Here is a 144179-nt window from a genome sequence, read left to right as displayed (position 1 = left end):
TATCGTCCATTACCAGAGTAAATTCTCTGGACTTGTTTTATCTTGGATCAAAGATGGAATCACAAAAAGAAAAATATTTGTCAATTGTACTCTTAGGAGTAAACAATATTTAATGAAGGAGTCTTGAAAGATTTCAGACATCATAGGGGTTGCCCACTACAGGAGGAAGTTCACCATTTAGTTAATGTCATTGAAGAATAATTTGGAGAATACAACCGAGCAACAATGAATGAAAAATTCATGATGATGATCATGATGATGACGTCAACAACAACAGTTATGATGAAACTACTCCTGATGTAAACATCTAAAAAAAAAAAAAAAATACATATAAACAGTCTATTCCATGACTCTCACAATATTAATGCTGGAGTTCCTCAGGAGTCCAATCTGGGTTCAGATCTTCATGATCTAAATCAATGATCTCCCAAATCACATCCTAAGATCATTTGTAGACATTTATGCTGATGACACTACCATCTGTGGCAACACTTCAAAGGCCATAAACAACCGTTCTCTCTGATTCTCTCTCCTATGATCTTGATTATGTAGTGCAATTGGGAAAGAGGTGGCTGATTAATTTTAATGCATCTATAACCAAGCTTCTATCTTTATATCATCAATACTCTGATCCACGTCTGTCATTAATTGAAATAAATGGCTCTCGTCTTGGGGAGGTTCCATGTTTTGACAAGCTTCTGGGTCTGACCTTTACTCCTGATCTGAGATGGAACATGTACATCAAATCAAATCTGTTGCCAAGGCTGTTGGAAAAATGGTGGGATCCTTCTACCACTCCAGTAGATATCTCACTGCTGATGCAATTCTTTACTTGTATAAGAGCCAAGTACGTCCAAGGATGAAGTTCTGTTACCACATCTGGTCAGGAGTTGCTAGAAGCTTCTTATCCTGCCTTGACAGAGTTCAAAATAGACTTTGCAGCCTAGTGGGGGATGCCCTTTTCCATTCTCTGCAACCTCTTTCCCACAGAAGCGATGTTGCGAGCCTGTCTCTGTTTTATCATTATTTTCATGGCAAGTGCTCGTTTGAGCTCCAATCTATGGTCCCCCTTAGCCTGACTTTTATGACAAACACTTGTCTAGCTGAAACACTATCAATAATTTCCCCTGCTCTTTATCTGTGCCTAAACCTAAATGTAGATTCCATGAACAAAGCTTCTTTCTTAGAACTGCATGCTTGTGAAATTCTGTTTCGTTTTCCTGCTTTCCAATTGATTACAATATGGTTGTCTTCAAGTCGAACATGAATAAGTTCTTAATTAATCACCCCCTTAATTAATCCAATTTACCAAATTTCCATTACTAATGATTAATACGACATTTTCCCATTGACTACTGTACACTTATTAACCTTTATCCTCAAGTAGCCTCTGGATGATCCTTTGTAAAAAATTGTTTCTATATACTTATGTATATACCACTAGCACATATGGAGAAACTAAGACATGACCACAGAAAGATAAAATTATATAACATAGTTAAGGAGTCAATTGGATAGAAGAAGATTATATTTATCACTGCTTTATTATCTCAAGACGGCATAATCACGTTAACACACCAGTTCTTGTCAGATCACTGAAGTTAAGCATGATGATCCTGGCCAGTATCAGATGGGTGACTATTTGGGAATAGCATGCACTATATATGCTCTTCGCTTATCTCAACATTGTTTCCAGTTGTGATAAATTTCTACTTTCCACTGGAATAAAACAGTGCTGACTCAGGAGAGGTGTGGCTAGGGATTGTACAACTCTTGCCACAAAAATATCACATGCAAGTCACAGCATCATTGGTGATGTTCGTGGTCTTCATTGCCAACAATGGCCGAATACTTTTAAATCAATATTTAATAAGCAAGGAAGAACCTTAAGTGGATGCTTCGATATTTATGTATTTTTTGTTAAGAAATCAACTGCTAGCGCCAGGAAGAGGCTCCTTGATTTCTGAGAGCTAACTGAGCTAAAATAAAATCTGCCCATATTTCTCAACCTTCTATCATGAAAACAAACTGACACTTATTTTATCTTGCTTTGAAATCACTTTTTCCATAACTACCAACGTAATAGATGCACTGAGACTAAAGCTGCTTTCAGGAACGCCAGCAACCACTGTAAAAGAGTAATAAAAAATGCAAGAGAGCTATATGCCCAGTCTGTTAAATCCAAAGTAGCTGATCAGCGGCTTGGTTCCCACCAGTTTTGGCAAATAACAAATAGGATCCTGAACAGAAGTGTGCGTTCTATCCCATACATTATCAATGGACCAGAGGTCATCTCGTCAGCATCAGACAAGGCCAAACTATTTGCAAAGAACTTTGCAGCTAATTCTACTCTATGCGATGAAGGCCATCAACTCCCCATATTTCCTCCTATAACACAGAACACGCTAGGTAACATACAAATATCTGTGCATGAGGTCGCCAAGCTAATCAAGAACCTTTATTCCAGTAAAGCAACTGGCCCTGATGGCATCCCAATTATAGTGTTAAAAAAGCTTCAACCAGAACTTGCTCCCATACTTACGAAACTGTTTAAGCGTTGCCTTAAGGAGAAGTGCTTTCCGACTCCCTGGAAAACGTCATCAGTATGCCCTGTATTTAAGAACTCAGGTGATAAGTCATCTCCCTCTCAGTACAGACCAATAAGCCTCCTGTGTGTTATGAGTGAGTTGCTGGAATCCATATTAAATAGAGAAATAGTAAACCACCTCAGCAGAAACAATCTTCTTAGTGACACACAATATGGTTTCCGTTCTGCAAGATCTACCGCAGATGTGCTAATGGTTATATCTCACAGGATTAGTGAATCTCTTGACAAAGGCTTCCTTTCTAGGGCAATTGCTCTTGACATATCCAAGGCCTTCGACAAGGTATGGCGTAAGGGCCTACTTCACAAGATTTCCAACTACGGTATAACTGGAAATGTTTTCTCGATCATTAAATCATTTCTCTCCGAAAGGCTCATAAGAGTAGTGGTCGATGGACAAAAATCAGAGGCCTGCAGTATTAATGCTGGAGTCACTCAAAGGTCAATCCTGGGCCCAACTCTCTTCCTGATCTACATCAATGGCCTCCCTAAACACATACTTAAATCATTCAATCTATGCTGATGACACGACCATCTACGGCAACACATCAAAGGCTGTAAATGACAAAGTTCTCTCTGATTCTCTCTCCTCTGATCTCGAGCACGTGGTTCAGTGGGGGAAGTCGTGGCTGATTACCTTTAATGCATCTAAAACCAAACTCTTATCTTTACATCATCAACGCTCTGATACCCATCTGGCATCAATTGAAATGGATGGCTCTCGTCTAGGAGAAGCCCCGTGTTTTGACAAGCTTCTGGGTTTGTCCTTTACTCCTAATCTGAAATGGAACACGTACATCAAGTCTGTTGCCAAGGTCGCTGGAAAGATGGTGGGATCCTTCTACCGCTCCAGAAGATATCTCACTACTGATGCAATTCTCTATCTATATAAAAGCCAAGTACGTCCAAGGATGGAATACTGCTGCCATATCTGGGCAGGAGCTGCTAAAAACAGCCTATCCTGCCTTGACAGAGTACAAAATAGACTTTGTGGCTTAGTGGGGGATGCCCTTTTCTCTACCCTGCAACCTCTCTCCCACAGAAGAGACGTTGCGAGCCTATCCTTGTTTTATCGTTATTCCCATGGCAGGTGCTCATCTGAACTCCAATCTCTGGTCCCCCCTCGCCAATCTTTCACGAAAAACACCCGTCTAGCTGAATCCACTGTGAAAAATTTCCCCCACTCTTTATCTGTGCCTAAATCAAAATGTGGATTTCATGAATAAAGCTTTTTCTTAGAACTGCACGCCTGTGGAACTCTGTTCCATCTGCCTGCTTCCCACCTGACTACAACTTGGATGTCTTCAAGTCCAACGTTAACAAATTCCTAATGAACCGTCCCCTTAAGTAAACACTTCATCAAATCTCCACACTAACGTACTTGCAGTAACCCTTATCCCTGAGTGGCTTCCGGGCCTTGATAAGTGGTGACCACCGTGTAAAAAAAAAAAAAAATCGTTATTCACTGATATCAGTATTTATTAACTGCTACGACTCTGCAATCCTTACAACTAGATACCTAGAAAACAGGGCTGTTAAACTTGACATAGTGATATGAGACAAACGGGAGAAAGTAACAACCTTAGCTGAAGTCAATGTCCCTTGAGATGCTGACTTAAACAGAGCTGGGAGGAGGGAATATAACTAAGTACCAATAGTTTATGTATGATATAAAAAGAAACAGAACTTTTAGGAAGATTTCCATCGTTCCAGTAATAAAAGAAACAACCAGGCTCATGCAAAAGAATTAAAAAATTACCTTGCGAATATTTCCAATGAATCAAGACAGATATAGAAATAAGAGATATGTGGACAATTGTGCACAAAAGGATAGCTAAAATCCTAAAAAAAGATCTCTTGGTTTGGAGCCTTTAAAATAGTGGGTGAATGTCTGATATTTAGTAGGATGGCTCAAACCCAGTAAAAATAAAATAAAAACAAACAAACCAAAAACAGACGAAGAATGTAGCACAAAGTCGGTTTAATGCAAAAGTCCTCACACCTTTAAAATAGCCTGGGCCATAAAAAAAACCCCGTCTTTTCAGCATTCCTCTGGTAAAGCTAATTTCTTAGCTTTTATGTTTGTTTCTCAACCACGTGTTCAGGCTTTTCCTTACCTTACAAACAGATATTCACCCTACCCTTCGTATATGAACTCTTCTCTTTTCCCTACTTATAGGAAATTTATTTGTGGACTTCTAACCCTTTGTTTTCGTCCAGACTCATGAACATATTCATTTACTAACACCTTTCTCTTCCATTCTTCCTTTTCTATACATGTCAATGAAAACGACTCTATAAAGTTATTTTGAATATTAGAAATGGACGTTATTTCTATTTCTATAGAATCACACTGTCTGTTGCAATTAGGGAGGTGCTGTATGGGAAGATCAGCCTCCGACACCCAAGTCTATTTTTACATTATAAAAAAAAAAATTGATTTAAATAAAATTAAGGGGAGGCAACTTATCATGACTAAACTTTGTAAAGAGATAGTCTCTTTCAGAAGCTGTGACTAGCAACTAATATTAGTATTATTATTTACTCGATAGGCATTCTCACACAAGCCATTACAAGTGATAGCTCACTGGCAACCACAGATGGTATGTCTTTGGACTTTGGTATGTTTTTTGGACATATCTTTGGACTTTGAGTGACAACAAGTATCTCTGGATGACCAATACTTTTTGCTTCTTTCAATACTTGTTTATAATTGTTTTCTTGCTGATAATGGCGGTTGTCAATAAGCCTACATGAGATTCTAGTATTTTCTGTCCTATTCTAGTGGATGGTTGAATGGAGCTCTCCCTTTTCCATCTTTCTCGACCTTTCATGACTATATTGTGCGGTACCAACCGATATTGACGCCACCTCTTCTTTAGAGGTGTAGGGGTCAGATTATGTTTTTCCCCTCTTACATATCTACTCTGACAGCTTCAGTTCCGTTGGTTTTGTTAAATGTTCTTTCTATAGTTTTTATTTTTTATTGTCAGCATTATTTTATTTCAACTTACCTGTGGTTGGTTGCTGTTATCCAGCTATGATTGCTTAGCTTCTGCACTTGATGGTTTTTCTTTATATTTCAGCTATTTTCATCAGTGCTGTGTGTTGTATAGACTCAATCCTCCCTTTGATTCCAATTTCTCTAGAATAAGATTTTAGGAGTTGTTTTTTCATGATATAATAATATTGTATCTATTGTATCGAGTGCAAATGTACTGATTAAATGAATGATTAGAAATGTTATTTCATGACAATTAAATGTGATCGTAAAGATGTACAAGAAAAAAATGTTTGTATAAGAAAAGCCTGAGTTTGCCAACCCAGTTAAATATTAAAAACCGTTTTATTTAATCCAAAATTTATCCCTTTCTGATTATTCTCTCTCTCTCTCTCTCTCTCTCTCTCTCTCTCTCTCTCTCTATATATATATATATATATATATATATATATATATATATATATATATATATATATATTATTTCATGTATCTATGCATCTATTTTCAGTATTTACTCCAACTCAATATGTTAGTAAAGGTAGGTTGCAAACTCAGCAACATGGAAATATATAGAAACACCACGTAATATGAATATTGAATCCGGATGAAACAGGGGCCCGCCTTGTATTAAAAAATTCCAGAGATCGATCTGCCTCTCAGTACAGACCAATCAGTCTCCTGTGTGTCATGAGTAAGTTGCTAGAATCTGTGATAAATGTAGAAGTGGTCAACCACCTCAGCTAAAATAATTTACTCAGTGACATGCAATACGGTTTACATTCTGCTAGATCTACTACTGCTGTGCTAACTGTAATGTAATGATAGTCGTATCATACAGGATTAGTGAATCTCTTGACAGGGGACTTCATTTCTACAACAATCGCTCTTCACATATCAAAGGCTTTTGATAGGGTATGGCATAAAGGTCTACTTCACAACACTACCAGTTACGGAATAGCTGGAAATGTCCTTTCAATCATTAAATCCTTTCTCTCTTATATATTTTCGCTTATAAGAGTAGTCATCAGCAGAAATCAGAAGCTCATATTTTCAATGCTAGCATCCTTAAGATTCCATCCTGGGCCCAACTCTCTTCCTGATCTTCATCAATGATCTCTCAAATCACGTTCTTAGATCATTTGTAAACATTTATGCAGATGACACCACAATCTATGGCAATATTTCAAAGGCCATCAATGACCAAGTTCTTTCTGATTTTTTCTCTTTTGATCTTGGAGATGTGGTGCAATGGGGAAAAAGGTGGTAGGTTGATTTTAATTCATCGAAAACCAAGCTTTTCTTTTTTCATCATAATCACTCTGAACTCCATCAGTTCCCAATTGAAACGAATGACTCTTGTCTTGGGGAAGCAACATGCCTTGACAAACTTCTGGCACTGGCCTTCGCTCCTGATCTGAAATGAAACATATACATCAAATCAGTTATCAAAATCGCTGGAAAAATGGTTTTCATTCTACTGCTCCAATAGGTATCTCATTATTAATGCAATCCTATATCTGCATAAGTGCCAAGTATGTCCTAAAATAGAGTACTGTTGCCACATCTGGACAGGGGCTACTCGGTGGGCCCTATCCAGCCTTGATAGAGTTCAAAATCGGCTTCCAAATTTAGGAGGTGATGCACTTTTCTTTTCCTTGCAAAAGCTACAACCACTATATACTATTTCCCCACTCTCTGTGCCTAAATACAAACGCAGATTCCATGAACAAAGCTTCTTTCTTAGAACTGCTCGATTGTGGAACACTGTTCCACTGTCCTGTTTCCCAGCCAACTACAATATGGTAGCCTTCAAGTCTAATGTGAACAGCCGTCCTCTTAAATAACAAATTCTACCAAACTTACACTATTAGCGATTACTACGGTACCACCTTACATTCATCAACCCTTGTCCTCGAGTGGCCCTCGGGCCTTGATAAGCGGTGACTCCTTTGTAAAATAAAAAGCTTAATTGTTATGTATATTGAAACTTACTACTTACTATATATATATATATATATATATATATATATAGTCATCCACATACAGTACTGTTTCGCTGTTTCACAGCTCATCAGTGCGGCTAGACAGGCAACTACCTCAAGCCAGGATAGAAACCCGACCGTTTACACGGCAGTCAAGGCTTCTAACCATTACGCTATTGGCGGGTGCTTGAACGAGTAGTGAGTTTAACGATGTTTTGATATCGTCCGAAATACCTCCGCTCGATTTGTTTACACAAAGAGCGTCGCTTATATGCTAATGGTAATTCGTTTTTCACTTCTCAATATGCTCAACTCAAGGTGAGGAGCACTATAGTCATCCACATACAGTACTGTTTCGCTGTTTCACAGCTCATCAGTGCGGCTAGACAGGCAACTACCTCAAGCCAGGATAGAAACCCGACCGTTTACACGGCAGTCAAGGCTTCTAACCATTACGCTATTGGCGGGTGCTTGAACGAGTAGTGAGTTTAACGATGTTTTGATACCCCTAATTAATTTAAATTGAGATATAATACATATTTTTAATTTAGGAAAATAAAATTTAATTAAATTCAATTATATTCATTTATTAAAAAATGATTGAGAAAATTATGTTTTTTTTTTTTTTAATGATAATTAACTTGGGGAAGTAATATTAATTTTTTGAATTTATAGGCAACAAAATAAATATACTTTCTTTCATTAAATTTTATCAAATTCAATTATGCATTAAAAATGATTGTGAAAACTATTAATATTTTAAATTATATTAAAAGTGTGTGTTTTAAAATACAGTAAGTGTGTAAGTATAAATATAATGAAAATTGATGCTGAATGGAATAAATATTTCTAAAAAAATGTTTTCCGTAACTACAGAAGGCAGCAGAACGGTGTAAGGGAGATAACTCTGTATTTTCTGGTAAATGTTAATTTTGTCTTCAAAATCACCACACACTTTTTTTTTGTTAAAATTAAATTCTTAAAATTCAAAGAAAATATATTTATTTAATAAATGAAACAATCGTTACTAAAATAATATAATATATGAAGAAGATCTTCTTCACTAACTTCATTCCAAGGAATAATTATAGATTTTTTTCAGGACTTAAGATTATTAATAGTGTAAAATATTTCATCAACTTTAAAAAAATATTTCTTGATTTTGCAGTTTATTAAGCAACAAAGTTCAATATTATCGGGAGAAAAAAAACGTTAAAACGTTTTAAAAACTTATTACTCTGCAGAGAGTAATTTTGTTTATGACATTAAATCATTGAAAAATGTATATTAAAAAAGGAATATGTTGTTTATCTGTGACTTCTAAAATAGATTATCTCTTTCTTTGTCTTCTAAAATAGATCGATTTGGTTAAGGCAATTGTCTTTGACCAATTACCGAGAATTTTTGGTAAGATTAAAAGTGAGAAAACTAATTGTCACCCTTTTTTTAATTAGTCTAATTTGGGCAGGATATATTTACAGAGCTGTAAACAATAATAAAATGCTTTCACAAATGCTGTCATACTTAAACTGACGGATAAGTACTTTTTTAGTGTTTTTTTACCATGGAATGAAGGTAGAAGTAAGTAATAACCACTATTACTTGTTAATGCTATCAAACACTTTGAAACATATATATGTACATACATATATGGCAATTGCTTTGTCTTAACAGACACTGGCCATCTCAATCTTCATCACCACTTTCACCACGGTTGCTGGGTGAATACATTTCTTCTGATGAGTTAAGGGCATAATAGATTCACTGATTGATATAATAATTAAGTGATTCATTTTGTACTACAAAACAGATACTGTCAATAATTGTAAAAGTCAACTGAATTAAAGGAATAAATTATAAGATGGTCAACATCATGAATTTTGGAATATAGTATTTGTCATTTATTATATAATATATATATATATATATATATATATATATATATGTAATTAAATGATAATTATTTTTATGCCTACAGACACCAGTGTTTCATGCTTATGCAATCATCAGTGTAGAGTTAACAATTCCTGCCAGTCATGAGATTCAAACCCAGCCACCATGCCAGCTTTTTGCTTCATTTACTAAGCCTCAACCTCAATGTCACCAAACAATTACCACGGGAATAAAAGAATTAAGAACTGTTAACACCAAATCAAGTAAATACATTTGACAATCTAGAGTGTTCAAACGCCGGAAGTCGTAAACATTGCATAAATACTTAGTTGACTGTCTCTTAGATTATAATCCCTAAACAGTGCTCATCCTTAAGTATTCTTAAAGAGGCTTGATAATTTTAATTAAATACTAATCATTCTTTTATAACTACATGTGTTTCATGCTTACACAATCATCAGTGTAAGGGTGACAATTCCTGTCAGTCAGGAGATTATAACCTAGCCACAGAACTACATTTGACTCCATTTGCCTCCGGGCCAACAAACAATTGTCATGAGAATGGAGAGAATTAATAACTAATTAAGGTACAGACATTAGATAATTCAGAGTATTCAAACAACAAATGTGTGTGTGTGTGTGTGTGTGTGTGTGTGTGTGTGTGTGTGTGGGTGTGTGTGTGTGTGCATGCACGCGCATTTAGGCAGCATGTTTTCATGAAGGTAAATGTTATTAAATAACAGTTTTTTTTTTATTTTTCCAATTTTGTAAAAACAAAAAAATGTGTTATTTAGCAATATTTGTTTCAATATAAATGTGTGTGTGTGTGTGTGTGTGTGAGTGTGTGTAAACCATATGATTCAAAGATACAAAAAGAAGAATTAAACCGCAAACACACTTTGCAAGATATTTCTTGTATTATAACTTAATGTTTGGTTTTTGTATCTTCTCCACTATGTTTCCATTTCAGCTTATTTTCAACATAGTTTGCTAGCAAAGCACCCAATTTGCATATTACACAAAAAAGAACTACCACTTCACAAAATTTTGCAAACAAAACTAAATTTGTTTTAATATCATTTTGAGTAGGATTGCACTGGAAGATATCAGCTTAATAGAAGCCTTTTTATTCTTACTAAAATAAAAAAAAAATCATTTTGTGTGTGCCACTTAAAAGAAAAAAATTAATCTGGACTTGATTATACTTTACAGGCTTAAAAGAAATCCTGTTATCCATATCATCTATATATCTATAAAAGAGAAAATGTCTGTCTGTCTGTGTGTGTGTGTCTGTCTGTGTACATTTCCCTACACAATAACTCAGTCAATTTTCAGTCTACAGACTATAAATTTGATATACAGGGTATGGAGATTTGGGAAAATCTTTGTAATCCGTTTTCTGCCAGAAATTTGGCTGTTAAGGGATAAAAGTTCAACAATTTGACCTTTGAGAACTCTACCAAACTCTTCTGCCAATTTTGGGTATAAATAATTGAAATTTTAGATATAGGTTCTTTGGACATGGATCTAACTTAATAACTTGATTTGAGCCCAAAACAATAAATGTTAAGGGGTCATAATAGGGGTCAGAGTTTTAAAAAAATTGATCTCTGCGGTTTCTACCAAATTACTCAGACAATTTCTGGTCTAAACATTTGAAATTTTACATAAAGTGTATTCAGACATAGGGCAAGCTTTTTAATCGGTTTGGGTTGAAAATTTGAGCTACCAATATATAAATGTATGTATGTAGTTTGCATGTCTGCCATAAACTTTTGACAGAGGCGACGGATATTTACAAGATCAGTATTGTTTTGAAGCTCGACCCTTCAGACAACAAATATCGAAAAATTGGCTAAAAACATTAATTTCTTCACCCTCAACTGGGCACTTTTCTACAGGGAAGGGTCGCTTTTTTCACCGATATTTTCGAAAGTCATCACCTCTTTTCGATTGTCTAGCCTTAATTTAAACCTACATCCCTTCTGGTTTGGCGGTGGTCGTAACAGCAAAGACGTCACGCTTTTTTCCCGTTCTTTTCCTCCTTCGCGGTACGGGTTTGAGCCTACCTTCCTACTATCACTATTTTTTTTTTTTTTGTTCAACACACACCCCCAAACACCCGGGCAATGCCGGGTACCCATGCTAGTTTAAAATAAAAAAATACATGTGAACTCGAATTTCCATCCATCCATAGTCTTGAACTCCTGGAGGGGAGATGCTTTTGTAGCGAGGGGGTTCTTTTTTTGGAGTGAGGGTGCTGGCTCCAGAAGGTACATACAGTACGTAGCCTTCCCAAATGGTCACCCATCTGGTACTGGCCAGGCTCAATGTTGCTTAACTTCGATGTTCTGGTGAGAATCGGTGTGTCAACGTAATTGTACCGTGTGAACTCGAATTTTCTGGTTGAAAAATTCCTTTTATTTGCATCATCTGAAAGAAAAAGTGACACATGGACTCAAATATATTTTGCCAGTTAAAAAAGAAAGAAGAAATTCCCATTATCTGTGTAAAAGAAAAAAAATTACACATGGATTGAGATATAATTTATCTGTTTACAAAAAAGTGTGAAAAACTAAAAAAAAAAAAAAAATATTTAACCATTTAGATAATACAATTTGTAACAATTACATGAGAGATCTATTTTGTTTATATGTATGTACAACATCTTGCATGTAGTTGAGTTGTAGTTTGGTTAGCGTATTCATACACAAGTGATTAGCACATCACTGACATGCACATTGGAAGCCGACTAAGTTCCACCCAGCTATTTTCAAAGGCAAATACAAAGTAGTTTGAGTCAAGATGTTAACATAGACAGGCTGGCATTCTTTCTTTCATCATTATCATGGTGATGAATGATGGGAATAAACTCAAGATCATCAGGAATAATATTATCTTTATACTTACTTACCAAGTAACTCAACTCACTTGTCTACATCCCTGTATTCTTGTTCCAGTTAAATAAAAGATATATTTGTCTTATTAGTGCTTTTCTTTGAATTCATGATGATCCTTTTCTAATTCAAGTCAGGTACATACAGACAGATAACTCAGCAAAATGGCACCCTCAGCAAACAGACATCACTCCAAAATATATTGATTAAAAACAAACCAAAAGCATACAAAAAAAAAAAAAATCATCCATAAAGAGTGCTTTATTTAATGAAATATTTCGAAGTATTGAAAAGTTTTGAAAACTATCATGAACTTCAGAGATGCTTTAATGGACGCAAACAATTTATCTCATTTCTGCTATTCAAGCTTCATATTTTACATAAACAAATACGCTATGTATCTTTATTCAAATTCATTGTAGATTGGCATAAATAATGCTTGAAACATTGGAATAGTCTATCTGTTACATGTTTCTATTCAACTAAAACATTCTATACAATTCAATGTTGTAATCCTAAATATTGTAACTTTGAATTCCTTTAATAACTTATAGTAATTTTATTCATTATATTTTTTGTTAGCTGAAAGAGTGTAAAAAAGCATATTAATGGGTTACTTCCCTTGTCTTCTAAAATAGATCAAATCAAATTTATTGGCAAAAAATAGCAAAGTGCAATAAGCCATATAAAAAGATAGTTTGAATGTTTGTCGAAAGCAGCTTTAAACCAGGATATGGTAGTGGTCACTTACTTCTTTGGTAAGTTGTTCCACTGATAGAGAATGCTGCCTTTCTTCTATGAAGACAAAAGCGCTGATGGTACATCTCTTGTTAGATCCTATCGAGACCATGACAGTGCTGGGATGAAAAACTCATTGAAAAATAGATTTAAATTTGCATTAACGATGCTGTATGCCAGAATTGGCCCCCTTGTATCCTCCGCAGCTGAAGTGATAGGTAATTATCCAACGCCACCTCGAACTGTTCAGACGTTTGCAAACTGACCATAGCTTTTGGCAGTTTATTTCACAATACAATGACCCAAACTGAAAAAGAAGTCTTCCAATGAATCATCTCAGGTACAGCTTTCTGAATTTTCAGAGAAGTCCTTTCTGTGAAGTTCGTGTAAAGAAGTCACAAAGCACATTGCAGTTGCCACATATGATGTTAAATTATCTCACTATGTCTGTTGTTAAATTATCTCATCTTATGTTGTGCTAATAAATTACCTCCCTTGTTTTCTAAAATATTCACACTTGATTAAGCAAGATAATCCCTTTTGATCAATCACCAGGCAGTTAATTTTGGTCTGATAGCAGCGAAAAGCCCTAATATATGAAAGCAAATTCAAAGATTTACTACTGAAGTTAAATGAATTAGAAAATGTTGTTGTATTCATCGAATCCAATTCAGTCAAAGTCGCTATAGAGTATATAAATCCTTCCTTCAAAGCCAACAGTAATAGAGGCCATCGCTTGATCACTGCATTTTCAAGTGTCAATTTTAATGTCATACTATGCTAAATACTGATCACTTTAAAGAAGATAAGCCAGTGGTGATGGATCATCAAAACTGACCTCATCTGCACCTTTTATCAGATTCTTTTAGCAAAGGACTCCGTATAGCATTGCAGTGTTGTGACTCCTATTTTAGAAGTATTCATGTATACACCAGATGTGTTATGGACATGCCAGGCACAAAAACAGCCCTGGAGAAGTTGAAGTGCTGGATGACCTTTTGAAAGAATGATACCTAGAAAATTTTTCATACAACCTTTATTGTGAACAGCTAAAAGTACCTATCTTCTCCCTGTTTAAGATCAGTTTAAGGCTATTAGACAGAAAGAAAATAATATATCTCAAGCAAACATCTATCTTGGTATGGATCTGGTCTGAGAGATACTTGTTAGCAGGGCTCCAAAGAATTGCTATATTCAGCTCATGTTAAGCTCCAAAGACAGTAAAAGATAATGATATTTTATTTGGCCAAATTAATAATTTATAATGCCCTAAATTGCATTATCCTAAATTGCCCTAACTGCCCCCTAAATAACACACTTGTAATGAAAGATGGGATGCAGTAGAACAGTTTGACTACTAATATGAAGCCTTTATTATTGCTCAGAGATACCTGTCATCGTAAACCATTCATATGATCCTCCCTGCCAACCAGCTGTGGATCGTGACCAATATTGTCACTTTGATGTATGTAGACAGAAAAGAAAATAATTGTAAACATTTCTCAGCAAGATTAAACGATCATCACCTCTTGTGGCTACCATATGAAGTCGAAGGGTTAGCAAGTGATGCCGCAATAAAACATTTTCATCACTATCTAACTCAATCAGAACACCATCCTGCAGTCCTCAGAGACACTATACTTTATGGTTAAGTTCATGAGAAACTCTGCCATGGCCAGCCTCAGATTGACTACTTTCTAACATATTTTCCAGCTGTAATGCTTCTGAATGCAATCATCCAACTATCGAATCTGCTCCTTCACACATGAACAAGAAGAAGGTATCATCTTTAGGACTTCACTCATCAAAATTATTAATGAGTCCTTAAGTCTCCTTTACAGCAGCTGCTCTGTATGAAGAGAGAATCAGAATATGTGCCCAAACATTAGACTAAAGTGAGTACATCTTTTTCAAGGCATATCCAAACAACTTACTGAAATCTAATATGCAAATGAAAAGGTATCTTCAGAGTGCCACAATAACTCAGAATGGCCTTATGGGCATTTGTTGAAACTATCTTCTCTCACATTGAGATGTTGCCCTTCATTTACACGGCCTTCATTTGTTAAGAGCACTACACACCATATTAGGGGACCCACATGACCCTATAATTGATGATATTTTAGGGGGTTTTTTTTTTTTGCATATTCTTGAATTTAATCCAAATTTTAAACTTTACTAAGATCACAATAATAAAATTTGCACACAGCATACACCACAGATGCCCCCTGGCAGCAAATATAAATTAAAACATTTTCTGTTTTCAAATTCACTTTCCATTTGCCAAGAAATATTTCTAATCAATTTCGCTCAGATGTTCGTCAGATTAAAAAATATTAATATTTTTATAAACAAAGCCACATAATATTGGAAACTGTTGGGTCTGGTTAGCTAATCTATCTTCATCTATATAAAATTAAGTATGTTTGCATGAACAGGATTCACTTCTTAACTAATTAACCTATCATTATGAATTTTGAAATGTAACTGATGTGTTTAAGAGTTATGTTTAGTTTAATTGAGCTTTTTGCCAAAAGGGTGTAAAAACAGGGTGGAAGATCTTCATAAAAATCAAGATATTTTTGGTTTTTATGAAAATTTAACAATTGTAATACAATGATAGATCCATGATTATACGGATCTGCAATGTGAAATCCAACCAAACCCGACATATCAGGTCAAAGAGTTTACTGAAAGCACCACATTTACTCATCATAGAGGTAATCCAAACGTTCACTTGATTACGCTGATATGATTATGAGGAACATTCATCTCCCTGGATAAATCGTACCAGAAGCATAGATTTTTTAAATCGCAGAAAGGGTTGGAAGTGAAATTTGGTGGATCTACTGAACTGCAAGAACAGAATGTTCGAGCATTGACCCACCAAATGAAAAGGATGGATCGTAAGAAAAACAAACGAGTATTATTCCTGCTGTTCTATGAAACTATATATATATATATATATATATATATATATATATATATATATATATATATATACATAACTACTTCATTTACTCACATAAAATTAATATACGAAAGTATAAATTTATGCGTCAAGTAAGTATTTACTTCAAAAGTGCTCAATACGTAGGCAGAGCTAGTTAGTAGGTTATAAAATATATATGGCGATTAATAATCGCCATATATATTTTATAACTTACTATATATATATATATATATATATATATATATATATATATATATATATATATAATTTCACTTATGCCATGGAACAGTATACATACCTTCATTAACATATGGGTTTATTTTAGAAATGCTTTGTTATTTTTAACATTTATTTTATGGTTTGTGATGTGGTTTGTTTTATTGAAATTGCTAATTTGCTTAGAGTGTTGCAAATTATTTTATTATTGGCGTGGGTGGGTAAACAAACATCTTATTTTACCCACATAAACCAATAATACAATAATTTGCAACACTCTAAACAAACTAGGAATTCCAATAATACAAACCACATCATAAATTATAAAACATACATTAAAATAAGAAAACATTTCCAAAACAAACCCATATCTAATGCATATATATATATATATATATATATATATATATATATATATATATATATATATATATATATATATAAACATGTATATATATATATATATATATATATATATATAAACATGTATATATATATATCTATATATATATATAAATAAACATGTGTATATATATATACATATATATATATATATAAACTTGTATATATATATATATATATATATATATATATATATATATATATATATATATATATATATAACATGTATATTTAACATTAAAGAAAATATGGAGATACAAGAAAAATGCCCAATCTCGAATTCAAGGGATTTTTTTTCATTACACTTAAATGAAGAAAATATGATATAATTAACATTTTATTTTTGCATTTCATAGTTAATTTTTTTTTATCTTCCAGTGAAACAATGTTCTGTCTCACCCATCATTAATGGATCAGAAGTGATCTCAACATCTGATTAAGCCAAAAATTTTGCAAAGAATTTTACAGCAAATTCAAATTTTGTGACTAGGATGACCTACTCTTGAATTCTTCCCTATGACCCCCCCCCCCCAAATACAAGTGGTATCTGAATGTCTATGATGCTACCAAACTCATCAAGACAACAAGGCAACTGGTTTTGACAACATTTCATTCATAGTTTTCAAGAAACTGCAACCCAAAACACTTTGTATCTTTACAAAGCTACTCAATCTTCTACAATCCTAGTATAGACTTATCAGCCTCTGTACATCATGAGTAAGTTGTTTCAATCTATAATAAATCAAAAAGGTGTCAATCATCTCAGCAAAAATAATCTTCTTAGTGTCAAGCAATATGGATTTTGTTCTGCAAGATCACCAATTGACACGCTGACTGTCAGATCGTATAGGATCAATGAATCTATTGATGGGGGTTTTATTTCTGAGATCATTCGTTAATATCTATGCAGACGACACACCTATTTATGGCAACATTTTGAAGAACTTTGATGAACGAGATCTTTCTAACTCTTTTAAGTTGGATTACATGGTACAATTGGGGAAAAATACTTGTTATTTTTAATCCATAAAAAATTAAGCTTTTTTTTCTTTTCACCACTAACCAATGCTACGATCCACACATTTTCCCAGTCAAAATGAATGGCTCTCTCCTCAGGGAAGTCCTATTTTATTACTGATACAATCCTTTACCCATATAAGAACCATATACACTGTAAGATGGAGTATTGCTGTAATATCATATCTGCTCAAAGCACTCTTTTCTGTCTTGTCAGAGTACAAAAAATTCTTTGCAATCTAGTGGAGGATGATCTCTCCTTGATTCTTTCACTCAAAAGAAATGTTGCTAGCCTCACTCTACTGTATTATTATGTTCATTGTAGATGATCGACTGAGCTTCAGTACCTAGTCCCCTGCAAAACATTCACATCAAGAACTCATCTAGCCATAATCACAGGAAAGAACTTTCCTTTCTATTGTTCTTTACCCAAAACCAAATAGAACAAAATTTCTTCCCTAGAATATCACATCTGTAGAACAAAATACCATGAGTCTGCTTCCCAACCAACTACAGCATGGTCGACTTCAAGTCTAATGTAAACAAATACTCGATGAGTGGAAATCTTGTAAAATTAATTTCTCTTAGTAATTTTCTATCCTTTCCACCCATTGTTTCGGACATTCTCACGGCAACGATCATCATTTTTGTAATCGTCGTCATTGGTTCAAGGGAACTAACTCTATTTTATTAACATCCGTTCAGTTTGTTTTTTTTAGACGCTTTATTAATTGAAATATGTAAAATGCGACGCTATTGTAGTTTTTATTAAACATACAAAAAATATTACATTACAAACAATGCCCTGGAAAAGTCATTTCTAACTAATTGTAAGAAAATTTTTTCAACTACTTTATTCAATGTAATAAAGTTTTAGCACGCGCGTGCGCGCACACACACATAAACATTAATAACAAAGAAGAAGGAAAAAGCGGCGCTAATTGCTGAGGAATTGTTATTTTTTCAACTTTTTTTTTTTTACTACTTTTTTATTAAGAAAATTGTAACTTTGCTTCATTAAATAAAGTAGTTGAAAAACATCATTTTTTTTCTTACAAGTGACTTTTCCAAGGTATTCCTCATCAAACCCAAGTATCCGTTCAACAAACGAAGTTGCGTTTTCTTAATAAAAAAGTATTTGAAAAAAATAATCTACAATTCTTCGAAGTTGCGTTTTCGCCATATTTTATAATTTTTGTTATTAATGTTATGAAAATTTGTTACATTAAATAAAATAGTTGAAAACTATTCTTAGCTTACAATTAATCAGAAATTACTTTTTCAGGGCATTTTTGTCGTGTAACGTTTTTTTTTTTTTTTTTGTAATTATTCGAATGCTTTCTTACAAAAATAAAAAAAAAACAAAAAAAAACTACAATATCGTCGCATTTTATATTTTGTTTAATAATGTCTCAAATTCTCGAATGAAAAACTGAACGGATGTTAGCAGATTAGAGTTATCTCCCTTGAACCAATGACGACGAGTGCAACAGCGCCCATCGTTTTTAAGTCCATATCTTCTGGTGATCCGCGGGCCTTGATAAATGGCGACTTTTCAGTAAAAAAAAAAAAAAAAGAAGTGGTTGTATGTGAACAACCAAAATTAACAGCTCATCAGTGTATAACTGATGATTTGTCAAACCAAGGAAGATAACTCCATGTGTAATCTGAAATGAATGAAGCCAAAAGAGTAGAAGTTTTCCATTAGTTCAATAATCATTTCTTATACGGACTGTCATATTTCTGTTGAGGTCAAAACATTGCAATTCTGAATTTTTGTGATGAGGTATGAATGTTTGTATTGTTTTGATTGTTTGAACAATTATTCTCACCTTGGCTGTTATTGGCACAACGTTTCGGTCGTTGAAACCTACAACCTTCGTCGGGTGTAAAATCCATGTTTTTTTAACAACTTGGACCCCCCCCCCCCAAAAAAAAAAACAAAAACACGGATTTTACATCCGACTTAGTTGAAAAGAAAAACATGGGTTTTACATTCGACACAGATCGTAGGTTTCAGCGACTGAAACGTTATGCCAATAACGCCCAAGATGAGAATAATTGTCCAAACAATAAAAAAAATACAGGTCTAAACATTGTTCATTTTTTCAACATGCAATTTGCAGTTAACTTGAGAAGGAGACATTTTGCTCTTAGAATCATATCTGAGTTGTTGATGGAGTAGCTATGATGCTTTAAAAGATTAAATTTGTGAAGCACAGACGAATGTCATGATGTGCTGTGTTGATTTAAACACTTTCTTAGCAACTTTCATGTGTCCTGCAAGTACCCGATTTATTGAGGGAACCAATGCCAGAAAAAAAAAGTATATATATATATATATATATATATATATATATATATATATATATATATATACACACACACACACACACACATATATATATATGTATATGTACATGTATATATATTTTAAAAATGATATATATACCGCTCCCCATGTGGGGGGTACCAAATTGGTTAAAGGGAAAATTACTTCCAACTCGCATTTAGGTAAAAATGCACTTTCGTAAATAATTGAATTAATTCAAAACATATCGCTAAAACCAATACAAACAACATCTATCCATCTATCTCTCTCTCTCTCTCTATATATATATATATATATATATATATATATATATGTATATATATGTATATATATGTATATATATATATATGTATATATATATATGTATGCATGTATATATATATGTATATATATATGTATATATGTGTATGGATATATATATATATATACATATATATACATACATATATATACATATATATATGCATATATATACACATATATATATATATATATATATATATATATGTATATATATATATAAAATAAAATGAAAATTACAATTAAATTTACCAAAATGATCGAAGATGGTAAAACTGAAGTATATTATAAATATTAAAGAATTAATATTTATAAAGTAATAATCTCAACCAGATGTAAAAGCTCGATAAAACCAAATAGGAGATTGAGCTTATAATAAGAGCAAATAGTTAATAAAACATTTTTAAAAAACACTCTGAAAAAGAGTTAAAAACATATTTAATTTGAAAAGGAAACACTAAATAAGTGGATAGTCCTTAATCCGCGGAGTTTCGAAGAAATACTTTCCTCATCCTAAGAGGGTAGAAATTAGCAAAATGCAGGATCGGATTTTGCTTGCAAAAGTATTTTATGAAACTGCAAGTAAATCTTACTTGATAACAAAAAGTGAAGCAGAGGGAATAGGGTGGAGAAAAAGGTGATTTCACGTGAATGTGAAATCACCTTTTTCTTATGCATAGATCATCATATAACGATTCGATCACTGTCTGACTGATGTAAAGAACATTTAAAATTAAAATGTTTAAATTCAATGTTATTTCACGCGGTTAATGGTAGCCGAATTGGTACGGTCTTCGCTAATCGAGCCATAGATGCCTTGTGTTGCAGAGTTCGAATCATTCGACACCGTTACACCCTGCACTGAAGATTCCTGAAAGGATGAAACACTAGTGTCTGTAGGTATTTAATTATTATAGTAAAAAAAATAATTATATATATATATATATATATATATATATATATATATATATATATGATTACTTCATTTAGTCACATAAATTAATATATGAAAGTATAAATTTATGCATGAACTTTCAGTATTTACTTCAACAGTGCTCAATACGTAGGTAGAGCTAGGTAGTAAGTTATAAAATATATATGGCAATTAAGCTATACAATCTATATTACTATTATGGCAATTAAGCTACACTAACTATACTATATATATATATATATATATATATATATATATATATATACTAGCATGGGTGCCCGGCGTTGCCCGGGTGTTTGAAGATGTATGCTGAGCAAAAAAAAAAAAAATGAAAAAAAAAGGTCAATTTATTTCTACTTTGACCCCTATTATGACCCCTTAACATTTATTGTTTTGGGCCCAAATCAAGTTATTAAGTTAGATCCATGTCCAAGGAATCTATATCTAAAATTTCAAGTGTTTAGACTCCAAATTGTCGGAGGAGTTTGGTAGAGTTCTCAAAGGTCAAATCGTTGATCTTTGACCCTTTAACAGCCAAATTTCTGGCCGAAAACGGATCACATAGATTTTCCCAAATCTCAGTACTCTGTATATCAAATTTGGAGTCTGTAGACTGAAAATTGACAGAGTTATTGCGTGGGGAAATGTACACAGACAGACACACAGACACATTCACTTATATATATATATATATATATATATATATATAGATGGATAGTTAGATAGATAGACTAATAGATTAAACAAAAATATATACATGTATACATATATATGTATGGAAACAATTTTTTTTTACTGTAAAGATTTTACGCAAATATTATGCAAGTATAAATCATGTAGAATATCTGCATGAATATAATTACACGTAATAGTTAACTAGATGATCATCCCATAAGAAAACCGAAAAAAAAACTAATAAGGAATTAATCAAAATGAATGTTTAAAAGAATATGCAAATTAGCTAGATCTTTTGCTAGTGAATGCATTTCCACAATCCATATATAAGAAAATTGTATTTTTTTTTAAAATAAATAGAAAAGATGGTTTTTAATATGAATATCAATACACACAAAAGAAAAACAAATTTATAAGAATATAGAAGATATATGTATATAAATGCATTTTGCCTTCAAACCTTTTCTTTTGCATTGTTGTGGGCATAATGCAATATGTGCAGTATGAGTTAAATAAATTTATTTAAACTTTACAGCCATTGAATTTTGCCTCTTTCACCTAGACTCCATTTTATAATATAGTATTGCAATATATATATATATATATATATATATATATATATATATATATATATATATATGGCATTTGTTTTGTTTTGGTGTACTGTTCAAGATTCATACCAAATTCTGTATTATCATTTATTCACAAATAAAAAAATCAATTTCTCTAACAAATTAGGGCAAATAAAAAATGTGAGGGATAGAGGGAGGGGGGGTCATTCTTTATTTTATGTCTATCCTACTCCTAACTAGATCCATTTTAATCCATTTGTCCAAATATTTTTCCTTTCATTCTTTAATCATTTGTCAATCATTTACACTTCAACAATCAATTTATCCTACTTAAAATATCTTCAATGGTTTCAAATTGAAACCATTGAAGATATTTTAAGTAGGATAAATTGATTGTTGAATAAAATAATAATTATAATAATACATTATAAAGCAAATTTAATTGAAACTTTCAATTAAATTTGCTTTATAATGTATTATTATAATTATTATTTTTAATAATATTATATCAAATGTATTATTATAATGTATATACAATTTAATGAGAAAAAAAGTGGGGAATAAGAAAATAAAAACACCACAAAAAAGAAAAAAAAAAAAGTGTTAGTAAGACCTGAACGTTTTTTTTTTTTTTTTTTTTTTTTTTTTTTTTTTTTTAAATAGACCACTCCACCGTTTTCCCTGTTTGTTTAGAACAGGAAACAAGTGTAATGAATAACCAAATTTACTGCTTCTACGGTTAAAGGGAGATAACTCAGTTGAGAATATTTCAAATTTTAAATAGTCGCTGGATCTGAACATATCGGTTAACTCACACAAAAAAAAAAAAAAAAAAAAAGTATTAGAACGTTTCACTGCTTTCTTCGCCCAAATTAATGTGAAATCCAGTGAAACTAATTTTTATCTTCTTGTGTATGTGTACAGTGAACAAGTCAAGAATGTTACAAATTCCATTATACAGGGTGGAGCATTGCTCCACTGGAGCAATAAAATTGTCACCCTAGAAAAGCCAGCGTAATTCCATTTCTGTTTGATGAAAACCGGTTTTCTTTTTTTTGTTGCAGACCATTTACTATTTGGCCAGTTGTGTACAAATCCCAAGAGCGATAGGAGTCTTCTATCGTGCCTGAAAGTGACACAATGTTCAACAAACGAGATCGGAGATGTGCCGCTGTACAACTCATGCTCTCTACTGATCTAAGTTGCCAGCACCCTCAAAATGCATCGATAAATTGCCACGAATAATAGGGACGTGCCGAGCATGATGAAAACAAAGTTTCCGGCCACTGTTATGGTCTTTCGTGTGGTTTTAAGTGAGGGCCATATCATGCCAGCTCACATCTATGACGTCGGCTTGAAAGTCAACAACAAAGTTGTAGCAGAATTAGCAATAACCGAAATGAGGGGAGATAGAGAGCTTACCTCGGATACGTCTGTTGTGTTTCAGGCTGAGCGGAAGAGAGAGTTCCAAGATGGCGTACATGGGTTTTTATTAGCCTTGACCTCATGCAATTCTCGTAGAATCGGGTCTACTCTCACGCGATTATGCAAATGGACAATTCCCGGCCGCTATAAAGGCAGGACGCTGGAAAGCAATGTGGAGTGTCCAGCAGATTGTGTGTAGGTGGTTCTGGCGATTGGATTGTTCTTTGTGACGAACCACGTCTCTGCGAGAAGCGAATTTTTTTTTTCTGCTTCTTTTTTCTGTATGGCTATTACAGCCAAAAAAATCCCTCTCTTCTAGAGGTGGGCGACACTGACTATTTCCTATCTGTGTTCCTGATTGTTTTGTTTTTTTGCCTACTACATTTTTCTTCAAAAGTGTACCTGGATGTGCTGACGAGTGTGCTGTCTCGAACAGTACAAAACAAAGCAAATAACTCATATATATATATATATATATATATATATATATATATATATATATATATATATATATTTAAAGTGATGGTTGTGTAGTTCCAAGGAGAGAAAAAAATGTATATTTAAAAGAGTGTAGCCATCAACAATTGTGCGTTTTTTTTAAAGGTTTTCATCATATTTTTATTTTAAAATATTTAAAAATAAAAATATGATGAAAACCTTTAAAAAAAACCCACAATTGTTGATGGCTACACTCTTTTAAAAAAAAAAAAAATATATATATATATATGCAATCAAAAGTGCTTTGGTGCAATCTATATATAAATGCCATTGTTTGTGTTGATTGCTATTATCACTGGCAGACTCTGGGAATGGCAGCAGGACTTGGCGCCAGCTCACAAGTCCAAAGAAACCCGGGCTTGGCTTCAGAAGAAGTGCTACGACTTTGTACCCTTTTCCCACTGGCCCTTCTCCCCCGACCTGAACCTGCTGAACTACTTTGTTTGGTTATAAGTTGAGAACATCACCAACATGACCTTCCACAACACCAAAGCCAGCCATCATTCGCTGAGCGCCCGCTGGTGCTTGTGGAAAAGGCATGCACCCAGTTCCGGACCCATATCGAGGCGGTGATTGAGGCTGAAGGAAGTTACATTGAATAGATGTCAGCTCTACTACATAATCAAGTTATTTGGATTGACGTTTTTCAATAAAATTTAAAATAAAGCTGTAGTGTTATTTTCTGTAGCGGTATAATTTTATCTATCCACCCTGTAAATACAGAAGCAGAGGATGATCAAAACAGTTAGCAAAAAAAAAAAAAATTTCCCTCTGCTCCATCGCAAGATGCAAAATAATTTACCATGAATATCATGCTGAGATGATTCACACTAAGAGATGAAATTTTTTTCGAGCAAATTCTACTTTATGCAAGTAACAATGAATTATAGATTCACAATATTGAACTTTTCTTTTAGTGACGTTCTGTCTTTCTCTAAATACATTTTTTTATCCAAGCTTATGGATTTATATTGAAATTCTCTTTTCAAATATGTTCCTGTCTATATTGAAATATTTCTGAACCTATCTTTAAAAAATATAATGAACTGAAATCAATATAAAGTTAATTCTCTATTTTCAAGAGTTTTTTTTTTCAATTAACATTGATGCATATCAACATCCCTTTATTTATAATAGATTACTAAACAAAAAAGTGTTAATACACCACATTACGAGAAAACTACAATGTTGAATAAACCTTTATAATATATATAAATGCCATTGTTTGTGTTGATTGCTATTATTAATGTTATTCTTAAGTATTGTATTTTATTTTGTTTTTATTATAAAGAAATCCATGATCTTTAAATTAATAATTGAACATCATTGATAATATTGACCTTTATACAAGCAAATCGATCTCTAACTGGGAGTGGCACTTAGGTATAAATAAATGAAATAGGGGTAAGTTTTGGGAATGGATGGTGTCCTGCCAAGATAAGAAACGGCTGAGAAGATCAAGGTCAAAATAAAAGTGAATCATGAACTCTATTACCAGAAAAAAAATGTAGATAAAACTCATTTACGCTACTAGCTAAGAATTTACATTAATCGAACATAAGGTCCAATGAGATCAAGAACTGCATGCAACACAAGATTTCATCTCTATATTTTGGAAACAGATAATGATAAAAGTGCATGTTAATCCAGGATTTAAAGATCTCAGTGTCTTCATCATTTGCATGGAGGATTTTTTTGTCCCAATCACATCACATATGTGATAAGAAATAATCATTAGAACATTGATTACATATGAGTGAATATGCATTTAAAAATATAAGTAAAACGATTCTTGAGATTGAAACTATAACCCCAGAAACACCTGTCTCCAGTACTTGAATCAAATCAATAAAAATATCAATACATACATAATGATTTATTATACTAGTTTTAGTTCTTTTATACCACAGTGGTGTCTTAAAAACTTGCCGTTTCTCTTTGGTTTAGGAGCATAACAGAACCATGATACTTACTTTTAACTTTAAAGTCAAGCTAGAAATAATTTTCTATTCGGATTTTAACTATAAAATATAACTGTTCAAAGGTATTGTAAAGCAGATTAAGTAAACCTGCATACACATATCTATCTACCTATCTCCTTCTCTTTCTCTCTCTGTATATATGTGTGTGTGTGTGTGTGTGTGTGTGTGTGTGTGTGTGTGTGTGTGTGTGTGTGTGTGAGACACAAACAGACAGGCAGACAGAGAGAGAGAGAGAGAGAGAGAGAGAGGGGGGCATTCACTGCAACTTTTCGAGAGAAAGAAAGAGCGAGAGAGAGAGAAAGAGAGAGAGAGAGAGAGAGAGGGAGGGGGCATTCACTGCAACTTTTTGAGAGAAAGAAAGAGACAGAGAGCAAAAGGATTTATTGTAGAGCTCCTTCTTCATAATAATAGCTATGACTATGACTCATGATCATTGGTCATTTAGATAAAATGTAATACAGCATATTTCCCCCTCTCTGGTTCAATGGATGCTGGACTCATCATCATCTTCACTTCCATGTCCATTTTACATGCTATCATATGTTGGATGACTTTTAGAAATTGACTTCCAAACTAACCTATCTCTGACCTCTTTCTCTTAAGTCCATCTTTATCACTTCCTTGCATGTTTTCCTTGATCTTCGATTGTGGACTGACCCTGCTACCTCAATCATTCTACATCTACTAACCAAAGAACTCTCATCCATCTTTTCAATGTGACCATACCATCAAAGTTTCCTGTCTTGCATATATCTCCCCGTACTGTCCAGATTAAATCGTCCTCTTAGCTCATCAGATCTGAGCCCATTTTTAAGACTTATGTCACACATCCATATATCATCACACTGTGTACACATGTCTTGGTTGACAGTGGAAATGCTCTGCTGATTACTAATGGTAAAAGTTATCTGAAATTAGTCCATCCACTCCTAATTCTAACTATCACACTAGCACCTGCTACACACTGCTCCTCAATGTTATCACCAAGGTAAAAAAATTTTCTGAACAATCTCAATAATTTTGCCAACCACACATATTTTCTTCATATCTGAATTTACATTTGTCCCTGTTGCCTTACACTTCTTGCACACAAACTGGTTGCCTTCTCTCAACCTACCAGAAATTCCATTGCACTTCTTGTGTTAAGTACCACAGAAAATTGAATGCATCCAATTCCAATACCACACGCTGAGATTAGCATCTGGAAGATCTCCGACATCACAACCACTGACCAACACTTTTGTCTTGGTGATATTCACTCTCAACCTTTTACTTTCTATTGCATTCCACCATGCACTGTTATTCCCCAGCTTTGTTTTAGTGACACAATCAACGCTGCATGATTATCCATGCTTTAGTTTTAATGGATTGCTGTGGTGCCCACCTTAAGGGTAACAATGAACTCTTCCTCTTAATATAAAGACCTGAAGAATAGGCCACTCTGTGTTATGCACACCTAGCAGTCGGATTGATGGATAACTACTCTATTTGTTTTTCTTTTCAATATATTTCTTTTACACTAAATACTGAGTTGTATCTTTCTTTTGTTACACAACATGGATAATGTCATAAAATGATGACATCATCCAGTTTGCACAGGACAAACAAACAAACAAGATAATAAAGATCCACACAGTTGTAAGTAGTGAAACAGACTCCAAGGAGTCTAGATTATTCGTCTAGTAGAAAACCCATAATCTTTTGAGTCATAGATCGTTTATATTCTATGCTTTTTGGGGTGACATCATCCATTTATGAAAACATGAAGGACCTTCCCCGATGCCTTTCACCTGTTTTAATGGATGGTGTCATTCCTTTATGACGTCAACCATTTATAACATCATCAATGTACACAGGGACAAACAAGATCTATAGATCTTTACTAGTATATAACAGTTACTATTTACTAAAGTATCCTTCATCTTACTATCGATGCCAAAGATAGTGTATGAGTCGATAGCTGAGGTGGAGTAGACAAATATTGCTGAATTATAAAAGAGAAAACTGCTTGTAGTAAGATTTACCATATAGTGTCTTCCAAACTTCAAAAAAATATATTCAACCTTGTTCCACCAATTTTACCCTTAGTTAGAGCACTTAATTCAGGTGGTTCAATAAGGGGGGAGGGGTAGATGACCTGTTTGACCTCTAGCAGACATGCATATCTGTCATGCATTTGGTTGAAATCCATGCAAGCTACAACAGTTTGATTTTTGTCTAGTATTTATTTAAGTATTTTGATTTTAATATAAAATAGGAATTTACAAAGAAATTCTAAAGCATATTAATGAAATTCTTAACATATATATATATATATATATATATATATATATATATATATATATATATATATATATATACTTTTATAATATAATATAATAATTAGTTAGGCAATTTTTCAAAACAGAAGTGAGCGTTGTAGTTTTTATGATCACAGTGCTCAATATCCAAAATTTAGCTTTATAATAATAGCAATATTCGTGATAATTTCTAATCGTCTTAGAACACCTGACTGCAGTCTCATTTTTAAACAATCCTCAGGTGTTAAAACTAGTTGTAGATCTACAATTAGTTTTCTATATAATCATTAATATTGTTATTATATATACATCTGTATGTGTGTGTATTTTATATATATATATATATATATATATATATATATATATATATTATGTATTATACTGCTATTTTTATTGATGCACATGTTGATGTGGTTAATGATATTACATAAACGATTAATTTAGTCCTTGTGGATGGGGAAAAAAAATTTTAAAGCCAATTTAGTGATTTTCTTTGTTTACTGCCTGTCTTATGAATTAAATTAATTAAATATTTAATGGTATAATCGATGTTGTAACCATATGTATCAACAAAAAAGCAGCAGGATACAAAATATATTGTCAGAAATAAATTTCAATGTTAAATATATACATCTATAAATTTTTGGGTATATATATATATATATATATATATATATATATATATATATATATATATATATATATATATATATATATATATATATATATGCATGTACGTTTGAGGTACATGTGTTTGCTTTACATTTATAATATATATGTTCAATTGTATATATACAGGGTGACCAAAAAAAACGGGCCCAACTCTAATTAGGCCCGTTTCTTAGTGTTTTGTTTGAATGAAATGAAGCTTTGGTCATGACTAGTTTATTATATTCAAAACATCACATCAAAACACTAGGGTTTTTGGCCTTTTTTTCTCCATTCTATAGCATATGTTCTAGATGGCCTCCATTTAGCTTTAGTTTTTTTTGGGTCACCCTGTATATATATATATATATATATATATATATATATATATATATATATATATATATATATATATATATATATATATATACCAGAACAGAAATAAATATTACGTTCTTATTTTTTTTAATTTTCTTAATAATCGAGCACTCTGCTGGAGTTCTCTTCTCTCTCACTAATCTTACACACACATATATGTGTGTTTGTGTAAATATGTGTGTATATATATATATATGTATATATATGTATATATATGTATATATACATATATTTAAAATATTTATGTTATATTTATATATAATTATCAAATATAGACCTGTGTTAATTATATTCTATAACAATTTAATTAAATTCAGTTTCAGAAAAACTTGACTGGTTTTATAAATCAAGCTGTAACTGCTGCAAATAATATTATCACATGAATAAGTGGTATATATATAAAGGCTTTGTCATTGTGGTTTCATCTGTGCGCTTTTGGGGTTGTTAGTCTGAGATGAAGCAGCAACTCAGTGCTCTGTGGGGAATCAGACTGAAAATATAAAAGAGAGAAATAGAGAGATTGAGGGAGGGGGGTAAAGCAAAAATGAATGAAGTAGAAACATTTAATGCCGATTTCATTTTATTTTTAAAGTACCAATATAATAATATATATAAATGATAAAATAAAATAAAATAAAAATAATCATTATAATATTCTATACTAGCTGTCCTTATAGAGCGTTGCCCGGGATTATAAGTTATCAGCACCCCAGTTATGACAACAGCTTAAAGGAATTCATTTAGCATGACAGCATGTTGTGAGAGAGACTCCATTAATTATTAATTTTATAAATAATAATGAACATTGCAATATATGATTAGGTAGTTTTTTAAGGGGGGGGGGGTAAAAATAACTTTAAATTCCCTCAAAAATTCCTATTTAAAATGCAAATTTATAGGGATAGAAGGGTAAAGAAAAATTTGCTTGAGGTAAGGGAGTTTAATCCTCACCACCGAAGGAGACAGTTTAATTGAAAAACGAAATTGCTATGTAAGATTTGGGGGGGGGGCGGAGTTGGTTTGTATGTAATCACCATAATTTAATTCAGTTTTATTTCTGAAATATATAAATAACGGATGATAACGAAGTTGTTTGTAACTGGAAGAGATATATTGAAACGAAAACAATAGAAACAAATTTGCTGTCATAATTTGGTCAAATATTTTCCGATGCAGAGTGAATACTGCAAAATCTATGGATGCATGTATGCATAAGAATAGTTGCAATTTTCTTTTCTGTTGATCATATATTGCATATATTTTAAATGTGCCTGTAATTGTTATAAAGTTAATTTGTTGAAAAAATGAAGACTGTTAAACCTTTGGTATTTGTTTTAAGTAATTATTAAAAAGCTTATTCATAGCTTATATCCGTTAATTTAAGTAAATGTGAAAGATTATTACAAAAATGTGCATCCATATCATTCTGGCATTCTTCTATTTTATGAATGAAAAGTGTATTTGTATTCACAAATTTAGAAAATGAGAAGAAAAATTATTTGTAGTTATATATTTTAGTGTAAGTTAAGTGTTAATTTAATTACTGAGTTATCTCTATATAAATAAAATGAACTCATTTTTTCCGGTCTGATTTTGACATTAATAGGATTAAAAATCAAGATATTTCATGCAAATATAATATGCACAAACGGCAGAACAATATCTGAGGTGTGTTATAGGCTTATTATTTCTCAAATTTCTCGATAATCTTAGATTTCTATACTTTTTCTGCTGAGAAGTCACGGCCAAAATCGGTTAAGATCAATGGAAGTGGTAAAATATTTTCTCTCTAATAAATTCCTCCTCCCCCTGCCACCACTTAACACCGTTTGGGGATCGTTCACAAGGAACAGTTGAGAAGAGAACACCGGTTTGGCTTCGTAGTTCTTTCATGTAAAGTTATTTAAAATCACTAAACTATGCTGCAGTGCTCTGTGGCGTAGTGGTTAGCGTGCTGGACAATTCACATTATATTTTCACGTTCGCGCCGACCTACCGTAGTCGTTTTTTTTTTTTTTTTTTTTTTTCCTAAACAACTGGAATGGACTTTTCTTGGTGGCCGAACTGTTAACGTTGCAGATGTTTTTTTTTTTTTTTCACACTTTATTTTCCTACTTTTACTCATGACTCCGGGTTTGATCCTTCCTACTTACCTACCATAACATTTTTTTAAACTCCCCCCCCCCGTCCCGGAAACAAACACTCAGGCAACGCCGGGTACCCCCGCTAGTTTTAAGAATATAATTAAATTAAAAAGAAATAGAATATATACGTTTTGTTCAATTAGTAATAATGAATTGGTCAAAGCAGAGTGATTGCTCAAAATGTATGAATGCAAGAGACGTGAGAATAATTGTGAAGTTCTGTTGATCATATGTAATGTGTATTTTTCATGTGCATGTATTATTTATAAAGCTAATTGATTATAAAAAGATAAAAACGGTAAAATATTCTTTAGAACATTTGTAACATCTATTAATGTATAAAAAATGTGAAGGATTTTTTTCCAGAAATGTGGATTTATATGATTTTCAACTGGTGAATATGGGAAGAATTATCTCGATATTAATAAAATCAAAACAATTTTTACCCTGTAAAAAAAGACAATGTGGCATTATAAATGCAGGCACCAGACATAAATCAAACATAGTCATGCTATCTGCCAGTACTTGATGCATGTTTTCTGGATATTATGAGTTGATTTTTATTCAATATCATAATCTCCTATAATATTTCTGATGAAAATCACTCTCTGAAACAAATCATACTAACAGAAAGTAGAAGGGTAACTTATTCATTATTTTCTCCTTTCAATCTCCCATATTTCACTAGCACAAATATTTTATAACTTATTTATTAAGTTTTCGGAAACAAAAACTATTATTTCATTTTCAGCTTTCCTGATATTATCGTTTTTCTATGCCTTAAAACGCTTTATATATGGCACAATCATGTTGACACACCAGTTCTCGCCAGATCACTGCAGTTAAGCAATATTAAGCCTGGCTAGTACCAGATGGGTAACCATTTGGGAAGGCGAGGTGGTGCATGCATCGCAAGGTAAAATACCAGGTTGAGAAACTGGCGCTGTCTATCCTTCTCTTGAGGGTAGATGGGACTCTTTTAAGCCATGGTAGGCACCCCGTCTAGTGATGGCGTCACAATAAAAAAAATACCCTTCATAGCCCTGGCGAAGCATCAAGTATTCAGCTACCAACAAGGTTTGAATTACACTAAAAACTCGTGTAGTGAGTTCAGTCTCGGCTACGGCCATTCTGGATTGGACTGGGTGCCTTAAACCTGTTTACATATTTTACAGCTAGTAAACATTAGCCAGAAATGACTTATACATCAGATCAAATGATGAGGAGTGTCAACAAAGAAGTATGCGACTTGATTTTAACTAAAAGATCATTACCAGTTTTAATTATTTTAAAAGTATTTATGCAGAATACAAACCAAGCTTTTTAAAAATATGTTGTACTTTCACCTAACTACTTAATAAAAATGTATAATGCACACCTAATAGTTTAATAAAAGCACATTGTAAACATCGACTTTAGCCCAAGGCGCCCACTCCAGTGTACGACCATGTCATTTTCCCAACATAGAATAAAAAAAAAAAAAAAAAAAACTATTTTATTCAAAAGAAGTTTATTTTTATTTATCTTAAAAAACACTAACAGTTTCATTTACTTTAAAAGTACTTATGCAGAATATGAACCGGGTTTTTTCAACTATTCTGTACTTTCACCTAACAATTTAATAAAAACATACTGTAAACACATAATATAAAAACTTAATGCCTCATCTTCAATCATAATAAAATTTTCGGAAAGAGTTTCAGTTCCTTATTTTTATATATTATTTTGTTTGGTGAGAGTACAGAATAGTTAACCCCTCCACCCACACCTTCAATTTAAGAACAGCATTCTAAATAATTAAATTATTATTTCATCATGGACAGTTAATTTATTAAGTCATTCTTAACATGTTATTCCATTATGTATCATCATCATTATTATTGTTATTATTGTTATTATTATTATTATTATTATTATTATTATTATTATTATTATTACTGTTATTGTTATTGAGAGTGGTGGTGATTATCGTATTGCTAATATTGTTAGTATCATCATCATCATCATTATTATTATTATTATTATTATTATTATTACTGTTATTGTTATTGGGAGTGGTGGTGATTATAGTATTGCTAATATTTTTTAGTATACTACTATTTTGATTTTCTACATTCTTTATATTTTGTTATTTTTATTATTATTTTGATTTACTATTATTAGTAGTAGTACTAATAGTAGTGATGGGATGATTCAAAAATTTTCACTGATTCCGATACAATTACTGATTCTCTTCTAAATTTCCAATTTCGATACAATTCCCGATTCCGATTCTTTTAAAATTAATAAATATTTAATTAGAGATTTGTTGTTTTTTTTTGTAAATTTTCAAATTTCCGGGTAATTTCTGTGTATATTTTTTTCTCAAATGTTTTCCTTGTAATTGATTGAAAATTGTAAGGCAACAATTTTGATATAAAAACTGTATCTCCCTCAAAAAAACAAAACGATAAACAACAACAACAACAAAAATGAAATTAAAAAGGTTCTTGATAAACAGGAGTAGAGTTTTCGATAAAATAGATTAATAAATTTCTTTATTGATTACATTTTTTCTTAATGATTGATTTAACAATTTTGAAGTAAAAATAAAAAAATAAAAATGACTTTACGAGAAATTTCAACACACGGCCTCTCTTCTACCAAAAAATGTTTCGCTTTTTATTTATTAGTTAATTACAATTTTTATATTTCTAGTGTTTAGGCATTACATTTTCTTATTTTAACGATATTTTTGTGAGTAATAAAAAATAATAATAAAAACAAAAAAACCCCGGGAAGTTTCGATTCTTCTTTGATACTTTTTATTTGTTTTTTTTTGTTTTTTTAATTCTATTATTTTTTTTACTCATACCAAATGCACTCATGCATTGTTTAAAATTATAATTTTATCAATCATCAACATTTATTGTTGTTCTGTCACATTATGCAAAATTCAAAATTCTGAAGTATTATAACAACGATTATTTCAAAGAAATACTATTACAGCATCCAATTTATAATTAGTTCTAAGTATGAAAATCCAGCTCCCCAAAATGGGTCACTCTGGATAGGAACAAAAATAAAAATTCTCAGTCAAGAAGGATTTCTTCTTCACTGACCAAGGACAGAAAAGGTGAAGTGCAGTATCAGAACAGATACTACATTTTGCTCATAATAATAATAATAATAATAATAATAATAATAATAATAATAATAATAATAAAGTATAAATTTACGTTCAGATGAAACAAAGTTTTATTCACTGACCGTATTAAGTTTAAATAGTTCAACTTATAGAAAATTAAACTAAATCTGCCTCACTATTTTCTTTAATTTTCTATTTTTGAGCTATTATCAAGACTCCTAAGATGTGATCCATGTGATGTTGGATATCATTTTTTGTTCTCACGAAACACTCGACGCTACTCGTTTTTTTTTATATTTGAATAAACGCTTTAAAATAAGTTAAACCATTAACAACTTAGCCAGCTAGGTAGGAAAATCGATTTTACCCTTTTTAAAACAACAGTGAATAAGTATAAATATTTAAAAAAAAATATTACATAGTCTGAAGTTTCTTTTTGAACTGAATAAATGCTTTTAATAAGTTAAACCACTAAAACCTTAGCCAGCTAGGTAGAAAACAAACACTTAGTAAATAAATTTTACCTTTTTTAAAAGAACAGTAAAATGATAAAAAATATTATGGGGGTGTAATCTCTTTTAAAACAATATCTTCTTCAAGAATGGTCACAAAATGTGTTTTCAATCGATATTTATTCAATAATGGACCAGTTTTCCTACACAGCAAAAATGGACGAGTTTTTGATGGACGAGTCTCTGTATGTATCATTCAAGATTTTGATAAACTCATCAGAGCTTTTCATCTATATTTTTCGTTCAAAGAGAACTATCATAAAACTTTAATTATTTCAGAAGAAGCCAATGACAGACACCGTCAATATACAGCTGGTGCCAACAAAATTTAAAACACTCAGTTCAGAGAATGGAGGCATCTAGACAGTTAGCGAATAAATGCGAAAAGTTTAGAAAGGGAATAGGCAGGTTATCTCTTGATAAATGACCAATAAGTAAAATAAATTAAACTCTATGAATCCATATTAAATCTGTAAATGAGATTTATAACCCATTATGTGGCCCCTTCTCAGTCTTATGTTGTAAATGAACAAATTCTAATAAAAAACAATTTGTGCTTGTTTCATTTTTTTATTGTTAAAAAAAAAGAAAAGAAAAGAATCGGTTTGGAATCAGAAATTAAGCTATAATTTTTCCAATTCTGATACTGATTCCGATACCCCAAAACGTTCTGATTTTTCTGATTCCCGATTCCGATTAATCGTCCCAACACTAACTAACAGTATTCTGTTTGTTCTATTATTACTATTCTTAATATTTTTACTATTGTCAACAATTATTACTATTATTACAATTATTCCAATGATTAATATTTGTATTACTGTTATTACTGTTATTATTGTTGCTGTTGCTTCATTTACTATCATTATCTTTAATATTTTATTTATTTTCTTATTTAATGTTATTATTTCATTGCTATTAGTATCATTCTGAATATTATTATCAGTATTATTATATTATTTGTATTATATTTTCCTTGGTATTACTATTATCATTAACATTATTATTATTCTATTTATTCTTACTATTATCAATAATAAAATTATTATACCTCAAGGGTCGATCCTTGGACCTTTATTATTCCTGATATTCATAAATGACCTCCCTAATACAATTGTCTCTGAGATGGGCATATTTGCTGACACCACGCTCTATAACAAGCACAAGGGGAAAATAAATGAACACACATCCAAGGCAATGGCAGAAACCCTAGAGGAAGATTTCCAGTCTGTAGTGGAATAGGGACAAAAATGGATGGTGACGTTCAATGCTGCAAGGCTAAGCTTGTTTCCTTTAATAATTACAAGAAACATTCTCAAGCACCAATAGCTATTTGAAACTTGAAACTGTTAACTTGAAAGTACCTGAACTGTCATCTAAGCTTCAGCCTCTGTCCCATCGATGAAATGTTGCATTCCTCTGCCTGTTCTACAAGTACTTTAATGGTGAATGCTCTGACGAACTCGACGTGAATACCCCCTGACAAACCCAACAAGCAGCTAAATCCCACCCCTTCACAGTAGAGATCCCTAGGTGTAAGAAAGCATTCTACTACAATAGTTTCTTCCCCAGAACTGCTAGACTTTGGAAATCCCTTCCGGGATTCTGCTTTCCCAACTGTACTGACATGCAGAAGTTCATGTGTAATGTGAACAGACATCTTGCTACTCATCTCCTTTCATAATACCCCTGCAAATTATTTTCCCGATAGTAGCCCTCTACTTCAAAGTGGCACTGTGCCTTGTTTGGGGTGAAAATTGAATAAAATAAAAACAAAAAAACTAAAAAAAAAATTTCATTCGAATTCCTTGGCTTAATGTTCACAGGGAACATGAGTTGGAACAAATACATCGACGATTGTTAAGATTGCTGTGAGGAAGGTGGGATCTTTCTACCATGCTAGAAAGTTACTTACACCTGAAAGTATCCTGTACCTCTACAAGGCCACCATTCGCCCATGTATGGAGTATTGTTGTCATGTTTGGGTTGGTGCATCTGCTACTAGTCTCTCACTCCTGGAAAGGGTTCAAAAGAGAGTTGCCAACCTAATAGGTCTTGAACTGTCATCTAAGCTTCAACCTCTGTCCCATCGATGAGATGTTGCATCCCTCTACCTATTTTACAAGTATTTTAATGATAGATACTCTGACGAACTACAAGCCCTTGTACCCCCTCGATGTAAATACCACCGACAAGCAGTAAAGTCCCACCCCTACATAGTAGAGATCCCCAGATGTCAGAAGGCCTTCTACTCTAATAGTTTCTTCCTCAGAACTGCAAGACTTTGGAATTCCCTTCCGGGTTCCTGCTTCCTCAACTGTACTGACATGCAGAAGTTTAAGTGTAACGTAAACAGACATCTTGCTGCTTAATTCCTACATAGTATTCCTGCAGCTTATGTCCCAGATAGTAGCCCTTTACATCAAAGTGGCATTATGCCTTGTTTGGAGTGAAAATGTAATATTTTTTTTTTAAATAGTAGTAGTAGTAGTAAAATTTTGTCACTTAATCTAATTTACTGGGAAATGCCGGGACACGGGTAAGCTAGTCTGTTTCAAAATTAGTACACAGTGATTCGAATTGCAGAAAGAGAGCTTATATTCCTCAACTCTCTCTCTCTCTGACATTAGCAATCAAAACAAAAACTATTGATCAAATTAAATATAAAAAGTTAAAAATCAATTGAAAATAAACATGTATTTTTTGAACATGGACCCATATTTTCCCTATCTTACTGACTAAACAGTTCTTGTTAATCTAGCTTTTGGTTAAAAAACTATTCCATAATCTCTTTAGCAACAAAATGTATATACATAAATCTGTTTAGTTAGTAATTTCTGGAAGATATTGATCTATATCATTAGAAAACCGAAATAACCAGAAACTGTATTGAGTCACAGAAATTCACCATCATCATCAGCGGCCCTGCCATTTAACAGTCAGCAACCATGGCTCTCCAATATGGGCGGCTATCCATAGCCTAAAACAGCTCCTTTTGATGATAATCTCATCCAATCGATCAAGTTGTCCATCAGTGTGCATATTGGTCAACCCTGCTCATTCTACCAGTCAATACTAGGTAATCCATGCCTCTTTGATGGTAAATATGTCCTAAGAAAGTAATTTGTTTATTCATGAAAGTTTCCATCAGCTATCCCCTAGTGCATCCAAATCTAATTCAAATTTCCTTTTTAGAATCGTGATCTTTCTAAACTATCCCTAACATTTCTCTCACAAACCAAATTTTTGTGCTATTAATGCGTTTCTGCATTTTGGGGCAGATATTCCAGCTTTCACAACCATATAACAAGACAGACTAAACATATGCCTGAAGAATGCGTTGTCTAGTCTTGAGCGTGATGGTATTAGAGCATAATACTGAGTTAAGTTTGATAAATGTTTGTTTAGTCTGAGCTATACGTGATCTTATATCGCATCACAATTGTCCTGTAGATGTAATCCATGATCCAACGTAACTGAATTTATCCATCTGAGTAACTGACGTGGCTCCAATTGTTAAATCACATGTACGTATGACTTTTTTGCCAAATATCACCATACTAAAAGTTTTCTTTGCATTCATGTTCAAATCAAGCTTTTCACTCTCATTTATTACTATTTCTTGAAGTTTCTGAAGATTTTTGGAAGTTACAAGAAGAATGGTATCGTTCGCATAACGTAAATTATTTTTTTATTATTTTAAAATATTTATTATTAATTGTCCACCCACGGACACCCCAGTACAACTATCTAGACAGCAGAGGATGTTTTTGCTGCACAGAAATTAGGAACTCTCAATTTCTGGAAAATTTATAATAGTTTGGTGAATAATGGACGATCAACAATTCCACCATTATCCAACCACCATGATGTTGTTTCCACGCCAACTGATTAAGTTGAACTACTTGCCTAGTTATTTGTCTCAAACTCCACCATGAATTTCCCAAACCACTCCTTCACAAATTTCCCTCAATAGCATATGAGCCTGGCCTTATGCTCCACTGAATCTTGCCCCTGTCCTCCTCAAACTATACAACAAATACTTTGCCAAATCTTAATTGCCTGTGTTATACCAACATTAAAAAATTCTGGTAAAAGAACCGACCACAAAATTATTGTCTGACCAGTCTCTTTCGCTCTTCACTAAAATCTTTTAGTCACTAAACAATCTAGCATTAATCTACCACCTAGTTTGTGCTAAACTTTTTTCTGACCATCAGTATGGATTTAGGCAAATCTGTTCTACTGCAGATATCCTTAACGCATATACCACACATTGGAAAAGATAGATGAAGTTACAGTGGTAGTGCTTGATATATCAAAATCCTTTGGCAAGGTCCAGCATGAGGGCCATCTTATGAAAATTAATCAGTACAATATTAGTAGACGAATATTTAACCAGATCCATTCTAACAAAAATAAAATCTGGATTTCCAGATTTTATTTTCGATGGCCATACATCCAAACGACATGTCATTAATGTGGGTGTATGCCAGGGATTGAACCTTGAACTATCCTAATCTTCATAAATGACCTCCCAATTGTGTCCAAGATGGGTATATTTTCTGATGACACCATGCTCTATTCTCAACATGTGGATAAAATGAACACATCCATATCCAAGACAATGACTGAATACTTAAAAAATGACCTCCACTCTATAGTTGAATAGAAACATAAATGGATGGTTACATTATATTAATTATATTGCAGGCCTCCGATTTTTGTCCATCCACCACTACTCTTATGAGCCTATCGGAGAGAAATGATTTAGTGATTGAGAAAACATTTCCAGTTATACCGTAGCTGGAAATCTTGTGAAGTAGACCCTTATGCCATACCTTGTCGAAGTATTTTTTTTTTTTTTTTTAAACTAATCCTAAATGTTTTATGTTATCTTGTTTTTAAACTTGTTTTTCGTGTTTTATTTATGTATTTTGTCTGTATTTCTCCTGTCTTTTTGTCTGGATTCTGTCTTATCCGTCCCCCCCTCATGATACAAAGTTAAACGATAAAATCAAACAAAATGCCGGCAACTAACGATAAAGGAAAAATGCCGGAAATTATTCTCTAGAGTAGATAAACTTAGGACTTTATAAAAAAAAATTTTTTTAAAAGTTAGAACTTTTTTAACAATAAAAAACAAACAAATGTAAATTAGATATTTTACACATACGAACGTAACGACTTTTATTCTATAAATAGATAGGCACTCGACCAAGTTATCCGGAAATAGAAATCTTCTGTCGCTCTAGAAAGACATATGCCAGCTAACAGTTGACAAAAAGACGGCGGACGGAATCTCTAGTGCAAAAACGTTAAGTATTTTTTTTTTTAAACTAATCCTAAATGTTTTATGTTACCTTGTTTTTAAACTTGTTTTTCGTGTTTTATTTATGTATTTTGTCTGTATTTCTCCTGTCTTTTTGTCTGGATTCTGTCTTATCCTTCCCCCCTCATGATACAAAGTTAAACGATAAAAACAAACAAAATGCCGGCAACTAACGATAAAAGAAAAATGCTGGAAATTATTCTCTAGAGTAGATAAACTTAGGACTTTATTAAGTAATATACTTAATATATACTATTACTGCAAGCTTGCCTGTATTGAAAATACTTGCTTCTTGCTGGCAAATCAAACCATCTAATATAGTTAGCCTTATGTTCAAGTACATTCGAAATATAATACAGTGCAAAGAAACAGTTACTCATGAAAACGAACCTCCTAAAGTAAAACCTTGAATAATTATTTAAACTCGAATGTAAATTAATATTAAGCCGACTTTACAAATTGATAATAGTTAATTATTGGATTGTAATTAATTATAAGATGAAACTCTAATGATTCAAACTCGATAGATAACGACAAACTTCCACCCATTAATATGGGAGGGGAGATTATCATCAAAAGTGTCCTGAATTGTTAACTTAGCACCGGACTTACTACTTAGATATAAATAAGTCACTTGTCCCCATCCCCCCCCCTTTTTTTTTTTTTTTAAATGGATAGTAGATAATACAGTGGATGTGTTATCGGCAGCTCCAGTAACTCTCGCTTCTCCTATTTTGTCATTCAGTCCTCATTCAATGAGTGATTTTTCTGACAAAGGGTGAAGAAAAAGCTGTTTAAAGGTCGGTAGTACTTGGTGACCAGTAGTCTGAGATGTCGGAAATTTTTAAAATTACATTTAATGCTACTAAGAAAAAACTCATTTTCTCTAAAAATTATACCTTTTCAACCACCAATTGCCTTAGCTGATAACACACTATTCATTCTTTTCGGCCCAGCCTTCACAAGTAACATGAATTGGCTGCAAAAAATAATTTCTAATCTAATAGGTCCTACACTGTTTACCAAGTCCCAGCCCCTTGCATTCCTAAGCTTGTTTTACAAGTACTTCAATGGAATGTGCTCCGACGAACTTACTGCTCTTGTGCTAAATTCCACCCCTTTACTAGTGTAATAGCTTCTTTTGTCGAACTGTTAGACTTTTGAATTCCTTCTCTGCTTCCTGTTTCCCCGACTGTACCCATATGCAGAAATTTAAACGTAATGTGAATCTAGCTGCATAAGTCCCAAATGTCTCTATGGATGTAACTCCAAATTCACAGAAACCCCTTTACATCTCAATGGTTATATGCTTTGAGATGGACTATAGTAAAAAAACAAACAAACAAAAAACAAAAAAACAGACCTAAGTTAAAACAATAGTTATTTCATTATTTTGTTATGTTTTATTTTGGTTTACAAGCCAACGATCACCCCATTCAGCTGTTAATAAAAAAAAAAATTGTTTTTTAATCCACCGGGGAAGAGGGGGATATTTTTATTTTTTGCCCATCAAACTGAACACTTATATTACACATTATTTTTATTTTTTTTTTAAAATAAACTAGATTTTCGTTTGTTTTTTTTAATACCATTTAGAAAAAAATAATTTACCTACAGAAATAATTTGATTACTAAATTAACTAACTAGAATGTATTTAATTTTATTAGAAAACAGGGCAGCCATTTTAATAAATTACTTCATAAAATTATATTTTCTGGCTTCAAATTTCTTTGCTATTCATCATGTATTTAAATATTGAAAACTTTGGGAGCTATTTACATCGAATAATTATAGAAATATACACCACAATAACATGCCCATAACTTCTGGGCTATGCCGAGTAAGGACAGCTAGTATATATATATATATATATATATATATATATATATATATATATATATATATATATATATATATATATATATAACTACTTCATTTAATCCCATAATTTAATATATGAAAGTATTATTTTATGCGTAAATTTTAAGTATTTACTTCAACAGTGCTCAATACATAGGTAGAGCTAGGTAGTAAGTTATAAAAATATATATGGCAATTAAGCTACACAGAATATTCCACGTTTCATTCATGCTAGGATTTGTCAGGCTTATGGTGGATGAAACGTGGAATATTTTGTGTAGCTTAATTGCCATATATATTTTTATAACTTACTATATATATATATATATATATATATATATATATATATATATATAATTTTTTTATTTTCTTTATGTAAATATAGTAATATATTGCTACAGACCGTTTCGATCATTATTAATCTCATCAGGTATTCTTCATGCTAGACATGGTAACATATTTTTCTCCTCTAGAATTAAAAAAATTCTTAAACTGTTTTAATTTTGAATTTTTTCTTGCTTGATCAGATCAATAATGATCGAAACAGTCTGCACATTGTAACAAGATATGACTATAGTTACATAAAGAAAATTTTAAAAATTATAAATTTGCTCTCTGATTAAGCACTATCAACGACCCTTGTTGGAATTTAATAATTCTAATCTTTTGAATATTTTTCAACCTCGAATAAAATATATATATATGTTGCCTCATAAGTAGAGCTAGGACAACAGCATATTCTTTTCATTGTTTTTTTGACTCTCAAGTGTGGATCCGTTGATATCTTGTATGCTTTTATATATAGTGATATGGTTCTTGGTTGATTAACTGTGACTAACTGTGTCGGATATTTATTCGAGAGTCAAAACAATGAAAAGAATATACTGTTGTCACAGCCCTACTCATAAATAACTTAATTCACTTTCATTTAAGTGTTAATTCCTGATGGCCGTGTGAAAAAATACTAGTCTGCAAAGTCAACATTTGCTTTGTTGACTGTGTTCAAATTCCGCGACCAGCAGTAATTATCACTTCCTGCACTAATGATCACATAAGCATAAAACAGTAGTGTCTGTAGGCATAAAAATAATATTTATTGAAAAAATATTATAGTTATATATAAGAAGAAAAGTAAAGTATAATTAGCAAGTAGAAAAATGTGAAAATAAAAAGAAGGTATATCTAGTAAGTAAAAATAGATAGAAAGAAAGATATACCTGATGATTAACGTCTGCTGATGACCTTGTATGAATTGATGAAGTTGAACCTTTGTGTTCGTTATTTAAATTATCTTCGAAAATCAGCTCTTTCTTTGGTTCTGGAAGATGAACATTTTTAACCATGTCTTGATCTGATGTAATGGCACCAGAGATATCGACATGGGATTTCTTCGGCTGTACAGAATTATTCAAGTCCTTCTGTTTACATCTGTGAGTGTTATTTGTTTCACTTCTCGTGGATTCATTGCGTTGGCTGTTATTGCGAAGAATTTGTATAGACATCAGGGCAGTGACAATCACAGACAATACCACTGCCACCATTATTATGATTATTGCAAAATTTAAATTGATGTCCTTGTCACTTTTGGAATTGGCAGCATTCAGGACTCCAGATGGCTTCATGCTTGCAACTAAGGTCAGAACAAGGGTTGTTTTGGCGGAAAGAATGGGGTTGCCGCTATCCTTAACTACAAACTCTAACTCATACGAGTTTGCATCTTCAGGAGTGAGAGCTCGATTGGAAAATATCCAACCGTTGTAGCGGTTGATTGAAAACAACTGCTTCTCATTGCCTCTTAATATCTCATATTTCAAGAATGCATTCTCTCGACTATCTCCATCTGCTGCCTTTATCTGCGTAATGTTTTTCGTGTGATGTGGATAGTAGATAACATCCAGATTAAAGGGGTTAACGCTCGGAAATACAAAGTAGGGCACGTTGTCATTTTCATCTCCGACTTCAACAATCACATTCACACTATTATTTAAAGAGGGTATTCCATTGTCTTTCACAAACACTTGAAATTCGTATCTATCTTTGAATTCATGGTCTAATGACATGAGGGTAGATATCAATCCCTCATCAGAAATCTGGAAGGGCAAAAACTGTGTATTTTTAGTCCGTAGGGAGTAAGTGAGTTTTCCCCCAGGTCCTAGATCCGTATCTCTGGCTTGAATAAAACCAATACTTGATTTTTTGTTCTCTGATATTTTGAACTTGATGATCTCACTGTCAAATTGTGGTTTTACGTCATTGACATCCATCACCTGGATAGAAAATTTGCTTTCACTATGTAAAGGTGGTGACCCTTTATCCTGACAAGTGATTGTTACATCGTGATGGTCTTTTGTCTCTCGATCCAACTTCTTTTTCACAATTACTTGGTATCTTTTAATACCCAAATGCTCAAGTAGGAATTTATCATGATGAATGATACAGCTGACATCTCCATTTGGTCCGACATCATGATCGGTGACCTTCACATAAGCAATGAACTCACCCACGTTGATGTCTTCAGAAATGACCACAGGGTTTTGTACGGATGAAGAAAAAAAATTTACATTGATAATCGGTGGGTTGTTCTTTTGGTTTAGGACGTTGACCAAAACCATAGCAATGGAGCTTAAAGGCGGCTTCCCTCCGTCTACAGCCTTCACGTAAAGTCTGAAAGTTGAATCTTTACTCAAAATCAATTTTTTAAGGCAGAATATTTCACCGGTTATCTTATTCAATTTAAAATGTGTCTTTGTAGATTCAGGTGTTTTTGAACTGAAATAATAAGTGACTCTACCATTTGTACCTGAATCAGCATCTGTGGCTGATAAGGTTATAACAGGTGCGGTTTCATATTCGTTACTTATCGACACATTGTAGACTTTTCGGGAGAAGACAGGGGCATTGTCATTAACATCTGAGACAGAAATGTAAACATCTAAAACACTTTGCTTTGAGGGAGATCCGCTATCTTTCGCTACAACTTGAACCATGTACGAGTCCTTTGCTTCCCTGTTTAACCTCTGTTCAAGGTTTATACCAAGCTTTGATGTCCCATCTATATTTTTGGAAACCGATAACGAGAAAGGTGCATCCTCATTGTGTTTTAGCTGATAGTTGATCTGAGAGTTGAGGATTCCAACGTCTTTATCAACTGCATGGGGGATGTATTTTCTCATCCCAATACCATCGCTCTCCGAGAATTCAATACTCACACGCTTACCGGGAAATTTTGGTCGATGATCGTTGATATCTTGTATTACAACTTTGATTTCTATCAGCTTCAGAAAGGTGGCGGCTTTCCGTACTGCGACTTCAACCATGATAAAACATTCTTTATTATAATTACAAATGGATTCAGCATTTAATGTCTGGACTGTATACATTTTCCCTGTTTTCTTGGAAATGTGAAATAACTGGGAACTGCCCGTCTCAGTAGTTTGTATCTGACTGAAGGTCAAATACTGATGCTCGTTGGGTGGGATGTTATCCAGGAGAAAAGTATCAGCAGCTATATCCCCCACATAGGTACCGGGACTCTTGCCCTCTTGAATATAGTAAGTAATGTCTATACACAAATGCCTTGGTAACACACACAACAAAAGACAGAATTCGATCAACATTCTTGATCTAGCTGCTTGTTATTTTAGCGTTGTAGTCCGGGGAAAATATTTCCCAACATCTGAAATATAAAAAGAAAAAAAATAGAAAGAAAAAAGAAAAATCAATAAAATTAGTATATAAAATATCACCAGATCAGGCTGTCTGAAGATATTGGCTTCCTGACCTAAAATGCACCAAACATTGATGTTATTGGTTTTTTTTTCTTCCTTTCCTTTCTCTTTTCTAAAGTCAATCATTTTTTTGCAAAACCAAAAAATAAAGACAACAGTTTTACTCTACAACCAAACCAAACTCCATGAATAAATATTTGAAGCTATAAAGAATTTGAAGCATAAAACTTTTTACAAAATCACTGGATTCTGCATAAAGTAACAAGAAAAAGGTTGATATGCCATAAAACAAAACAAACCAAACCAAACCTAACCAAATAATATTCTTTAAATTTAGAAATTTGAATTCTGAGTTTTATTTAATTGTTAATTTCTGTTATTGGGGGAGGACTTACAACATCGTGAACGGTTCATCTTATAGCCTTCTTCAATAATATTATTCAATTATGATACAAATCAAAATATTAGAAACAATATCAGTTTATTTTTTAAAATTCAGTGGTGAGACTCCAATATGGGAGTTTGGGGAGTGTAAAATAATCCCTTTGTTCCCATTAATCTCAGATCCATTCTAGAATGATGTGGTATCAGGGTCCAATTTATGAGCTGAATAGAATCTGTCCTTGTATGGCTTACAACTGCATCTTTTTGTATACATAAACATTTGCATTATGCCTAGCTAATTTTTTTTTCTTTATGAAAATCGCTCCAGACAAGATATGAAGTCACTTGATGTAAGGAGCTAAAATATTTTTTTTAAAAATACTACTTCAAGATCAAAAACTAGCCAACGATAAGTGTTAGATGGCTAGATTCCAACCCTGAAAGCAGCAATTCTTCTCCCTTTATCTTAAATATATGGAATATATTATATTAAATATATTATGGAATGTGAGGACTAAAGAAGGAAATAAGGGCGGCAAGAGTTATGGGGTTGCCAAAAATAAACCCAATGTCCACTTTCTACTCTTCTCAAAATAAAATTTAAAACAAAAACATAATAAATAAATATTTAGCGATACTAAGAACTGCGAACATTAAAACTTTTTGCCAAAATTACTGAAAAGAAAAAAAAAGGTTGATATGCGGTAAAAGAAAACAAATTAATTTAGGTAGTCTAACCAAAAACATTTATGATGTCTATCCTATATATTGTTCTTGTTGTACATTCATCTTGTTCCAACACAGTTTTTTTTTTCTTTTTCTTTTTTATTTTTAACATAGTAGTAACCACTTATCAAGGCCTGGAGGCCACTCGGGAATAAGGGTTATTGTGTGTACAGTAATCAATGGGATAATATCGTAGTAATCGTTAGTAATGGAGATTAGATAAAGTGGATTACTTAAGGGGTCAGTTAATCAGGAATTTGTTTATGTTGGACTTGAAGACATCCAAATTGCACTCAGGTAGGAAACAGGCAAACAGAAAAGAGTTCCACAGGCGTGCACTTCTAAGAAAGAAGTACATGGAATCTACGTTTTGATTTAGGCACAGATAAAAAGTGAGGAAAATTATTGACAGTGGTTTCAGCTAGACGGGTGTTTTTCGTGAAAGATTGGCGAGGGGAGACCAGAGATTGGAGCTCAGGCGAGCACTTGCGATGGAAATAACGATATAACAAAGACAGGCTCACAACGTCTCTTCTGTGAAAGAGAGGCTGCAGGGAAGAGAAAAGAGCATCCCCCACTAAACTACAAAGTCTATTTTGTACTCTGTCAAGGCAGGATAAGCTGTTTTTAGCAGCTCCTGCCCAAATGTGGCAGCAGTACTCCATCCTTAGAGTACTTGACTTTTATATAAATAGAGAATTGCATCAGAAGTGAGATATCTACTGGAGCGGTAGAAGGATCCCACCATTTTTCCAGTGACCTTGGCAACACATTTGATGTACATGTTTAATTTCAGATCAAGAGTAAAGGTCAATTCCAGAAGCTTGTCAAAACATGGAGCCTCCCCCAAGACGAGAGCCATCCATTTCAATTGATGCCAGATGGGGATCAGAGTGTTGATGATGTAAAGATAGAAGCTTGGTTTTAGATACATTAAAAGTAACCAGCCACCTCTTCCCCCATTGTACCACATGCTCAAGATCAGAGGAGAGAGAATCAGAGAGAACTTTGTCATTTACGACCTTTGATGTGTTGCCATAGATGGCCGTATCATGAGCATAGATGTCAACGAATGAATTAAGTATGTGTTTTGGGAGATCATTGATGTAGATCAGGAAGAGAGTTGGGCCCAGGATGGACCCCTGAGGGACTCCAGCATTAATACTGTAGGCTTCTAATTTCTGCCCATCAACCAACACTCTTATGAGCCTATCAGAGAGAAATGATTTAATAATTGTTAAAAATAATTGTTATTTTGAACTTAAATGATGTTTTCCTAAACAGATCAATGAGAACTTATAAGTATATGGTAAATTTTCAAAGGTGATATAATTAAAAAGTATTAAATCTCAGCAAACATAGAGTAGCCATAAAATAAAAAATATTCCCAATTAAATTCTAATTGCTTAAAAATTTTATTTGCATTATAAGTCAAATTTTTTTTTAATTCAATGGTGAGATTCCAATTTGTGAGATTTAAGGAGTGCAAAAGTATCCTTTTGTTTCCATTTCTTCCAGGTTCATTCTCGAAGGAAGTGGTAGTACTAAGAGAGAAGGCTTCAGTTTGATGACTACTCCCAAAGAAATATGTCAGAACTTGTGAGAAACACTATCCAAAACATCGAAAAATCTGTTAACAGCAATGTCTAATAAAGATGCTTGCTTTGAATAAGTAAAAAGAATCGTAAAAGAATTCTCAACGGAATTCCTTGATAATTGAATTAAAGGTACTTATGCAAAATCAGGACTGTGCTATCATTGGAATTTTCCAGGTGTGGACCTGAGGTGGACTTGAGTCACTAAGTGCTGAGAGGGGGAGCAATAGACAAAGGAATAGATAGGAAGTAACAAACAATGAATCTCTAGGTATTTTTAGATCGAGCTTTTTAGAGTTGACAGGACAATAGAAACCTACAGATAAAACAGGGAAGGGCAGCTTCCGGTAGCCGGGGTAGGGGGAGGGCGACCTCAGATACTAACATAGAAAAGACAGTTAGTTGACAACTAGATGCCCGTCGCGGAGGATGGGAGTTGGACAGTTTTAGAGTTGACTGTGAAACAGAAATAGAGATGAACGTAACATCGATAGAACAGAGAGAAGACACACACACACACACACACACACACACACACACACACACACACACACACACACACACAGTCAATTATATGTGAACATTGGCGTTTGTGTTTTCCCTTTCTTTGTTCTACGATTTATTATATTTATTATATTTCTACTTTTGTGAAACCATGTGTGTTCCCATCGATAGTCGCCAGCGAGAAAATGACGATACGGCCATAAGAGGAATACTCAAACAAAATATCCATGATATACGACGTTGGGAGTCGGCGATATGTCGGGTCTGCGCACGTCTGGTCACACAGGCAATTAACGTAAAATGCAGAATGGTGCCAAAACACTGAGCCAATGAAATTGCTATAGCTAACGTTATTTAAGAAAATATTTATTTGATAACATTGGTTTATTATATATATATATATATATATATATATATATATATATATATATATATATATATATATATATATGTATGTATGTAAACTAAATGTTTATCTTGATTTGAACAAAAAATATCATAAAAAAGAAAAAAAATCAAAGAAAATTTTTTGTTTTCTTTTAGTTGTTTGTTATTCAAAAAGTTTATATTCATTCATGAAACTTACCTTACCATGAGTGCTATTTTTCTTGATTTGAATTTTAAGATATTTAAAAAATCTCGTAAAAATTGTCCAATAATTATTCATTGTATTTTCTTCATAACAACAAAAAGAATATTTTTTTCATTTTTCAATTAATTTTTCATTGAATTATCAGCGTAATAAAAGGAATTATTTATTTTCCATTGAAAATAGTGGCCAGCTTTTGTGCAAAAAAAAAAAAAATCATGAAATATTCAGCACCTTCCAGCATTTTATATAAACTGCCTGGAGTATTGCAACAATAGCATAGTCTTAATTAAAAAAACATTTTTGATTCCTCAGTATAAATTGTTTATATTATTTACATGTTTCACCGTCTTATCCTTGCCTTATCTATATATTAATACTAGCAGGGCTACCCGGCGTTGCTCGGGACCGTATAAACAATGAAAAAACAAAAGCAGATATTGAACATATGTTTTATTCTTAGGGGAGAGGAATCTTTCATCTCAAGTTTTAGCGTTAATGACAGGTTTTTTGGGGCCCCCCCCTCGAAGATAACTGATCAGTTGACCAACTTCTAGTGGTCCGTTTGACGTGAAATTTCGATATTTGTCATCCGAGTGATGGGGCTTCGATATGATACCAAATTTGTCAAGTTTGGTTCCGTCTTTCAAAAGTTTTAGCGTTACAAACAAACATACATACACACAGACGTTTGGCTTTTATATATATAGAAGACGATAGCGTGTATGTTATTTTCTGTGTCACACTTACATCTGGGTCGTTTAATTGTTATGTACTTCCATTTCTTGTAATAAATAATTTTACTAAGAATTCTTCATAAGTTTTGGTTTCGGTTCTGATTATAGCCGATGGCACTCAAGTCATTTAATTTTTTTATAAATAATTTTACTAAGAATTCTTCATAATTTTGGTCTCAGTTTCGATTATGGCTGATGGCACTTAAGTTATCGATTTTTTTATTATAAATAATTTTACCAAGAATCCCCCATAAGTTTTGGTTTCGTTTATAGCTAATGACACTCCAATAATCTATTTTTTAAAAATAATTTTATCAAGAATTCTTCATAAGTCTTAGTTTCGGTTTTGATTTTAGCTGATGGCACCTTAATAATCTATTTTTTTTATAAATAATTTTATCAAGAATTCTCCATAAGTTTTGGTTTCGGTTTCGATTCAAGCTGATGGACCCAAGCCATGTAGATATATTTTTTATTTTTGAAATCGCAACTTTATAATATGTAAAAATCGATAGAACATTAACTCTATAATAATATATAAGAAATCTGCAAGAATTAAAATATCATATTTAAGAGTATTTTACGACCTGGCTATGCTGGGCGTCCCTGCTAGTTTGAATGAATAATTTTGCAGTTTTAACAAAAAAGCTACAATAATATCAGAGCATCTTCATTTACACTGAATATCTACAGAATGCCAACATCAATATATTACATATGAATCCGTCTCATGTGGAATTTCCAGAGGTCCCGCCAGTAAATTTTTTTTTCTTTTTTTTTTTTTTTAAAAGAAATTTGATTTACAATGTAGGTTTTGAATCTAAAACTAAGCTACGATTTAATGTATAAATATATTTTATTTTTTATTGTAGCAATTACAAATTAATATTGCGTCTATCTTAGGCTTCGCTATGTATACATCTATTTCACTCTTTGCCATCTATACTTCTATTTGACTCTCTTCTATCTATATATTTATCTCAAGTTCTGCTATCTAAACATCTATTTTATGCTTTGCTATTTATTCATCTATATTTAGCTCTGCTATATATTTATCTATGTCAATTTCTGCTCTCTATTCATATATCTAAGGTTCTATTTTGTATTAATCTATCTCAGAATTCACTTTCAATTAATCTAGCTAGAACTATATTATCTATACATCTTTATCAGCCCACACCATTTATTGCTATAACTCAATCTCTAATATCTAAGCATCTATCTCAGACTTTACTTTTATTCATATTTATCAATATTCACATATCTATCTATTTATTCCAGTCTTTCATATGTATTTATTATGCCAGCCAGCAGTATTCACTGTAGGCGGGATGAACTGGCTTTCTCTATAGGTGGAAGTTTCATGGGAATATCAAGTTCACAAGTGGTCCCCAGTCGCATGTATATCCCGATTAAGGAAATGTATCCATTCATCTATTTCCAGTTCCACTATAAATAGTAGCAGTCAATATAAGTGAATAAATTATTCATCTATCTGGAACCCCACCATCTGTATGTTTATTTAGAGCTCCACTACATATTTATCGATTTCTAGCTCTATTTAATCATCTATCTAGAGCCCTGCTATCTATTCATCAATTTCGAGCTCTACTATCTATTTGTCTATCTTGAGCTCAGCTATCTAGTCTTCTATTTTGAGCTCCATTATCTATTCTATCTCAAGCTCCTTATCTATTCATCTATCTAAAGCTCAGCTATCTTTTTGTCCATCTTGAGCTCTACTATGAATTTGTGTACAACTATTCATGTATCACAAGATCTGTTTATCTATTAGTCTATCTAGAGTTCCATTACCTACTCATCTATCTAAAGCTCTGCTATCTATCTCGAGCTACACCATGTATTTGTCTATGTCTCCGTTCAGTCTTGAAAGACAAAGGATACCCTCTGTAGGAGCAACTGCACATGTAATTGTGAGGCAAGGGTTGTGCAATTTTCAACCACACCTCTCTTGAATCGGCACTGTTTGAGTCCAGTGGCAAGGAGAAATCTAGGACAATTAGAAACAAAGCTAAGATAAGCAGAGAGCACATATAGCACCTGGAAGTCCTAAATGGTAACCCATTTTGTCCTGACCAGGTTCAACATTGCTTAACTTTGGTGATCCAGTGATAACCAGTGTGTTATTGTCTATGTAGAGCTTCACTATCTATTGGTCTATCAAGCCCTGCTATTTATTTGTCTATCTTGAACTCTGTTTTCTATTTTCCTATCCTGAGCTTAGCTATTTATTTCTCTACTAGCGGAGGTACCCGGCGTTGCCCGAGTGTTTGTTTCCGGGACGGGGGGGGGGGGGAGTTTTAAAAAATGTTATGGTAGGTAAGTAGGAAGGATCAAACCCGGAGTCATGAGTAAAAGTAGGAAAATAAAGTGTGAAAAAAAACCCAAAAAAACATCTGCAACGTTAACAGTTCGGCCACCAAGAAAAGTCCATTCCAGTTGTTTAAGAAAAAAAAACAAACAAAAAAAAACGACTACGGTAGGTCGGCGCGAACGTGAAAATATAATGTGAATTGTCCAGCACGCTAACCACTACTCCACAGAGCACTGCAGCTTAGTTTAGTGATTTTAAATAACTTCACATAAAAGCCAAACCGGTGTTCTCTTCTCAACTGTTCCTTGTGAACGATCCCCAAACGGTGTTAAGTGGTGGCAGGGGGAGGAGGAATTTATTAGAGAGAAAATATTTTACCACTTCCATTGATCTTAACCGATTTTGGCCGTGACTTCTCAGCAGAAAAAGTATAGAAATCTAAGATTATCGAGGAATTTGAGAAATAATAAGCCTATAACACACCTCAGATATTGTTCTGCCGTTTGTGCATATTATATTTGCATGAAATATCTTGATTTTTAATCCTATTAATATCAAAATCAGATGGGAAAAAATGAGTTCATTTTATTTATATAGAGATTTAGAGTTCTGCTATCTTCTTTTTTTTTTTTACATAGGCGTCACCACTTATCAAGGCCTATAGGCCACTCAAGGATAAGGGTTAAAGAGTGTAGAGTAGTCAAAAGGACAATATAGTAATCGATAGTAATGGAAGTTCGGTAAATTTGTTAACTTAAGTGGAACGGCTCATCAGAAACTTGTTCACGTTGGACTTGAAGACAACCATATTATAGACAGCTGGAAAGCAGGAAAACGGAAGACAATTCCACAGGCGTGCAGTTCTAAGAAAGAAGCTTTGATCATGGAATCTATGTTTAGGTTTAGGCACAGATAAAGAGTGGGGAAAATTATTGATAATGTTTTCAGCTAGTCTAGTGTTTCTTGTGAGATTTTGGCGAGGGGGGATCATAGATTGAAGCTCAGTCGAACACTTTCCATGAAAATAACAATAAAGCAGAGACAAACTCGCAACATCTCTTCTGTGAGATAGAGGTTGCAGCGAAGAGAAAAGGACATCTCCCACCAGGCCACGAAGTCTATTTTGAACCCTATCAAGGCAGGACAAGTCTTTTCTAGCCACTCCTGCCCATATGTGGCAATAGTATTCCATCCTTGGATGTATCTGGCTCTTATATAGATAGAGAATTGCATCTATTCATCTATCTTAGTCTCAACTACTCATGCATCTATTTCAACCTCTGTATCTATTTCAGTCTCTGCATCTATTGCAGCCTCTGCATCTATTGCAGCCTCTGCTATCTATTCAACCATCTCAAACTCTTCTATCCAATTCATGCTCTGCTATCTACAAATCTATTACAAGCTTCGCTACACAATCCTTACATCTAAAACTTCATTGTCTATTCTTCCATCTAAACCTCGGATATCTATCGTCTATCTCAAGCTGCATTACCTCATCTATCTAGAGCTACACCATGTATTTATCCATGTAGAGCTCCACTATCTACTGGTCTAACAAGCTCTGCTATTTATATGTCTATTAGAATTCACTTCCTGTTCACCTATCCGAGGATCCATTATCAATTCATATTTATCAGTTTTCTCATATTTCTATACACTTCTGACAAAAAATTTAAGACCACTTGAAAATCTTTAAAAAGAAACCCTTTTTTAAGAATAGATTTTAAACTCCTCCCACTTAAGGTTAGCAATACTACAAACTAAAAGGTTATAAAAAAAAAAGAAACTACATTCCAAACATTTAATTCAGAAATTTACATTTTTATAAAATGAAGCATTTTACACTTGATCAAAATTATATGACCAGGGATATAAAATGTTTTTAGTTCAGTTACAGATTAGCTATCACTGCGTAAACATGTCACTATGCCTATAGCAAGCAAACTTACCGAAGTTGAGTGTGCTTGAATTCTAGATTTCCATAAGCAAGGTTTGTCACAGCAGGTGATCGCAACTAAGGTAAATCGCAGTAAAACTTTCTAAAGAACAGTGAGAATTATGGAAAAGCAAAATCCACTGGTCGATTTCCCCCCCTCCTCCTCCAATTTCTCTTGCATTGAGTAGGAGAATAAGATAGGTTGTTGTGAAATACAGGGGACTTTCTTCTAGTCAAATTAAAGCAGTCACAGATGCTGGTTGCAGTTCAGTAACCACCAGACAAAATTTAAGACAAAAAGGCATGGTAAATAAAAAGTGTAAACAAATTTTTTGCTTGCTTCCATGTCACAATGGGGACTGCCTAAGGTTTGGTCATGAATATCGAACATGGGTCGTTGAGAAGTGGAAGAAAGTCCTGTTTTCTGATGAGAAAAAAATTCAATCTAGATGGCCTTGATGGCTTCCAACGATATTGGCATAATGAAAACACGTCTTCTGAAATTTTCTCCACACGTCAAAGTGCTGGAGGGTTCCTAATGATATGAAGTGCCTTTTCTTACAGAGGGATGATTAATCTCCAGGTGGTGTAGGTTCATCAGAGCCATGGTTATGTTAGCATGCTACAAAAGGATCGTAGTTGATGGAGGGCGATTGTTTGTGTGGAGATGGATGTTTATTCCAACAGGATAATGCTGCAATCCACACTGCACGACATATCTTGACCTTTCTGCAAGAAAATGGGGTTCATTTCTTGGGACATCCTGCATGCTCACGGGACTTGAACCCAATTGAAAATGTTTGGGGATTGATGACAAGAGATGTTTATCGAAATAGCAAATATTAAAAAAAAATTAACTTTGTGAAGCCATCTTCAGAAACTGGAGCAACATCCCCTGCACCTTAATAGGATCGCTTATTTCTAGCATGCCCCCAATAATTTTTGAAGTCATCAAAACCAAGGAGGTAGAATTCATTATTAAATTTTGCTGTTGAATGTTTTATACACTTTTTGTACAATTTCATAGAAATTCATACCCTTGGTCTTATAATTTTGATCAAGTGTAAAATGCCTCATTTTATAAAAATGTAAATTCTGAATTAAATATTTACAATGTCGCTTCCCCTCTCCTCCATAATTGTAGTATTGGTAACCTTAAGTGGAGGAGTTTAAAATCTATTCTTAAAAAAAGGCTTCTTTTTAAAGATTTTCAAGTGGTCTTAAATTTTTGATCAGGAGTGTACATATTTAAATCGTTTCCTATCTATCTATTCGTCTATCCTCAGCTTCACTATTAATTTATTCATCAATTTCTATCTTCACTTTCTATCGAAGTAAAATATAAATAAATACATTCAAATATACAAATAAAGATGTATGTTATTTAAGTATTGATATACCAAGAATATAAGTGCTGTGCAGATAGGCACCTGACGATACAATGAAACAGAGAATTTTCTTTCTTTTGTTTTGGCACAATACAAGAAATCTTACAAATCCACATTATATAAGTCGTACTGAATTTATTTACTTTTTGATTAAAAAAAAACATGATGAGATTAAAAATATTTTTGGCTAGACTTAGATATAGCTGGTTATCTCAGGAGGATTCACTCTCCTATTGCATACATAAACAGACACAGGAATACACAAATAAACAAGCATACACACATTCACAGACATAGAGAACATACACATAAATAACAAGGCACATACACACACGGTTATACATTCAAGCAAAAATATATATATATAAATATATACATGTACATACATAGATACCAACCAAGTATATGCACGCATATATATATATATATATATATATATATATATATATATATGAGAGAGAGATTTTCACATAATAAACTGGTGTAGTACACTCACACACACATACATACACACGCATGCAAACACATTTGTATAGTAATCAATAAAGACATCTGAGTATTAAATAAAACGTAAAATAAAAAAAATGACTATTTAAAAAAGAAAGTCTTGTTTCTGCGTATTTACCTAAATTACTGATTGTATTCTATTTTTTTTCTTCGAATAAATTAAAGAAACAATAAATGAAATCAGATAAGACAGGAAAAATACTTTTTTTTTAGTCTCAAGTATATGGCCTTGCTTTAAAAAAGATTTTTAAAAACGTTTTCTTTACAACAATTTTAGATTAGGACAAGAGTTTAATTGAAAAAAAAAGGAATTCATGTGAGTTAATTACTTACACTCAATCTTTCAAAATTGATAGATAGGCAAACCTTATTAACAGTGTCTATATAATCGATAATAACAGCAAACAATTGTCTGTTTTTAAAAACGTTTACATTATCTGGTAACAATATGTCCGTGACCACCTCACCCTCGCACCAGGATTTTTTTTTATTGCAGCCGTTGCACCATAGCGGTGCACGCCTCTTGTTACAGGGTGGAATGTGACATTTAATTCTTCAGCCTTCTTCAAGGCAATTTTCTTAAGCATGGCAGTAAGAGAAAAACGCATCTAGTTAAAAAGTGGACCTTTGGGTTTACTTTCAGTAGCCTTGTAACTCTCCCTTCCCTTATTTTGTCCTTTAGTCCTCACATTCCAGGAGTGATTTCTGACAAAAGAGGAAAAATTGCTGTTTTCTAGGTTGGGGTGAAAAAGAGTAAAAAAAAATTATTTAAAATTCATATGGAAAAATGAATTTTGTTTACTTCTAATTTTAATGAGATTTTTAGACAATAAATTATGGAGATTTTCTGCCTACTTATGTGTGTTGGCTTACTTCTTTTATGCTTTTAGACCTAGGAACATTATATTTGGTAAGAATGATCTCCGAGCTGTCTGAGATTATATAAATATAACTTATTTTTTCCATATTACGGAGCATGAAACATCCTCTGAAATTTTATTTGTAACTGATTTTAAATGAGATTCAAAAAAAGGTAAATAATGATTGAAGCACATTTTGATTCTTTTAAAACCTTATAATAGAAAATTCTTCATGCTACAAAAATTAACATGTCTAACCTTTCTGTCGTGCATTTTCATATATCGCGGTACCTTTTAGATGGCTTTGAATTATTTTGGGGATCTTTATTCATTTATTAAAGACTGACTCTAATTCTGAATCAGTATTATGAACCCGTCCTCAGACAGATATTGCAGCTAGTATTTTGATAAATGGGAGAGAGAGAGAGAGAGAGAGAGAGAGAGAGAGAGAGAGAGAGAGAGAGAGAGAGAGAGAGAGAGAGAGATGTATGGCTATATCAGAAGATATCTGGATTATTCCTTATAACACACACACACACACACACACACACACACACACAAAATGAGAAATCAAGATATTTTTAAACCTTTGAAATTATCAGTTTTAAATACTTTACTTTCCCTCCTTTTTGTAGTAAATATAATACGCTATATTAAAATGCTGGTCAGAAATTATATTTGGCTGAAATATATTATGAAAAGAATTGATAGTTTTCTATATTTAGAAATAAAATTACCAGGTATATTTGCTGTAAGTAATAGATATATTTTTGGCTGAAAAGTCAATTTCCTTATAATTATTTTTCTCTCTTCAGCAGAATAAATGCTAGACTAAATACACACTACAGAGAAACATATATATATATAGTAAACTAGTAACAAACATCTATATTAGTATAAGAGACATGAGTCTGTCAGTTTATTTGTATTTGCTGACTACCTTTAAACTATTCAATCCACGAATTTGAAAACTGTCAGGAATGATACGCTACCTAATGCATATTGTAATAGATGTCAGCGGTGTATGATATTTACTGTTTATTATAAAGTGGTTCCCAAAAGAACATAACATCCACCACTGAAAACATTTCATCGTAAATATCGATGATATTTAAATATTTAAATTACATAAATTAAAAAAAAAAAGATTCTCAAAATCCGAGAACACTTTCAACTTTTTAAGACCCTTTAATGAGGGAACTCTATAAATTTTATATTTTTCTATGCTCATACCTTTATCGATTTTAATCTCTGTTTTAACATAGTTCTTGCTATAGCTGTATGTTTTTGATTTATTTAAAATACAGAGTGTCTCAAAAATGTACTCACGCTTCAACTGTTATAATCGTTGTCTGGACATTAATCGTCATCAATTTGAACGTTTGTGAACACGATTCTTCAATTACATTTGTCTTCTGTATTTGAAGCTATTCCATTTCATTCTATGTTCATAAATAAAGGTTTGATCATCATTTGAAGTGTGAGTACATTTTGTTTTTTAGACACCCTGCATTTAGGAACTAATACTGATGATGCACTGGTTTTAAGGAACTAATACTGATGATGCACTGGTTTTAAGGAACTAATACTGATGATGCACTGGTTTTGAGCACTGCTGATTGTTTCCTCTTTGATTGTTCCTTAAAGAAACCGGAGAGTATTAAGAAATCACCGTTGTCAAATGTTTTCCTTTCATGGACACTCCTCATATTCATACTCCTGTTTCTATTTTAAAGGTAAAATATTAACTAAATTGTTTTGTATAATGTACGTTACTTGTATTTCATAATTGTCAATGTAATAAATGTGTTTACCATACTTTTGGTGTTGGCCTTTCATTTTTATGATGAATATGTTTGGCATATATGTTTAATACATGAGCTGTAAATTAAAATAACATATATCCTAACAGGCAATTTTTTCTCTTACATTTTGTAAAGAGTCACACACACTGAAATGTTTAGTGCTTTTGATTTTCCCGGTAATTTCGTAGCAATACGCGTTGACAACCTTCATATAGTCCCTTCTGTAAGCATCTTTTTCTAAAGAAAAATCAAAGAAATCAATGCCAACAATAGAATCGGGCTGGTAAAAAGAGTTGTACCATGCTAATTCACACAAATTTACTATATTATAAGGCAAAAAGGGATAAATTTGGCAACTAATATTAATTTGGAAGTGTAAAAATGTCTTTGTATTAGTTGGATCTACCTGAACTTTATTAACTTCCTCTACCTATGCACGGAATTGATGCCATCATCATTAGTCACAATCCAATGACATTGTCTGCCTCTGGTCTGTTACCTCTCTGCCTCATTATGTAATGGCATCATTTAATGTTCAAGTTTAGGATCCCTGGTCTAGCATCGTAAGATTTCTTTCGCTGGTGTCAATTTAGGAGCCATTATGATGTTTAATATCTAGTGATGGATTTTCTAAGAACATTGAACTCAAAGTGTTTGGTTTTGTTTTATCTAAACAAATTAAATGAACTGTCTGCGTGTCTACTAAAAACTCAGAAACTACGTAGAGGGGGCCGTGGTGCAGTGGATAAAGATGTTGAATCTCTATGGTTCCAGGTGAGCATTGTCTCAAGATAGCGGTTTCAATCCTACGTAAAGCTGGCCGGAAGCTTAGTTGGCTAAAACGTGGTGAGACGATAACAACTGTGGAAGGCAGTAATTGCTGAGGATGCAATTAGGAGATTCGGGGTGCTTATTCCGTTGCTGTAACCACCTGATGAAGGCCAGAGGAATAGTTGACTAAAACGTTGTGAAACAACAACTAAAAGATGAGGATAATAGTCTGCAATAAATAAATGAATTATATGATTGTTTCTGTGCTACGAAACAGATACTGCTAAGAATTGAATATTTTTTTAACATGTTGAAATAAATAAATGGTAAGATCTATTAATATTTTTGTTTCAACTATTACTATTATCATTATGATAACTATTAATAACATTATTTTTACTGTTCAACAAATTTGTTGGAATTTTCAACCAGACATATTGAAATCAATTGCGTCTCTTTCTTGCCATTTGAATTAAACGCTGCTAATACGTTGCAAAAATTTTTTTTAAATAAAAAAATAAAAAAACACAGCATTCTTCTTCCACAAACGGCAAAAATAATTTACGTGAACTCTTTCGAACATTGTTGCAAGGAATGAACGCTGTCCATACTATAAATATCCAGTTGTTATTTTTAACGTCTCTCATTTTCATTTCGATACTTTTTTGTGACCAAGAGCGGAAGACCGCTTGAAATATAAAAAATAAAATATTAAATATAAAAAATAACATCGTTTTCATGCTTCAAAAATCCCTCAGAACCTTTAAATTATATATTTATGAGAATGTTTGTCTATCTAGTCACTATAGAAAGTAAATGCTTGAAGTTAAAAGCTTTAATAGGATTCTGAAAACAAAAAAAAAAGAAACTTTAAAGTTTGCCACCAGGCAAAAAAAAAAACAAAAAAAAAACAAAAAAACTATTTGAATAAATTTTAATTTATATATATAATCTCTCTCTCAAATCATTATTGAATTATGGGTCAATGAGAAGCGAGTTCATAACAATTGAAATGAATTCATCTGATACTATTGGATTTTTAGTAGTCGCATATTACATGAGAGTTTCGGGTTATTTATTATTGGTGTTTATAAACCAGGCAGATTTTATGTGTTGCAAAGATATTATCATACTGTGATTTACTTGATATGTTTCAATAATTAATACAAAGTAAATGATACATCAGGTTATTTGACTGAAGTCTTAAAAGCTTATACCTTAGTTTTCAATGGCAGATAGGTGAGACTCATTATCTCTAAGTTATTGAGGATAATAATTTCTCAACATCAAAACAAGGAAAGGTAGAAGCTCTAGACATTAGAATTAAACTCAACTGACTGGAAAATTGAATATTCATTGTAAAGAAAAAAAAAAAGCTACAAAAAAGCTTGACAAAATCTTGATAGATTATTTATCTGGTTTTATTTGGTTTATCTGTTTTACAGTGTGCCAATACTTTCCCAGGTTATTTAATGCTGAAATACAAAACTGATTGTAAACGATTCATTGAATAGTTATTGAAAATAGTTATTTTCTTTAAAAAGCCTAGACAATAGGATACATGATGGATTGGGTTGGTTTGTCAATTTTATGGCATATCAATCCTTTTTGGGTGATTTAATGTTTTAATACAATACCTATTGTAAACAATTCATTAAATAGTTATTAAAAAGGAAAAAACTAAATAATTTGATAGATGAGAGCTTAGTTCGTTCGTTTTACAGCATATCAACCTTTTTTTAAAAAAGTTATTTTGATATTGAAACAATACCTATTATAAATAATTAATTCAATAATCACTGAACAAAAAAAAAATAGGTTCATTTCTTTGGTTTGTATGTTTAATGTTATATCAGTACTTTTGAAGTTATTAAATTTCCAAAAACAATAACCATTTATTCAACATACATGGTATTCCTTAGAGTCTCTCTGTCTTTTTTAATAACTGTTGTAAATTATTTTGCATTATTGCAGTAGCCATTTACCATTAATTTCTTGCTGACAATTATCGTTGGATTTATCTGGAATTTGAGTGAGCCTGTGCAAGATGCCACGACTCTCTGCACTATTCTAATGGAAGTCTGGTTGGTGTCAATCTCTCTCTGGTCTTTCCATCCTCCTTGACCCTCCATGACCATTTTGTGCGGTACAATCTCAGACTGGTGTCACCACATGTCTGTATGTGTTTTTTTTAGGAAGAAGGGGGTGACCACATAACCAGTGAATGCCAAGCAACCACACATAAGTTGAAATAGAAATAACCCCCAACTCAAATAGAGAAAAACAACTACACAAACCCATAATATGACTCACCCACCCGTAATTAGTGGCACCAACCTTGATTGATTTGTCTGTTTTACAGCATATTAATATATTTGGATTATCTAATTTCCAAACACAATAAACAATTCATTAAACATAAGTTGCTTTGTTTTTAATCAATAGTTGGGAAAAATTGGAAGATAGAAATACGTTAAGGAAAATATCATATCAATTCATTACAGGTGATAAAATATTCAGTTTTAATTCAAGTAATAAAAAATAGATTTTATTATTGCTAGATTATCTGAATAAGATTTTTAAAAAACCACTAAGTTAAAATACGAGGGGCGTGCAATAAGTAATGCCCGTGACCCACTTCCCATAGCAGTAGAGCAACGAAATTTGGCACAGTTATTAGTCTTTCTCTACATAGAAACCACCCAGAGTTATGCATTTCTCCCACCGTTTGATGCAGCTCTGGAGACCGTTTTTGTAGAACACCCCAGGTTGGTCCTCTAACCACGATGTGACTTCAGAAATCAAGGCTGCATCATCTGGGAAACGCTTTCCTTTCAAAAACAACTTCATGGCTGGGAAGAGGTGAAATTAAGAGGGTGCAAGGTCAGGAGAGTAAGGAGGATGGGGGAGGATTTCATAACCACATGCCCGTGCTTCTGATCTGGCGACATGCGAGTTGTGGACTGGAGCGTTATTCTGCAGGAGGAGGGTACTTTTGCTGATCTTGCCCTGCCTCTTGATTTTGATAGCTTCCCTTAATTTCCTCAAAAGTGAAGCATAATAGGCTCCTGTAATTGTGATACCCTTTGCCAGGAAATCTGTCATCACTACTTGGTCCTGGTTCCAGAAGACTGTGAGCATGACTTTGCCAGCGGAGGGCTGCACCCTTGCCTTCTTTGGAGGTGGTGAGTCCAAGTACTTCCACTGCATTGACTGGGCTTTGGTCTCTGGATCATAGTGGTGGACCCAGGTTTCATCCTGTGTAATCAGTCTTTTGAAAAACTTTGACTCATCTTCTTGGCACATCTCCAAATTCATCCTCGAGCACTCAAATGGCAGCCTCAACTTGACGGACAGATGCCTCATCAATGGCAGAAGGGGGGGGTGACCAGATCTGGGAGCTGTTTCCACAGACTTCCGGCCATGTTTGAATTCACGATACCAGCGTTTTACAAGGTCATATGATGAGGCATTATCACCATAAGTTTCTTTCATTTCATCAAAACTCTCCTGTTGTGTGCGTCCTTTCAAATACAAAAACCGGATCACTGCTGGACATTCAACAGGCTCCATTTCACACCTGACTCAGTTCAAACACCTGTAAAACAGAAACCACAATTAGTTCAGAGCTGTAATTTTCCACATAACCCGTAGAAATATAAATCATTGCAGATGCAAAATTTCAGCTAGATCAGACAACTGGAAGTGAGTCAGGGGCATTACTTATTGCACGCCCCTCATACTTTCTTTTTTTTTTCAAAATTAAAGAATGTTTGTAGGTTTTAAAAACATTTTTATGAAAAATCTGTGGGTAGAATATCTAATGAAATATACAATGGTACCAAAAAGAAAGTCTGCACTTTTCATTTTTTCCAAAAACACAAATTTAAGCTAAATTGAATATAACTGTTTAAACAAACTATATCTCATTTGATTCGCCTTTTATTCCTCTATAATTTTACCTGTTCGTATTTGACTATTGGGACTAATAACGCCCCACACCAAAACTGAACCTCCACCACCTTGCAGCGTTGAAACTGTGCACCTAGGATTAAATTCTTTGTCCTTCCTTCGGCGGACATACTACCTACCATTACTGCCTAGTCTATTGAATTTGTTTTGTCGCTAAAAATCAGTTCTGACCAATATGAAAAATCATGATCTTCATTGCATCTGACGAAGTTCAGATGGCGCTTTCTGTTCTTTACAGAAATCATTGACGTGCGTCTTGCAACACAGCCTCACAAATTAAATTCCTTCAATCTGTTCTTAACTGTAGAAAGAGAGAACTTTTTAACAAGATTACACTGTTGTTGGATTTGGGGAGTCGTTTTAAATCTGTTTCTGAGGATGGAAATCTTCCCTGTAAGAAGTAACTCTAGAACAACCAGATTTAGAAGCATCATGGACATTGCCAGTGTTTTGGTGCTTTTGCAAAATCATTCGTACCGTTTTCTCATCACATTTCAATGTGCGGCCAATTTCTCAATTGGATAAGCCAGAAAGATGGAGATTAATGAGCCCTTGACGATCACTAAGAGAAAGTCGAGGCATATGGACTAAATGTTACATTGTATAACCTGGAACAACAACAACTGCGATTAGAGATGCTTTGTTGCCTAAAAGGTGGATATTTTAAGCTGGTTTTAAGCTCATTTGTTGATGCGGAGTTTCTTTTTGTGTTCTTGATTTGAAGTTAATTTTTAAAATTGACATGAACACTAGTATACTTCAATTAAAAGTCAAATATCAACAAGTAAAATTATAGAGGATTAAAAGGCAAATCAAATGAGGTTTGTTTAAACAGTTAAATTCAATTTAGCTTAAATTTGCGGTTTTTGAAAAAATGACAAGTGCGCACTTTCTTTTTGGTGCCACTGTATCTGAGAGAAATGAGTATTTAAAATCAAAATAGATTTGAGTTTTACTATTATTAGTTTATAAAAAGTCTATAAAATTATAAAATATAGAGAATATAAAAGTGACACAAAATAAAAAAATGAGGCAACTCCAGCTTCAACTTTATAGCTACAGCATCAACATGCTGCAGTGCATCAGACTGGATGCAGAACGCTATTGTCTCATTAGACAGAGGTGTACCAATCTGGTATTATCCAAACAACTAAGGCAGATAATGTTTTAATGTTAAAGTTTCACAGCAGTGATTTGTTAGTTTTTTTAGACACAAATTTGATAGCGTAATTTTTTCATGATTTGTCTTTATTTTTTAATCAGGTGTACGTTTATATATATATATATATATATATATATATATATATATATATATATATATATATATATATATATATATATATGCTTTACAGAAAGGAGCACATACTTGGGACATGCTCCTTTTGCTGCACTCAAGAAGTGGGAAGACAAATAAATAGGTACTCATTTGAAAATAATGTTGAAACTGTGTTGAATGTTTACATTGGTGACTCAAATGAAGAGTCTACATGGAGGTGCATCCTGAGTCTTGACAGTACTACAGATGTACAAAATATCTGCCAAAATTATCATTTTTATTGAGAAAATAATAGAAATATGGAGACTTAAAGTGGCAACTGGAGAACAACGGACAGAGATAAGAACATAAAAAAATATTTTTCAGGGAGACTCTCCATCACTACTACTTTTTATCATAGCCATGATGCCACTCAACAACATACTCAGTAGACACAATGCCGGATACAAATTTACTGAGTTTACTGACACAAAAAAAAAAGTAGATCACTTCATGTACATAGACGACCTGAAACTATTTGCTAAAAAAAAAGAAAAAAAAAAAAGAACCAGAAAATCTAATAAATATAACCAGAATCTTTAGTTGAATGTAATTCAGATTAAAAAAGCATACAATATTAGAACGGAAACTTTGAAATAGTGAAAGACATAGAACTGTCCGACCGAGAAGTGATGTAGGTTCTTTGTGAATACCTAAAAATATTTGAGAGTTTTAGAAAAAGGACGCCATCCAATCAACATAAATAAAATATAATATTATTAGAACATAAAAACAAGAAATCTTGTAGAAATCAAATTATAGAAACATAATAAAAGGAATCTGGACTCTTTCTTAGGCAGGATCCAAAAAAAAGTCTAAAATATAATTGGCCTTGCACTATCGGCTATACTTCAACCTGCCCCATCACTGCATTCTTGTACCTGTTTTAAAAGTACTTCAATGGAATGTGCTCTGATGAATTCATGACTAACCTGACAAATAACAAAATTTCACTCGTTCACTGTGGAGATCTGTAGATACCAGAAAGCCTTCTATTCTAATAGTTTTTTCCCTTGGACTACTAAACTTTAGATTTCCTTCCTGTTTCCTGCTTCCTTGGCTGTAGAAGTTTAAATGTAATTTGAACAAACATCTTGCTGCTCAACTCTCCACAATCACCTGTTAAACAGAATCCCAAATAGTATCCTCTTACGTTCCAAGTGGCAATATGCTTTGTTTGGGGGTGAAAAAAAAGTAAAACAAACAAACAAAAAAAGAACTCAGGCACCTGAACTAAAAAACTAGGAAATAAATGATCATGCACTGCACCTGATACTGACCGAAATTTTTTATAAAAAGAAGAGAAGCGAGGAAGAAAACTGGTAAGTATAGAAGACTGTGTGTATGTACAAAAATGGACAACCAAAAATACAGAAAAGTGGATTATTGTTACAAAAAACAACAAAAATTGGAAATATAAAAGTGAGAAAAACAAAATGGAAAGAGAAACAGCAACATGGATGATTTATAAGATTGAAAAAAGATGACAACACATTAAGATGGTTATGAAAATGAAAAGAAAAGAAAAACAGAATTGCTATTGACAGTCAACATAATCAGAATAAACTATATTAAAACAAACATAGAATAAACTCAGTAAAACAGTAAATGTAGACCCTGTGGACAAAGAGACGAAACAATAAGCTATATTATAAGTGAATGCAGTAAGTTAGCCCAAAAGAAATACAAAAAAAAACAACATGACTGGGCTAGGAAAGTGATCCGCTGGAAATTATGCACTTTCAACATCCCCCCCACCAAAAAAAAGGTACAAGCTTACACCACAGAAATTATTGGGAAATAAAATGCTTAAAATCCTATGGAAATACAAATGTATGAACTCATCCAAATAAAACGATTGGACGTGATAATAGTCAATAAGAGGAAAAACACATCTGAAATAGTTAATTTTATCATCTCAGCAGTTCACAGGGTGAAAACTAAGGAAGCTAAAAAGCTAAGAAAATACACAAAGTATGCCAGAGAACTGAAGAAAATCTCTGTAATTCCAGAAATAGTAGCAGCACTAGGCACATTCTGAAAAACCGTCTTTTTTAGACTAGAGAAAATTTAAATCATAGCACAACACTTATGAAAATAGTTGAAATATTAAAAAAAAAAAAAACTTTGAGTGCAGAAACCAACTTGCAGAACCAGATAATGATGACCAATCACAGATAAACTGAAATAATATAAACACAGCTAGAAAAACAGACAGCGCATTACATAAAACTAAGGAAACTGAAACTATCAGAGTAGATTTAAAAAATCAAATAATATGCCCCCCCCCCACCCTAAAAAGAAAAGCCTGATGGGCTCGGCATTTGTTAATACCATAAAAAACGGTTATGAATAGTCAAGGAGAATAGGAAGACTGAAGAGAGAGAGAGAGAGAGAGAGAGAGAGAGAGAGAGAGAGAGCACACTGTAGGCCTCCATTAGAAGGGTACAGAAAATCCTGGAATACTGGAGAGGCTTATTGCCACTTGAATTCCAGAAAAACTGAAGTTCATTATTGATAAGAAATTAATGGTAGATGGCTTTTACAAACACAGATTGTCTGCAATAATTAGCAAAAAAGGAGGCGAAAAGCTCTGGAATTCTTAGGAAACTTGTTGTCACTCAGACACTTGTTATTGTCAGTGAGCAATCATTCATAAAAACACATGTGAAAACTCATAATCATTATATGAGGATAACAACGATACTGAAAACAATAATCGATCTACAATAACAAAACAGTACGATGACTTCTCAGTGCCACGAATAATAATCACTGCTTTTATGAGTTGAATTCAGGATTATTCGCCCACAGATCAATAAACAAGATAAACATTTCTTTATGAAGTAATACTGTAGAATTTAAACAAAAATACAACAAAATAACAACATAAACAAATCTGATTATGAATTTAAACACACATTCTATAACAATGCTAATCGTAATTTTCACACTAAAATTTAATCTTATCAACATTAGCCATAATAAAAAATAATGTAAGCAATAAATAACTAATTTTATTATATTATATATGTACATATATAGTATAATAATAATAATAATAATAATATATATATATATATATATATATATATATATATATATATATATATATATATATATATATATAGCTCTAGAGAGATTTCTGCTTATGTTTACACACATCTACAGAATGTAGGCGAATATATAATTATTTCTACAGCAAGACAACGTCACAGCTCACAAGAGCCATGACAGTAAACAAACCGGGTAAAACTCGAGTTTATTTCGGTTAGTTGGCTGTCATGGCTCTTGTGAGCTTGCGACATTGTCTGGCCATGCAAATAATTATATATATATATATATATATATATATATATATATGTGTGTGTGTGTGTGTGTGTGTGTGTGTGTGTGTGTGTGTGTATAAAGCAATCTTAAAAGCCTGCAGTATAAAAGTTTAGCATCAAAACATTGCCTGCCTAAGATAATATCTAGACAATATCAGACTGACTAAAATTCATTATCAACAGCAATTATAGCAGCAAGGATAATGCACTGATAAATAAAAAATATGTTGAATTATTTAAGGAAGCATTTTCTAAATGACAACATTTTGTATAAGTTGATCTTTTTTTTTTTCCTAACAGAGTAATATACATTTGGAAGAAAATGTCGAATCAAAAAAAAAAAAAAAAAAGTTGTAACATAAATTATTTTCATAATAAATTAGAGTCATTCTGAAATAATCTTTACAGAGATATTTTGCGGGTCTATGTGATGAAATATTTTAAGAGAATTTGATGCATATATTTGTATTATATATTCTGCGATTTTTTTTTTTTTTGTTTTTCGTTTTTGTTTTTGCTTGTATGTTTACATGAGCTTATTAATAAAGACAAAAGGGGCATAAAAAAATAAATAGACAAACTAGTAAGCCTGTGCTGTAAAAGTTTAACATTTAAGAATTGCCCATCTTAGATACGTAAAGGTAAATAATACAATAGTCAGTACTATAGCAAGCATTTGTTTTTTGTTTTCTTCACTCATTTTCACTCCAGACAATGTATATTTCCATTTGGAACGTAAGGGGCTACTATTTGGGGTTGTCTCTAACAGGGGACTGTGGGGAGTTGAGTAATGAGATGTCTATTCAGATTACATTTAAACTTCTTTAGGTTAGTACAGTCAAGGAAGCAAGAAACAAAAAGGGAATAATAACACCAGTGATGACCAATGGTTGCTACTAACGAGAAATCAATAGTAAACGGCTGTTGTGATAATGCAAATTAATTTGCAAATGATATCAAAAGAGGTGGAGAGTACTAGAAATTGTTGTCACTCAGTCTCCAGGGAACACCACAAGTTGTTCTCAAAGAGTATTTTTTATGATGGCCTGTGATCGAAAGAGGTGGTGAGTACTGGAAATCTGGGGAGACTTGTTGTCACTCAGACTCCAGGGAACACCACAAGTTGTTCTCAAAGAGAAATCTTTGATGATATGTGACTCCTCCTAGTGAATAAACAATAATAATGTATAAGCTATAAATGTGAATCTACCGCAGACAGTTTTAAATGGAAAAAGAAAAAAAAGCATATAGAAAGAACAAACATCACACGGGCCAACAAACTGACAGAAATCCATTAAATAGCCCCCACCCCTTCCCCTTCTTCACAGAAATAATTTTTTTTTAGTCATACACACATGCATGTAATATATACATCAGCTTCGGCTGGTACCACATAAAACTGTCATGAAGGGTCAAGGAGGATGAAAGAAAACTGAGGAGGGAGAGCACCAATCGGACCTTCGCTAAAAGGGTGCAGAGAGAAGTGTAATCTTGGGGAGGCTTATTACCACTCAAATTTCCAAGAAGGCCAACGGTCGTTGATAGCGAGAAATTAATGATAAATGACTGTTGCAATAAGGCAAAGTGATTTGCATGTGTTATCGAAAGTGATGGAAAGTGCTGGAAATCTGGGAAGACTTGTTGTCGCTCAGACTCCATGCAACACCAGCTGTTATTGCTAGTAAACAATCACTGATAATGACTTGTATGAAAATTTCCAGTAAGTAAACAACAATAGTAACAATAACAACAACAACAACAACAATAAGAAGAATTAGTAATAATAATAATAACAACAATAATAATAATAAATAATAATAATAAGTAATAATAATAATTAATAATAATAATAATATCAATAATAATAATAATAATAATAAAATAATTAATAATAATAATAATAATAAATAATATAATAATAATAATAATAATAATAATAATAATAATAATTGGAATCAAAGGGAAGATTAACACCATAGGAAGCATAGAAAAATCACTGTGCAAGGAGACTAACCCACATAGTCCAATGATACCAACCAAACTCAGGTAAGTTGAAACAGAATAGCATTTAGGCATTAAATAGATTGGTACCACAGAAATATTTGGCAATGGTCTAAAAGCATGGAAAGATACAGGAGGTAAAGCATCAATCAGACATCTGTAAAGGGTATGAACAGCACTGGAAACCTGGGGTGGGGGCTTATTAGCACTCAAATTCCAAAGAGAGTCGCTGGTAAACGGCTGCTGCGAGAAGCAGAGAATACTAGAAATCCTGGAAGACTTGCTGTTAGTTAATACTACTTGTTTTTATCTGTGGGTGATCATCAGTAATACAGTTAAGAAATAATAATAATAATAATAATAATAATAATAATAATAATAATAATAATAATAATAATAATAATAATAATAATAATAATAATAATAATAATAATAAAAGATGATTAATGTGCCCCTAAATACATAATACTAACATTATTAAGAACAAGTAGTTTGATGATGATGATGATGATGATGATGATGATGATGATGATGATGATGATCATCATCATCATCATCATCATCATGAAAGATAATGATAGCAATATCATCACCATCAAAGAAAAACAAAAAGAAAAGAAAAGAAAAAACGAATATAAAGAAGAAGAGGAAGAAGAAAAGAAAGAAAAAGCAAAAGAAGTAGAAGACGCAAAGGAAAAGAAAATATTGAACATAATAAGATGAAAAATAATAAACTATTGGTGATAAAAAAAGATTGGTATCAATATCATTAATAATAACAATAATAATAATAATAATAATAATAATAATAATAATAATAATAATAATAATAATAATAATAATAATAATATGGAGAAGAAGAAGAAGAAGTAAAAGAAGAAAATATAAACCTATCTCTATAAAAACAATGAAATAAAAATAATAAACTAAATAATTATAATGAAGATTATTATAGGTAAAAAAAAAACAACTGAAATAACAAACGCACTAGTAATCAACATTATCCTGTTTGTTGAGGGCAAGATAAAGTGTTTGCTTATGTGTTTGCAGGTGTAAGTAAACAAGAAAAAGAAAAAAGAAATATATAGAAGAAACTGTCAATGCCAACTCACTTGTGCCAGTGTGTATAATCCCCACTGTCATGAGATGAGAGTATAATACATCGAAAGAAGAGGCTTCAACGGGCACCACTGAATGTTATTTTGTATGACAACAAGGTGTTTATTTTGGGTGGTTCATAGGAGAGTCGAGCCAGCAGTCCTATCATTGTATGAGCCACGCGGGCTTCTCTACATGTGTGTAAGTGCTGCTAAAAGTGTGCGTGTGCGTGTGTGTGTGTGCATGGTGAACTCTGCATGTGCATATGCTTCGGCGCGTGTTTTGTATTTATATATCTTATTAACAAACTATAGGTGCATATATTTATCTGACTGTTCATCTCTCTCTCTCTCTCTCTCTCTCTCTCTCTCTATATATATATATATATATATATATATATATATATATATATAAATATATATATACACATATACCTACCTATCTATCTATCTATCTATCTATCTATCTATCTATCTATCTACACACACACACACACACACACACACACACACACACACATATATTCAGAATAATGGAAATATATTTATTAAACTGTATTCTTTGTTTGGAAACAATAAAAAAAATCTATATTTAAAAATTAACCTTTTCAAATCATAAAATTAACCTTTTCAAATCATAAAATTTAAATACCTAAATTATGATATATATATATATATATATATATATATATATATATATATATATATATATATATATAAATGTATATTATTTGTAGTTCGTGTATCTAAGTTTTATGCATCTATTTTCAGTACTTACTTCAAAAGTGCTCAATGAGTAGAGCAGAATAGTAAAGCTAAAGACTGACAAATCCCCACGAGAATGAAACAGAAAATTCTGTGTAGTTTAATTACCATACATATATAGTTGAAGGGGGTTAATGTATTGAAAGATTCTTTAAACGTGGACCTATCAAGATAAATGAAATACCAAGGTATAAAGAGCATATAAAACCTTCCCCAATTGATGTTTTTTTCTTATTACATCGGCAAATAAATCTATATATACCAATATATGGCTGTGTATTGTCTACAATACTTATTATATATATAACAAAATGAAAATGAACTTAGTTTAACAATTTGCTACAGTTTCACAGCGTTACTGATTATCAGAAGAGCATTCAACTGGTGTCAATTGATACTTATTAACTTGATTTATACTTGTTAGATACCATTTGGATGATTAGTGATAGCATGAAACTGCAATAAAGTGTTAAGCGAAGTACATTTTATTATCATGTATTATTGATATACACTATATTGATCAGCTCTATCCGATAGGATGTTGAGCACTTTGTTAGTTGTTAGTTCAAGATCTGCTACCTTATTTCGGTTCTGTTCCTATTTTTAGTTATTGGTTTTCTTCTAACTATATATATATATATATATATATATATATATATATATATATATATATATATATATATATATATATATATATAAAGCTGAATGTGTGTGTGTGTGTGTGTGTGTGGTCACGAATAGGCTCCTATATGGTTGACTATTTTAAAAAACTGATTACATATAATGATAGAAGATGTATCGAGACACAGAAATGGGTATGTTTGATCTGGAAGAACGGTGGTTCATTAAAATTGTGGGGTCTGCGTTTGCGCCTGGTCCACAAAGTATGGAAATAAAAAATTAAAAAATTAAAAAAAAAATGTTTACAAGTGTTTTTCATATAGATGCACATAAGAATACTTTGATAAGTATGTTTTAACTTAAATAGGGATGGTATAATAAAATTGTGGGGTCTGCGTTCGCGCCTGGCCTCCATAGAATGGAAATAGGCATAAACTTTAATAAAGACTTTTCATATCTATCTGCATAAGTATACTTTGATAATTATGTTTCAGTTTGAAGAAATATGGTATAATAAAATTATGGGGTGGTCGTTCGCACTTGACCTCTATAGAATGGAAATATGTCACAAAGTTTAACAAGGTTTTTTAATATAGATCCACAGAATATTGTGATAAGTGTTTCAGTATGAACAATTATGGTATAATAAATTATGGGGTTTATCCATTTTATTTTTACTTTCATCATATTTTGCTTTGGTTTTGATACCCCCAAATTCGCAGCTATCTCTTTACAACCCTTCCTTTTCATAACCTATCATACTTTCATAAATCAGAGTCCATTTTCTGTAGGCTGTTTTTGAACCCAGTCAATGACGGGTACTTTTGCTAGTATATATATATATATATATATATATATATATATATATATATATATATATATATATATATATATAGTAGTGGCCTGGCAAGGCCACAGGGAGGACAACCGAAGTAGTAAAACTGAAGTTGGTCTGCAGGACACTATGTAGGCAAATTTGGGCATATTTTATTGGTTTGAAAATATAGGTTCTTTTTTACCAATTGTAATACAATTTTAACCATAAAATAGTATAATGATCTTCAAAAAGTCTACAAATTTTCATGTAGTTTTGTCTCATAGAACCAAAGATACGAGCATTTCAATATTCAATTTGGTTACCAGTATAGATATAGCCATATCGATATACCACCTTTTTTGGCAATTTTATAAGTTCCAAATCTCAGCAACTATTGATCAGAATTTAACAAATGAAGGCTCGTTGGAAAGGTAATGACTTGAATTGTGTAGTGGGCTATGTGATATTTGTCCTTCTGATCGCACATTAAGGGGATCATCCATCATCTTGGGCCTATTTCTGGCACGTTTTTACAGCATTAAATGTTTCAATCATAGTCATTTGTTTTCCTAGTTTTGCATATGAATTACAAAATATCTGATATTTCCCAAACCTCGATGGAAGGGAGACAAAAACTTGCTGCTATGTTTTCAAATGATTTGACAGCAAGGAGAGACTTGATTCCAAATATTTCTCATATGTTATATCTCCCCTCTTTGGTTTTCATACATAAAGTAAATTTCGCAGTGTATAAAGATCATTTGATTCTGGAGATATTCATAATTGTACCCTATTTCCAAAAGAGGGGAGATATAACATGCTGTTATTTCAGATCATTTGAAACCATAGCAGCAAGTTTTTGTCTCCCCTCCATCAAGGCCAGAGATTTTGGGGAAATATATATATACTAGCATTTCAGACCGGCATTGCCCGGGTGTTTAGAGGTGGATGGTAAGCAAAAAAAAAAAAAAGCGGTCAATTTTTTTTAACTTTGACTCCTATTATGACCCCTTAACATTTATTTTTTGGGGCTCAAATCAAGTTATTAAGTTAGATCCATGTCCAAGGAACCTATATCTAAAATTTCAAGTGTTTAGACCAAAAATTGACGGACGAGTTTGGTAGAGTTCTCAAAGGTCAAATCGTTGAACTTTGACCACTTACCAGACAAATTTCTGGCCGAAAACGTATTACAAAGATTTTTCCAAATCACAGTACCCTGTATATCAAATTTCGAGTTTGTAGACTTAAAATTAACAGAGTTATTGCATTTGAAAAATGTACATACACACAGACACAGACACACAAACACGTTCATTATATATATATATATATATATATATATATATATATATATATATAAGACATATCAGCATAAGCCAAATTTAGATTACGGCAATCAGAAAAAAACAACAACTATATAATTAAATATTTATAAATTTATAAAGAATCGCAATTGGAATCAGTAATTGTATCAGAATCGGGAATTCCATATAGAATCGGTAATTGTATCGGAATCGGGAAAAATATTGGAATTGTTCCATCACTAATATATATATATATATATATATATATATATGTGTATATATATATATATATATATATATATATATATATATACAGTGATGATCATATTTATTGGCACGGTAAAATAAAAGTTAAATTTTGTCTAATAAATTCTAAAAAAGGGATTAAATTAAAGAAAATAACAAAGTATATTATGTATTTTTAACTGGCCTTTCCGATGCAGCAATCGGATTTTAGAAAAAATAAATAACAAAGGAACAACAAACATAATTGCAAAAACCCCTTGTTCAAAATTATTGGCACGATTTATTTAATAATCAATTGTATAGCCTTTGGCCTTGATTACCTTCCTCAGTCGCTTTTCATAGTTTACAACCAAGTTGTTGCACTCTTCAGTAGTAATTTTAGCCCACTCTTCCTGACAATAATCCTCCAATTGAATAAGATTCTTAGGCTTCCTTTGCATTACCCTCAATTTTAATGTTCTCCATAAATTTTCAATTGGATTAAGGTCTGGGCTTTGTGATGGCCACTCCAAAACATTAATATGATTGTCCTCAAGCCATTTCTTAGTCAGTTTAGCCGAATGCTTTGGGTCATTATCTTGCATGAATCACCAACGACGACCAAGTGAGAGCTCTTTAGCAGAGTCTTTCAGGTTTTCATCCAATATTTTAACATAATCTTCCTTTTTTATGCTACCTGTGACCTTAACAAGTCGCCCTGGTCCAGAGGCAGCAAAGGATCCCCAAAACATCAAACTGCCTCCACCGTGCTTCACTGTGGGTATGGTGTTCTTAGGCAGGAAAGCTTCGCCAGATTTTCTGTAAATATAAGACACTTTATTATGGCCAAATAACTCTATTTTCGTTTCGTCAGTCCATAGAACACGTTTCCAGAATGCAACATCTTTATCAATATGACGTTTTGCAAAGGCTAGCCTTGCTTTCAGGTGCATAGGCTTCAATAAGGGAGTCTTTCTCGGACGACATGCTTTTAAACCAGCTCTCTTCAAAACTCTACCAACTGTATGTCGAGATACATTCACTCCAGAGGTGCTCTGTTCATCAACAATCTCCCCAACAGAGATCCTTGGGTTTTGTTTTACTTGTCGAACAATTTTCCGTTCATCTCTTGGGGAAAGAATCCTTTTTCTCCCTCTACCCTCTAAACTCATAAGTGGCCTTGCGATTTGAACTTGTTTATTATGGCTCTAACAGTGGATTTGGGAAGGTTTAGCTTCTTTGAAATCTTATCATAGCCCTCCCCATTGGTATGGCATGCTACAACAAGCTTCCTGACGTCTTCGCTGTGTTCCTTAGTTTTAACATGGCGATTGAAAATTATAATTTAGTCACTTATAATAGTTTAAATAAATCGCTATCTAAAAATTATCTGAAAAAAATTATTCACTGAATTAGCGTTAAACAAGCATAATATGGCTATAAAAAAGTTCAGAAAGCACGTAAACCGGAAATTGATTGATATTATACTGATACTAAAAGAAAAACAAAGCCGTGCCAATAATTTTGAACAAGGGTTTTTTGCAATTATGTTTGTTGTTCCTTTGTTATTTATTTTTTCTAAAATCCGATTGCTGCATCGGAAAGGCCAGTTAAAAATACATAATATACTTTGTTATTTTCTTTAATTTAATCCCTTTTTTAGAATTTATTAGACAAAATTTAACTTTTATTTTACCGTGCCAATAAATATGATCATCACTGTATATATATATATATATATATATATATATATATATATATATATATATATATATATATATATATATATACAGATATATATATATATATATATATAATTTGAGGTTACTATTTTCCAAAGGTAGGTTAACCAGTGAAATATAATGCGGTTCATACGAGAGTGCTCAATACAGAAGTAGAGAACGTTACATTTGTCTTTACATAAGCAGTAGTTTGTTGCTACACAGTCATGAGCATGTTTCGGTCTACCAGTATTTACCAACTAGAGACCTCATCAGGCAACAACCCTTATTTCTGAAAAAGGTTTTCGGAAATAAGGGTTGTTGCTTGATGAGGTCTCTAGTTGGTAAATACTGGTAGACCGAAACATGCTCATGACTGTGTAGCAACAAACTACTGCTTATGTAAAGACAAATATATATATATATATATATATATATATGTTAATGATAGGACAATTCCAAAATTTTTTCCGATTCTGATACAATTACAGATTTTGTTTAAAGTACCGATTCCGATTCTTTGAAATGTCTAAATTTTTAATTAGATATTCAATGCCATTTTTAAAATGTTCAAATGGCTGCAAAATGTAATGTATTTTGGAAAACGTAAAAAATACACCTGGGAGGAAACTGTTTATTACAAGATTAGATCTTTTTAAATATTTTTCTCAAATATTTTCTTTGTAATTGATTAAAATTGTGAGACAAGGTTGTTTTCTTATAAAACTAACCCGATTTGAATTTGTTCCCCATTAATGCTATTTGACATTAACAATCAATTAATGTTGCTATTTGACATTAACAATCAATTAATGTTGCTATTTGACATTAACAATCAATTAATAAAGAAACGACGATTGTTATGCAAAATAAGAAGACAGTGTATGAACAGAATAGTTAACAAAGCACGTCATGTTAAGAACGAGTTTGTACATAATAATGTTAATATTTATGAAAAAATTAGTGATGGGAGGATTCCAATATTTTTCCCGATTCCGATACAATTACCGAATCCGTACTAAATTCCCGATTCCGATACAATTACCGAGTCCGATTCTTTATAAATCTCTAAATTTTTAACTATAAAAGTGTTATTTTGTCCTGATTACTGTAAAAACACATCTTAAATGTACTTATATTTTCTCAAACGTAAAAACACACTTGTGAGGGGGTGATTTAGAGATTTTAGTCTTACTGGAAGTTTAAATCAATAAATATTTATTATTTTATTATTACTACAAGCAGTTGAAGATGTTTCTTAAACCGAAATCAAATAAAAACGATAATTAAAAGAATCGGTTTTGGCATTGGAAAATAGGCTCAAATTTTTCCGATTCCGATACCCCCAAAAGCTTTGCTTTTTCCGATTCTTGATTCCGATTCTGATTAATCGTCCCAACACTAGAAAAAATTCTTATCAGGAGAAAGGAGTCTGTTAACTATTCTTTGCGTTCTCTTTATGAAAGAATGTTTCATATTTTTTTCTCCTTATTATAAAGATTTGGTTGGTTATTCTGATTGATTTGCTTTACTGTAAAGAAAAGAAAACAAGAAACATATAATACTAGTATTACTACTACTAATAATAATAATGGCAAATTTGTTGATGGCCTTCGTCGCATAGGGTAGAATTAGCTGCAAGGTTCTTGGTAAATAGTTTGGCCTTGTCTGATGCTGACGAGATGACCTCTGGTTCATTGATAATGGTTGGGATAGAACGCACACTTCTGTTCAGGATCCTATTTGTTATTTGCCAAAACTGGTGGGAACCAAGCTGCTGATCAGATACTTTGGATTTAACGGACTGAGCATAAAGCTCTCTTGCATTTTTTATTACTCTTTTACAGTGGTTGCTGGCGTTCCTGAAAGCAGCTTTAGTCTCAGTGCATCTATTACGTTGGTAGCTATGGAAAAAGTGATTTCTGTGCACGATGGCAGCAGCACATTCTGGGGAGAAACATGGCTGGCTGTTAGGTTTTTGTTGGAATTTTTTAGATGGTATGCCTACAATTAACCATTCAGTCAGGTCTGATACTATAAGGGACACATCCTTTTTAAACATGGAATGGAGAGGTAGATCAGATATGAATGTATGGAAGCTATCCCAGTCAGCCATGGAGTATCAGTACACAGTACGGTGGAGGGGTACGTCTGGAGACTTATTACATTTCATTTTTATCTTAACAGATACGACAGAGTGGTCGGAGGATCCTAGAGGAGAAAGAACGGAACATGAACATAGCTCAGGGGAAGTTGAGAGAAAAAGGTCTAGAAGGCTTGCCTACTGACCTGTAGTATCGGGCACACGGGTGGGCTCGCGAACAATCTGAGTGAGGTCATAAGCAATAGCAAAATCATGACAGAACCTCCTCTCATCATCTGTCTTATTTGAGTGGGTCAGCCATTCCACGTTAAGGACGTTGAAGTCACCACAGATGTGAATGTTAACCGAGGGATGTGCAGACAGGATGTGGTTTATTTTCTCAGATATACTCTTAAAGATAGTAACTCTGCTGTTATGGGGCCGATAAAGGGCAAATATAAATGCAGTGGTGTAAGCAAGTGCAACCCGGAAGCACATATAAGGTAAATTAGGATCTTCTCTAGAGATATCCCTGCCACACGGGAAGCCATCTTTAATGTAGGCACATATTCCATGCCCATGGCGATCTTGAGTTCAGAGCTTATGGACAGTCATTTTTTTGTTCTAATTTAACAAAGAGGCCACTAGGTTTGTTTTGAATAAAAAAAACGCTTTAAAATATGTTAAAGCACAAACAAGCTTATTCAAGTAAGTAGAAGAATAACTTGCATTTTGGTAACATTCATTTCTTGCATATTTGTTTTTTCTTCTATTTTTTGTTCTATTAGTTACAGTAAAAAATACTCAAATCTTATTCTTCTTTGTTTAGGGGGATGGACTTTCGAATATATAAATATAGTTTATTTTTTTATTCAACAAACTTCTAAATGTTTTCATTTTTTATATTTTATCCAAAATTTGGATAAACTAATTGTGAGATTTTTATCTATATGTTTTCACTTGTGCCCAAAGCAAAAAATATTAATTCATTCAGAAGACAATGACCAGACAAGGTCAGGATTAACCGACACTAGTTTGAAACTGAAAAATATCCTGAGAATTTTAAATCTTTTAATACACAACTGTGAACTCCCTGAGAGGTGGCATATAGACGTTTAGCAAATAAGTGTGAAAAGATATTTGAACATTCTAAATAATTTACTAAGGGAATGGGCTAAGTGAACTCTAGACTATTTACTTTGTTTTTCCAGTTCTGATAGCCCTAAAAGTTCCGATTTTTGTTTTATTCTTATTATTCATCCCAATACTAATATATATATATATATATATATATATATATATATATATATATATATATATATATATATATATATAATAGTTAGTTTACCCTTCTAACACTGGTGCTCAATTAATTTTCTACTACAAGTTACACACAAAAATTTGTTTTGTCAGTGCTTACGGGACGTATTAGTCCATGTTGTTACTAATAAAGATTTCATTTTTGTTCGATTTGAACGATTTTTATATTTATTGATATCCTGATTGTATATGCTGATCAATATTTAGGATTTTGTTTGCTATGAATAACACCTAACCAGTTTCAATGCAATCACACACACACACACACACACACACACACACACACACACACACACACACACACACACACACACACTTCCGGTCATCGCTATAAACTATTTCTACAAAACCGATTCAATAGAATGATTATGATAATTATCTTTACAATTATTATACACTAGTTGAGGTGCCCTCTGTTGCCTTGTATGGAGAGGGGTGGGTGATAATTTAATTGTATGAATAACAATTGATTTTCTATTGTTTTCACAAGTATCAGGTTGACAAGAGAGTTATTGCGGTTTTTAACTTTTAAATTCAGATGAACATATTTCAGTTGGAACAAAAAATTATTACACAAAATAACCACCATTAGAATGGATGCAAAACCAGTGCATTTATGCCAGTAACATTAAAATCTTGCATTCTGGTGGTGGTGAAGTCGCTGAAGGCCTTCTTGATATCGCTTAAGTTTTTAAAGCATTTCTCATGCAAGGAGTTGTCGAGATGCTTGAAAAAGTGGTAGTCGGTAAGTGAGAGGTCTGGAGAGTATGACGGATGAGGCAGAGTTTCGTAACCCAATTCGTTCAACTTCTGCAGGGTCAATTTAGCAATATGCGGGTGGGTATTGTCATGAAGGATAATTGAGCCTTTTCTGTTGACTAATGCTGGGTGTTGTTGTTGTTGAAGTTTTTGGTGCATTTCATCCATTTGTTGAAAGTACTTCACTGCCATAATGGTTTTACCTGAATTCAAAAAACTGTAATGAATGAGACTGGTCACAGACTATCAAACAGTACGCATGGCCTTCTTTTGATGCAACTCTGGCTTCGGGAAGTGTCATGGAGGTTCATTGGCATCCAACCACTGAGCTGAGCATCAACAGTTGTCGTAAAGGACCCACTTTTCATTGTAAGTCACAACCCAGTCGAGAAACGGGTCGTTCTTGTTGCATAAAAGAAGGGAAAATGACACTTCATAACAGCGTTTCTTTTGGTTGCCGTTTAGTTCATGAGGCACCCATTTATCAAGTTTTTTGATTTTCCAATCTCTCTCAAGTAGTTGGAAATCGTCGTATACGTTATGTCTAATTCAGAAGCAAGTCCTTGAACAGTTGTGCATAGATAGGCTTCGATTAAGGCTCTTAATTGATCGTCGTCAACATTCGATGACCGACCACTATGCTTATTATCTTCGAGACTCTCATTGCCGCCACAATATTTCTTAAATCACTATTGTGCTGTGCGTTCAGTAGTGGTTCCTGGGCCAAACACTTTGATATCGTGAACTGTTTCAGCAGCTTTTCAGCCTACCTTGAATTGAAATAAGAAAATTATGCGAATTTGTGTTTTTCCATCTTGTATTCAATGTTCTGAAAAGAAGGCATAATTGTTTTAAACCAATTGTAATTTAAATGATTTGATAGAGCGAAAAATGATATATAAAATAAAGAAAACAAAAACTTATTTGAAAAAACATCGTTTGAAATCAAAATCTTTTTAAGCCAATACATCTAACTTATTTAAAATAATATGAATATGGAAATTATACTAAGAGAAAGGAATTTAAATCTTAAATAGAAATAAATGATTTGTGAACAAATATGCAAGTGAAATTCTATGCATTTGAAATTGTACAAATATGGAAGCCAAAGTAAGCTTGCATGGAAAAGAACAAATGCGTGAGAAGTTTTTAAAAAAATATGCAACTGAAATTTTACATATTTAAAATAGTATAGACATGGAAGTAAAATTAAGTGAAAAGCATAGATTTGATTTAAAACTTAAATGAAAAAAAAAAAGAAGTATGTGAGATAATTCTTGTTTAAAAAAATATCAATGTGAAGTCTTATTTATTAAAAATTGTAAAAAAATTGAGTCAAAGTAGGCGAAAAGGAAAGCTGCAATGTAAATTTTAAAGTTAAAAATATATGCAAAATAATTATTTTTAAACAAATATGCAACGCATATTATTTGGATTCATCTGACTACTGTTCTCATCTGGAGTGTGATTTTCGCAACGTTTCGGATGATGTAACCTCTGACTTTCTTCAGATGTGTCTTGTCGAACTCAGGAATGTTTTTGTCAAACTCGGGAATTTGGATGGAATTTCGAGCGGAATCTTTTATTTACTTAATGAGGGTAGTGTGCTCTCGTTTCATCAGCCATGACTGGATCCTAATTGATTCACAATTGTATTGTTTGGTCGCCCATACTGAGAATTGAATTTTCAACCTTCAGGAGAATATCACTTTTTTTTAAATTGATTTTTCCAAGTACTCTGACCATTGCACCATGGGTCCTTGCGGATATGAATTTTGGGAGACTTAAACCTATTTTATTTCTAGTACGAATATTAGGAGCCTTAAATCTATTTTTATATCTAGTTGAAAATATCACTATTTATTATTTTTTTTTTTTTTCTGAAGAAGAAGTTAGTGGGGACAGGATAATTTTATGGACTCATAAATCGTAAAATTGCCTTCCCACTAATGAAATAGCTGTAATGGAAGAAAATCCAGGAAATAAACGAAGGTTATAAAAAAAGAAAACGTGAGTCTTTGAATTTTCAACAAAATTTTGCACTATATATATATATATATATATATATATATATATATATATATATATATATATATATATATTAATGTTTTTACTTATTGCTTGTATATATTATCTATTGTTTTATAATTAATTATAAATACGAATAACCATTCCTCATCTCAGAAATTCAGAAATGTCAAATATGCAACTGAAGAAGATGAATAGATGGGATTTAAATGATTGTTGGGTTGGTCAGGTGTAGTTGCATCGAGGGGGTACCAGAGAAGTTCATCAGACTATATTCTATTGAAGTACTTGTAAAACGAGCACAGGAATGCAATATTACAGCAATGTGATAGGAGATGAAGCTAAGTGGATAGTGTGGGGCCTATTAGATGAGAGATTCTTATTTTGGACTCTTCAAAGGAGATGCTAGTGATTGGTGCACCAGCCCAGATGTGACAACAATGCTCCAGGCATAGGTGGATAGTGATCTGGTAGAGATATAGGATACTGGCAGTTGTGAAAAGTTTTCTAGTATGGTAAAGGGAGTCTACTTTCCTAGCAGCAGCTTTGGTAATGTTTTCTGTGTATTTATTTCAATTCACGTTACTTAAAGTTGGAATAAGATTTCTAGCCGTAAAGTTTGGTATCATTACATCTTGATTTTAATTGTTGTACGGGTATATAAAAGTCTTGCAAAATGTCTCATTCAGAGAATTAATTTTACCAGTCCTGAGACAGGTATTCTCCTAGTATATATATATATATATACACTGAATATTCCACGTTTTCTTCAGGCTTATCCTGAAGAATCCTAGAGTGGATTAAACGTGGAATATTCAGTGTAGCTTAATCGCCATATATATTTTATAACTTACTTAATAGCTCTACCTACATATTGAGCACTGTTGAAGTAAATATTTAAAGTTTACGCATAAATTTATACTTTCGTATAATAATTTTATGTGAGTAAATGTAGTTATATATATATATATATATATATATATATATATATGTGTGTGTGTGTGCTTGTGTGTGTGTGTATACACATGCATACAAATATATATGCATACACACATTATATGTGTGTTGTACATGCATAGACACATATATATGCGCACACACATGTATATGCACACATGAAGCAGTTTAAATAGAGCCAGTTCAATAACAGTTCTCTTATTTCAAGTGGAGACCAGACTTTGTTTTGTTTTTTCTTGTTTTCTCCCCTTCTTTTCTTTTTACTGCCTCGTTCAGTGGTTCAAAAATATTTTTTGGAACAATTTCAGCTAAAATCAAGTTTCTGTTCGGGGAAGTAAGAGTTGTTTCCTCTTGACAGCAATGTGTTGTTGGCGCTTCGTGCCTCTTGCATTACGTCTCTTGGCTCACGTATACCATACACCAACTGCCAATTCATTGCCTGATTGTCCAATTTAGAAATAAAACTTCTGGAATATATCAAATCTAGGTTAGAGGTTATCTGCGCCCGGGAATCAATATATTGCATTTTAACAAAGACTAAAAGAAAAGAGAGATTGAGAGAGAGAGAGAGAGAGAGAGAGAGAGAGAGAGAGAGAGAAATGTTTGTAGAGAAATACAGGTTGTTCAAGTTAGTACCTAATTCATTTTTTATTTTTTGGCTGTAAAATCAATGCATTAAATTTTCAACAGGAAATATGCACATGAACATAGTCATAAATATGTACATATATTTATATGCAAATTGAAGGACAGAAAGAGAATCCTTGTGCAACTGTAGTTCTTAACTCCTGCACAGGTCAAGTTCACATTGTAAATAACACAGTAAAATGTTCATTCAGATGTCAAAGCTGCCAGCTGTGGATATTATCTACATTATATCTATACATATTAATACACTTGTATCTTTTTTCCCTCATTTTATGTCACACTATCAGCATGGCACAGGCATTGAAATAAGTTACAACGACTACAGCCAGTATCACAGTCATAGTTTTGCTATATATTCCCCTAAGATTTCTATGCAAATTTATACTTTGGTTGATTTTATTTTTAAATTATTAATCATTAGCAAGAAATTATCTCTATTATATTTTTATATCTCGGTCTCAATTTACTTAATTTAAATACACAATTCAATATATATATATATATATATATATACATATATATATATATATATATATATATATTTCAGAAATAATATCCAGTCGCAGGCACAAAAGAAGATTTAAGTATGGAAACACCCTAAACTCTTCCAATAAACCTCCTCCAAACCAGGACTAATATCTGTAACCTCTTAGATCAACTGTCTGACAAACCCTACCTGCCTCCCCAATTACAATTTTGTCCATTGCTATAAACGGTTGATTAGCCTCTCTCACATGCCCAATCTACCATCCAGTATCTGACACTGGACCCCCCCCCTGCGCTTTTTAGGTAATTCTACCAATGTACACCTGCCCATTCTATACAACATCTACTTTGCCTATTATCTCACTAGACCTCAGCTAAAGGGACTCTCTCTATCATAACATTTATAGAAATAGAATAGAAATATCACCAGAACGCTCTCCCTGATGAAACCTTCCCCTCCCTTGTTCTATTGAACCCACTCAGCAACCAACCAACCCATGCTCATTTTAATATGCAATAGTAACAAAATATCCTCATAAATCTTCTTTATATACTCATTATCGCTTATCAAATTCTCCCCAATATGCCTCCCAAACAGCTTTTACTCATAACCACTTTATTTTTCTTCACTTAAAGCATACATTTAAATTTAATAGTAACCCTCCTCAATTCAATCCTAATATCTGAAATCATCATCTTGGTCTTCCCTCCCTCTAAAATTTAACCTTCCTCTATAAATAGATCCCTATAATTGCCATGTCTTTATACAAATTCAACATTAACTCTATTAAGATTTGGCCATTCTAACCTGATATATTTTTAACTACAGTAGAGAATTCTCATAATTAATACCCATGACATATAAACCAATATAAGCGGCTTCAATGGAAAGAGAAAATAAAAAATAAAAAATTTCGATAACTAATCCCCTAGCCCTAAATAAACTGATCTAAACTTTAAGATCTATCGCCTCCTCTTATCAGTGACCTTTAGCACACTCTCTTCACCCTACTCCCACATTTGTTCCTCATCTTCGCTCAGTTTGATACTTTATAGTGCTGTACCTTCTAACTCGAGTCTTACTACCTATTTTCATTTGCTATAGTTCTGAATTCTGTTATTTTTTATTCTCTACATTTTGGTTTCCGCTCATCTATAACCAAGAATTACTCTTAGAAGTAAGTATAACATTACGTGGATCTTTTGGGGATATGCAAACGGAAATAAGGAATATCTACATCATCAACTAAAGACCAACATATTTTCACTTGAAAAACTTGGAATCAAAAACTTCATCCTGAAATTAATTGCTATCTCAAACCTTCTTCTCCCGAAAAAGTCAGGTAATGTCCATTCATTATATTCTCATCCCAGCTTTAATATCCTAATTAAATTGCAAAATTTCCCACCACTAACCACAACATGTTTCCTTGAATCACCACTTAAACTGGACAGAGACTGTATTTCTCATAAAAGAACTTCTATTTACTTGTTTTTTTTTTTAATTTCTGATACTACTTTGCACTCAACAAGGATCTAAAAAAATTTGCAAAAAATCTTCACTCCTCGGAGTTCAAGAACTTTCTCCTACTGTATATTTTTTCGTCTGCTGTATTTTCATTTTATTTCTTTTCTTTTTTTTTTTCACTTGGCCCATTATACCTTTATATCTTTGTACTTATTTTTTTTTAATCCATTTTATTACCCTGTTTTTTATTCTCTTATACTTAATAACTTTGTATTTTCTATAGCTTTATTATTTATTATATTTTATTATTTATTATTCTACCATCTAATTTATTCTCTTAAAAATATTTCTAAATTTTATCCCTCATAACTTATCTCCTTACATTTATTATTTCACTATTATTCCTAATAATTTATATTTCTTTTAAGTACTGTTATAATTTCAGATACTCCTTCTAAAATACACTGGCATAGCAGAAACTCCCTATTTCATGTAAACCTCTTCCATAGCTATAACCCATTAATATATATATAATCAAATAAGCACCTTCTCTCGATTAACTTACCCTATATCCTCCCCAAGTCGAAATATTTTGAAATGCCTAGGGTAGTAGATTTAAAATTTATATATGGAATATTGGATAAATAATTTAACAAACTCACAGAAATACTTATCCAATATTTCATATACTAATTTTCCATTTTATCTGAAATTTTCATTTTATATTTATTTCTTAGCAAAATTCTTGTTTATAGAATGAATTATTATTTAAAATTCATTTTAATAAATATATTACTGAAAAAAATAACACTTGCATTATTGCAAGCTAAATTTGACTGACGGACGTATTTACCATTTACAAAAAAAACTAAAGATGAAACTTTACTGTTGAAAGCGCTATTACAACTACTACTGTAGAGATTTCTCAAAGAATTGTTTCAAATTGTTTACAAATTTTATGAATGTGAATTTTCTTATTCAATTAAGTTCATTCATTCATATTGCAATAATTTTTAAAACAAAGAAACATAATATATTTATTTAATCAAATTGTATAATTTTTTAAACTTTTCAATTTTTACAGAGACATCCTATTTTCAGAAACAAGCTTGATCCAAAAATTAAATAGTAAGAAACAAATTGATTTTTATGTTTCTAAATTTTTAAAATCAGGATTGATTATTTGTACTATTTTCTTTTAACTACATGGCCTAGTAGATAAAGTACTTCGTAAAATTCAGTTGTAAAGTTACACTCTTCTGGAGGTGTGTGACACTTAAAATAAAATTGTGAATTACTTAGGACTTCTACCTAGTCATGGCTGACAGAAAAAGAGTTTGCCTGAAAAATTCCCGAGTTTGACAAGATACATCTGAAGAAGGTCGAAAGTTACATTGATCGAAAGGTTATAACAATAACACTGAACGTGAGAATAGAATCCAAATTGATTTTTAATAATTTGAGGATTTGTTTTATATTATTCAATTAAAGCCATTCATCCATACACTAATGGAATACCCATCCAAGCATGCATATTTTGTTAGTGCATATTTGTGAATTAAAAATATATACAATACTAGTGGGGATGGGGGGGGGCTGCCATGTCGTAAAATATGCTTAAATATGATATTTTAATTTGTCCAGATTTTGTATATATTATTATAGAATCATTATTTCAAAATTAAAAATAAAGTATTTGGGTGCCATCAGCTAGAATTGAAACCGAAAGCAAAACTGTAGGATTCAAAGCTGGTGACGTTACCACTGTACCAACATGACACACATACGAACTGATTAAAAATCAAAAATAAACTAAGATTAATGTACAAAATGTACAATGTTTACAATTTTGATCCATTTTTGATCTCTTATGTTCTGTTCGTGCATATTCGTAATGCCATTGTTCACACTTCACCTGGTAAATTTCATTTTTTTAAATTTTCACAGTTTTGTACCGATTTTCCCGGGCTAAAACCCGAATATAAAGTTTCATATGAGTTCGAATACCCTATATATGAAGTTTCATGTCAGTAGACCAAAAATTGAAGACGGAGTTTTGTAGGCAAAATTTTTTAAACAAAAATATATACACCTACATAAATATATATGGAAAGAGGTTTCTGTTTGCTATAACTTTTTTACACAAAAATTACGCAAGTGTAAATCATGTAGAATATCTACATGAATATAAGTACACGTAATAGTTAACTAAAGATGATCATCACATACGAAAATCGAAAAAACTAATAGAGAATTAATCAAGGTGAATGTTTAAAAGAATATGCAAATTAGCCAAATCTTTTGCAGATAAATGCAATTCAACAATCCATATATAACACAGTTGTATTTTCTTTTTAAATAAATAGAAGAAAGAGCTTTTAATATGAATATCAATACACACACACAAAAAAAAATTATAGCAGTATAGATTTTCTTTTAAATAAGTTGTAGCTTGTCAGTAAAGGCAATTTTTTAAAGAATATTTTCCTATGAAGCGACTAAAATTTTATGTATTCTGTATAGCACATACAAAATGGTGAACTAGCAAAATTATTACAATTCCTACAATCCCACCCAATCAATGCTGACTAAAATTCTTAGGGTCCTGCACACAAAATTGAATATTATAAAATATTAAAAAAATCGATTAAAATAGAAAAGATAATATGATGTTATGGACTAACATAATGTTTCTCATTCAATCCTAGGCAACCTTGTTAGTAATTTAACAGACAAGATTATGTTACAGGATATTACGTAATAAGTAGAAGTATCTGACAGAGAAGCAATATCAGTTGTCAATTTTTGATTTTAGGGTTTAGGGTTACTGAACAGTAAACAAAGTAGAAAGAATTTTTGATTAGAAAGCTGATCAGAATGTAGCGGAACAGAGTAAAATGTATGAGAATTTATGAGATGAAGATTGGTAATTTACACTAATTGGATAATTCGGACTACTTTTAACATCTTGGATGTTACTCATATATTATATAAGATAGGAACAGTAGTCAGAATAATCCTTTTTCTTATTTTCTTATGTTTGTTCAAGCTGGGGATGGGGCATCCCACCGAGTGTCAGACATTCACTCATTATCTCATATATTTAAACTGAGAGACCTTCTTAAGATTTCAACCGTCTCTAAGTGCAATTGTCTGAATATCTCTTGCACTTGGTTCACCAGGTATATTTGCCAGCTTTTGAAATTCTTTTTCATGAGCCCAGTTGTTCCTATAATTACTGGAATGAGAAAAAAATAAAGACTGATACGTATATTTAAAGGTTATTTAGGCCATATGCAAAATCTAAGTGGTTGTCAGGCTAACTGATTATGTAGACATAAAAAAAAATACAAACCTATAAAAGCTAGATATTTTGTTGTGAAAAGCAGATAAAAACTATGAGAATTAAGTAAAAATTAGCTGGAAGGTTGTAAAGTTAACAATTTCATTCATTCATTAAGTGGTGTCTTGCCTGGTACAGGCATTACGGCTATGACTCTCTATCTATCTCCCTTGAGGCATTCATTAATTCATTGTTGCTCATCATTCAGAACCCCATTTGTGCTGTTTCAAAAAAGTTTCTTTATGTAATGGCATAGCTTTCTTGCAGTTGTACAGACAGTAGGTTGTGATTTCTTTCTGTCCAAGCAGTACCCATACTGGGCGATTGTCCTGACCATTGTACTCAAAAAGGAGTTTTCTGCTCAGCAGAATAAAATATGAAACCATGAACAGAATTATTGTTGATTGCTTCTGTATTAAATCAGTCACCTGCTTTCCATAACCTCACGTTATCGTGATCAAGGGTGAAGCTAAAGTGGATTCTCAACCTTGCCCAACAGTCTCTCAGACAAGCAGAGGAAAGGAGGCACCTTACCTTTTCCTTTGACAGTAGTGTTGCCCTGACACTCTATGCAGCGCAAAGTATTCCCAAATCGTCACTCATCTGGTACTAGCCAAGCTCATTGTTGCTTAACTTCAGTGATCTGGCGAGATGTGTCAATGTAATTATGCCATACATCATTTAAAAGTCATTAATCATTCCACGTACAGTCAGATGAGAGATAGTCGCAGTAATTATTGGGAGAAACTGTACTTGAAAATTATGAAGAGCTCAGTGTTGATCATGTGGCGATATTGTCCATTAATCTGTCATCAGTAACATGTCAGCTTATACTTGATAACCAGAAAGAAGTGTCCATTGATAAACAAAGTATTATATTTTCTCATTCAGAACTGTGTAGGGCTTGATGCTGAATAAATAATGAAAAGAATATATCAGATAGCTGCTATTGTTTGCTTTTAGTGACATTTTTAACCCATCTAGACTTTCATTGTGTGAACATGTCTAATGCTTTAATAGCTTCAATAAACTCGGACAACAAAATATTTATTTTAAGACAAGTTTGATTTGCAGCATAGGGGAAATCAAAGAGACATGGGTATTTATACAGAATAATGACCATGCTATAATTTAAATTGTCCAGACAGTTTACGAAAGTTTTGTGATTTTTTTTTCATACAACGACTGGCTATGCATATTTGTCATTTTTTTTTTAAGTTGCATATATATACACAGTTACAACAATTATTTATTTCGCTTATAAGTTTCCATTTTCTGGCAAAACTCAATATTTGATTCTAGAGAATGCAGCATTTGTCCTAACTCTGTTAAATTAATTTTTTATTTAGACCAGAGTTCAAAAAAGTTTATTGAATTTAATTTTTATTGAATTTTTCACAATATTTTCATTGCGTTCATCAATTGTGATTTGGTGCAATTTTCATTGGCTAATCATTTTCGTTGATTGCTGCAATTTCATTGGCTCAGTGTTTCAGCACCTTCTAGTGTTTTCAGTAAACTGCCTGGACGATTCTGACGATAGCACATCCTTATACAGGATAAGTACCAAGACATGGATAGAGATAGAAAACCACATTGGAAAATAAAATGTTTAAAAGAGTATATTCATATTCTAGCTTGTTCAAACAATATCACCTATTATAGAAATGCATTCAATATAGTTTGGTTTTGTTTCATACAAACCTTTCTGGGGGTTATTAAATGTTGAATCCAATCATTTTGCTAATAGTTTTTATGTTTCAAGTTCTTAATATTTTCAAATATTTAATAGATTCAATCTCGTATATGAATTGCTTTTAGATTAATCTGTTTTGTATACATATATTTTATAAATAAATAGTCTGTAATTGATAAATTAATTTTAACCTCTCGATAGGATCCTGACAAGTACTACCGCACTGATATACAGCTATAATCATGTTGATACACTGTGTCAATACAAAAAGGATTGTTAATCATGTACAAAGAAGAATGTTAACAATGAATGATAGACTTTGATGAATTTAGAGATAATATTTTATTCATGCTCCTCTACAAGCTACAAAGTATATACAATAATGGTGGTCACACAACCACTGGCTAGGAAAGTCTTCAGGGGAGATCACTTGTATGGATTAACACATCGGTTCCCATAAGATCACAGACATTTAGCCTAATCATTACTAAATGGATGACTATTTGGAAAAACCAGGTATTGTATGTAACAAAAATATCTTCAAATCTAAATCAATTTACAAATCAATCATATACAAAAAACATGTACAATGATTGACATGCCGTAAAATCCAACAACAACAACAACAACAACATGGACATGACAATGGCTAAGTGGTTAATAACATGGACTGACAACCTGGGTGTACTATGGTCGAGTCCAGTTCATTCCACAGAAACACTTTCACTTAGGGATGTTGGCAATCTTCATGTGATCGCTCCCTTAGGTACCGGATGTATTTTTAGAAAGAATTCTAATTAGAAAGATATCAGAGAAATGAATGCCAATAATAATCATCTGATTCATTCGAAATGAATGCATGATGCTCAGCAAGCAACAGTGAACTTGGAAGTAATGGCAAGTAAGGATTGACTCTACACAGCAAAAAGATCTAAAATTAGGATAACCCCCTTCAGCACCATTGGATACAGTTTTGTGTCATACCATATTGGTTGAGTAGTTGATAGGGTTGAGAAAAATATAGAAAAGGCTAAACTCTCTTCCGTTTCCCTGCTTTCCAGCTGACTACAATACGGTCGTCTTCAAGTCCAATGTAAACAAGTTCTTGATGAGTCGTTCCCTTAAGTAATCCAATTTACCACATTTCCACCACTAATGATTACTGCAATCTTGTCCCATTGACTACTGTATACTCATTAATCCTTACACTCGAGTGGCCTTCAGGCCTTGATAAGTGGTAACTTCTTTGTAAAAAAAAAAAAAAAAAAAAAAAAAAGATGAATTTTGTGGTGATGAAATGAGATAGGAGTGCAAAATTTTTCCAAAAACTATTTGAGGTAGTGTAATGGTATGACCAAGACAGATTCTATTTAATTCATAGATGACAGGTATGATCACTCTAGATCAGAGTACACCTAGGAGTAATGGGCACTAAGCATAGATATACTACACTCCACAAATCTCTTAAATTGGAGCTTAATCACCAGTTATACTTCAAGTTAAGCAACGTTTAACATGGTCAGTACTAAATGGGTGACAATTTGGGACTTCCAGGTGCTATATGTGCTCCCTACTTATCTTGGCATTGTTTCAAGTCATCCTGGACTTCTCCTTGCCATTGGTCACAAGCAGTGCTGATTCAAGAGAGGTGTGGTTGGGTTTACCCAACCCTTGCCTCACAGTTACATGTGCAGCTTCCCCTAAAGGGGGTATCTTTTGTCTTTCGAGACTGAACAGAGGCATCGATGGAAACTTCAAGTTCATACCCAGAACTGTTGATTAAAATAAAGAATTGAAAAATGAAAAAAATGTTTGTATAAAATGGTTCATAAGAATGTTGCTGTTCTGGAATTATTTGGAGGACTATTTTCATTTTAGATATTATTCTTAAAACATTTCAGATAATGTAATCTCCAACCTGTATACAATGTCAAATTGAATCCAAAAATCAAATATTGTTTTGATTTTTTACCACACGAGAAGAAGCACAAGATACAAATCTTGTGACCATAACAGCATTTTGTGTTAGAACCAATTATTTTCAAGGGAGATCACTCTAGTCCCAACACCATCTTATTACCAAAAGCAAATTAAATTTTCTTAAGATTCTAAATAATGACTCAATTGTTATAAGTTTCTTATGCTTTTTGCATTTAGAACAACTTCACACTTATGTTCATTCTGAAGTAACTATAACATACATGAAAAGAGAGCTTCATTTAATATATATATATATTTTATGGAAATCACTGTAGACAAAGCATGAAGCCACTTGATAGAAAAGATCTCAAAAATACTATTTCAAGATCAATAATGTATCAACAATAAGTGTTAAATGGAATAGATTCTGACCCTTTGTCAGAAACATCGCCCATGGAATGTGAGGACTAAAGGACAAAAATAAAGTAAGCAAAAGTTATACAGCTGTCAAAAACAAACTTAAGATCTACTTTCATAGAACATTGATTAAAATTTATACTGAAATCTTTTTTTACAGTATATAATTTTTTCCTTAGAAGACAACAATATTTGTTTTAAACATAAAAATTGTTCTTTTGTAATTTTTTTTTAATTGTTTTCCATCAATTTTTATCAGTTTGCTTCATTTTACTTTTATTATAAAAATTAAAAAAAAGAAAGAAAAGAATGAAGATAACGATAATGATCGTCTTCATCATTATCTTAATATTTGCAAATATAGAAATATCACTGAATGAAACGCAAACGTGCACTGCCCAATGTTTAACAGTCAGATTTACATTTGAGCTGTAATAAATTAGTATCTAAATCTTATTAAAAATCAATATATCACAAATTTACGACAAGTCGAGCCGACTCAAAACAGCAACGGTCAAAATCAGTTAGAAAATCAATAAATAACAAGACAGTTTTGAAGTAAACACACGCAGTACGTTCGATTGCATTGAAATTCCACATGAAAAGTCAATAAATCAAAATTATCTTAAAATGCAAAACAAAATGCAAAAGAATAAAATAAAATAAAAAATTTTACAGTTAATCTTTTTTGTTTTCTAAATGAAACAACAAAAATAACCAAAAAAAACAAAAAAAAAAAAAAAAAACAGAATCCACAAGCCGAATAATAAATCACGTTCACTAGATTTTTGAAAGATGTTAGAAAAACAACCCAATTATCTGCAAGGCTGCCGAAGGTGCTGGCTCCATTGTTATAAGTCTCTTCTGCGGTTTACAGTTATAATCTCCTTACCCCCCACGCCCTCCCCTAACTCTTAGAACCACTTCACGCCCTTTTGTGTTCACCTAAAGTAATCATTACAGACATGAAAGGAGAGCTTCATTTTATATTTAGAACAATGTTCAACGTCCATACGAGCATCTTCTTTTGCGGTATATTATTGTTTCTTTTATCTAGGATCAATAAGTATTATGTATTTATATACATACATACATACATACATACATACATACATATATATATATATATATATATATATATATATATATATATATATATATATATATATATATATATATATATATATATATATAATTATTTTTTTTTACTATAATAATTAAATACCAGACATACCTGTGACCGTTGGGTTACTATCACTATTTATTTAGCAAATTCATAAACTGTGACTTTCTTCTTGCATAACAAAAAATAAGATTCTTTACTTCTATAGTGCATTTATTATTATTACTCGCTAGGAGTTTTCAAATATTTTTCTTTGAGAACAACCCGTGGCGTTCCCTGGAGTTTGAGTGACAAGTCTTCTCAGATTTCCTGTACTCTCCACGTTTTGGTAACATTTGCAAAATGAATTTACGTTATCGCAACAGCCGTTTACCATCAATTTCTTGCTAATAATGACCATTGGTTCTCACTGGAATTTGAGTGGCAATAAGCATCCCAAAGGTCCTAGTCCACTTTGCACGCATCCAGTAGAATTCTGGTTAGTGCTTTCTCTCCTCGGTTTTTCCGTCCTCTTTGACCCTTCATGACTATTTGGTGTGGTGCCAGTTGATGCTGACATTGTGGGGGGGGGACTGGGGGTAACTTAAAATTATACTGGTTCAGTTTTTTGATTCCCTGTGGTGTTTCTTAGTGTTTCACTTCTGTGGCAGCTTCCATAAGCCTGGTTAGTTTCTGTAACTCATATGTATTAGTCTTCATATTCAAGGGGTTTCCTTAATATTTCAGCCATGCTAATTTTTATCCATTGTATCTTCTCAGCCATTCCTCTGATTCCAATCTCTCCCATTCAAAGTTTTTCAGGATTGTTCTTAGTGCTCCTACTATTCATCTCCCATATCCCTTTCAGCTATCTGGCAAGTTTTGTGTATTCTCAGTCTCCCTGATGGTCTGTTGAAATGGCGCAATCTACCTGTCAGGACTTTTCCTTCTTGCTAACTATTATAACATCAGGTCTTCTGGCTTGGATGGGTTTATTTGTTTGTACGTCCATGTCTCAAAAGAGTTTGTGACTTTCGTTTTTAAGTACTGCTGTTGGTTTGTGTTTGTACGATTTGTTTGGGTGTTCAAGATGTAATTGTTTGCATAATTCCCAGTGAACTGCCTTTCCCATTTGATCATGTCTGTTCTTGTATTTTTTAGGCTAGTTTTCTGCATTTACTTATTATATGGTTTATTGTTTTGTATCTTTGTCCACAGAGTCTGCATTTGCTGTTTTCTCATGTTTTGTCGATCTTTGCTTTGATGTGGTTGATTCTAATTGCATTATCTTGTGTGGCTGTTATTAGGGATTCAGTTTCTCTGTTTAGGTTTCCTTTTCATAACCATGTCCAAATGTTTTTGTTCGTCTCATCTTTTATCATCCTTATGAATCATCCCTGTAGCTGTTTCTCTCTCCATTTTTCTTTTCTTGTCCTGTCCTGTTTTCTGTCTTGTTCATTTTTTCAGTGTCTCTGACTGCAGTAATTATCTTTTCTGTGATCTGCATTATATATTTTTCTAATTCACTTTTTGCGTCATTTACACAGTTAGTTCTTTTCCTCTTTTCTTTTCTCGTAGAGTCAGTCTTTTTCATTTGACAGTAATGTTGTCCCACCACTCTATGCAGCACATAGTATTCCCAAATGGTCACCCATCTGGTACTAGCTAGGCTCATTGTTGTTTAACTTCGGTGATCTAGCGAGATGTGTCAATGAAATTATGCCATACATCATTTAAAACCCATTAATCATGCCAGATGGGAGATAGTCACGGTAATTATTGGGAGAAACTGTACTTGAAAATTATGTTTTTCTTTCTTACTTAGTCTTAAAGAAATGGTCAACGATTGGACAGTCTTATTGAACGTATAGAAATTGCAACAGAAGTAAAAAAAAAAAGACAGAAAAACATCACATGGAATAAAGAAAACTAAAATCGTATAATTGTAAGTTAACTCCCTCATCCTTTAAAAATAAAATTATACTGTCAGCATGAACTGGCACCACACCAAATAGTTGTGAAAGATCAAGGAGGATGGAAAAACCCAGGAGACAAAGCACTAATCATACCTCCACTGAATTCCTTTGGGTGTAGTGTATTGTGTATAGTCATAAGTTTTCTAGTCTTTGCATTGAGATGTCCCAGTTCTTTTTTGATCCCTATAAACGGCCCAGTGACGTTGTCCATGTGTTTATATCTTTTATTAGGTTTCTATGATATAGTTTAGTTTCTAGGAGTTTTCTTGTTCTCAGGTATTCCTTTCCAATTTTCTTTTTCATTTCTGTTGTTTTGATTGATCCCAAATATTTGTAGGTGTCATGTTAACATAGTGCCCTCATCTCTGCTTGGTTGAGTAGTTTCATGCCTTCCGTTGTCTCCAGTTTTCCTCTTCTCAGTGCACACTTTTCTATACCAAATTCCATTCGGATATCCTAGCTGAAGATTCTAGTTATATTTATTAGCGTCTCTAGCTCATTTTGGTTCTTGCAAAAAGTTTCAGGTCGTCCATGTACATTAGGTAGTTCATTCTCTCATCTATATTAGTGAACGTATCTGACTTGGCACTTTCTTAGTAAATTGTTAAGGGGTTATGATGAACAATAATGGTGATAGAAAATCCTCTTGGAAGATACCTTTTTGTATTTTTATCTCAGTTTTGTATTGTCTATCAGCTGTCAGTTCAAGTCTCCATGTTCTTATTGCTTTTTCAATCAAATTGATAATTTGGTCTGGTATCTCGTACATTCTGAGGCATTCTATTATCCATGCTTGTGGAATCCTGTTGTATGCTTTCTTGTAGTCGATCCATGCCATGAGTATATTCTTTTTTTTCTAGTTTTTACCTCTTTCATGATTTTTTGGTCTATGTATGGTAGGTCATGTGTTGTTCTTTTCCCTTTTTGGTATCCTTTCTGTTTCTCAGGTAGTAGTCCACGATTATTAAGGGCATGGTAAATGTGTTCTCTCAGTTTGCTATTAGTATTTTCCACATGGTAGGTAAGCATGTTATAGGCCTGTAGATGCTGGGAGCAGTTCCCTTTTCTGTGTCGTTTTGTAACAATGTGGTTCTCCCTTTGCTCATATTATTATTATTATTATTATTATTATTATTATTATTATTATTATTATTATTATTATTAATATTATTATCATTATTATTATTATTATTAATAATATTATTATTAATATTATTATTATTATTATTAATAATATTACTATTAATTATTATTATTATTAATATTATTATTATTAATATTATTAATATTATTATTATTATTAATATTATTATTATTATGATTAATATTATTATTATTATTAATATTATTATTATTATTATTATTATTTACTTACTAGGATTTCTCACACAGACCGTGATCAGCGATAACTTACTGACAATAACCTGTGGTGTTCCCTGTGTAATGTGGCCATTACACTTTAAGTGTCACTACATATCAAACCTCTCAGACCTTCACGTTGTCTGATGCCATCGCAAACAAACAAAAGAAAGAAATGATGAATCATAAGTATTCACTATTTCTTTTGCCTTTGGAACAGATATTCTTGGAGCTTCAAATATTTTGGATGTTACCACCGGTTTGGATTTTTTCAAGTGTTATGGATTAATCCATTACTTCTGATCTTTTTTCCTTGGATTATTATTCGTCCAACCTGGTAGGAATATCCCGCAAAAAATTTAATTTAATTGAACGTTTGATTGCCTAGGCCGTATGATAGCCTTCATCTATGCTTTTTAAATAATTTTTATTAACATTTTCAATATACGTGCTAATAAGCAAAATATGTTTATTCATATTTAATAATTTTCTATGATGATATGAGCCATGCATTTATTGTTTTTGTTGTTATAAAGAAAATACAATTGATAATTATTTGACAATTCTTACGAAACTCTAAGAAAATTTAAATGTAAAATCAAGAAAAAAAAAGCACTTATTGTAAGGTAAATTTTATGAATAAATATTTAGTTTTAATCAAACAAATTTAAAAAAAAATTTTTTATCTGATTTTTTTCCTTTTTATGATATTTTTCTGTTCAAATCAAGATAATTATATAAATATAAATAAATATATAGTAAATAAATGTTTTCTTAAATGACGTTGACTGCTTTAGTACCTTTCAGAATTTTACATAATTGTCTGGAATATTTTGACAATACCACAGTCCTTATTTTGCATAAGTATTGTAAAATATTCATATGGTTTAATCTATGACACACGCGACGGATCCTCACAAAATCAGTATCATTTTGACGCTCAATGTCTTGGACGACAAATATAAAAAAATTGGGTCAAAACATTAATTCCTCCACCCTCAACTGAGCAGTTTTCTACAAGTAGGGGGTCGCTTTTTTCATCGATATTTTTGCAAGACATCGTCTCCGTTGGATTGACTAGCTTTAATTCTAATGCTCGGGACTTCCGATTTCGCCATGGACGCATTGGCTAAGATGTTATATATTTTTTAAACTTCTTTTTCTCCTTTGCATTGCAGGTTCAAACCTGCCTGCCTACTACCACCCTTTTTTTTTTTACACCTCTCCCCAACCAGGCTGCCTACTGTTGTTTTGATTTCCCCCTCCCTGCTACTACCACTTTTTTTCCCCCAGGGTTCCTTACTACACCACCTCCACACACCCGGGCACTCCCACTAGTTAAATATAAGAAGCACAAATCAGTTGAGATCTTTTTAACATTAAATGAAAAAAGATTTAATTTGGAGATTGCATGACGTCATTCAGTTCTCATAGAGATATAATTACATAAGCGATGGTATGATGAATGAGCTTATTTCAATAAATGCTTGAGTTGCTGATGGAGTGAGTTTGATGATTTAAAACCTGATACCTGCAGTGAAACCAGTTTATCATTGGTAACCGACATCAGAGCATGTACAAGGTGCATTTTACAATTAGTTCAATGTAAACTTTTGGAGATGTGAAAACTCAGTGTAACTAATTTTATTATGGAAAGTTTATATTAATGGGCAAACAATTGAAATCTAATTAAATCAACATCTTGATGAATTGTTACTGTGTGGATTGTATTTTTACATGAAATAATTCAAAACGGTTTGATATGCCGTAAATGTTCAGATCTATCAAATTCGGTAATCATCACTGATTTCATTGTTGCTTTCAACTTATTTGTAAAAGCTTTAGTTGTCTGTGAATATTGTGCAACGTTATTATTATAACAGCTAAACTAATAACGTTCTACCCACAAGCCAGTAATTACCTTGATATATTCTATCGATGCTTGCAAAAAAAAAAAAAAAAAGAAAAAGAGAAAACATACAATAATAAAATCTCCTAGAAATAAAATAAAAACAATCTGTACCAAACTTTTTATGAGGCAAAGGCTCATTTAGCAAAGACGTCTTTTTGTTTATGTTTTGATTTTCAGCCAAAAATAAAAAATAAAAATAACAAAGAGAGCACCTCAGCCTCAGAGTCTTTTGTAACTCTACTCTGTTGTGATCAATGGGAAAAATGTTTAAAAAATATCTTGTCTATATGCTTACAAGCTACATAATTCAGAGATAGGTTTATGAAAAATCAATGTTATATGTTTAAAAGAGAGAGGGGGGGAGAGAGGGCAGAGTTTTCTGTATTACGAATATGCATTGATTGAAACTTTGATACAGTTATAGGCTAAACATGCTCTGGGAATGAATGAGCAAGTGTGACACTCTTTATCTGTACTGAAACTAGTAGGGTTTGCGTTTCTGAATTTTTGAGATGAGGATCGGTTATTCATATTATTTGGATTCTTTGGACTACTGTTCTCATCTTGAGTGTCATTTTCACAACGTTTCGGTCTATGTAACTTCCAACATTCTTCAGGTGTATCTTGTTGAGATTGGGAACCGTTTATTTACTTCATGGGAGTAGCATGCTCTCGTTCCGTCAGCCATGACTGGATAGAGGTCCTAAGTAATGCGCAATTATATTTTTCAGTCGACCACACTGAGAATTGAACCTTAAACCGCCAGGAGAATACTACTTTTATAATTGATTTTTTCCAAGTACTCTAACCACTGTGCCATGAGTCCTTGCGGACATGAATTTTGGTAGACTTAAACCTATTTTATTTCTAGATTTGTAATGGTAGATAAAGGGTTCTGTTCGAAATTCCATCCAGATTCCCAAGTTCAACAAAGACATTCCCAAGTTCGACAAGATACACCTGAAGAAGGTCGAAGGTTACATCGACCAAAACCTTGTGAAAATGACACTCACAATGAGAACAGTAGTCCAAAGAATTCAAATATTACGAATAGTTTGGTTTATCTTTTTTTATGGTAAATCAACCCTGTTTGTGTAATTTTATGCTAAAATACAATAGCAATTGTAAATTATTCATTATACGATTAATTGAATACAAGTTGCTATTTTTACTCATAGCTGATACGAACTTGCAGGTTCATAAATTTTCAACATTATTAGTGTATAAATGATCAGAATACATCTGATAGGATTTTAACTTAGCCTAACCAATTCTGTAGATTGCACCAGTATCCATTAATCAATAATGTACCCCCTCCATCTGGATGAATTCATTCAGGACTATATAGATAAGGAAAGCTCTATAGATTGGCTACAAAGAAGATCGCTTCACTGTGATCAGGAAAGGATTATAATGGCTGCCCAAGATCAAGACCTAGTGATGAATGCTTTTAAAAATGTGAGTGGTCTCAGCAATAACAACAAATGCAGGTTCTGCCATACAGAAGTTGATAATGTGAGCCACCTGGCATTCAACTGTAAATATCTCCACTGGACCATTTGTAAAAGTTGAATATCGAATTTAGTACCTTCACATGGGAACATATATCAGAAAGAACAGCTGGAAATATACACCATCCATCATGACTATGCAATTCCTGCAGACATATACTTAGAAAATGGTGCTATTAAACCTGACATATGGGTCAAGAAGGAGAAAGAAGCAACCTTAGTAGAAGTTAAGGTCCTCAATGATGCTGGGTTAAACAGAGCTGATAGGGAAATGAAAATGAAATACCAAGATCTTATGTACAACATGGAAAGAAACTGGAATCTTGGAAAAGATCACTATTATTCCAATGATTATAGAAACTAATCGAACTCAAGAAAAGATCACTATTATTCCAATAATTATAGAAACTAATCGAACTCAAGAAAAGATTACTATAATTCCAATAATTATAGAAACTAATCGAACTCAAGAAAAGATCACTATTATTCCAATAATTATAGAAACTAATCGAACTCAAGAAAAGATCACTATTATTCCAATGATTATAGAAACTAATCGAACTCAAGAAAAGATCACTATTATTCTAATAATTATAGAAACTAATCGAACTTAAGAAAAGATCACTATTATTCCAATGATTATAGAAACTAATCGAACTCAAGAAAAGATCACTATTATTCCACTAATTATAGAAACTAATCGAACTCAAGAAAAGATCACTATTATTCCAATAATTATAGAAACTAATCGAACTCAAGAAAAGATCACTATTATTCCAATAATTATAGAAACTAATCGAACTCAAAAAAGATCACTATTATTCCAATAATTATAGAAACTAATCGAAGTCAAGAAAAGATCACTATTATTCCAATAATTATAAAAACTAATCGAACTCAAGATCACTATTATTCCAATAATTATAGAAACTAATCGAACTCAAGAAAAGATCACTATTATTCCAATAATCATAGAAACTAATCGAACTCAAGAAAAGATCACTATTATTCCAATAATTATAGAAACTAATCGAACTCAAGAAAAGATCACTATTATTCCAATAATTATAGAAACTAATCGAAGTCAAGAAAAGATCACTATTATTCCAATAATTATAGAAACTAATCGAACTCAAAAAAGATCACTATTATTCCAATAATTATAGAAACTAATCGAAGTCAAGAAAAGATCACTATTATTCCAATAATTATAGAAACTAATCGAACTCAAGAAAAGATCACTATTATTCCAATAATTATAGAAACTAATCGAACTCAAGAAAAGATCACTATTATTCCAATAATTATAGAAACTAATCGAACTCAAGAAAAGATCACTATTATTCCAATAATTATAGAAACTAATCGAACTCAAGAAAAGATCACTATTATTCCAATAATTATAGAAACTAATCGAACTCAAGAAAAGATCACTATTATTCCAATGATTATAGAAACTAATCGAACTCAAGAAAAGATCACTATTATTCCAATAATTATAGAAACTAATCGAACTCAAGAAAAGATCACTATTATTCCAATAATTATAGAAACTAATCGAACTCAAAAAAGATCACTATTATTCCAATAATTATAGAAACTAATCGAACTTAAGAAAAGATCATTATTATTCCAATAATTATAGAAACTAATCGAACTCAAAAAAGATCACTATTATTCCAATAATTATAGAAACTAATCGAACTCAAAAAAGATCACTATTATTCCAATAATTATAGAAACTAATCGAACTCAAAAAAAGATCACTATTATTCCAATGATTATAGAAACTAATCGAACTTAAGAAAAGATCACTATTATTCCAATAATTATAGAAACTAATCGAACCCAAGAAAAGATCACTATTATTCCAATAATTATAGAAACTAATCGAACTCAAGAAAAGATCACTATTATTCCAATAATTATAGAAACTAATCGAACTCAAGAAAAGATCACTATTATTCCAATAATTATAGAAACTAATCGAACTCAAGAAAAGATCACTATTATTCCAATAATTATAGAAACTAATCGAACTCAAGAAAAGATCACTATTATTCCAATAATTATAGAAACTAATCGAACTCAAGAAAAGATCACTATTATTCCAATAATTATAGAAACTAATCGAACTCAAAAAAGATCACTATTATTCCAATAATTATAGAAAGTAATCGAAGTCAAGAAAAGATCACTATTATTCCAATGATTATAGAAGCTAATCGAACTTAAGAAAAGATCACTATTATTCTAATAATTATAGAAACTAATCGAACTCAAGAAAAAGAATTTTAAAAATTATTTGGCAAATACATCAAGTGAACTAAGTGCAAGAGAGATACAAATGATTGCATTTAAAGGGACGGTCAGAATCATAAAAAGATCGCTTGGTTGGAATGTATGAGATTGTAGGTGAAAGTCTTGCAGTCAGTAGGATGCCCCATCCTCAGTCAGAACAAAATGATAAGAAAATTGAAAAAGAATAAATAAAAACCAAACCATGACAAACATAACCAGGTGTTTAAAGTAGGTGGCATGATGCAATCTTGACAAAATATCTGTAGATTATATGGGATGAAAATATCAGTGACCAATTATAACATTGACGTTGCTATATTGCCCCATGGCAGCAATTTGGAGATCTGTGGCCACCCTATAAACATATATTTCTTAGAAGGAGGCGTTTTGTTTTTTAGTTATGGAAGTCCCTAGTAACCTACAATTTTATACATTTCTCCAGCTCTCCTGGACTCTAGCCTAGTCTAATAATACTAAACCAACAGTGACAGTTGCATATACAAGGGTTATTCAAAATGTTCTAAGCTTCACTAAGAGAAACAAAGTTCACTTATAGAAATAAAACCGTTTTTCATTATTTTTCAATATAGTACCCTCTTTCTGACTAACTTTTCCATAATCAATCATTAAACGAACAAGATTAAATGAAGGACAGCACATGCGAAACACATGCGTTTTGCAACAAACAAGTATTCGATGCACCTGTGGGTTATAGTTGGTGAAGGTTCAATTCAATTAAATAAAAGTCACTATTTTTTTACATACGCTCTTATCTTCATTTTTCCATCGTTGCTTTTCATGTGTTGTTAATTTGTATTACTGTATCGTCTAGTGACTGTTTAACATGTATGGAAACACAAGGAGACTTGTTGACAGTTTTAAAGGATTTATTGGGGAGAGAAGTATATTCACCAGGAAAGAGACCAGAATTAACTCCTAATAAAAGAAAGGCTAAAATTAAATCCATTCTTATGTAATTTTCTTAATTAGTCTTAAAGAAATGGTCAACGAACGGACAGTCTTGACAAACGTATAGAAATTGCAACAGAAGTAAAACAAAAAGACAGAGGAACACTACATGAAATAAAGAAAACTAAAACCGTACAATTTTAATTTAACTCCCTCATCCTGGGACCTAGGGGAGGCTTATTCCCACCCAAATTTCAATGAAGACCAATGGCAATTGCCAATGAGAAGTCAATGGCAAGCAGCTGTTGCAATAATGCAAATTCATTTGCAAACGTTTTCGAAAGAGATGGAGAGTACTGGAAACTTGGGGAGGCTTGTTGTCACCCAGACTCTAGGGAACCACACACATTGATGATTATCTGTGTGAGAACTCCTAGTGAGTACAAATAATAATAGTAATAATAATAGTGATATAAATATATTCATGTTCAAACGTGTTACAACCTTCAACAACCATTATTTTTCCATCTCCATCATTTGGTTTTCTAACTTTCCCTACCAGACACACTGATAAAAGTTATAAGATTATTGTAAAAATGTTTCTATTGTTTATGTCTAAGGTGTTTGTTGAATGTTAACCCCCTTCACTCTCTATCTGTGCCTATTTAAATGCAGATTCCATGAACAAAGCTTCTTTTCTACAACTGGCCACCTGTAGTACTCTGTTCTGCTGGTCTGCTTCCCAACTGACTAGAATATAGTAGCTTTCAAGTCTAATGTAAACAAGTTCCTGTTGAGCCGTCCTCTTAAATAATAAAATTCTACCCAACTTCTACGATTAACGATTACTACACTACCATCTTACATTCATTAACCCTTATCCTCGAGTGGCTTTCAGGCCTTGATAAATGGTTACTCCCTTGTAATACAGCAACAAAAAAAAACTACTCATAGAGAAGATGGTTCAATAGACAATTGTCATCCATTCTAATTAAATGACTGGCTCATCTTATTTAATTTTGACTGATGACCTTTGCAAATGAAGCTCGACAGTATCAAGACTACTTATCATTCAATATTTTGCTAAGGCATTTTTGAGGAAACTTCCCAAGTCATTAATGTGATGGTGATATGTGTCAGATGAATACACAAGAATAAACTAAACTTATTTCTCAAGTTTATGGAGGCATTTATTAGCTTTTTTTTTTTATCCTTATATGTATTTCAGAATCAAGAGAACTATCTCTAGAAAGAATACTACCAAAGTAAACAAATGTCTCCACAGCATGAAATATTTTTGTCCATAGATAAAGATACCAAGTTTGACTGGCTGCGGATTATACCTTTCTTTATCTGATCTCCTATTCTTCCATCTTAAGTAGTTATTATTTGATCTTGAAATGTTTTCTGTATGGACCTTCTAAAAATTCTTAGAAAAACTTTAGAAAACTTATCCATCCGCCTTTAAAAATTATCTTCTTTCTATCTAATTCTTTATGTTTTTCTTCTTAAAGATCGATCTTCTAGAATTTATTAGTTGAACTTTTTAAATGGCAAATTCATCTTTAGGCTTATGTTCAGTATCATACATGCACACATGCACTTGACCAAACTGCAAACTACTTGAAATCTATTAAAATTTAAATATACTTCTCATTGAACTTGGTTAAATTTAGTTCGTTGAAAAATCAATAATTACATTGCAACTTCCTTAGGGAAGTTAGAAAAGAAACATGGAAGCCTGCATAGTAGGCAAGTTTAAGTGCTGAAGACCAGGTCGAATCCAGTGGCACGGAAGATCCACTTCAACCAGTAACCGTGAAAATTACAGCATCATGCCACTCATCTTTCCATTTTAAATTCCTGTTTGCAAATTCCTGTCTGCTTCAATCAACTCTTGTTAATTGTAGATACTATAAACTGCAAAGAGTATGAACGTTTTTTTCTTTTATTATTTAATTATTATGTAAACCAATATTTTGCTCATCTCCTTGCATTATTCCCCGTAAACAAAAGTGTAACTTGCAATTGAATATTACCAAGTACATTATCAACTACATCGTGGGTTTGCAAATAAAAGGTTCCATTCGAAATTCTGTGTTTCAGAGTTCGACAGAAAGATTCTCAAATTCGACAATAAGGTCGAAGATTACATCAATCTAAATATTGTGAAAATAACACTCAAGATAATAAGCCCAAATAATTTATATGAGCAAACTGTATTTATCCTGTGATTCTAAAAATCTATTTATTGTATTTCATCCTTTGATTCGATATCCTTCTTTCTTAAGAGATCATTTTAAGAGATTAACTACTTTCCCAAAATATCAGCAAACCATATACATTCTTTGCTTCTAAAATCCTTTCCATTCTCTTTCACACTCTCTTCAAGAGTAATTTTAAAGATATCAGCAAACTGTGTTCATCCTTTGTTTCTAAAATCCTATTTATCTTCTTTCCTTATCTTATTCTTCTAGTGCTACTAGATCAGGCTGTCTGAAGATACTGGCTTTCTGCAGGAAACATTGATGTCATTGTTCCTTTTTTCCTTTACATTTGCATAACTAAATCATGTTCTGCAAAACTAAAAACAAGAACAATAATTTCCCTCTACAAAACAGGCAAAAAAAACAAAAACAAAAAACAAACAAACACCATAAATAAAATATCTGAAAATATAAATAACTTGAAGCATAAAACCTTTTTCCAAAAATACTGGAATCGAAATTGAATAACCCCAAAAGGGTTGATATGCCATAAAACAAAACAGCTAAGCCAGACCAAATCAAACCAAACCAAATCAAACCAAACCAAACTAAACCAAACCAAACACTATGAATAAGTATTTGAAGATATAAAGAACTTGAAGCATAAAAACCTTTTTTGTTTTAATTATTGAAATCGGCATTAAATAACCCGAAAGGGTTGATATGGCGTAAAAAAAACTAAAAAAAAACAAAAACTTATCTTATTTCTTAGTCTTCCTTCTTATCTAAATTTTGCACTTATTGTTATGATAAACATCTTAAAATCTTTCAATGATTCCAACATTGTCATATTGAAAAAAAAACTAAAATAAAACAAAAAATATATTAAAAAATAGGATAAAATTGAAAAAAGGAGGGGGGGAGGAAACTATTTGAAACATTCTCAGTTAATCAATCATAATGTCGACAGAAAATATCAATCGAAAACTTACAAGCAAGAAAAATACAATGGCGCAGAAAGAAAAACATCTTTTTTTTTTTGTAAATCAATAACTGATATTTTGCAAGTAATATTCTCTGAGCCATTTTGAAATTTTGGTTAGAAAAATCGATAACCATGGACAGCGGACATATGTCAACTCTGTTTAGTTTTGATTACATTATTTTATGAAAAATGATGTTGACGGTAGCACATTTAACTCTACACCATTAGAAAAAAATGTTTTATGATGTGTGCAAAGGAAGTGAAAAGGTTGATATAATAACTAGGGCTATGACAACAGCCTATTCTTTTCCTTGCTTTGATTTTCAGGTATATATCCATTGATATCGTATATGTTTTTATGTAGAGTGATGTGATCCTCGGTTGATTAATTGTCTCTAATTGTGTCGGATATATACTCGAGAGTCAAAACAGTGAAAAGAATATGCTGTTGTCATCGCTCTAATATTAACACATATTTAAAGTTTTTTGTGCGTTAGTTTTATTAATTGCGATTTTTTCCAAATGTACTTCATAGTTTTTATTTATTTATTTATTTTACTCTTCATTTTTTACCTCCAACAAAGCATATTGCTAATTGGATGTAAAAAGCTACTGGCTACTGATTGGGATCCTGTCCACAGGAGAATAGATGGGGAGTTGAGCAGTGAGATGTGTGTTCATGAACTTCTTCATGTTAGTACAATTAGAGAAACAAGAAACATGGAGGGAATTCCAAAAGCAAGAAAGTAGAAGAGAGTAAAGTGAATTAGATTATCTTTATACACTTACATATATACATACTAGAAGAATATACATACATATCTATATATCTATCTATCTATCTATATATATATATATATATATATATATATATATATATATATATATATATATATATATATATATATATAGAGAGAGAGAGAGAGAGAGAGAGAGAGACTTGTATGTAATATTCTGAGTTCGTGTAATTCAGTAAATTTTCATATACCAATAAGTTTTAAATGGGCTTTTCACGGATGTTACCTCCAGAATGTATGTTCTTCACATGCTTCTTTTTCCGTTAAGGTAATTTTTCTTTTTTCTTTTCCTTTAAACAATGTTCTATTGTCAAGAGTGTTTTTATTCATAAAGTCTGAAGAAATGCTGGTTTTTGTGAAAATTTTCAAATGCCATAATGTTTGAAATTGTCGATCTGGCATGGAAACAATTGCAACGTAAAATGAAATACACTTCTTGTTACTATCAACACCTTCTTTGATGTCTTGATTTTGCTTATATAGTATATATATATGTATATGTGTGTGTGTGTGTGTGTGTGTGTGTGTGTGTGTGTGTGTGTGTGTGTGTGTGTGTGTGTGTGTGATTTATTCCACGGATTTCGACCTTTTGGATTATTTTGGACCATCTTCCAATTACGCGATTTCCTCGGATTTTACTTGTGCGAATGGAAATTTAACTAACTTTCTTGGATTTACATTTTTGGATTTTACCGTCATTGGATACTTTACCTTTTACCAGACTATCCATTCACGGAAAATAACCTTTTTCTTCACCCTATTCCCTATGCTTCACTTTTTGTTATCAAGTAAGATCTTTGACTTACTTGCAGTTTCATAAAATACTTTTGCAAGCAAAATCCGATCCCGCATTTTGCTAATTCCTACTTTCTGATGAGAAGGAAAGTATTTCTTCGAAACTCCGCGGATTAAGGACTATCCACTTATTTAGTGTTTCCTTTTAAAATTTAATATGTTTTTAACTCTTTTTCAAAGTGTTTTTTAACATGTTTTATTAACTGAATACCTATCCTTGAACGGGTAAAATAACTTCCCTCAACAGAACAGTTTTAACCACCTGACGAAGGCTAGAGGAATAGTTGACCAAAACGTTGTGATATAACAACTAAGAAGATGAGGATAAAAGTTTGCAATAAATAAATAAATAATACAAATTACTCATTGCAAAAAGAATTCCAATTAATTAAATAAACCTGAAATATCTGAATGTTCAAATGGAAGGTTGTACACATATTATTCCTCCCTTAAGTGCCTTAAAATACCCCAAGTAAACTAAAATTTGGGAAATAATGATCAAGTTATTAATTGATATCAAATACCTATTATTAAAATTTCACAAAAGTCAGGTGTATCTGAATTTTCACAAATAGTTTCCAACTCATTCTTAGCCCTTTTGCATAAAACTAAATCAAACTAAATATATTTAACTTGTATAATACAAAACAATAATACCCATCCCTGGACAGGTTCATACTATGAATAAATAGTTGCTGTATTTATATATATTTCAAACAAACGATTTTAATTTTAGATTTTGTATGTTCTTATATATTTTATACGATTTATTGCCTGAGGACCACACTGATATTTGTGTTTCAATCCAGAATCCCATTTCCTTTTGAAGAGTTTGATTTTCCCAGATCAAAAATTGTGTTTCAATTTTTTTTTTTTTTGGGGGGGGGGATAAACAGGAACAATATCCTGCATTGCCTCCTCCTTTATAAGAGAGGGTGAATTTATTGCTTGTTGCCTGGCTGAAGCCATAGAAAATGCTATACTTTGATCCTATATCTAAGGCCAGAAAATGTATCTGATATCAAACTACTATATGTAAAAAATTAAATAACCGCACAATTAAAAAAAAAAAAAAAACAGCCTTTGAACACATTTAAACAACACTTAAGTGATATTTGTCTTCCTCCACTTCTACCCCCGAAAATATATGATCATTCAACATTTGCATATTAATACGTGGCATGTGGGTATCTTGATTTCCATTTCCACCACACTATTCATTTTTAATAAAGAAGGCAGGACGTTTGAAATATTGAATTATCATTATAAAACATACTAAAAACACATAATTAATAACAATCGTTAATCGAATATAGAAATAACCAGTGTAGCATCAAAAGTTATTGCATTGAAAATGTTAAGATTTGTTCTGTAGACACTGTTTTTCCTACCCAGCATAAAGATTGAACTTGCTACCTACAGATAACAAAAATTAACGGCTTATTAGATAAACCTCTCTCATCAGTTGGTTGAAAATGGTTCAGCCCATGCGGCTCAATATAAGTACATGGCATTTCGTTTTCAGAGATAAGAATTTCAGTTGCCGATATTTACTTCCTTTCTACTGCAGGAAGATTTGACACAAGGTCTGAAGGTGAGAGAAGTAAAGCCAGCGTTCCAAAAGAAAGAACACTTTAACCTTTTAAAAATTGCCTGGGCAGCTTTGTCGGCATTCCTCGGTCAGGGAACCTCAGGCAGTAAGCTATAAACTTACTCTATCCAAAAGACGGGAGGCAAGCCCTGGGATAGTGGACCTCCTAGGACTACCCAAAACAATACCCGAGCTTGCCAGATAAAAGACCACAAAAAAAGAATGGCCCAGTTTCTACCAGACTGATAGTCAAGGTCATCTTAAAATCTCAACTAACATTGATCACAAGCTCAACCCAATGCCGAATAAATTTCAGTCACAGGGAAAATCTGTGTTAAATGATTTCAAAAACTGAAAAACTTTTATTTTGACTGAAAAATATTAATCAATCACATGTTAACAAAGTTGATTATATTAAAATGATAATTTAAATGTGAACAAAATTACAACAGGAATGAAACTGGGACATGTAAGGTGAGTTGGAATCTTGAGTGAGTGATTTGTTTTGTGGCATATCATATATAAATCATTTGTAAATTAATTTCTATTTTGTCAAAAAAAAAAAAAAGAGAAAAATTTGCAGCCGATAAAATAGATATTTTTTTAGTACAAGCCCACTGTTTTCAAAAAGGAGTGTACCTCCCACCCTGACGTCATCAAACAATTCTCGTATAGTATCAACATTAAAATACTTTTGCAGCATGGGGATAAGAATTCTATATTAACAAAAATTTACTTTGTTCTCTGAACCGCTTTAAATCTAGCTCTAAGCTTGATACAATTTAAAAAAATGTATTTTTGTCATTTACATTTTTTCACTTGTAAAAGATAGAAAGATAAGAGACATTTTATATTCGACTTTTATCAAATATATGACTGCGTGCGTATATATATATATATATATTTATATATGTATATATATATATATATATATATATATATATTTATATTTTAGATGACAAAACACCTATTTATATTCCAAATTCCAAGATTTTATTCATCTATTTATTTATTTCAATATATCAAAATTTCCCAATTTTTTTTTTACAGCAATTGTTTTGTAACACATAAACAATCCATTATTATTATGTCAATACTGAATTTGGGTATTTAGCAGAGAAGCCAACAAACGAACAAAAAAATATACAATAAATACAAGGGGCGTGCAATAAGTAATGCCCCTGATCCACTTTCCATAGCAGTAGAGCAACGAAACTTGGCACAATTATTAGTCTTTCTCTACATAGGAACCACCTAGAATTATGCATTTCTCCCATCGTTTGATGCAGCTCTGGAGACCATTTCTGTAGAAAACCCCAGGTTGGTTCTCCAACCACAAGATGACTTCAGAAATCAAGACTGCATCATCTGGGAAACGCTTTCCTTTCAAAAACAACTTCATGGCTGGGAAGAGGTGAAAGTCAGAGGGTGCAAGGTCAGGAGAGTAGGGAGGATGGGGAAGGATTTCATAACTACATGCCTGTGTTTCTGATCTGGTGACATGTGAGTTGTGGACCGGAGCATTGTCGTGCAGGGGGAGAGTACTTTTGCTGATCTTGCCCCACTCTTGATTTTGATAGCTTTCCTTAATTTCCTCAAAAGTGAAGCATAATAGGCTCATGTAATTGTGGTACCCTTTGCCAGGAAATCTGTCATCACTACTCGGTCCTGGTCCCAGAAGACTGTGAGTATGAACTTGCTATCGGAGGGCTACACCCTTGCCTTCTTTGGAGGTGGTGAGTCCAAGTGCTTCCACTGCATTGACTGGGCTTTAGTCTCTGGATCATAGTGATGGACCCAGGTTTCATCCTGTGCAATCAGTCTTTTGAAAAACTTTGTACTCATCTTCTTGGCACATCTCCAAATTCATCCTCGAGCACTCGATGCGTTCTCGCTTCTGGAATGATGTGAGCAACCTGGGAATCTATCTGGCAGACACCTTATGCATATGCAAATTGTCATGAATGATAGTTTCCACAGACCCTGTACTAATCTTGACATCTTGGGCTATTTGGCGAATAGTAATGCATCGATCTTCCAAAATGGCAGCCTCAACTTCACGGATAGATGCCTCATCAATGGCAGAGGGGGGGGGAGAACCAGGTCTGGGAGCTGTTTCCACAGACTTCCGGCCATGTTTGAATTCACGATGCCAGCATTTTACAAGTTCATATGTTGGGGCATTATCACGATAAGTTTCTTTCATTTCATCAAAAGTCTCCTGTGGTGTGCGTCCTTTCAAATACAAAAACCCGGATCACTGCTCGACATTCAACAGGCTCCATTTCACACCTGACTCAGTTCAAACACCTGTAAAACAGAAACCACAATTAGTTCAGAGCTGTAATTTGCCACATAACCCATATAGATATAAATCATTGTACATGCAAAATTTCAGCTTGATCAGACAACTGGAAGTGGGTCAGGGGCATTACTTATTGCACGCCTCTCGTAAATGTTACCGTAGGCAATAAAAGTTACTTTTATATCTTTTTGTGTTTTTACAACCTAAAGTGAAAAAAAAAAAATGGCAACATCTGGTTGAAAAGGAAGCCTGGCTTTGAATTTCACAGTATCCATGTAAGTGTGAGACACAATAAAATATTATGAAAGTAAAAATAAATATATATTTAGATTTGGAATGTTTACTACTGATATATATATATATATATATATATATATATATATACTGAAGGATAAAGCACGAAACCCCGACCAGTCATCCATCGACAAGACTGAGCGACTACATGATGTTGATGATGATGATGATGATTATGATATATATATATATATATACACACACACGCATATATAAATAATATATATATTATATATGTATATACATACACACACATATATTATGTGTATATATATATATATATATATACAAACACATAGACATATGTATATATGTAATCATATACATAAATACATACATACACACACATATGTGTACATTTACACACATACACACACACATATATATACATACACACATATGTATATATACACACATATATATACGTATATATATATATATTTATATATATTAAGTAATGTGATTTACAATTTAAAAATTTAAAAAAAAATTTTTAAATTTAAAAATCAAATTTTAATTAAATTAAAAATCAGTTTCATAAGAAGGAACAACAACAAAGTCTTTGACTTTGTTGTTGTTCCTTCTTATGAAACTGATTTTTAATTTAATTAAAATTTGATTTTTAAATTAAAAAAAATTTTTTTTAATTTTTAAATTGTAAATCACATTACTTAATATTGAATTAGCTCTAGGACATTTAACTATCGAGCTTATTATATATCTAAATTACAACGAGCATTTCCTGTATTTTAATTAAACTAGTAATTTCACTGTTACATTAAAATACACTTAGCTCTTTAGACTATTTGTCTAATCTCCTTTAAATTATATTTATATATATATATACATATGCGTACATATATATTCACACGCATATACATATTTATACATATATACTTATGGATACATATATATATATATATATATATATATATATATATATATATATATATAAATATATATATGCACATATACTTATATATGATGATTGCAACGTCTTGTCAGACGAGTGCCACTCCCTCAGACATTTAAAATCCATGAGCCCAAATACCTGAGGGAGTATCTATACAAAGATGATGTTACAGAGTCTTAGCTTTGTACGACAGCTAAGTCTCTCTCTCGGTTCAAAATGTTGAGATCCAGCAACAAGCAAGAGCAAGATAGCCAGCAACAAATTAAACTGCAGACCAGCTTAATGCGGGTACTGGTCTTCCGCTTTATGGTTTTTTAAATCAGAGATTTGCTTCTCCTAGAAAGGTTGCCTTCACCACGGCTTAAGGGAGCCCTCTCCACCCCAATACACATATACACACACACACACACAAATATACACGGTGCTAGTTGGCCGTTGACCCAGAAAAGAGTTCATTCGCCCTTTGGGAGGTCTTGTTTTTAATCCTTCAGGGAGACTAGCCGCCCTCCTCACCAAGCAAGTCTGGTGGTGGAACCAGTTTAGTCGCCGGTGACCCGACCATGAGGCAGGTAGTACTGGGTTACATGGTACCAGTAGCATATGACATGACCTGACATACTTATATATACATACATATATATACACACATATATATATATATATATATATATATATATATATATATATATATATATATATATATATATATATCCTATGGCTTAATATTTTGCATAGAATCCTTCAAGAAGTTTTTAGAAAAATGAGTTCGATTTCGTTCAAATACTTAACAAAACAATATATATAGATGTGCGTGTCTGTGTGTGCGCGCGCGCACACACACGCGCGCGCGCTAATAATTATATGTACACATTCATCGTCGTCCAAATATCTTTTTAACAATTCATACGGAAGTTCATTCAGTGGGAAATATATGCAGCATCATTCAGATGTTTATTGTCATAAAATCAATAAACTTATATTTACACAAAAACAGAAGATTTATTTATTTAATTTCCGTTGAATAATCAATATTTATATAAATAGACGACAATAATTTTCTATATTTTACATAATAAATAGAAATGGAAAATTGTGCAAGAAAGGCAGCTGGCAATAATATTTTGGGGCTTTCAGTTTGGGAATTTCAAATCATTATTTTAAATTTTAGATTCAAAATACACGTTGTTACCATTATTATAAGCTTGTGCAGATCCTTAGTTTCTGCCTGGATTCACTATTGTTTATCTTAAATCTTCTTTTTACAGATAACATGATTAACTATTAGTAATCCATTGTTTCCCTGGGGGTCTTATTGCCTGCCCTATCCCTTAAAGCAAGGGTCGGCAACCTCCGGTCCATGGATCAAATCTGGCCCTCAAGTGAATTTTTCTTTGGTTTTCCAACTTATTCAGGGCACAATTAAAATAAAAATGTTCTGTAATATATATGTTTGTAGTTTTTCGTTATATATATATATATATATATATATATATATATATATATATATATATATATATATATTAGTTAAATAATTGATATTGTTTAAAATTAATCATATTACATTTACTATTTGTTTTCTTCAAGTGCACAGAAAAATGATTTACATATTTAATAATATTGTTGTCCTCCATATTTAGAAGACAGAAATTAGAACTTGTGTTTTACATCCAGGTCGTTGGAAATTAAATTGTAGATTAAATAATGAATTCAGTTTGAAATTCCATACAATTTCCTGAGTTTGACATAAAGATTTCCTGAGTTCGACGAGATGCACTTGAAAAAGGTTGGAAGTTACTCAGGGTATGATATAAATAACAATTTTTTTTATAAAAATATCTTAGTAATTTTTCTTTTGTTTTTATTTTTATATTTCTGTAGTAAAATAATTGATATTGTTTAATTGTAATATTATATTTGATATTTGTTTTCTTCAAATGCACAGAAAATTTATTTACATATTTAATAACACTGTTGTCCTCTATGACAACGTAGCCAAAGTGGTTTGACTCTCTTCTTATAAACAGCTGAGCTTGTTGGCCCTCACACTTCAGAAGGTTGCGACCACTGCCTTAAAGCCATAGAAACTAAAACGGTGTTAATAAACAAACACAAATGTAACCTGCTTTCAGTGGTAACCTATAAATAAATCTAACAGTCAATACAAACTTACTCCCTTATTTTTAGTAATAAAAAGTAAGGTACGATATAAATAATTGATACAATATGTCTAAATACATGAAGCATTGAAGAGGAACAATATACCTCTCTGATTTAAATAGAGGAATCAGTTCAAAAGAATTGTTCTCAAGATGGATAAAGTATTTGGTAAAATTCAATTATGAATTTACATTATTCTGGAGGTTGCAGTTCAGTTCTTAGTGCAGGCAACATGCAAAATACAATACAGTCATGGCTGATGGAACGAGAGCATGCTACTCCAATGGATTAAATAAAGGATTCTGTTCAGAATTTCATGCTGATTTCCCCATGTTTGACAAAATACACCTGAAGAAGGTCGGATGTTACATCGACCGAAATGTGGTGAAAATAACACTCGAGATGAGAACAGTAGTCGGCATAATCCAAATAATACGAAGTATCAATCCTCATTTTAAACTCAGAAACATAAAATATTTATTTCTAAGTTTTTAAAGAAATTTGTGAAGTGATCAGGACCGGTGAAGCTAACTAGTATCTACCATAAGGAGACAAACGAGACATTGAACTTAGAATCGTGTTTGTGAATGTGGAGAATATTGGCATCATTGTAAACCAGAGACTTTGTAAGTTGATAAACTATATTACTTGCAGAAATGGAAAGTGCTCATTTTTCGTTTTCAGAAACAGAAATGTTCCTTTTTAACAACATAAGAAGATTGCTAGCTTTTCAACTTTGGCTATACATCAGATTATTAGAGGAAACAAGACATAAGACAGCTGATGTTTGATTTAAACTCTTGGAAGTTGTCTCAAGTTGAGGAAGGAAAGAAGACATTGGCAGACGGTCCAACTTATTGATTGTTTGTTGAAGGTTGGCCAATGTGTATTGTGCTTCTCTTGTGAACTGGGATTTCTTGGTAATTTTTGAACAAAAAAGAAAATAAATATAAAAAAGTAAAAATCAATATACCTATATAAGCCCAAGGAGAGGAAAAAAATCACTTAACTCAAAATGTTTTATTAATTTAAAAAAAAAATTGAAACAAGATAAAAAGAATCATTATTCAGTAGATATATATAAATATATCATAGTTCTTAAAAGAAGAAAAAAAGAAAAATAATAAACAAAACTAATATATATTCTGTAAGAAATAAAAAGGTTCGGCTTGTCTACGATGAATAGCTAAATCGAATATTAAGCTGAGAGTGCTGTCATAAATACGGATAATAAAACTTGACAGAATTTTTGTCAGATTTGTCAACTATAGACGAACAAGAGTGCTTTCCTTTTTGTTTTTATTATGCTTAATTTGATTTCAACCAAATTTGATGTGTGGTCAATATGAGAAGAGAAATAGAAAGTTTTTCTCTCACATAAAAATAAAGAAAAGCAGAAACATTTTGAAATATTTGCATATGTACTAGTTTGTGATGCATATATCATGTAAGCAAAGCAGTTCAAGTTATCAACCGTAGTTCATAGCATGATGATTATTGGTGTGCTGACAGTTTCTATGATTTAAAAGCCACAGGGATTAACGTGAGACATAGTCTCACTTGAGAATTTTTGCTTTAAGAGCTTGAACACATTTATGGTGTAAAAAGTGAAGGCACAGTTGAGCAGATAGTTTAAGATATTTGCCATAAGTTACAAATACCTTGATGATCAGACAAGGTAAGGTAGGCCTAAATCCATTATTTCTGAAGCCAGAGGAAAATTTCAGCAAGTAGTACCAGAGTATCAAACAAGCTCAGCATTTAATAGTCCAGTGTAATTCGTCACCTTAATTAATTATGCAAAATAGTGCAAAACTTAACTCTCTACTACTACTACTATTATTATATAATGAGGGCCACGTCTTAATGGAAAAATTTGAGGTGACTCCAGACAGAAATTCTGAAACCATGTGATTTCCGGGTAAAGATTTTTCTGTCTCTTTGTCTGGTGAGGCTTCAAACAGAAAAGATGTCTGATTGCTGTTCCCCACGATGGAACTGCACAGTGGTACTAGGTGTAGCGGGATGAGTTATTCATCTATCTGCTTTTTTCTGTCATGCGCATATACAAGCAGCCTGTCTGTCTAGTATTTTCCCTGACTGTATATTTTTTAAATAAACCTTTTATAAACGTTAGTACCTATCAGCAGACAAATAAAGCTTGAGTTCAGCAGAAAAATAAAACTTGGTTTCATGACAATGATATGGGTTTATAATGCTAAGAGAAAATGTAACACTGTTACTATTTTAAGTGCAGTATTGCTCTAATGGATACATGTATTAGATAATATTAGTCGTGTTAATGGAAAGATTGGGGTTTGGTGGGATTTGAGCCAAACGGAAGTTAATTTCAAAGATTATATTCTTTGTATTTGAGTGACAACTAAAAATATGAGTTTTACATACTGAAAGTTAAAAAGGTCATGATCAAATCTTAATTTGGATAGCTTGTATTTCCATGTATAAGATGACTGCTAAAAGAAATTACTCAATAATTGTGTTTATAATTTGAAAACTGTTTCAGGTTATATTGGCAACTAAAGAAAATTATTTATTTATACAACTGAATTATAAAAAAATAACTTTTAAAAGAGCAATTTATGTTGACAACTTGAAATGGTCACCTGCCATATTTGATAAATCAATTTTATACCTAATAAACGCTTTTCTTGGAATAAGAGCCGGCCTATATTTTGTGGTTTGGATTTGGGCCCATCTTTTCAGGTGAAACAAAGGATTTTATCTCACACAACTTGCAATTGGATAGTGAATGAAAAAGTTCATCTCAAAGGAAAGTTGTCAAGAAAAAGAGTTGACGCTTGAAGAGCTCATCAGAAGGCAGTCAGTTCAAAAGACAAACAGGCTGAGAGTTGGATTGTAGTTGGTGAACATTCAAAAGTAGGAATAAAAAGACAAAATTTTTCCCAAAGTTTATCTCCAAACAGACGAAAACAAAAGTCAATTTCAAAGTCTCCTAACTAAGACTTAACACCAATTGAATATAAACAAAATCAACTTTTTTCAAATAAATAGTTGTTATTGTTCATAGTGATTTTTTTTGTATTGGGGTTGTAACCAGAATCTACTAAATAGCATCAACACCAAAGTTCTGCAGATTTTTCGAATGCAGTATGAGTGTAAAATAATTGATATAGGAACCAGTTGGAATGCATGTGGTCTTGGTAGTATGAGATTGCATTTAATGCTCTGAGACCCAACATATGTCCGAGTGACTTCCACGGCATATGCGACCACACAAGTAAAATATTCACTTTTAGCTGTATTTTGAATAAAGTGATTTGAGTAAATAGTGTCCCTAATATTCACAAAAAATCTAATACTTGCAATTATTGACTTTTAAAGAATTACCAAAAGTTGGCTAAAACCACTTCTTCCATTTAAATGCCTTTAGTTTCTGGGAGATTATTACTAAATTTAACAATATGGTTAAAATTATTTTGTCGTTTAATATTATGTTACGACATCATTAAATAGGCCTCAAGCTGACATATAAATCCAAATGATTTTTATAAAGTACTGACCATCAAATGGCGCAAGTCAAAACTTTGAGCTCAATCTGATTATTAATTTACAAATTACTTATAAAAATGAATCTCATGGCAGGAATTTTCAAAACAAAACGGACTTCTACTTTCTGATTCTCTGCCCCAGCAACAATATGGCAAAAAAAAAAAAAGAAAGACATACTGAAGATGAGGCTTTGCTTCGAAATATATTTATGAATTTCAATATAAATTTCAAACAAAATAAATGCCTATTTTATTTTATAATAATGCGTTGTCTTGGCTTCAAATGTATATAATACGTGTTTATTTTATTCAAACTCAACTGGCGCTTCTAAGGAACAAAAATCTTAACGTTAAATTCATATGTTGATAAAGCATTGCTTTCTGTTGAGACAAAATACAGTAAAGTAATGATTTGATAAGGATTATTTGGACATTGCTCAATCAGAAACCATGGTTAAGAACTGGTTCCGATTGCTTTACGGTTGTACAGACATAAATGATGATCGCCAAAATTCGGCAGTTAGTCCAGATAACATCAAATGTCCATCAACACGTTTTGGCTAATCGTAAATGTGTATTCATCATTTCGCAATGAGAAAGCTGTGTTCAACATATGTGCTTTATTTGATCATAGTGGATCAAAAACAACCTGTCAACAATTCAGAGCTTTGTCCCTAACTGTTTCACCACAACAAAAGATTTTGCATCAATACGTGATAATGGATGAAACATGGATCCACCACTTTACTCCCAGAATCAAATCGCAGTTGGTTGAGTGGACAGTAGCAAGTGAAAGCTGTCAAAAGCAAGCAAAGCTGAAAACATCAGCAAGGTTTTGGTTTCCATATTTTGAGAAGCCCAAAGAATTTTTTCATCAGTCACCTTGAAAAAGAACCATCAATAGTAAATAAAATAGAAATTACCAAAATAAATGGCTACAAATGTAGAAGAAAAATATGTTTTTTCACTAAGACAAGGTACTGTCACAAGTCTATCACAAAGAATTTCTTGCACAACCACCCTATTCTCCAGATCTGGTCTCCAGCAACTACTGGTTGTTTGCAGACCATAAAATAATGCTCCAGGGAAAGAGATTTGGTTTTAGCGAATTGATATTGGAAACTGAGGCATATTTTGAGATTCAAAACAAATTCTACAAATGTGACATCGAATTGTTAAAGAAGTGCTAAGATTAGTGCATCAATCAAGATGAATAAATTTTGCCTAAAAGTCTTTTTTATTAGTTAGTTCCAGGATTTATTGAGTGATCTGTTATTTGTGCTAAAAATGATGCTCTGCATGCATGGTCATTGTTTAATTATATAATAATAATCTATATAATTATAAAACTCTGTGGATCTTGCTTGCTTTCTTGCTTGCTTACATCTTCTCTTCGACGATCAGGCAATTCCATCTTTTTAAAGTGGGATAACAGGTGAATTATATATATATATATATATATATATATATATATATGTGTGTGTGTGTGTGTGTGTGTGTGTGTGTGTATGTGTGCGTGAATCAGAGGCTAAGAAATAAGGATGGAGAGTTGCATCCTTTGGTTTCTGGCTAATGGCATTTAAGTTTATATATATATATATATATATATATATATATATATATATATATATATATATATATATATATTAGTTTTGATCACCCTACCATAAGGCTTAATAATCAATAGAGAATTGCCTTTATAATAATAAATATATAATCTGCATGAATTAAAATATCATATTTAAGCATATCTTATGACCGGGCTATGCTGGGCAGCCTGCTAGTATAATGATAAAAACAGATTTACTCATTAAAAGGAAGAAAAAACATGCACAGAGAGTTTAATTGATACACGTAATTACTGACATGTCAGTGAAATAATGTCAGGATATTTAAAACTAAATTTAAATAAACTTCGTGAGATGATGTGCAATATTCTAATAATGTCCAAAGGCGAATATATTTATTTAATAACTTTGTTATTTTTTATGTTGTTGACATCAAAGTGGTATTTTCGAAGAGCTTTGCATGAAATGTGTAACACACCTTGTACTAATCTAATCTAGCACAGCCATTACAGCAAGAAATATGTAATGGCCACATCAACTGACTGAAATAAAATAACCAAAAATTCTTGAAAATAAAAAGGAAATATATCTTGCTAACATGGATTTGCTGAAACTTTTCTAGTTTGAAAAGTTCCTAGAGCTAGTGATTGGTGAAGAAAAAAAAAAAAAAACACCAACATTTATATCTACAAAAATGTATCCCATTAGTGAAAAGGCCATCTTTTTCAATGGCAGATTACCAAGTGAAATCATTTTTTTATTAAAATAAAAAATTGGAATAAAAATTGTAAAAAAGTTAATGTAACAGTTTGAATTTTTTTCAATAAAGCAAAAGTGAAATATATTCTAATTATCTCCCCTGCTGATTACCTCTATGAAAAGAAAAGAATTATGGAAGTAAAAACAGACTTTCCAGAAAACAAAAATGGCTACTAATATGAAATTCTTTAACATAACAGAGTGCTAAAAATAATATGAGTTCCTTTATATATTAGCCATCTTTTATTATTACAAAAAAAAAAAAAAAAAAAAAAAAAAAAAAGAAAGAAACAACAACAACAAAAAACAAAGCACTGGTTATAGTTTAAATACAGTGATACATCGGAGTTTATTTAGGAGATTGATATTTAATTCTGACCAAACTTTTTCTTCTATTATTCTTTGCTCCAAAATAATGTCTTTCATTTAAGTTTCTTCCTGAAAATAATTATTCCAGCTAGGAATAACGTTAAACTAGATACTTTCCTTTCTGACACAACCCGCTAACATCCTTAATAGGAAATGTTTGTTTTCACTATTTTGATATTTATTTCGGTTATTGGATAAATAATTACATGTGTTTACATTTTAATTATTCTACTATTTATTAACATTATTTGTATCTCATGAGTTCATATAATTTTATATTGAGCAACTAATTTCAATGCTCTTCCACTTGAATAGTATTTGTGGTCGATTATTAGTAAGCGGCTTATTCTTATTCCTTGACAAAGCATTCCTTTTATGGTAAGTTGACACTTATTTACTTACTAGCGGGGGTACCCAGCGTTGCCCAGGTTTTTAGAGGCGCATGTGTGTGTGTGTGGGGGGGGAGAGGGTAAATAACCCTGTTTAAATATTATAAAAACAAACAATGTTAAAAGTTCTAAAAAAAGCAAAAAAACAAATGGTCCGGGTGTTTGAAAAACCAAAAAAAGTTTGAGGGGGGGGGGGACGTTCGAACTCGAATCCTTGAGGCGAAAGTGAAAAAAAAAGTAAAACGTAATGAATTAGGTCAAACATCAATCTCGCAGTGAACTTTGTTTTGGTTTAGTTTTCCCAAGATGTTGGGTCGAAAACCAGTTCCCATAAAAAAAATAGGGTTGTTCATATGAAAGTAATTGTCTGATATAAGGTTTCCACTGCATTGATCAAAAGCTGATTGCTTTTTTGGACGTTTCGGTGCGATGCCGAGAACACGCAATGTTCGAATTTACTTTCACTTTATTTATACTAATACGCAGGACAAACAGGTGACATGGCGAAATAGCGCGAATCTCATAAAAGTCGACGTAAATAAATCTAGAGGTGATGCGCATTCCCAAATCGTAGATATTATCATCTAGGGCGTATATAAACACTTCTAAGCGATAGTAACCCCCCCCCCATCCGGACCATCGACGAAAAAAGCCTTTTTGAGGCATACAAAAATGCGCGCACCGCATTTGCATTTTATATATATAGACTAGCAGGGGGTACCCGGCGTTGTCCGGGTGTTTGTAGGTATATGTATGGGGAGGGGTAAGTAATAACCCTGCTTAGATATTATAAAAAAGCGATGTTAAAAAAATCGGAAAAACCAAAACCAAAACGGGAAAAAAATGGCATAAATAAACCTGCCGGATCAAACCTGCAATACGCTGTGTGTATGGGGGGTAGGGGGAGGTAAACTAAAGAATAAGCGAAGTAATAAAAAAACGTTGCCCGGATGTTTAAATGTGTAAAAGAAAAAAAAATAGTTTTGGTCAGGAGGCGGGATTGAACCCGGAAGCCTTGACGCGGAGGTGGAAACAAAAGCCAACCACTTCACCGTCTCAAGCACGAGTGAGAGTAATTGATTAGCATGTTAAGTTAAGGCTTATAAAGCGAGTGAAAGAGGTTTGATTGACAGAAAGACACTAAATGAGGTCATCGCAGAATTGTTACGATGACGTGGCAGTATTTTTAGTTTTCACTTCACCCAGATGATGGTAGGGGGCAAGCAGCTCCTCATTTAAAAGGGATTGTCTAAATCGAATAGCAATTGTCTGATATAAAAAGAAACTCCACATTGATCAAAAGCTGATTGCTTTCTGGACGTTTTGGCACGAAAGCCGAGAACACGAACGGTTTGAATTTAGTTTCACTGTATTTATACTAAAAAGCAGGACAAACAGGGGACAGAGCAAAATAGTGCAAATCTTATAAAAGTTGATGTAAATAAATCTAGACGTGACGCGCATTCACAAATCTTCGATATTATTATCTAGGGGGTATATAAACACTTCTAAGTGATAGTAACCCCCCCCCCCAAGAATGGCGGCGAAAAAAGCCTTTTCGAGACATACAAAAATGCACGTGTGTGAAAACAAAATGTGCGACGTTAACCATTGGGCCACCGTAAAATACTAACGAAAACACGTTTCAATTTATTTAACTATTTAGAATTGGCAGGTGTACGTTTTAATGACTTAATGAGGTCAACTTTGACTGCGGGACAGTATTTTATTAACTGTGGGAACGCTTTTTTTTATATTTTTATTTTCCAAGATATTGGGGGGGGGGGAACCAGCTCCCCATAACAAGGGGATTGTCCAAATTGAATAGCAATTGCCTGATTAAGGAAAATTTCCACATTGATCAAATCTGATTGCTTTCGGACATTTCCAGTGATCGCGACTGGAAAAATACCGCCTGAATTAGTGTCGTTTTTATTATATGAAAAAGCCTAATCCACATGCGGCGAGCGAAAAATGTCGAATATTTATCTTTTCAAAATCGAACAAATTAAATAGACAGGCGACCTCCGTTGTTAACTCGTAGATATTATGATTTATATGTGATTTAAAAAGTTTAAAGAAGTTGTGAGCCGACCGACCGCTTCTTGGAAAAAAGCTTTTTACAGACATACACAAAAAGCGAACATACATACATACACACATTTTCGCTTTTATATTTATAGAAGATTTTTTTTTTTCTATTAATATTTTATTGCCTTTTAAAACAAAACAAGAAATACTAAATTTTCTGAATAACATAAAATTTGTAATTACTTTGAATTGTCCACCATCTTGGATGATATTCATTTTCATTTTTATTACTTAACATACAAATTATTTTCTAATGTCTTATTACAACGTTTGGTATGTCATTTGACTTGTATTTCTTAACCAAACTATTTCATTCGTTGTCATAGTTGCAAATATTAATATCTATTAATCAATAGATAACTTTGATAATCACACATTGAATTTTCATTATCTTATTTTGAATATTGCTTGAATACTCATTAAAATCATGAATATAAGGGAAAACTAAAATGAATTTTTACTGTTATGTAAACATAACTACTATTAATTTGTGCACAAGTTTTTTGTTTTGATTCTTATGTTTATCTTCATGATACAGGGTAGTCCAAAAATATGTAACCATTTGTAATAAAATAGCATTACTATAATTAAATCCTTCTTAGATAAGAGAAAAATCCAGGTTGTCCTCGACGGTCGTACATCTAAACAGTGTGATATAAATGCGGGAGTGCCTCAGGGGTCTATCCTTGGACCTCTATTGTTCCTAATATTTATTAATGAACTCCCCGACAAAACTGCCTCTGAGATGGGTATATATGCTGATGACACCACACTCTATTACAGGCATGACAGGAAAACAAATGAACACATAACTAAAGAAATGGCAAAAACACTAGAGGATAGCCTCCAATCTGTAGTGGAATGGGGAGAAAAATGGATGGTCACATTCAATGCTGCCAAGACTAAACTGGTTTCCTTCAATAATTACAAGAAACCTTCTCTGCCACCAATAGCAATGGCCAGTGACTCCCTGTCTGAGAGTACATCTTTCAAACTGCTTGGCCTAACGTTCACAGGAAACATGAGTTGGAACAATTATATTGAAAACATTGCCAGGGCCGCTGCGAAGAAGGTAGGCTCTCTCTACCGTGCTAGAAAACTACTGACACCTGAAAGTATCCTGTACCTCTATAAGGCCACCATTCGCCCATGTATGGAGTATTGCTGTCACATTTGGGCTGGTGCATCTGCTGCTAGTCTCTCGCTCCTAGACAAGGTTCAAAAGAGAGTCGCCAATCTGATAGGCCCTGAACTGGCATCTAAGCTTCAGTCTCTGTCTCATCGACGAAACGTTGCATCCCTCTGCCTGTTCTACAAGTATTTTAATGGTGAATGCTCTGACAAACTGCAGGCACTTGTGCCCCCACGACGTAGACACCCTCGACAAACCCGACAAGCAGCTAAATCCCACCCCCACACAGTAGAGATCTTTCTACTCCAGTAGTTTCTTCCCCAGAACCGCTAGACGCTGGAATTCCATTCCAAGTCCCTGCTTTCCCAACTGTACTGACATGCAGAAGTTCAAGTGTAACGTGAACTGACATCTTGCTGCCCAAATCCCAACATAGTGCCCCAATAGTTGCTGCCCCTGATAGTAGCCCCCTACACCACAGTGGCAATGTGCCTTGTTTGGGGTGAAAATGTAATTTAAAAAAAAAAAAAAAAAAATAGGCAAACTTGACATTTTTTTTTGTTCATAGACCTGTCTTACAATCATGTAAGTTTTGTCTTGTATCAACATTTTGCAAGCAGCACAGGTGGTGTTTAATGTGCTCAATCCAAATTCTTTGGTGCTGAATAACTGTGGCTACACACACATTGGAGTTTATAATGATCCTGTTAATCTCTGTTCGAATGTTATTTTTGAACTCAGCAATAGTTTTGGAATTGTTAACATAAGTCTGGGGATAGGTCTGGAGAATGTGCAAGCCTAAGATGGTTCATAAAACAGGAGATGAGCCTGTCTACACAGGAGTAGTGATGGGGTATTCGAGTGGAGTATTGGATAATCAATAATCAGTTGCCCAATCCTGCTGATAAATTACAGTATCTGTGTCCATTTTCATAGAAATGACGGCAATAATAAAATGCAAAATATGATATTAAATCTTTTATCTAGAATCCATATTTAAATTTTAATCAAATGTTTAAAATTTAAGGTTTAAGCTTAATAGGACTTGAAAAATTAAAATTCAGTGTCTTTTTTTAATTGGTGTCTAATGACTATGAATCAAATTCATTGCAAATCTGAAATATTTGAATATTAAAATGGGAGTGTCACTCATTTATGCCTCTAAAACTCTTTTAAATGCTCCAAAGGATATGAAATTTGGGGAATATTTATTTATATCTACTAGCTATTAAAATTTTACAAAAATCAGAGATATCTGAATTTTCACAAACGACTGCTACACTTTTTTTATCTACGTATTTGCTTAAAACTAAATTAAACAAAAGATAGTCCGCATGTGAACTCCTTGCACCTAGCAGCTATATTCTAAAATTCATAATGATCGGCTAATTAGTTTAGATTTAATCCTGTATATATATATATATGGAGGATAGAAAAAGCTGCCTTTGCTAAGCAGAAATGCACATCTTATCAAACCAAAGTCAATTCTGATTTCATCCGACCCCCCCTCTTTTTTTTTTAGAGTCTTTAATTTTTCGTATTTTAATTCTTCAGACTACTGTTTTCATCTTGTGTGTTATTTTTAAAACGTTTTGATTGAAGTAACTTTCAGGTGTCTCATGTCAAAGTCTGGAATCTTTCTGTTGAAGTTTGAAATTTACATCGAATTTCGAACAGAACCTTTTATTTAATCCATGGTGCGTAGTATGCTCTCATTTCGTCAGCAATGACTGAGTAGAAGTCTTAAGTAATTCACGATTGTATTTTGGGTATCATTCGCACTGAGGATTGAATCTTCAACCTCCAGAAGAGTGTAAGAGTGAAGAGCGTAAGTTTATAACTGAATTTTACCAAATACTTTATCCACTATGCCATGGGCCCTTCATTTATTTTGTAAAACTTCTGAGAAAACAAAAAAACAAACAAACAAACAAGCCAAACACCATTAATAAATATTTAAAGATATAATGAATAAAGCAACCTCCATGAATAAATATTTGAAAATATAAAAAACGAAGCATTAAAAATGTTTTTTTTAAATAACTTCTTTTTTTTTTTTACATGGAGGTCACCACTTATCAAGGCTCAGAAGCCACTCAGGGATAAGAGTTATTGCATGTACAGTAATCAATGGGATAGTATCATAGTAATCATTAGTATTGGAGATTTGATAGCGTGTCTTACTTAAGAGGGTGGTTTGTCAGGAATTTGTTTATGTTGGACTTGAAGACATCCAAGTTGTAGTCAGGTGGGAAACAGGCAAACGGAAGAGAGTTCCACAGTCGTGCACATCTAAGAAAGAAACTCTGCTCATGGAATCTACGTTTGGATTTAGGCACAGATAAAGAGTGAGGAAAATTAATGACAGTAGTTTCAGCTAGACGGGTGTTTTTCGTGAAAGATTGGCGAGGGGAGGACCAGAGATTGGAGCTCAGACAAGCACTTGCTATGGAAGTAACGATAAAACAAAGACAGGCTCACAACGTCTCTTCTATGGGAGAGAGGCTGCAGGGAAGAGAAAAGGGCATCCCCCACTAAGCCATGAAGTCTATTTTGTACGCTGTCAAGGCAGGATAGGCTGCTTTTAGCAGCTCCTGCCCAGATGTGGCAGCAGTACTCCATCCTTGGACGTACTTGACTTTTATACAGATAGAGAATTGCATCGGTAGTGAGATATCTTTTGGAGCGGTAGAAGGATCCCACCATTTTCCCAGCGTCCTTGGCAACAGACCTGATGTACGTGTTCCATTTCAGATCAGGAGTAAAGGTCAAACCCAGAAGCTTGTCATAACATGGAGCCTCCCCAAGACGAGAGCCATCTATTTCAATTGATGCCAGATGGGGATCAGAGCGTTGATGATGTAAAGATAGAAGCTTGGTTTTGGATGCATTAAAAGTAACCAGCCACCTCTTCACCCACTGTACCATGCGCTCAAGATCAGAGGAGAGAGAATCAGAGAGAACTTTGTCATTTACGGCCTTTGATGTGTTGCCATAGATGGTTGTGTCATCAGCATAGATGTCAACGAATGATTTAAGTACTGGATTCAACATTAAGTAACTTGAAAAGGGTTGATATGCTGTAAAATAAAACCATCAAACCAAACTCCATGAATAAATATTTGAACTTGAAGCATAAAACCTTTTTCCAAAATTACTGAATTCTGCATTAAATATATAATGGAGTGGTGTGTTTTTATTGTAACAGTATCAACGAACGAGAAAGGCAGCTGCAGTTAAAGTATGTATGCAAATTGGCAAATGTGCATATGCTAACATCATGGGAAGAAGGAGAGAAAAGGAAAACAAAAATAGACCTCGTGGTCAGAAAAGCGGAGAAAGGATAGGTGTTTGACGTGTGTCAAAGCAAGAGGACACATGCGCGATAATGTCAATGCAGGAAAAGAAAAGTCAGAAAAAAAGATAGCACGTAGTTGAACAAAGGAAGCGACCAGGTGTTTTGATTTGTGTGCGGCGATAGAAAAAAAATGTGCCACATGGTCAAAAAAAAAAAATAGGAAGAGACAAACAATGATAAAGACACATGCATGAAAAAGTGTCTTGTCAGACATGTTTGATGTGTGAGTGATATTTTGAAACACAGTGAAATGCCGTTTCTGAATTGTTGAGATGAGGATTGGTTATTCGTATTATTTGGATTCATTCCATGGCGCAGTGGTTAGAGTGCTTGGAAAAATCAATTGTAAAAAGTTATATTCTCCTGAAGGTTGAAAGTTCAATCCTCAGTGGGGGTGATCGAAAAATACAATTGCGAATTACTTAGGACCCCTATCCGATCATAGCTGATGGAACAAGAGCATGCTACCTGCTAAATAAAGGGTTCCGCTTGAAATTCTGTCCGAATTCGACAGAAACATTCCCGATGAGTTCGACAAGATACACCTGAAGAAGGTCGGAGGTTACATCGACCGAAACGTTGTGAAAATCACATTTAAGATGAGAACAGTAGTCTGATGAATCCAAATAATACAAACAGTGAAATGCGTTGTTAGAAATTACTGGAATAAATGCTTTTTCTATTCGCCTAAAAAAAAAAAAAGCTGAGTCATATTTTTTTATGTCCTTCCCTATTTGTGTGTTCCTGTGACGGTACCAGACAATGTGTGGGTCCAAGTGGTTGAAATGTAATGACACGATTAAAGTGTAACTGTCATGTTACAAATATGCTGAAAAGGGTTGATATGCTGTAAAATAAAACAACCAAACTAAACACTATGAATAAATATTTGCTGATTTAAAGAATTTTAAGCATAAAACCCTTTTCTAAAATTACTGGATTTAGCATTAAATAAACTGAAAAGGGTTGATATACCACAAAAGAAGACAACCAAACCAAAACCAAGCCTAATTTTCTACTAAAATGAATGCAGTGATCTCAAATTTTTCTACATCACATTGTTAAACTAACCAATGAATCTCACCTCATATAGAGCTGCAGCTGATCCCATCACCCATACCACATAACTTATTGTAGCTTGGGACCGTCTTCACGCCTCACATTAAAAAAAAACACTTCTTCCAACACTGGGTCAATGATGCCAGAAACAATAAAACTCAAAGAAAGGAAATATAATTCCTAATCAAGATAAAAGCTCTCAGACCTAGTTTGATTTCTTAATACTAATCTGTTAATGGATAGCTACTAAAATACACAAAACAACACGGCTGTCACTCAATGGAGAGACAACTTACAATGCTTAATATTTTTTCAAGGAGAATAATACTAAATGATTGAAAAAGATTGATTTATTCCACAGCAGCTAATACAGAGTGACTCTCCATCCTCAAAAGTATAAATAAATGCCACCCATGGAATCAGTAGTAAAAATTAACAATTCTTTCTGCAGTAAAACCATATTTAATACAAAATCGACTGACTTGTCCATCAAGTTTCAGTTATAGATGTCCAACAGTCTTTATTTTATCACTGTTCAATATCAGTGATGATAAATACTGAGCATTAACATGTGATAGGTAGGGCTAGGACAACAGCATATTCTTTTCATTGTTTTGACTCTCGAGTGTGTATCCGCTGATATATTATATGCTTTTATATAGTGATGTGGTTCTCAGTGGATTAACTGTGTCGGATATATACTCGAGAGTAAAATCAATGAAAAGAATATTCTGTTGTCATAGCCCTAGTGATTAGTTCGGTTTTGGGCTGCCATGAGCAATCAAATAGATGTTGTGAAAGATGGACAGTGGTTTCAACAGCATCGGGCAATTCCCTATGATTAAAATTATTAGTTTGAATGGCTGCAGGGAAACTTTGGTAATCGTCTCATCAGTAGGTGTGATTCTGAATGGGCTTTACACTCACCAGACCATAACTCCTTAGATTTTATCTACGAGATTATCTCAAAGAAAATGTCTATCAAAACAATTTCCAGATTATTCCTGAACTGAAAAGGGTCATCACAGTCAAAATCAGAACAGAAAGGATTAAGAAATTATGTTCATCGATGGGAATTTTTTTCTTTTTTTTGGGTGTGAGGGGTGGGTGGGTGGGGGATACTTTGCATTTTAAAAAAGCTGCCCATGTTGTATTCTCGATAGAGACTGTTGTCTGCTTTTTGGTGATCAAGATGAAACCATTTTTGAAGATACTTTTCTTGAGTAGCTGATTTTTTTTTTTCTTTTTTTACAAAGGAGTCAACACTTATCAAGGACTGAAGGCCACTCAAGAGTAAGGGTTAATGAGTATACGGTATCACTGGGAAAATATCGTAGTAATTGTTAGTAGTGGAAATTTAGTAAATTGGATTACTTAAGGGGATGACTCATGAAGAACTTGTTTACACTGGACTTGAAGACAACGATATTGTAGTCAATTGGAAAGCAGGGAAATGGAAGAAAGTTCCACATGCATGCAGTTCTAAGAAAGAAGCTTTGTTCATGGAATCTACGTTTAAAGAGTGGGGGAAATTATTAATAGTGGTTTCAGCTAGAGGAGTGTTTTACATTAAATTTTGGCAAGGGAGGGACCATCGATTAGAGCTCAGGTGAGCATTTGCCATGAAAATAATGATAAAGCAGAAACATGCTCGCAACATCTCTTCTGTGGGAAAGAGGCTGCAGGGAAGAGAAAAGGGCATCCTCTACTAGGTTATGAAGTCTATTTTGAACTCTTGTCAACGTTCTGAACCCCATCTGGCATCAATTGAAATGAATGGCTCTCATCTTGGGGAGGTTCCATGTTTTGACAAGCTTCTTGGTCTGACCTTACTCTTGATCTGAAATGCAACATGTACATCAGATCTGTTGCCAAGGTAGCTGGAAAAATGGTTGGATCATTCTACTGCTCCAGTGGATATCTCGCTGCTGATGCAATTTTCTACTTGTATAAAAGCCAAGTACATCCTAGAATGGAGTACTATTACCACATCTTGGCAGAGCATTGATAATGGAAAGAAAGAAGCTTGGTATTAGATGCATTAAAATTAACCAGCCACTCCTTTCCCAATGCACCATATGGTCAAGATTAGAATAAGAGAGAACTTGGTTATTTATGGCCTTTGAAGTATTGCCATAGATGGTAGTGTTGTCAACATAAATGTCTACGAATGATCTCAGGATGTGATTTGGGAGATCATTGATGTAAATCAGGAAGAGAGTTAGTCCTTGAGGGACTCCAGCATTAATACTGTGACCTTCTGATTTCTCTCCATCAACCACTACTCTTATAAATCTATCAGAGAGAAATGATTTAATAATTGAGAATACATTTCCAGCTATACTCTAGCTGGAGATCTTGTGGAGTAGACCTTTATGGCATACCCTATCAAAGGCCTTTGATGTATCAAGAGCTATTGTCCTAGAAAAGAAGCCTCCATCAAGAGATTTGCTAATCCTATGATATGTAACAGTTAGCACATCTGCTGTAGATCTAGAAGAATAGAAACCATATTACATGTCATTGAGGAGGTTAATTTTGCTGACTACTTCTCTATTTAACACGGATTCCAACAACTTACTCATGATGCAAAGGAGATTGATTAGTCTGTACTGTGTGGCAGATGACCGATCACCTGAATTTTTAAATACAGGGCATACTGACGGTTTTCCAGAGTGTTAGGAAGCATTTCTCCTTAAGATAATGCTTAAACAGCTTTGTAAGTATGGGAGCTAGTTCTGGTTGAAGCTTTTTCAGCACTATAATTGGAATGCCGTCATGTTCAGTTGCTTTACTAGAATCAACGTTTTTGATTAGCTTGACAACATCATACACAGATATTTGTGTCATATTGTGTGTTTTATTAACTATGTCAATGTCAGGTTTCTTAATATTCCTGAACTTTAAGGACATGTTATGAAAACCTACCTGTCATTCGGAGTAGGTACTGAAAATCTTGAAAGTAAATAATTTGTGTTTGAGCAACAGATGTGTTTTTTTTTTAATGAACATACATAAAATTGTAACAAGGATTATTAGCTACCCCCCCCCTACACACACATATACATATGCACTTTGTCAATGAGACAAAGCAGATTTTTCAAGTAAAAAAAATGCAGTTCTTGAAAATGCTATCATTCACACAATCACACTCCGGCATACAACTAAACAATATTTCCACACATTAATAAATCAGATTCCAAGTTTCATGTAATTGGTGTTCCAATTTACTTGCCTCTCCATAAAGCAAGTTCAATACAAGATTGGTTTTTAATGTAAAGAAAATTCAGCTCCCAAACAGGGGCACTGGATTGGAGCAAAAAATTGGCTCCGTCTAGAAAGATTTCTTCATTGACCGAGGACAGGAAAAATGTAGTATAAGATACTACATTTTGCTTCTGTTTAACTGATGTTGGGTAGGGAACAAAAAAAGACAATAAGGGAACGATGGTCACACTCAAATAATAGTCATTTTAAAATGGAAAAATTAAACAAATAACTTAATGGCGATTGGAGAAGGACATGTTAGTTTTAGAGAACTAAAATCCTTATGTCTAGGTGATGTTGAAATATAATTATAAGCTTATGTGACTTCCACAACACAGCCATGGACTATTCATTCAACTTTTATCAAATTTCGACCATGAGAGCTCTTTCTAGAACAACAAGTGAAGCATGCATGGTCCCCCGTAAGTGCACAGTGGACGAGATATAAAAAATGAGTTCAGCATTTGCCCCACCCCTATTTAACCCCCAAAGTCCCCAGGGGACGTCAAATCCTGATGAAAATGAACAAATGGTGCAGTTTTAAGCCTTAACATATGTAAATTTGAGTTCTGCACTATGCAAAAAAAAAACAAATGACTAAGTCAATCAGCCCCCCCCCCCATTTAGCCCCAAAAGTCCTCAAGGTCTTAACATGTTTAAATTTGAGTTCAGCACCATACAAAATTACTAAATAGACATACACCGAAAATTTTGGACAAATATGGTAAAATAGTCCCAAAAATGGAGTGTTTTTATTAGCCCTAAAAAAGTCCCTGGGGCACACCTAAGAGTTATTGCGAAGTATAGACAAACAAAATTATATAGAAATCAGTTAGTTACAACTTTTCAGAAAGTTTTAAAAAAATTCAAGGCATCAATTTTTTTTGATAAGCACAAGTGTCAGTTTTAGCCATTTTAACCCGAAAGATACCTCTAGGGGGCAACTGGAGTTTTCCCAGAAAATCCGTTCAGTTACGTTTTTACTCATATCATGTTTAATGTTTGTGTAAAATTTCAAAAAATCATAAGTATAATTATATAATAATTTCTTGCTTTTTTCTTTATATAAAAACTAGATGTACCTGGCGTTGCCCGGTATTAAACGTAACGTTAAATTCCTTAAAAAAAATGAAGTAAAAAAAAAAACGAAAAGAAACTGAGACCTGTGCATGGGAGTACTATGCTTTTTCTAAATAGTTAACTTTGAACTGAGATTGAAACCAAAACATAAAGACAGTGAGTCATGTATGATAACCATTAGGCTAGCTTAACACGATCTTTAAAAAGTGTTTTCGAACCTACTTATTCTTAGCATAAGTAATCTGTCATGTGAACGATTCACGCATGTGCATTCGTGAAGCAGTTTTCAAACAGACAAAACTGCAATGACTTCCATGTACCAATTCTTCAATGCTGATCCCTTAGTAGCCGTTTTTTCTGGAAGAAAACCAATTAAAAAGTTTTTCACATATCTAAATACCCTATATACCAAATTTCAATTCTGTTGATCAAAAATTCGTTGAGTATATAGGTTGAGAAGTTTCCTCACAGATTTTCACATTTATAGCTATATTAGATGTACCTGACATTACCCGGTATTAAATGTAACGCTAAATTCCTTTAAAAATAATGAAGTAAAAGAAAAAAAAAATGGAAAGAAACTGAGCCATGTGCATGCGAGTATTATTATATTTTTTTTCTGAACAGTTCATTCTTGTAAGTAAAAAAAAAAATACTCAAACTGAGATCGAAACCCAAACCTAAAGACAAGAGTCAAGTACGATAATCATTGAACTTAACTTGTCACGATCTTCAGAAAGTGTTTTCAAACGTTGTGAAACTGTTGACAAACAGATAAAAATCCAATGCTTCCCAAGTACCAATTTTTTCTATTTTGACCCCTTTGCAGATGAAAACTGATTAAAAAGTTTTCCACATGTCTGAATACCCTATATATCAAATTTCAAGACTGTAGATTAAAAATCCATTGAGTATATAGATTGAGAAATATCCTCACACACACATTTTCACTTTATATAGATAGATTATGATCAGTACAAGAAAGGTCGCCTACTTATCTAAAAAAATTGAAAAAATGGACTATAGTTTTAAAACTGCAACGCAATGCGTCATGTACAGCATGTATTGTTTTTGTTTTTTTTTTGTTTTTTTTAATTAAATAATTCAGAGGTTTGATAGGTCATAAGACAAACCAAATATATTTAAAGAATATTAGTCATAGCCATGACCTGTTTACATCATTACCACTATTTATTCTACTTTGTTTTTACTCATAAACTATGACATATCAAAACGGAGCGATAGTGATATATTACAAGTTAGTGTCTCCAAAGATGCTGGGTCAAACAGAGCCGAGAAGGAAAAGAATGAAATACAAAGGTCTTATGAACGACATGAAAAAACACAAAAATCTTCGGAAGATCTCCATCATTTAAGTAATTATAGATGCAACTGGACTTGTGAAAAAGAATTTCAAAAACTACCTAGCAAATATACCCGGTGAACCAAGTGCAAGAGAAATACAAACAATTGCATTTAAAGGGACGGTTAGAATATTTAAAAAAAAAAAAAGATATCTCGGTTTGAATGCATGAGATCGTAGCTGAATAGCTGGTAGGATGCCCCATCCCCAGTTACAACAAAATGATAAATAAATGAATAAATTCTTCTTGCAACTAAAAATGTATTATATTTATAAAAGTATCATTTATTATTCTTATATAGAAGTAAATAGACTTATTTAGTCATCTAATTTACTCACGTGTTTGTGGTATGTACAGACACATATGTAAATTAGGTGATAACACTAGCAAAAGTCAACTTTTCCCGGACATAAAGGAATTAGAAAGTGGTTGAATCAACATAGTGAGAGGGGGTGATAGAAAACCATAGCTCAGAGAGAGAGAGAGAGAGAGAGAGAGAGAGAGAGAGAGAGAGAGAGAGAGAGAGAGAGAGAGTGAATTGTTCAGTTAATTATAAATAACGTCTAATTGGAACCATTAAAAACAGATTTATTTTATTTTATTATTGGAATCCTTTGAGATGAGTAATTTGTATATTTATTTATTTATTTATTTATTCATTTGCGGACTGTTAACCTCATCTTCAGAGTTGCTGCTTCACTTAAACAACAACTATGAAGATGAGAATGAGAGTCTGCAAATAAATCAGCATTTTTTTTTTTTTCAAACAGATCAATCTTAGAATTGCGGCATATTTTAGCATGTATTTTATGTCAAAATATATAGAAGAAATCCTTAGGGGAAACAAACGTTAATCAAATCACATTTAATACAAGAATATGTTTAAATATTGTACTTACCATTCTTGCTTTTCCATTTGTAGAGTCCTGGTTGATAATAATTATGTGTTTTGAAGAGATGACTACTCCATGTCCACAGAAAATGTCCATTAAAACCTGTGTGATTTATAATCCAGTTTTGTTCATAGCAAACAAAAGAAACACAGAAAGTCTTATGAGCTGAAAATGTTTATTACTTGTTAATAAAAAATGGTCGCCACATTAATAATTCAGTTTCCTGTTTTGGAAATTTTTGTTGTTGCTTGATTTTTTATTTATTTATTTATTTTTAAAAAAATATTTTTGATACAGTATCTGAATGCATTCAGACTGATTTTCAAGAATAAAAGATTTGTTCATTTACTTCCCAATGAGTCGTCCACATTTATTTTGAAGGGATATTTTTCCCCCACCAAACAAAACTGATTTTTGGAAGACAGGCTTTCAGCTTGTATTATGTTATCTACGAAACAAAAATCAATGCCCCGTCGTTTTGTCCAAACGTTTTTGAAATACTGAAACTGATTTCAATCAAACTTTGCAAATAATCGATGTATTGGCCTAGTTTTATCGACAAAAAAAAAAAAAAAAAGGAGTGGCTAATACGAAGTTGGGGACGGAAAAGAAAAAGAGCTATAGATAAATAAAAATACCTCCAGTCGATTATAAAAACACTTCGCAAAAGAAAAAACAAAACACACACAAAAAAAATCAATTTGGTGGAATTGAATAAAAAAACAATCAATCAATATAATCTGAAAAAAAAAAACCCAAGAAATATAAACAGATAATTAATAAACAATTAACACCTACTTTATCCCAAGATGATTTGATCCAAAATTGTTTATGGTTAGCATTAAAAGTTACTTTATCATAAACATGTAAACATAAAACTTCATAAGACTGAAAAGAAAAATGATATAAAAGTTCATTTTACGGTCATATGACCAAGCGTTAATTATTCATATATTGATGAAATTAACGTATTTAAAAGAAAAAACATTCCAATAAATAGCATAGTTCAGTCAAATTTCCTCAGAAGGTTATTGATTAAACCAAAAGATACCTGAAAAAGGTTGGGGAGTACAAAGGCGAAAACTTTAAGAAAATGGCAACAACCAAGAAAACCGTCAAAACCATGCAAATAATGTCAATCGCAATAAATATGGTAAAATGAATAAACATTTGACAAAAATCACTGAAAACAAATTGTTTCACGAATGTCTTTATTAATGTTAGCGATTATATAAAATCATTTCTCAGTGGATTAAGGTTTTTTAATTCTCTTCCACTGCACATCAGGGTCGGAAAGTGGGATTAAGAAATCAGCGCCCATGAGGAGGGGCACTGACCTGCAAAAATGCCTAGGAACACTGTCGGCATTCCCTAGTAAGAGTGTATTATGCGATTAGCAATAAACTAACCCTTTCTCAAAGAGAGAAGGCAAAGCCTGAGAGGGTGAACCTCGTAGAACTGCACAGGAACAGCATAACACCACAATCAACAAGGACCAGATCATTGCGGTAATGCTCTAATCTCTGTTGATTTTGGGAGTTCGAGAATAAAAATCCATAGTGGGTTGAGTTCAAAGAAGAAAGGAAACTTTTCAAGTTGGAAAGTTTAAAATGGGGAAAAAAGAAAGTAAAAACGAATCTGTCTGTATAGAAAGTGGCTAAAGAAGTTCCTTATGGAATAGATGAATCAATGTGCCCCACCAGCTAATTGGCCAACTTACACAGCGCGGGGGGGGGCTTGATTCACAAGACAAAATAGATCATTATTTTGTTTGCTGCAACAAACGACTCATTATGTTGCCGTAAACGACGCAACAAATGGTTCATTATGTCGCCGGAAATAGTGAAGGATTTTTTTTTTTTTCAAATTAATTTTAGACAGCATGATGGATCAGACTTGCTAGTTGCTTTCCGTCTTTCCCTACATACATGAAATAGTTTTGCTTGGCAGTTTTTTCCTTGTTAATTTTATGACAGGACGTGTATATATATATATATATATATATATATATATATATATATATATATATATATATATATATATATATATATATATATATATATAATAAGAATTACAATTAAGTTTACCAAAATGATCCAAGATGGCAAAACTAAATAAATTATAAATATTAAAGAATCAATATTTATAAAATAATCTCAATTTGTTTTTCCTTAATTCAGCCTTGCCTTGACAGTCGAGTTGTAAATTTCTTCCATTCCTATTTTTACGCACATTTTATCTTTCTTTTAATAATATTCCCTTTTTCTTGTACCTATTTGCGAATTATTCCACAGATTTCTGCCTTTTGGATTACTTTGGACCATCTTCCAATTACGTGATTCCCTTGGATTTTACTTGTGTGAATGGAAATTTAACTAATTTTCTTGGATTCTGCATCTTTGGATTTTACCGTCATTGGATATTTTACCCTTCATCAGACTATCCATTCACGTGAAATCACTTTTTTATTCACCCTATTCCCTCTGCTTCACTTTTTGTTATCAAATAAGATCTATGACTTACTTGTAGTTTCATTTAATACTTTTGCAAGCAAAATCCGATCCCACATTTTGCTAAATCATACCCTCTGATGAGAAGAAAAGTATTTCTTCAGAACTCTGTGGATTAAGAACTATCCACTTATTTAGTGTTTCCTTTTTAAAATTAAATATGTTTTTAACTCTTTTTCAAAGTGTTTTTTAACATGTTTTATTAACTATTTGTTCTTATATATATATATATATATATATATATATATATATATATATATATATATATATATATATATATATATATATAGTTCATGTTGAATTAATTATAAATAGTTCATATTGAATTAATATGATTGGTTAATAAAATTCTAATAAACGTGATATGTTTCACAATTTTGGAGATCAGAATTGATAATTTGTATTATTCTGAGTTCTTTTCTCATCTCGATTGTTATAATCACAACGTTTTGACCGATGTAACATCCAACACCCTGGAAAACCTCATCAATTGTAAAAAAAAAAAAAAAAAAAAAAAAAAACTCCTTCAGGTGCATCTTTTCAAACTTGGGAACTTTGTAGTTCCGAGTCCGACAGGAAGATTCCCAAATTCGACTAGAAGGTTCCCTTGTTTGAAAAGATGTGCCTGAAGATCAGAGGTTATCTTGGCTGAAACATTTTGAATATAACCAAGATGAGAATAGTATGAATAATCCTAATAATAAAATTATGTCATTCAAAGGAATTATATGTATTGATACGAATATATAACACTTCAAATATTTGACTTTTAAAAAATAAAATATTGCAATATAGAAAACCGACTATACTGTTACTCCTTGTGTCAACTTTACTTTCTTCATTCACCTGCATTAACCTTTTGGCTAGGAGCAAAGTGCATCTTTTCTGATACACTTCATTTTCATTTTTTGTCCTAAATGTCCCCCATTAGTGAAGGAGAAATTCTTGTAGATTGAGGCAATTTAAATTTTTGTTCCAATCCGGATTGGAACAAATTGAGTATTCCCTATATTAAAAACTGACCTTGTTTCTAATTCTGCCCTCGTGAGGAGGCAAGTCAAGTAGAAAGTTTTGCCTTTTAATGTGATATGCTCCCATCGTTATTTCTCTACATTGAAGAAAAAAAAGGCATTAGATAAATCTAGGTCACAGTAAAAGGAAATACACTTTATGTACTTTTTATACTTTTGTTAAATTACACTTATTCACTTGCGGCATAAAGTTACAGAAAGTCAGAACCTTCCGCACACTTTTTATTTCCTGTATAAACTGACTTGTTAAGGTTAAGATAATTTTCTCTGCAGAGTAAAGTATCTGAATTTTTTTTTTTTTTGACAGATCAATAAAGTTATTTATACATTGATTTTCCTTCAAACTACTTTCCTCATCAAAGTTGACATTTATATTCCTACTACGTTTCGGCTGATGTGGCGTCCATTCTACTCCAGTTGTATTTGTTCATTTACGGCAACATTTTTCCTGCATTTCAATATGGTTGTTTTCATTATTTGTGCATGTTAGTATTTACCTGCATTCCATTACGGGAAGATGTGACAAAAGGTCGGAAGGTGGGGGACTGAAAAGCCACTCACCAAGAGGAAGAGCATTCTGGCCTAAAAAAAAAAAAATGCTTGAGCAACGTTGTCGGTATTTCTTGGTTGAGGCGCCTCAGGCGATTAGCCATAAACTAATCTCTTTCACAAAGAATGTCTGGAAGAGTGGACTGCCTAAAACTGCACAAATTGTGCGTGCATGTTCATGTTTCTTTGATGCTAATTTTTAAATTAATGAACACTCATGCATGACATGATGTAAACAATATATTTATATGAAATCAATGATTTTATTTTTTTTTTATCAACTTCGCATATGGAATTCGTTTTTAAACCAACACATCACTCAAGTCCAAGGTTTGATATATAGAAGGTGCCACTAATAAAAAAAAATTGAATAGCATGTGTCAAAATGTGATCCCAATCGGATTATTACCTTGCAAATTAGTTATTTAAGTGAAGTAACTACTTTTGCAAATTTTTAAAATGATAGAAAATATCCGAATTTCGTGTGTTGATAAATCATTGTTTTCTCATGGGAAAATATAATGTTAAAGCAAAGCGATATCTTCAAAAGTGTTATTTGAATTCTGATCCATTAAAAACAACAGTTAAGAATTGGTATGCGGACTTTAAACGCGATCACAAATGATGCTGAAACACGAATCCTCCATTTAATACTGGAGTCAAATCGGTAGTCAGCTAAATCGACCGCAGTATGTGAAAGCCGTCCAAACTGATAAAAGAAGCAAACATCAGCCAGCAAGGATTTGACTTGTGTATTTTGGAATGTTCACGGTATCTTGTTCATCGATTACCTTGAGAAAGAAAGAGCAATGAATAGAAAATATTATATAGCCACAAATGAAAACGAAAAGATTAGCAAAAAAATTGACGGTCATTTTATTTTTTACTTGTGTTTGGCTAAATAAAAGTGACAATGACAAATTCATTGATAATAAATTTTACAACCACTATTCACAGTTAAAAATTATACAAGTAGGTAGAAAATTAAATTTTCTTGCATTTGGTAACAATTCTATATTGCATGTTTGTTTGTTTTTTTTTTTCTCTCCCTTTTTATACATTTAATTATACATTTTCAGTTCATTTTCATTCTTTACACTGAATTAATATTTTTAATGAGATTTTAACATTTAATTTAATTATTATGGTATTTTTTATATAAATTTTAAGTTTAAATGCTTTCAAATTTCAGAAAGATAAAAAGTAATTTCTTTCTTCTTTTTTTTTTA

General features: G+C 32.5%; 1 protein-coding gene across 2 annotated transcripts; it reads right to left on the bottom strand.

Moving 5' to 3' along the window:
* Positions 1-26301: 26301 nt before the first annotated feature.
* LOC145242059 (protocadherin gamma-A4-like) lies at positions 26302-139502 on the bottom strand. Of its 2 annotated transcripts, none has more exons than XM_080104957.1 (3): positions 138867-139502; positions 43942-46400; positions 26302-30238 (listed from the first exon to the last, which is right to left on the bottom strand). In XM_080104957.1, exons 2-3 carry the CDS (start codon positions 46339-46341, stop codon positions 30170-30172), a joined length of 2469 nt encoding a protein of 822 aa, XP_079961083.1. In that variant the 5' UTR covers positions 46342-46400; positions 138867-139502; the 3' UTR covers positions 26302-30169. The 2 variants fall into 2 exon arrangements, with proteins under 2 accessions (XP_079961083.1, XP_079961082.1); XM_080104956.1 differs by lacking the exon at positions 138867-139502 and adding an exon at positions 72322-72591.
* Positions 139503-144179: the final 4677 nt, after the last annotated feature.

Source organism: Euprymna scolopes, chromosome 21 (genome assembly GCF_053919585.1).
Source record: "Euprymna scolopes isolate OS-2025 chromosome 21, ASM5391958v1, whole genome shotgun sequence".
Taxonomy (NCBI): Eukaryota; Metazoa; Mollusca; class Cephalopoda; order Sepiida; family Sepiolidae; genus Euprymna; species Euprymna scolopes.
This window is presented reverse-complemented; position numbering and strand designations above follow the sequence as displayed.

Excerpts from the sequence above, each read along its gene's own strand:
- LOC145242059 (XM_080104957.1), bottom strand. The coding sequence starts at position 46,341 with ATGTTGATCGAATTCTGTCTTTTGTTGTGTGTGTTACCAAGGCATTTG. Across the intron at positions 30,239-43,941 it reads CAGCAGACGTTAATCATCAG|TCTGATTCCCCACAGAGCAC; the intron begins GTATATCTTTCT and ends TTATATTTTCAG.